This window comes from Neoarius graeffei, chromosome 12 (assembly GCF_027579695.1).
Source record: "Neoarius graeffei isolate fNeoGra1 chromosome 12, fNeoGra1.pri, whole genome shotgun sequence".
Taxonomy (NCBI): domain Eukaryota; kingdom Metazoa; phylum Chordata; class Actinopteri; order Siluriformes; family Ariidae; genus Neoarius; species Neoarius graeffei.
Genome location: NC_083580.1, coordinates 3021263 through 3153072, shown reverse-complemented (window position 1 = coordinate 3153072; position 131810 = coordinate 3021263). Strand labels below are relative to the sequence as shown.

The following is a 131810-nucleotide window of genomic DNA, read 5'->3' as shown; positions in this document are numbered from 1 at the left end:
TTAGATCAAAGTTACATAAAAAACATTCACCAATTTATGAACTAACTTGTTCAATTTACGTTTATTTTCTTTCTTTCTTCCTTCCTTTCTTTGTTTTTGTTCAATAGAAAATGGTTCAAAATTTGTTTTAATGACTTTTAAAAAAATAACTTTGATCAAAGTGACCTGATTTTCACGTTAATGCACAACCCAAACAAAAGCGTCTCAAAAGCCAATCTGGCAACCCTTCCTTCAATCCTGCATCCACACACACGCGCGTGAAATCCGGGACTGGATACCGAGATCCAGGAACTGAAACCGGTGTAAAAACTGATGTCATTTATTCAGTTTAGGATGCACCCCACCCCCCACCCCCTTCCGGTTCCGGATTCCTGATGTGATCCTTGTATGATTTTTTTTTTTTTTGCATACATACCCTGAGAAAATGAAAAAGACGAATGACGTACATTATATTAACTACAACAGCAACAACAATCATCATCATCATCATCATCATCATCATAACAGGGTTGTTTACACACCATGTCAAACAGACTCTCTCTCTCTCTCTCTCTCTCTCTCTCTCTCTCTCTCTCTCTATATATATATATATATATATATATATATATATATATATATATATATATATATACTGTATGGACTATACTCATAATGAAAATAACTACATTGGTTTATTATACTATATTATTCTGTACTATGTTTTATTTTAATTAGGTTTGTTTGTTTGGTTTATGCAAATTAAAATAAGCTAAATCATTTAAGAACAAGAAAACAAAACAGACTTTTCCTTCCCAGAATTCCGTAAACACTTTGGGGAAAACATCACCTGTGTTTGTGTGTTGAGAGATGTGATGATGGTCTGTGTACAGAGTTACACAGAGAGGAAATCAGACTGCGCTCCATCTCTACTGGTTTAAACCGGATATATTTTTTGTTTGTTTTACATTTTGTGTCTGTTTTTCTGCTGCTGAATGAATAAACACAAGCTGGCATGTTAACTTTGTTTGTTTGTTTATTCAATCTACCAACCAGTCAAAATGCTTTAAAATAGCAATAATATGATAACTATATTATTAGCAAATAATAAAATAATAAACATCAGATGTTACTGAGAAATTAATTAATTTAAAAGTGGGTCAATCAATTTAGTAGGTTTTTTTTCAATTTTTTTAGAAAATATGCTATTTATATTTACATGACTAATAATGCATGAGAGTCCATTGCTTAGTCACTACATTAAAATGTGTAGCATTATCAAAGCAGAAATTTTATAATAAATTTGTACAGAAATAAATATTTTGGGTTTTTTTTTGGCTCTTTGGAGAGAAAGAGAGAGCTTAGTGTACAGAGAGAGAAAGAGAGAAATTAGTGTACAGAGAGAGAGATTAGTGTACAGAGAGAGAGAGAGAGAGAGAGAAATTAGTGTACAGAGAGAGAGATTAGTGTACAGAGAGAGAAAGAGAGAAATTAGTGTACAGAGAGAGAGATTAGTGTACAGAGAGAGAGAGAGAGAGAGAGAGAGAGAGAGAGATGTGAGTACAGAGAGAGAGAGAGATTAGTGTACAGAGAGAGAGAGATGTAAGTACAGAGAGAGAGATTAGTGTACAGAGAGAGAGAAAGAGAGAGATTAGTGTACAGAGAGAGATATTAGTGTACAGAGAGAGAGAGAGAGATTAGTGTACAGAGAGAGAGATTAGTGTACAGAGAGAGAGAGAGAGAGAGATTAGTGTACAGAGAGAGAGATTAGTGTACAGAGAGAGAGACATTAGTGTGCAGAGAGAGAGAGATTAGTGTACAGAGAGAGAGAGAGAGAGATTAGTGTACAGAGAGAGAGATTAGTGTACAGAGAGAGAGAGAGAGAGAGAGAGAGAGAGAGAGATTAGTGTACAGAGAGAGAGAGAGAGATTAGTGTACAGAGAGAGAGAGAGAGAGAGAGAGAGAGAGAGATTAGTGTACAGAGAGAGAGATTAGTGCAGAGGTGGAAAAACTGGATTGACAAAGTAAAAGTCCTGCTTAGGTTTTCCTTCTGCCTGTGCTCTCAACACAGGTGATTTCACCAATGAGCTCATCAACCTGGTTTAGGGGATGTGGTAATTAGGATCAGCTGGTTCATTGAATTGGCTGGAGCAAAAATGTGGCAGGGTTTTTACTTTCTGCACCCGGGTTTTTCCACCTCTGGATTAGTGTACAGAGAGAGAGAGAGATTAGTGTGCAGAGAGAGAGAGAGAGAGAGAGAGATTAGTGTACACAGAGAGAGAGAGAGAGAGAGAGAGAGAGAGAGAGAGAGAGAGATTAGTGTACACAGAGAGAGAGAGAGAGAGAGAGAGAGAGAGAGAGAGAGAGATTAGTGTGCAGAGAGAGAGAGAGAGAGATTAGTGTACACAGAGAGAGAGAGAGAGAGAGAGAGAGAGAGATTAGTGTGCAGAGAGAGAGAGATTAGTGTACACAGAGAGAGAGAGAGAGATTAGTGTACAGAGAGAGAGAGAGAGAGAGAGAGAGAGATTAGTGTACACAGAGAGAGAGAGAGAGAGAGAGAGAGAGAGAGAGAGAGAGATTAGTGTACACAGAGAGAGAGAGAGAGATTAGTGTACACAGAGAGAGAGAGAGAGAGAGAGAGATTAGTGTACACAGAGAGAGAGAGAGAGAGATTAGTGTACACAGAGAGAGAGAGAGAGAGAGAGAGAGAGAGAGAGAGAGAGAGATTAGTGTACACAGAGAGAGAGAGAGAGAGAAAGAGAGATTAGTGTACACAGAGAGAGAGAGAGAGAGAGAGAGATTAGTGTACACAGAGAGAGAGAGAGAGAGAGAGAGAGAGAGAGAGATTAGTGTACACAGAGAGAGAGAGAGAGAGATTAGTGTACAGAGAGAGAGAGAGATTAGTGTACACAGAGAGAGAGAGAGATAAGTGTACAGAGAGAGAGAGAGAGAGAGAGAGAGAGAGATTAGTGTACACAGAGAGAGAGAGAGAGAGAGAAAGAGAGATTAGTGTACACAGAGAGAGAGAGAGAGAGAGAGATTAGTGTACACCGAGAGAGAGAGAGAGAGAGAGAGAGAGAGATTAGTGTACACAGAGAGAGAGAGAGAGAGATTAGTGTACAGAGAGAGAGAGAGATTAGTGTACACAGAGAGAGAGAGAGATAAGTGTACAGAGAGAGAGAGATTAGTGTACAGAGAGAGAGAATAATTATCCTGTAATATTATGAACAGGTGAGTTCCTGGTTTGTTTGTTTGTTTGTTTGTTTGTTTGTTTACCTAACAAGCCCTCCATGAGGGGGAAGATATTGGAGGAGAGCGGGGAAAACACAGGAACCTGGACCAGAGATGTGAATCTGTTCTGGAAAGTTCTTCCTTCACTCAGCTTTCTGTGTTCTGCTGCTGCTGCTGCGGCAAGACTGAGTCACAAGATGGCGCCGTGGAATCACATGTATGTGCATGAATCTACTACTGCTATTACTACTACTACTACTGCTAGGGCGGTCTCAACCGGGCCCCACGATCCATATATGGGCCTGACTATGCTTGACTATGATTATGTGGCACCTGATTATTGGGGTTATAACTCCTCCGATGCTGATGGATGGCCAGTGTGAGTGAGCAGACCCTTCATGTGCTCTACACCACCCCAGGAGGCTCCCTTACTGTAGCACCAAGCCTACCATCCAGGCTTCCTATTGACCCCGAGGTGAGGGTTGGATTGGTGAGTGCAGGGCATATCCACAGCCCAGTGGGCCCCGCACAGTGCAACAGTTACCGTGGTGCGTCTCTGGGAAGTTATGTTAGAGTCGTGTCCATGGAGAGGTCTGTACCAGCAGGGGAGACTGACGCACTCGGATCTATCTGATGTCTGCAGCTGACAGCGACAACATGAAGCAGACACTACACACTACACACTACTGCTCCAGTACGAGACGTGTCACACAGGCCTGTGCACAACACACCACAACACACCACACTAGGTCATACTATAACACACTATACTATACTGGACCTCATACTGTCCTGCACGACACTGTGGTATACTATAATATACCATACTATACTACACTACACCACACTATACTATACCACAATGCACAAAATATCAACCAGTCCAAACAATTAATACATGTATATTTTAATGTTATTTTTAAAAAAAATTCTCCAAAAGATTTCAAATTTATAACTAAATTAAACTTTTGTGTTGGAGTGTTCAGTTATAGTGGCAGGCGTTCCAAATAATCGCAGATGGGAGGGGGTTTTTGTTGTTGTTGTTGTTTTACAATAATGTAGTATCCACTCAGCAGCCACTTTAATAGGAACTTGTTCTTGATTCTAAGATCCCTGTTCTTGGCTGCAGGAGTGGAACCCAATGTGTTCTTCTTTCTGCTGTTGCATGCTGAGATGCTTTTCTGCTCACCACGGTTGTAAAGAGTGATTATATGAGTTACTATATCCTTCCTGGCAAAAAAGCTCAAACCAATCTGTCCATTTTCCTCTGACCCTCTCTTATCAACAAGGCGTTTGTTTCCACCCACAGAACTGTTGCTCATTCACTCGATGATTGTTTTTTGTTTTTCACACCATTCTGTGTAAACTCTCGAGACTGTTGTGTGTGAAAACCCCAGGAGGAGATCAGCAGTTTCTGACATACTCAAACCTCATACTCACCTGGCTCAAACCAACACCCATACCACAGTGACAGAAAGTCAGACAAAAATTGAGATCACATTTTTTCCCATTCTGATGTTTGAACATTGTGAACATTAACTGAAGCTCTTGATTTGTATCTGTGGGATTTGATGTATCGTGCTGCTGTTGAGGGATCGGCTGATTACAGAACTGCAGAAAATAAAACAGCAGGTGACTGGCACAGTGGTGTAGTGGTTAGCACTGTTGTCTCACAGCAAGAAGGTTCTGGGTTCAAGCCCAGCGGTTGACGAGGGCCTTTCTGTGCAGAGTTTGCATGTTCTCCCCATGTCTGTGTGGGTTTCCTCCAGGTGCTCCGGTTTCCCCCACAGTCCAAAGACATGCAGGTTCGGATAATTGGTTACTGTAAATTGACTGTAGGTGTGAATGTGAGTGTGAATGGTTGTTTGTCTGTGTGTGTCCCTGTGATGATCTGGCGACTTGTCCAGGGTGTACCCCGCTTCTCACCCATAGTCAGCTGGGATAGGCTCCTGCGACCCTGCACAGGATAAGCGGCTACAGATGATGCATGTACGGTATGTAGGGGTGTTCCTAATAAAGTGGCCGGTGAGTGTATATTATAATGTGAACTAATGAATCCAGTTAAACATTTTCACATATTACATTTTATTTAGGTGGCACGGTGGTGTAGTGGTTAGCACTGTCGCCTCACAGCAAGAAGGTCCGGGTTCGAGCCCCGTGGCCGGCGAGGGCCTTTCTGTGTGGAGTTTGCATGTTCTCCCCGTGTCCGCGTGGGTTTCCTCCGGGTGCTCCGGTTTCCCCCACAGTCCAAAGACATGCAGGTTAGGTTAACTGGTGACTCTAAATTGACCGTAGGTGTGAATGTGAGTGTGAATGGTTGTCTGTGTCTATGTGTCAGCCCTGTGATGACCTGGTGACTTGTCCAGGGTGTACCCCGCCTTTCGCCCGTAGTCAGCTGGGATAGGCTCCAGTTTGCCTGCGACCCTGTAGAAGGATAAAGCGGCTAGAGATAATGAGATGAGATGAGATGTCCTCAAGTATTGTGAATGTATTAAACAACAATCGTCTCGTCTCGTCTCGTCTTCTTCCGCTTTATCCGGGACTGGGTCGCGGAGGCAGCAGTCTAAGCATGGAAGCCCAAACTTCCCTTTCCCCAGACACCTCGGCCAGCTCCTCGGGAAGAACACCGAGGCGTTCCCAGGCCAGCCGAGAGACATAGTCCCTCCAGCGTGTCCTGGGTCTTCCCCGGGGCCTCCTCCCGGGGGGACATGTCTGGAACACCTCCCCAGGGAGGCGTCCAGGAGGCATCCGAAAAAGATACCCGAGCCACCTCAGCTGATTCCTCTCGATGTGGAGGAGTAGCGGCTCTACTCCGAGCTCCTCCCGAGTGACTGTGCTTCTCACCCTATCTCTAAGGGAGCGCCCAGCCACCCTGCGAAGGAAACTCATTTCGGCCGCTTGTATCCACGATCTTGTTCTTTCGGTCATTACCCAAAGCTCATGTCCATAGGTGAGAGTCGGAACGTAGATCGACCAGTAAATTGAGAGCTTCGCCTTTTGGCTCAGCTCCTTCTTCACCACGACGGACCGGTAAAGCGACCGCATCACTGCGGAGGCCGCACCGATCCGCCTGTCGATCTCACGCTCCATCCTTCCCTCACTCGTGAACAAGATCCCGAGATACTTAAACTCCTCCACTTGAGGCAGGACTTCTCCACCAACCCGGAGAGGGCAAGCCACCCTTTTCCGGTCGAGAACCATGGCCTCGGACTTGGAGGTGCTGATTCTCATCCCAGCCGCTTCACACTCGACTGCAAACCGCCCCAGTGCATGCTGAAGGTCCTGGTTTGAAGAAGCCAACAGGACAACATCATCCGCAAAAAGCAGAGATGAAATCCTGTGGTTCCCAAACAGGATTCCTTCCGGCCCCTGGCTGCACCTAGAAATTCTGTCCATAAAAATTATGAACAGAACCGGTGACAAAGGGCAGCCCTGCCGGAGTCCAACATGCACTGGGAACAGGTCTGACTTACTGCCGGCAATGCGAACCAGACTCTTGCTCCGTTCGTACAGGGACCGGACAGCCCTTAGCAAAGAGCCCCAAACCCCATACTCCCGAAGCACCCCCCACAGAATACCACGGGGGACACGGTCGAATGCCTTCTCCAGATCCACAAAGCACATGTGGACTGGTTGGGCAAACTCCCATGAACCCTCAAGCACCCTATGAAGGGTATAGAGCTGGTCCAGTGTTCCGCGACCAGGACGAAAACCGCATTGTTCCTCCTGGATCCGAGGTTCGACTATTGGTCGAATTCTCCTCTCCAGTACCCTGGAGTAAACCTTCCCTGGGAGGCTGAGAAGTGTGATTCCCCTATAATTAGAACACACTCTCCGGTCCCCTTTCTTAAAAAGAGGGACCACCACCCCAGTCTGCCACTCCAGAGGCACTGTCCCCGACCGCCACGCGATGTTGCAGAGGCGTGTCAACCAAGACAGCCCCACAACATCCAGAGACTTGAGATACTCAGGGCGGATCTCATCCACCCCCGGTGCCTTGTCACCGAGGAGCTTGCAAACCACCTCAGTGACTTCGGCTTGGGTAATGGACGAGTCCACCTCTGAGTCATCAGCCTCAGTCTCCTCAATGGAAGACATGACGGTGGGATTGAGGAGATCCTCAAAGTATTCCTTCCACTGCCCGACAATGTCCCCAGTCGAGGTCAACAGCTCCCCACCCGCACTGTAAACAGTGTTGGCAGAGTACTGCTTCCCCCTCCTGAGGCACCGGACGGTTTGCCAGAATTTCTTCGAGGCCGACCGATAGTCCTTCTCCATGGCCTCCCCGAACTCCTCCCAGTTCTGAGTTTTTGCTTCCGCAACTGCCCGAGCTGCAGCACGCCTGGCCTGCCGATACCCATCAGCTGCCTCAGGAGTCCCGGAGGTCAACATGGCCCGATAGGACTCCTTCTTCAGCTTGACAGCATCCCTTACTTCTGGTGTCCACCACCAGGTTCGGGGATTGCCGCCAAGACAGGCACCAGAGACCTTGCGGCCACAGCTCCGAACAGCTGCGTCCACAATGGAGGTAGAGAACATGGTCCACTCAGACTCAATGTCCCCCGCCTCCCTTGGAAGCTGGGAAAAGCTCTCCCGGAGGTGGGAGTTAAAGACCTCCCCAACAGAGTGTTCGGCCAGATGTTCCCAGCAGACCCTCACCATACGTTTGGGCCTGCCAGGTCTGTCCAGCTTCCTCCTCCGCCAGCGGATCCAACTCACCACCAGGTGGTGATCAGTTGACAGCTCAGCCCCTCTCTTCACCCGAGTGTCCTAGACATAGGGCCGGAGATCAGATGAAACGACAACAAAGTCTATCATCGACCTCCGACCTAAGGTGTCCTAGTGCCACGTGCACTTATGGACACCCCTATGCTCGAACATGGTGTTCGTTATGGACAAACCGTGACTAGCACAGAAGTCCAATAACAAAACACCACTCGGGTACAGATCGGGGAGGCCGTTCCTCCCAACCACGCCCCTCCAGGTGTCACTGTCGTCGCCCACATGAGCATTGAAGTCCCCCAGTAGCACAATGGAGTCCCCAGTCTGAGCACCCCTCAGTACCTCTCCCAGGGACTCCAAGAAGGCCGGATACTCTATACTGCCATTCGGCCCGTAGGCACAAATAACAGCAAGAGCCCTCTCCCCAATCCGAAGGCGCAGAGAGGCGACCCTCTCATTTACTGGGGTAAACTCCAACACATGGCGGCTGAGCTGGGGAGCTATAAGCAAGCCCACACCAGCCCGCCGCCGCTCACCATGGGTGACTCCAGAGAAGTGGAGAGTCCAGCCCCTTTCGAGGAGCTGGGTTCCAGAGCCCAAGCTGTGCGTGGAGGTGAGCCCGACTATCTCTAGCCGGTACCTCTCAACCTCCCGCACAAGCTCAGGCTCTTTCCCCCCCAGCAAAGTGACATTCCATGTCCCAACAGCTAGCCGCTGTGTCCGGGGATCAGGTCGTCGAGGCCCCTTCCTTCGACTGCCACCCAATCCACACTGCACCAGTCCCCTACTGCTACCTCTGTGGGTGGTGAACCCACAGGAGTTAAACAACAATGTTATAAAATATAATATAATGCACAAAATTCCAGCCAATTTAAACAATTTATGAGTGTATATACTGTATACACAACCCCGATTCCAAAAAAGTTGGGACAAAGTACAAATCGTAAATAAAAACGGAATGCAATGATGTGGAAGTTTCAAAATTCCATTTTATTCAGAATAGAACATAGATGACATATCAAATGTTTAAACTGAGAAAATGTATCATTTAAAGAGAAAAATTAGGTGATTTTAAATTTCATGACAACAACACATCTCAAAAAAGTTGGGACAAGGCCATGTTTCCCACTGTGAGACATCCCCTTTTCTCTTTACAACAGTCTGTAAATGTCTGGGGACTGAGGAGACAAGTTGCTCAAGTTTAGGGATAGGAATGTTAACCCATTCTTGTCTAATGTAGGATTCTAGTTGTTCAATTGTCTTAGGTATTTTTTGTCGTATCTTCCGTTTTATGATGCGCCAAATGTTTTCTATGGGTGAAAGATTTGGACTGCAGGCTGGCCAGTTCAGTACCCGGACCCTTCTTCTACGCAGCCATGATGCTGTAATTGATGCAGTATGTGGTTTGGCATTGTCATGTTGGAAAATGCAAGGTCTTCCCTAAAAGAGACGTTGTCTGGATGGGAGCATATGTTGATCTAGAACCTGGATATACCTTTCAGCATTGATGGTGTCTTTCCAGATGTGTAAGCTGCCCATGCCACACGCAGTAATGCAACCCCATACCATCAGAGATGCAGGCTTCTGAACTGAGCACTGATAACAACTTGGGTCGTCCTTCTCCTCTTTAGTCCGAATGACACGGCGTCCCTGATTTCCATAAAGAACTTCGAATTTTGATTCGTCTGACCACAGAACAGTTTTCTACTTTGCCACAGTCCATTTGAAATGAGCCTTGGCCCAGAGAAAACGTCTGTGCTTCTGGATCATGTTTAGATACGGCTGCTTCTTTGAACTATAGAGTTTTAGCTGGCGACGGCGGATGGCACGGTGAATTGTGTTCACAGATAATGTTCTCTGGAAATATTCCTGAGCCCATTTTGTGATTTCCAATACAGAAGCATGCCTGTATGTGATACAGTGCCGTCTAAGGGCCCGAAGATCACGGGCACCCAGTATGGTTTTCCGGCCTTGACCCTTACGCACAGAGATTCTTCCAGATTCTCTGAATCTTTTGATGATATTATGCACTGTAGATGATGATGTGTTCAAACTCTTTGCAATTTTACACTGTCGAACTCCTTTCTGATATCGCTCCACTATTTGTCGGCGCGGAATTAGGGGGATTGGTGATCCTCTTCCCATCTTTACTTCTGAGAGCCGCTGCCACTCAAGATGCTCTTTTTATACCCAGTCATGTTAATGACCTATTGCCAATTGACCTAATGATTTGCAATTTGGTCCTCCAGCTGTTTCTTTTTTGTACCTTTAACTTTTCCAGCCTCTTATTGCCCCTGTCCCAACTTTTTTGAGATGTGTTGTTGTCATGAAATTTCAAAATGTCTCACTTTCGACATTTGATATGTTGTCTATGTTCTATTGTGAATACAATATCAGTTTTTGAGATTTGTAAATTATTGTATTCCGTTTTTATTTACAATTTGTACTTTGTCCCAACTTTTATATATAAAATGGATTTTTCCTTCTAATTTAGAATAAAGTGTTGCTTTGGGGGATTAAATTAAGTACTTACATGTTGATGAGTAATCTGTTAGAAATCTTTTTTTCAATGCATACATTTCATTTATTTATTTTTTTAAAAAATGAATGTATTTTTTAATAAGTTTGGTTTGTGAGGGTGTACGTGCCAAATAATCTCAGAAGATTATTAAACAAACAAACAACTGGTGTACAAGCAAAACAAATCTTTACATAAATATAATTTGTTGTTGTTGTTGTTGTGTACCTATTATAGTGAATCCTAAAATAGCCCACCGTTCAGTTGCGTTTAACGCAAAGTGCGTAGCGCACTACGTAAACTGCGCATGCTCCGTATCCATGGCGGTGCTTTAGCAGCAGTGTTGCGCAGATCCGCTCGCGTGAATCGGAGGTCACCGGGCTAGCAGGCTAAGCTAACATTAAACCATATACTGTTCCACAGAAACTAACATTCAAACATAACCCACTGTTATTGGTGATATTTACGGTTATAAAACTTCAGATAAGTGGCTTTAGTTGCTTGATACAAGATATTTGCAGGAATAATAATGATAATAATCAATAACGATGATGATAATAATAATGATAAAGGAATAGCTGCGTAAAGCTGCTAACGTCCAGGAGAGAGAGAGAGAGAGAGAGAGAGAGGCTGACTGGGTGTGAATGACACCGGGAACGGAGGAGGTACGGTAGGACCTGTTTTCTGTTCAATATTCCGCTGTTTTTGAGTCTTTGTGACAGACTGAGCCCGGATTTGGAGTGTATTAAATAAATAACGCTGTATTCTGAAGTGTCACTTTGTTTTTTCGCCGTTTTAAGCCCTGAGCTAATGCTAACCCGGCTAAGAGCTGTGTCTGTCATTAACGCCTTTTCACTCAGGGAGCTTTTCTCTTCAGCTTCACCGTATAAACAGCTTTATTCCAGACTGGGATTGATTCACCTTATTACTGGTCTTATTGGGTGGTGAAGTGAACCATGACAGACATTTTGTGGGTGTGTTTGACACTTGTTTGACAGTTTAATGCTGTTTAATCGTGTGTGTGTCTCAGTCAGTTCATGTACATTTCATGCACAATAATTTCTATAGCATGTCTATTCCTAATAATTATTAAATTGTTGGATATCCTGACTTCTCATAGGAATCTAAAATCTAGACTTCGTGATTTTGGTGCATCTACGGTACAAATTTGTTGTCTTTTGGCTTCCATTGATGTTATAAATAATCTAAAACCCGGCTGCAACACTGAATAGGAAAAAAAATAGATAAATCTTCACAATGAAACAAGAGAACATGTACATGATGTCGATCAGCCATCAATATCTAACAAATAAGCCAATTATTGGCGAATTCATGGTGTGTTATTACAGAAAAATAATCAACTAGGCAGTGTTTAGGCTACAGTCACGCTGCTTCATCACACCATCCTGTCATTGAGTGATTATTTCCTTACAAAAGCATGCCCTGTTGTGTTATGATCTCAGAATGTAGGTAAATATTAGAGCCTAACTCGTACACGCAAGGTTTTTTTTTTCTTCATAAACCAAAGAAAGCTAGAAGGGCGCTTGGTAGAGCTCATACCTCTGCCAAGCCATGTATTCAGTTTTGCATCAAAATTTAATCAGTTGTTCCTTGGATCAGCCATGGGATCACTTTTCCTCAGAATTTCATTAAAATCCAAATCCGTATACCCGAAACTGGAAACGTTCTGGGAGGAAGTGTTTGAAACACTTAATATTAATAAAGTGAAATACAGTATTACAATGGACCCAATGGTAGCTCTACTACAGTAGGTCTATTACCAAGAGGCATTGAAGGAAGAGCCAAAAATATCTTTTACCGATACTGCTAGCAACAGCAATTAAATGCATTACTGTACAGTAAGGTGGTTGAAGCCTGACCCTTCAACATACAATATGTGGACGGAAAAAATAAATGAAATATATCAAATGGAACAAATATTCCTGAGATTTCAAAAATATATATTCATTAGAAGATGGAGCCCTGCCATGGGTTTACTGTTATAGTGTGGAACCCATACAATATGAATCCCATCTATATTATTAATCTGATTTTTTAAAAATTCTATTTATTTTATCTTATTTTGTTTTATTCTATTTTGTTTTATATTTTTCTTTGTCATTATAGTCTCCGTCTCCCTTGTTGTATTGTAGTTGTTACTGTACCATGTGTATTGAGAAACTTGAAAAACAGCAGTCATGATGATTCTGATTCTGTATATATGATTTTGAATGAAACTGAAATAAAAACTAAGTTAAAAAAAAAAAATCCGAATTCATTCACTACGATTTAAATTACATTGGGAGGGGGAAAAAACGGAAGCGAAAACATAACCTCCTCCTACACAGCTGTCAGAAATAAAAATGAGCATTTTTGATTGTCAAAGACATTTCTGGGCGGCACGGTGGTGTAGTGGTTAGCGCTGTCGCCTCACAGCAAGAAGGTCCGGGTTCAAGCCCCGTGGCCGGCGAGGGCCTTTCTGTGCAGAGTTTGCATGTTCTCCCCGTGTCCGCGTGGGTTTCCTCCGGGTGCTCCGGTTTCCCCCACAGTCCAAAGACATGCAGGTTAGGTTAACTGGTGACTCTAAATTGAGCGTAGGTGTGAATGTGAGTGTGAATGGTTGTCTGTGTCTATGTGTCAGCCCTGTGATGACCTGGCGACTTGTCCAGGGTGTACCCCGCCTTTCGCCCGTAGTCAGCTGGGATAGGATCCAGCTCGCCTGCGACCCTGTAGAAGGATAAAGCGGCTAGAGATGATGAGATGAGAAGACATTTCTGTGATACATCATACATATGTGCATCATGATTTACAGATTTGTTAATTAAACAAAGTTTAAAAAAAAGGGGAAAAATGCATAAAATTGACATACAAAAATGACAATATCAGTGATATTTAAAAAAGGAGTATTGTGATAAATTATATCACACTATCGATATCATATCAGAATATCGCACAGCCCTAGAAGAAAGTTCATTTTTGTGCCAGACCCAGGCTCCTTCCTTATCCTCTCGCTTCATCTAGATTTTAATCAGATTCAAAATTGCACATTGGGTCATTTAAGGCCATAAATTGTATTTGCTTTTCCCATAATTAGCCTTGCTGCATGTCACCAATTACTGATGTCAGACCAGTTTTTCCCTCATGCTAAGAAGAGCATCTGCAACTCAGTGGAATTAAATATAAGCGAGGACTATTATTAAGTCTCTTGAGCTATCAGAGTCCAGCAACTGAGTCATGGCCGGTAGATTCTCTGTTTTAATGCCTGTGTTCATGACTTGTGCTTGTCTGAGCTTGTTCTGTGCTCAAGTCTTTACTTTTCGAGGTATGAATCTACTCTGCGTCTGGAGGGTTCACTGAAAGTTCATGTTCATTTGTTTACAGGAATCTTCACATGAGGTGCGGGTAGCTTTTACACAATTGATCATCTCATCTCATTATCTCTAGCCGCTTTATCCTGTTCTACAGGGTCGCAGGCGAGCTGGAGCCTATCCCAGCTGACTACGGGTGAAAGGCGGGGTACACCCTGGACAAGTCGCCAGGTCATCACAGGGCTGACACATAGACACAGACAACCATTCACACTCTCATTCACGCCATACGCAGGATAAAGGGCAGAAGTTTGTTCTTTGAGTTAATATTAAAAAATAAAACTGGAACATCATTGCAGGCACTAATTAAGGGGTCCACACACTTTGTAATGTCCTGTCGCTGTTTTTCATTTTATGAGTGAGATTAGCACTTTAGTTATACAGCCACCTAGTGGTCAAATGAGGGCACATTTCTTGAGGACGTTTAGGGTGTGGTCTTAAACCAACCCAAGTTTTGTTTCAGTACAGCAAAGTATTGCTAAAATTCGTTAGTTTGTTACTGGTGAATGGTGATGAATATCGATAACTTTTTTTTTGTGAGGATAAATTTTGAAGATGATTAGTGCAACAAGTTTTGAAACAATTCCGAAACATGTTGTTTGAAATGGTCTGACTTAACAGAGTTGAACTATTTGAACCGTTGGACTTAAAAGAACCTGAACAATCTTACTTGAAATAGTCTGATTTAACCATCAGACCTGAAACAGCCAGACTCATCGGAATTGAAGTATTCAGAATAATCAGACCTCAAACAGTCCGCACCATCGGCCCTGAAATGAACTGAACCGAAGCATCAGACTTTAATAATCTGAAACATTGAAACTGAAGCAAGCTGAGCCATCGGATACGAAATGATCAGACCCACTGGACTTGAAGCAATTTGAACCATTGTACTTGAAATTGCTGGAACCATTGGATCTGAAGCAGTTTGAGCCATTGGATTTGAAGTGATCAGACCACCTGGACTTGAAACAATCTGAACCATTGGATTTGAAATGATCAGACCCACTGGACTTGAAGCAATCGGAACCATTGGATTTGAAACTATTGGAACCATTGGACCTGAAGAAATCTGGATCATCAGATAATCTGTACTATCAGACATGAAGCAGTTTGAACTAATAGGACTTGAAGTTGTCAGAACCATCAGACTTGAAGCAGTTAGAACCAGTGGACTTGAAAAAACATGAAACATCAGACTGGAAACCAGCCAAAGCATCAGACTAAAAACATCAACTCTCTGACTTGAAACAAAGGACGTGAAACGATTGGCGCCATCTGACTCAAAATGTTAAACCATCCGACTTGAAACTATCTGAAACATTCGACTTCAGACATCGGACCCATCATTATAGAGTTATTGGTCCAATTGTGGAGATGGTGTTTAAGAGCTACACCAAAAAGCATTGGTAAGAAATTGTTTGGCTTAATGCTCAATCCAACAACGCTAATAAACTTCCAATGCAGATACCTTTGGTCCTTGGACCCCGAAGTAATCTCATCTATTAATATTGCAAACAGGCATAAAGTGATATATCCGAGCCACGTTCCCAGAATTAATATAGACTTTCATTACAACCAGATTATCCTTGCCGTTCTCCATCTGCAGATGTCCCGATGGTAAATATGTCCATGGTGCGTGAGGGTCTGGCACATCACCGAGATTCTGACATCCTGTGAAATACGATCAGCTTCCCACAAAGTCAAGGCCGTAGTCCTCACAGGAGCCACGACTCTCTCTGTTGTGAAAGGTGTCAGATGTTAACAATGGTGTTGTCAGAAGTTCGTCTCGCCGTTAGCAGGGACACGGTAATTCGAATTCCAAACCATGACGTATAAAAGACGAGTTCTGTGTCCAGAAATTAGATGACGTGATGCGTCTGCTGTAAAAGTCCCTGTGAATTATGATCACATATTAATAAAGCAAGTGCATTAATGTAATCCTGTGGAAAGGCTTATTGTAAATAAGGTGAAATTACGCTTCACAAGTGAACTCTATATTTCTTATTTTTACCCTTGCTGATCTAAAATTATTAGCTGTTTAACACCAGTATTAATAGTAACACCAGGTGCTCTGTAAATCTAAATCTGGAATTATAATGAGGTTAAAGTGTCATGGCGGTAATGTTATTTGAGCTCCTCAAAGTGTGCTTCTCTCTCGGAGATTTCTCTCAGCTTTATTTTCATGCCTCTGTATATGAACACAACACGCCAACTTCATCAGTGTGAAGCTGAACGCGTCCAAGCTCGTCCCAGAGCTAAAGCTTTGAGGAGGAGGAGGAGATGATGATGTTTCCTGTTATATTTTTATATTTAGAGAAACTGTATAGCAGCGGTGGGGTAATAAATTCCTGGGTGCGGTCCACAGAGCGAGAGAGCGAGAAGTGTCTGGAGCTAGGACTTCTGGGTAATGAGCCTCTTGGCTATTAACCAGGGCACGGCAGGAAGTCATCCTGGTATGATGAGCATCTAGATTGAGAACTGCATCTGATTAATTTAAACAGCTCACTGGAAATGGCTAAGGATCACAAAGCAGACTAAACAACAAAAAAAACAGCATATAATAATAAATAATAATAATAATAATCATCCAGTGCCTTTCTCAGATCCAAGATTGATCCCAGGACATGGATATGGCACTTTTATTTATATATATATATATATATATATATATATATATATATATATATATATATATATATATATAATATTTTTTTTAATTGTAATTCTTTTGTTAATTAAGCTATTAACCAATGAGGTTAATTACTTTCAATTAACACATTTTTTTTTGTTATAAAACAAATCTAATTTTACTGATTACTTTTAACCAGCAAATTTGGAAAAGGTTATTTTTAAAAATTTATTTTTGATGGGAAATGGTTATTTTTAAAAGATAAAATTTTAAACACAAATATGTTCTGTGATGAGTCCCAAGTGCCTACTTTTAAAAGTGGATCTAAAGATCTACTGATTATGATAAATGGTGGCGTTTAATGGTTACTGATTTTCTTTTAAAAGGTGAATTTTTCAAAAAGGTACTAATTAGGTGTAAAAGGTAAATCTTGATCGGTACAAATTTGTTGGTACCCTTCCATGAAAAAACAACAACTCTGAAATAACTTGAAACTGATAAAAGTTAATGGCATCCGTCATTGTTTATTCCATGTTTTACACAAATTACTTTGCTTTTGATTTTTGATTCAACTGTTTATTTACCCCCATAACAAAACAAATGAAAATGGCATGGACAAAAATGATGGTGCCCTTCCTGAGCAGACTGCGCCAGCTGTGTCGGGTTTGAAGGGTGCCTTCTTCACACTGTGTGTTTCAGCTCTTTCCAGAAATGTTTGATAGGATTCAGATCAGGGCTCATGGACGGACACTTCCGAATAGTCCAGTGTTTTGTTCTTTGCCATTCTTGGGTGCTTTTAGCTGTGTGTTTTGGGTCTTTATCCTGTTGGACCCATGGCTTGAGACTGAAACAGACCTTTCGGGCACTGGGTAGTACGTTTTGCTCCAGAATGCCTTGGTAGTCTTGAGATTTCGTTGTGCCCTGGACAGATTCAAGACACCCTGTAGGTGACGCAGCAAAGCAGCCCTAAAACATAACCAAGCCTCCTCCGTATTTCATGGTAGGTACGGTGTTCCTTTCTTTGAAAGCTTAAGTTTTTCTTCTGTGGACATAGAGCTGATGTTACTTGACGTAAGCTTGAGTTTTGTTTCATCTGTTCAAAGGGCATGCTCCCAGAAGTCTTGTGGCTTGTCATTATGCATTTTAGTAAAATCCAGTCTGGCTTTTTTAAAGTTTCTTTCAACAGTTGAGTCCTCCTGGGTTTTCTTCCATTGAGCCCACTGTCGCTCAAAAAGTGCCAGATGGTACAAACAGATCGATATACCGTACCTTGACCTTTGGAGTTCAACTTTTATCTCTTTGGAAGTTGTCCTTGGCTCCTTTGTCTACCACTGGCCCTTTCCTTCTGTTCAGTCTGTGATGGATGTTCCTCTTGCAGTCATATCCAGGAAGGTTGGCTCCAGTCCCATGGAACTTAAACTTCTTAATAATATTACTGTATTTATAGTTGTAGTCACAGGAACGTCAAGTTGCCTGGAGATGGTTTATGCTTATCTAGAATTTTCTTTCTGATCTTCTTAAACATCTCCCCCTTGCTTTCTCTGGTGCATGTTCAGTGTGGTGCACATGACGATACCTAACAGCAGAGTGACGACTTTTCTCCGATTAAATAGACTGAATGACTGATTTACAAGATTGAAGACAGCTGTGATACTAATTAAGGTTAAACAATTAGTTTGAAATATCACTATAATCCAATTATTTATAATCTTTTCTTTGTCCAGGCTGTTTTAGAATATCTTCGTAAAATAAAGAATACATCATTTCTGATTTACATACCAAAGGGATGTCGGTATACATGAGCAATTTGCTTTTGGTTTCATGACTTTTCAGGAGGAATAAAGCATTGTTTCAGCGAACAGCAAGGGTACCAACAAATTTGTCCACGTCTGTACATGTACAGTGCCTTGCAAAAGTATTCATACCCCTTGAACTTTTTCACATTTTTCCACCTTACAGCCACGAACTTAAGTTTTTTTTATTGAGATTTTATGTGATAGAGTAGCACGTAATTGTGAAATGAAACGAAAATGATAAATGGTCTTCAAAATTTTAAACAAATAAAAATCTGAAAAATGTGGTGTGCATTAGTATTCAGCCCCCTGTACTCTGATGCCTCTAAATACAATCCAGTGCAATCAACTGCCTTCAGAAGTCATCTAATTAGTTATAGAGTCCCACTGTGTGTAATTTACTCTCAGCATAAACACACTTGTTCTGTGAAGGCCTCAGTGGTTTGTTAGAGAACACTGAAGAACAAACAGCATCATGAAGACCAAAGAACTCACCAGACAGGTCAGGGATAAAGTTCTGGAGAAGTTTAAAGCAGGGTTAGATTATAAAAAAAATATACCAAGCTCTGAACATCTCAAGAAGCACTGTTCAATCCATCATTCAAAAATGTAAAAAGTATGGCACAACTGCAAACCTACCAAGACATGGCCGTCCACCTAAACTGACAGAGCGAGCAAGGAGAGCACTGGTCAGAGAAGCAGCCAAGAGGCCCATGATCACTCTGGAGGAGCTGCAGAAATCCACAGCTCAGGTGGGAGAATCTGTGCACAGGACAACTATAAGTCGTACACTCCACAAATCTGGCCTTTTTGGAAGAGTGGCAAGAAGAAAGCCATTGTTGAAAGACAGGCATAAGAAGCCATGTAGGGGACACAGCAAACATGTGGAAGAAGGTGCTTTGGTCAGATGAGACCAAAGTTGAACTTTTTGGCCTAAATGCAAAGCGCTGTGTGTGGCGGAAAACGAACACTGCTCATCACCCTGCACACACCATCCCCACTGTGAAACATGGTGGTGGCAGCATCATGCTATGGGGATGCTTTTCTTCAGCAGGGACAGGGAAGCTGGTCAGAGTTGATGGGAAGATGGATGGAGTTAAATACAGGGCAATCCTGGAAGAAAACCTGTTGGAGGCTGCAAAAGACTTGAGACTGTGAAGGAGATTCACCTTCCAGAAAGACAATGACCCTAAACATACAGCCAGAGCGACAATGGAATGGTTTAGATCAAAGAATATTCATGTGTTAGAATAGCCCAGTCAAAGTCCAGACCTAAATCCCATTGAGCATCTGTGGCAAGACTTGAAAATTGCTGTTCACAGACGCTCTCCATCCAATCTGGCTGAGCTTGAGCTATTTTGCAAAGAAGAATGGGCAAAAATTTCAGTGTCTAGATGTGCAAAGCTGGTAGAGACATACCACAAAAGACTTGCAGCTGTAATTGCAGCAAAAGGTGGCTCTACAAAGCATTGACACAGGGGGGGCTGAATACTAATGCACATCGCATTTTTCAGATTTTTATTTGTTTAAAGTTTTGAAGACCATTTATCATTTTCGTTTCACTTTACAATTCTGTGCTACTCTGTGTTGGTCTATCACATAAAATCTCAATAAAAAAACGTTTAAGTTCGTGGTTATAAGGTGGAAAAATGTGAAAAAGTTCAAGGGGTATGAATACTTTTGCATGGCACTGTATACAGTGAAATTTAACAGGCGTGTTTTTTGTGAAAGGTAATATTGCTTCTAAGTAGTGAATTTTGGCCGGTGTGTCAATCATCTAACATTTACGAGAGTGCTTGTGGTTCCAGTTTAGCTATTTGGAGTAAAAGTAAAATGGTGTTTTTGCTAAACTGTTTCTTTGTGATAATTTTAGTTTGTTGAAGGATATGCTGTAGTATTTGAGCCGCGTGACGATTTTGTAAACGCAAATTCAATGTTCACTCTGATACTAAAGTGCTGAATGTTTCTCCCTCAGCTGTGTGCCCCCTGGGTGTGTGTGAGGATAATGCTCGGCCATGGTGCCTTGTCAGACCCACGTCATGCTGAAGTGGCAGGAGCACTTGAACAGCTCCTGGGCGGCGGAGGACAGCACGCAGACGGCCACGCGAAATGGCGCGGCCTCTCTCTACGCCAAGCTGCTCCACCACAAAGAGGCGATGGCTCTGGCACTGCCGGTCCAGGACTTGCTCGGTCCACGCCTTCCCGACTTCCAGCATGACTCCAGCGCTAGTGAGGAACGGGATGAGTATCTGCGGGCGCTCCTGCGTAGTCAGCGCTGCCTCGGGCATCGTGTCCTCGCGCATTGGCCTTTCTCCATCTCTTTGCATCAGCGTCTGGTGGCACTGCAGAGGATCTACTACGCCCTTCATACCAAGTACCACGACCGCTTCCGCAATCCTCCTCCGCCTCATTCGGGCTCCTCGGGGCCAGACGGTGGAACTCAGGAGTCAGTTTCTGATCAGCATCAATCCGTAGTCGGGGGCAGGACAGCATCTGGAACGGACGTGCTGATCGAAATGGGCGTACGTACAGGACTGAGCCTTCTGTTCGCTCTGCTGAGGCAGAACTGGCAGCGCGGGAACCTCGAGGACGTCACCTTGTGCAACGACGTCCTCAGCACAGCTCAGTCAGTGCTCTCGGCTTTGCCGCCGCTCTCGCTAGCTAATGAGAACAAGATGGCACCAGTGGGGCTGGAGTGCATGGCGCAGGTGGGCAATTTTCTGAAGAAGACAGCGGCAAGCGGGCGCGGAGCGGACCCAGCCGGGCGGCGTCTAGCACTCGAACTCCTTCTGAGCATCGCTGTGCAGAGAGGAGCCCTGCGCTTCCTGCTGGAGTGGGTTGAGGTGGCACTAGCAGCTACATCTTTGTCTTCATCAACAGCCACATTTTCATCATCGGAGCCTTTGGCCGTCAGCTATGAGCTCATCGTTCAGATCATGCAGCAGATGAGACAGTGCTCGGTACGTGTTTTCATTTTTCTAACAGATTCATCTTAAAGACAAATTCATCACAGAAAAAAAACAACCAGCAAACAAGTTCGTATTTGTATCATAATTAAAGGTTCAATTTGGAATTTTAGCATCTTCTGCAAATTCTGCTCCCTGCAGTGTGAGTAACCAACTTCATAACCAACTCTATTTGAAGGCTGTACGACATTTGAATTGCCTTTTTAAAGGAAAGGGGCAAGGCGAAGCAGCTGTGTGCAAGCAGGGGTGGAGTTTATTTCAGGGCCAGAAAAGTGCAAAAACCGCACAAATTGTTGATTCTTATAAGTTTAGAAAGACTTTGACAGATGGCACCTTTAAAGGCACAAACACTAACCCTGCCTCTAATCCAAAGGTTTTAATTTTTCTTAATTACTTGAATAAATTCCATATGTTTTGTTTATTTTGCAGCCACTAACTCCTTTAGCCATAAAAGCCCTCTCAGTAATTTATTTACTTACTTATGAACATAATCCAATTGTTCAAAGACTCATTATTTAATTAAAAAAATGTGTACAGTAATATTTTTGGTATTTTGTTTGAGCTATAGGGCTTTTTCTACTCCATTTATGAACTTTTTCATTTAAATTGTCACTAGACGTCATGTTAACGTTTATTTATAGACTCCGTTTTATTTGAGTTATTGAGGTTTGGATTAAACTCGATTTGACTGCCCAGTGAAACAGGGTAATAATTATAATACCGTATCTAGACGGCTAATGTTTGAACAAACCTGGCTTGACAGAGCCTGCTAAATGATATTTTAGGTGGTTGCTAGGGTGTTGCTAAGTAGTTGTTATGCTATCCGAAGTTGGAATGCCAGGATGTTGTAATGTGGGTGTGATTTATATTCCAGCTGGTTTCTAAAGTGTAGCTACCAGGTAGCTATGATAATCCAGTTGGTTGTTGGGGTGTTCAGGGCTCGACCTTAACGGTTGTCCGCTTGTCCGGGACAAGTGATACTTAATGTCGGGCAAGTTCATCGTCTCAGTTACTTGTCCGATCGGACAAGTGCCAAAATACGCCGATGTTCGGGTTACATATCAAATTTATCAGTTTATTCACATGATTTCCGAAGCATCTCACTCGACATATTGTTTTGATGAATCGCCGGATGTTTCTATTCGGAAAGAGCGATGTGCGCATGCGCAATATTCCACTTGTGAAACCGGCCAATACCGCTTCGTGTATTTGAGCTGAAAAGTAAACTGTCGTTTATGATTGGTTTCAATCGTGTCATGCACGTGGATTTGTTGACATTTCTGTAGGCGGGATCATTATTCAACTGTATATTTACATTGAATGTGTGGTAATTTCCAAATCTTTGAATTGTTGTTGATGGTAGAGCCCTGCACTCCTGCGGGAGTCCTGCGGGACTCGCGGGACCCGCCGCAAAGCAGTGTGGCGCGGGACAAATTTTGAAAGCTCATTGCGGGCGGGACCGGAAGTGCATATATGCGCACGGGAGTGCACATATGTGGCGCGGGTGGGAGCGGTGATAAGCCGCAGTCCCGCTAACTAAAAACGTGTTTGAAATAAAATTTATAAATTATTAATTTATGTCTATCATATATAATTTGTGCTGGATATTTTATTTGGCATTAATAAAAACATTTTAAAATGCCTAAATTTGCAGAGAGAGTCAGATTGCCAGATTGAGTGAGAAATGGCATCTTAAATTTGCCATTGATCACCCTAACGGGAAATCCTTTGATCACTCTAATGACTCGCAGTTCACACCCAGCTAGCAAGAGAACCATGAGTGAAGTGATTTACTGCTTGCGTTAGTCTACAACTCTAATCAGAGAGACAGGTTACATTGAGCATTGAGTCAAGCCTACCGTCACTGTGTAACCTGTCTCTCTGATTAGAGTTGTAGACTAACTCAAGCAGTAAATCAATTCACTTCTCTTACTAGCTCTGCTTTGCAATAAAAAAAAACACCATTGGTACAAAGCAAGCCCATTCACTTTTTTATGCTGATCAGAGAATTACAATGGTTTCTCATGTGATAAAAATGTGCAATTCGCGATTAAATATTTTAATCGCTTGACAGCACTAATTATTATTATTATTATTATTATTATTATTATTATTATTAGAGACACTACATGCTGAATTCAGAAACAAGGTAAATAATAACAAACGTGAACGTGAGCTGTAGATATTTATGCTCAAATCCACTCAAAGTAGGGGGCGGGGCACCATCACGCTGTGTCAAGACAAGAACTTTCCTGGGAAATAACGCGAACGTCTGCATCATGCGGGATTTGCGGGCGGGAGCGGGACAAAATATGGCAGGCGGGAGCGGGACTGAAAATCATAATTTTTTTGTGGGAGCGGGACTGAAAATCATAATTCTTTGCGGGCGCCGGCGGGAGCGGGACTGAAAAATCCGACCCGCGCAGACCTCTAGTTGATGGTGTTCATTATATAGCTGAGCGTGTGTGGCGGGGAATGTGCGCCTGCATGCGTGTGGATTGACGGAGTGAGGTAGGAGTGGGGAAAGTTATCTATGAAATACCAAGCTGTCAAATGGCTGCTAATTAGGTTACTGGCTGTATTAATTAACTAATTAGTAATGGGAGTTTAGGGATTTGAAACATAGGGCTCTATAATTTAAATATAATTATGGATTATTTGAAATTATTAATTCTTTTTTTGACCATTAAATACCATACAGGAGCCACACTGAATAATTAGGCAACAATTAATCAGTGGAGGATATATATTCAAAATTAATAATTAAAAAATGAAAATATATATTTTAATTTTCTGGTTTTCAATTTCTCATAAATTAATGATTGATTGATGGAGTCCAATTGATGGAGCAGAACTCAAGGTGATAACTTCAATAGATGAAGATGAATAGAAAATTTATTTGTATCCATTCATCTGTGAGTCAATAGAGGTGTGGAGGTTTTCATAACAAGATATATTATCTTGTCATTTGATAACTAGATTTCAGTGTATAATAATCAGTGATTTACAGTATTAATCAGTCAATGTTGTTATCAGTTGTTTTTATTTGTAGCATTGTTGTTATTTGTTTCTCTTGTCCAAACTAGTGATATCTCAAGTCATAAATTTTATGATAATGTTAGTTTTTGTGATATTTGTTACTGAGCTGCAGAGTACTGATCTGTGTGTATATAATGGTTAGTGTTTCTGGATCTCATAGAATAGTTATTTTGTTCTTAAAATTTTATGTTCATAATTTCTACTCTATTGGAATATATTGCTTCTGAACTTCAGCATAATAATTGGTGAATTATGGTATCAGTCAGTCTGTTTTACTGTATTTTTGAACTTTTGCCTCAGTATATCAAGTATTGATTACTTTTGATTCATAGATATTATGCATAATTGTGAATTCGGAAACAAGCGCCACAAAGATTGTTGGGTAACAAATAGTTTATTTGTGGGTTTTTTTTCTCAAATATTTTTCGGACAAGTCAACTTCACATTCGGACAAGTAAATTTCCTTTCAACTTACCCGACAGGACAAGTGGTTTCAAAAGTTACTGTAGAGCCCTGGGTGTTGCTTGGTGGTCGCGTTTCTATCTCAACGAGTTGCCAGGGTAGTGCTTGTTGGTTGCTATGGTGTTTCTAGGTAGTTTCTGTAATATCCCAGGTGGGTGGTAAGGTGTATCTAGGTGGTTGATGAGGAACCTCACCTGCTTGCTAGCGTGTTAATTGGTTGCTATTCTCATTCCAGCTGGTCGCTGTGGTTTTACTGGCCTCAAATAATTTCCCATGTATTCCAAAAAAGGGGGGATGACGAGACAGTTTGGAGCATTATTGTAATTCTGATCTTTCCCAAAAGCACAAATGCACTATTCCCATATGGGTAAAGAAGAATATGCTGGCTCTGTCAAGCAATATTATTATTATTATTATTATTATTATTAACTACAGTAATGGTTGAGATTTGCACTATTATAATGAAACTGAAACCCCCTGACTGTGCTTCATGGAACCTTTGAGAACCCAGGGTTACTCCTTAGCGCATGTGAACTGTTATAGGTTTACATTTGTGAGTGTAAGTAGCGCACACTGATGCAGATCAAATCACAGATGTATAGCTAATGGATACCATGTGGTATATGTAATGGATGAATTACACACACACACACACACACACACTTCCATTCAGTTTCTCATCAGCTGAGCACTTTCTTCTTGTATGACTGCATTAATGCCGTTACTAAGCAGGGTTACATGCCCTTCCGCTGGTGTGAACTCTCTTGCTCCTCGTTTCTTCTCCGAGCATTTCTCCACACTACAAATCCAATTCCCCCCCCCCCCCCCCCCCCCCCCCCCCCCCCCCATCTTGGCGTTCTTGGCTCTTTGGCCCAATGCTGAAAGCTTTAGCTCCTCTCAGATTTACTTGCGTCAATGGTAAACACTCGGCCTGTAACACGCCTGTTTTCCCCTTGACTTCTGTTCTTATCCTCGGTTGCATAATAACATTTCGTAGATTTATGCATCGTGAGACAAAAACACCGCATTAAATCCTGCAGCGCATTTAGAACAAAGTCATTAATCATTTACTGCTTAAAGAAATAATTTTTGTCTTTTTATTCCTTAAAACTTCAAACCTTGTTAAGGTTTCACTGGCAGCACAACCTGTCCAGAGTCTCCCTGCGCCAAGGTCGTAAATTAAAACTTTTTCTAGTAGTGGTGGAAGATATGACCATGATATCAGAATGTGATACTTGTCATGATATTTTAGGTTTGGTTAAAAAACTGCCAGCAAAAATAAATTAAATCAAACTATAAAAAAAAAATTCTACAGTGTCTTCAGAACTAGGTATATTAAATGGGGGGGGGGGGGGAATAAAGGGTTTTTTTTTTTTTGGTTTAATTATAATTAAATAATTCTAATCATTTTTTAAAAAGTAAAAAAAAAGTAAAAAATAAAATTAATAAAAATATATATTAGCTGCTTCTAATCAGTGTGTACAATTGCTATTTAAAAAAAAATTGTGAGAAAACACTAACAATATACTGATGCCTGTAATATTGTCACTTAATTTATCACAATGTCAATATCATATCATATCGCCCAGTCCTACCTGATACTAATATTAAAGAGGTAAAAATAAAATCCTGATTTTTGACATCAGTAGCTCCAGTTTTTATCTCGTTTGATCTGAAGTGACGTCAGATGACATTGAGGTTGCCGACTAATGGTGTACGATCACATCTGTATTTCTCACCACATGCATCTGAGCAGGAAATCACACCGAGCTAATGAGGGCCCGAGTCTCTCGCTGCTCTTAGTCCATTTTCAGATCAATACCACGCCTGTTTCAGGAGTTCTGAATTCCAGGTGTAATGATTTATAATCTTAATTTTACCCAGAAGAGGATGGTTTCATTTTGAGTCAAGGTTTCTTCCTCATGTCGAATCGGGGAGTGTTTCCTAGCCGCTCCCGTCTCTAACTTGTTCGTTAAGGAGCTAAATCTATGCCTCCTACCTGAATCTGGAGTCCTGAACATGTCGGATGCTACAAAGCGCCGACACTGGAGACTCCTTCCATAAATGTCGAATAAACTTCTCCTTACAGAAAACCTCACCAGACCAATGAACAATCAACACTTTCTGACCAATCAGAATTGAAAACAGCACAGCAATATAAAATATTTTACTACAAAATACATATGTTATTTCCCAGCTGGGAGGTCCGTATGGTGAAATACCGTGACCGAGGTCTTGAAAGTAGTGACCGAGGCCTCTGGGCCGAGGTCAGTATTCAAGGCCGAGGTCACGGTATTTCACCATACGGACCGACCTTAAGCTGGTAAATAATATATTTATTTTTTTCTTTACCAAATTCTAACAGAAAACGAGAGCGCCCGAAAGGGAAAACCGAGCCGAGCCGCCATTTTGAATCCTCATTCACGGCTGTAATGCAAATGGCTTTCTCCTCGGTATACAAGTGCACTTCCATGGCAGGAAAAACACTACATTTTGCGGCCTGTGTAGTCCCCTATTTATACAAATAAGAGTCATTCAGGATTCAGCCATGTTTTTGCTCGGCGTTAGCAAGTTACAGGTTTTTAGCTTTCTGCTGAAATGTTTTCTTTTATTTCTTCTTCCTCAGGGTAGCAAAACTCGCTTTCGCTGTGAAGAATGTCGTTATCGCTATCCACGCTGTAAAATTAATGCTATTCTCCTGAGAAATACTGGCAAAAATGTAAGATTTTTGATAAAAAATCTTATAAATAAATCTTATAAATGTTGACAAAAATTGCTATGTTTGTTGTTGTGAATGAGCGAGTCACCAGAGGTCCGTAACTGCGGTCTGTACCCCGTAGAATACGGACCTGCTCGCCAGCCAATCAGAGCGCAGGATTTGATGGAAACTGGACCGCAAAAAAAAATAAATAACATTGCATTGTTTTTGGTGTAATTTGCATATTAATTCATATTCATATAAATTTTCTTCTGTTTGTTGAAAGCGTAATAAATTCATGCTGTTTTTGTTTGTTGTTTACATTTGCAGGGTTTCCGTGGTGACCTCATCAACACTCAGGTGCTTAAGAAGGATGCAGATGGACTCTGCAGTCTCTCCCATGTAGCACTGTGTCTCCTCGAGGAGGTGTGTGTGTGTGTGTGTGTGTGTGTCCTTGGCCTTGATTAAAGCCTCCCACTGTTTCCTTATGTTGGCGCTCGTTGTAGGAGACGTTGATGTTCTGATGTGCTTTAGTTTATATAGTTTGCAGTCGGGGTAAGGGGCATGACAAAAATATCATATGATACTTTAGTACATGATACATTTCGATGATACATGATTGTAAACAAACTGCCAGCAAGACTAACTGCAACGTTGCATTATTTAAAAAAAAAAGCATAAACATTATATAATTTTTACGTTTATATAAAATCTACAGAAATTAAATTCATATACAAATTAACACTGAAAAGAAGAAAAAATTAAAATATTCTGTACAACATTTTAACACTTTTTAAAGATGTATAATATAAAAACACACACACGTTTAGGCTCTTAAAGGAAAGTGTATTGTGGCATACTGTAAGTGATCAAAATATCAACATTATATCGTCATATTGTCCAGTCTTACTTTGTAGATGGTAGAATTTTTCCACACTACAGTTAATTCACTTCATTTTCTTTCTTTTGGTTTATTTTCCTTCACTCAGAAAATGACCATTTTATCTTTTTTTTAATATGAAAATTATTGTTTTTTGTATAATAAGCTATTTCAGAATAGTATCATTTGGACCTCTACAAATTTTGTCTGCTTGGAGGGGGAAAATACTACACACAGCTTTAATGGATGGATTACATAGCATTTATTTTAAAAATGGCACATCAGCTCCCCCTGTTGGTGACGTTTCATTTAGTATTTGTTCTGGTAAGGTACATTCACGCAAGCCTACAAGAGACAAACTACAAGTTGGCACGTGTTGGAGGACAAAAATCAGCTTTTATTCTGTCCACATTCACCGGATATGAGCAGTCATGTGCTCTGATTGGCTACTCTACTACTAGGATATCAGCTCATATACCATGAGGAGAGAAAAACAAAATGGCGGAGCATGTTACTGAACCAACTGAAGATGAAATAAAAACTCTACTTGAAAACAAAACCCCGAAAATTATCAAGTATTTAAAAAAAAAAACAAATGGCTAAAAGAAAAGAAGAGATGCATGTCAGATGTTTTGTACGGTATAAAGTTTTTATTTATTGAATTTTCAAAAAATAAAAATGCTCCATTTCTCAAAACCCAGTGAACGTGGATAGAATAAAACAGTTATTCCACTCAATCTCATCGTACATGGGTTATAGACAACTCGGTGCTATGCGCTTCGTCAGCTATCAGCTCATGTACTGTATTAGGGCTGGATACCGGTTCGGCTGGACCGGTTTGGACCGGTAAAACATTCAAGAACCGAGTCCAAAAAACCGAAAGTCGTGAACCGGTTTTTTGGACCTGAAAGTCGGAACAAAGTACAATATAATGATTTCTATCCAGACATCTTAGTAGTACTCTAGTCATGGAAGGTAAAAAAAAAAAAAAGCCCTGAATCAAACTAGATAACAGACATCCCAAGTCTCCCGGAAGTTCCAGGAGTCTCCTGCATGTTGATCGTGGCTCCCTGATGCCCGCAAAATGGGTAATATCTCCCGGAATCTAGAGCAAGAGCGTGCACGTGAAACATTAATGTCTGCATCGCGCATATGACGGAGCATGAGAGAGACTGCGTGTGTGCCTGTTCATGTAGCGCATGCTAGACAAAGAGCATCCTGATTGGTTTACAGACATCCCAACCTGCAGAAACTTTTTTCCCCATCAGCCGGGGGGGGGGGGGTCACGACACCTCCCGGAAATGAGTTTCTGCAGGTTGGGATGTCTGAGATAAGCCCTAAATAAATTTGATATTCTTCTCTTTCTGTAACTGTCAGTTCAGTTTTAGGTCAACAGTGAAAATGTGCTACGAATTAAAATAACATCAAAGTTTACCACGAGGCCGATGTTAGTACGTACCGAGCTCGGGTGGAATCGGCGTCATGGATCCCCGTAATCTCACGTAAATTTTCACTCCAAATGAAGAATCAGCGCTCAAAAAATTTAAACATGGGACAACCATGTTTGCAGGAGACGTTGTGAAGGCTGAGAGAGCTTGCTTAGACCCTGACAATGTGAACATGTTAATATTCTTGAAGAAAAACATACAGTAGTATTGTTGCAGCTAGCGGTGGACTGATTGCTTGACAGTGTTGTAAAATCATGTTACATGTACTCTCTTTGGTTTGGTTTACGCTTATGTTTAATAAAGTAAAAGTGTTTTGAGTCGCCTTTCTGCTTGGTAGTCACTAATAGATAAGGCATTGAAAATAAGTGCAACATTCAACCATAAATATTGGTTTAATAAAACATAAGATTACTATGGGTGTTTTCACACCTGGTCCCCTTTAAAGGAACCAGACTCAGTCCTCTTTAAGTGGACCAAAAAGTGGACCAACAGAAAAAGAACCCAGTTCTTTTTGTGTTCACACTGTGAATTTATTACAAAGAGGACTGGGTTCTCTTTCTGGTCCAGTTAAGCTTTGATGGGGCCTCAGTCCTCTTTCTGTTCACACCAGGTCCTCTAGAGCCCTCAGACCCCCAGTGCATGGAATTCTGGGTAATTTTCTCTTGAATCAAAATGTCTGCTGCCATGCTTGCCCTGCTGTATTCTTTGATCAAAATAGTGCGGATTAAGGAAAATAAATTTATTCCAGCTATCTATGAGCACAAAACACGGCTGGTAAGTTCCAAAAGGAAGTTGAGTTTCCCTGCTACAGTCACGTGACCAACTACAGCAAACGAAGAAGGTTAAACTACAGTGAAAAAGGCGAAGTGAACCCGGTGCGCTTTTTGTTCACAATGCACAGATTAGGCGAACCGTACCGTTGATTTTTAGCGAACCGTACTGAGACCACCTCCTGACCATATGCGCAAAAAATGCTGAGTCATCGATCTGAGTTCGGTTAGATGGCTGAAAGGGACCAAGTGTGAAAACACCCTAAGATATCAATTAGACAGGCTCAGGTCCGGCCCTGAACCTGAATGTCTGGACCTGAACCTGGACTCGAACCTGATCAAGCCAAACCAATATCCAGCCCCATCATGTATGACTTGATTTTGTGGAATAACTGTTAAATATTCAAGAAGATTGAGTTCCATAAATCCAGCGTCACAGGAGAAGGAAAATGGAAAAAGAGTAAGTTTGTATTTATGGATTTTTTTTTTTTGCCAACATTTTGTCTAAAGACACAAATTCGTATGAGTAGAATTATTTGGATTTGTTCTTCCTCACTTGGGTGCATCATGATCTGTTGGAAAAAAAAGACAATTTTAGTAGTCTGAATAGTAAAGAGTGTGTGTGTGTGTGTGTGTGTGTTTCAGATCTGTACCCTGGCCTCTAGCTGTCTGAGCTCGTGCAGTGCGGGGACGTCGTGCCCCAGCTCTGAGGTCGGCGCCCTGGTGAAGGTGTTCGTTTGGGGCAGTAACAGCAGTCACCAGCTGGCTGAGGGAACGCTGGAGAAAATCCTCCAACCCAAACTGGCACAGGGCTTCAGCGACGCACAAGTGGTACAGCCTTACACAACAGTGGAGTGTTTTAGTTGGGATTAGTCACCAAAACTACAGTGATGATTTTATTCAACTAAAACCGTTTTAGTTTAACTTCCTAAAATGCAAGACGATGTAATTTCTCGTTTGTACACTCAGTAACTTTGATCAGGTATACTAGCTCCAGCTAGCTGGTGTTATAATGGTGGAATAACACGGACACTATCGGAATCACTTTTCTTTTTACAAAACACTCCGTGTCATGCTGTTACAGGAAAATAATCAACGATGAGCTGGTGTGATGAAGCAGAGTTATTGCTACCACAGTCTTTTTACTCCTGTTATACCACAGTAATGTGCCGACAATTACAATTTCTTATTGATTACATAATGAAGTGTTGTACTTTCTAAAATCTATTTATAGTTACATTTTGCGGCTTCTCTTCAGAGCTGCTGTGGTAGGAAATTAATCAACACCTTCCGGCCAATCAGAATGGAGAATTCAACAGCGCTGTGAGAGAAAATCAGAGATGAAACAGATTCTATAAATCAGGATGGTGGGCGGGCATAAGGGCACTTCTGATTTGCATATTCAAATATGCATATTGTTTGGGTTCTTTATAAGGGTTCAAGCCACACTATGAAAAATAAATTTAAACAGTTTCTGACTGGTAATTATTTTATATATAGACCTGTGTTCAGGTGTGTAAATTATTCCCAGCTTTTGAAAACGGAAATTGTTGTTATTTCTGAATATTTTTAATAATGATGGTCTCCTTGCGTGCAGATAGAGGCGGGGCAGTACTGCACATTCTCCGTGTCGTCGGACGGCTCCGTCAGGGCTTGCGGAAAAGGCAGCTATGGCCGCCTCGGCCTCGGAGACTCCAACAACCAGTCAGTCCCCAAAAAGCTGGTGTTGGACCCTCCACGCTGCATGAGGAAGGTGTCCTCGTCCAAAGGCTCGGACGGACACACGCTGGCCGTGACGGTCGAGGGAGAAGTGTTCAGCTGGGGGGACGGAGACTACGGCAAGCTGGGTCACGGAAACAGCGCCACCCAGAAATACCCCAAAATCATCCAGGGACCCCTGCTGGGGAAGGTGAGGAGGAAGAGTACGGGACTGACGCTTACTCCACACTCACAGCCAGGTTTATTACACACAGCGACCCTACAGGTCTCTTCTGAGGTGTAGAATTATCATCTGGAGCCTTTCTGTTGCTATGCATGAAGTATTTACCCCCATTCGTCAATATAGAAAGATACTAACGGGACACTTTATTAGGAACACCCCTACATCCACCTGCTGTTTGTTGCAGTTCTCTGATCAGCTGATCGCTTGATGCATCAAATCACGCAGATACGTACAAATCAAGAGCTTCAGTTAATGTTCACAGTGTTCAAACATCAGAATGGGAAAAATCGTGATCTCACAGTGAAGTGTGACTTTCTTTCACTGCGGTATGGGTGTTGGTTTGAGCCAGATGAGTATTTTTGCGGGCAGCACGGTGGTGTAGTGGCTAGCGCTGTCGCCTCACAGCAAGAAGGTCTGGGTTCGAGCCCCGTGGCCGGCGAGGGCCTTTCTGTGTGGAGTTTGCATGTTCTCCCCGTGTCCGCGTGGGTTTCCTCCGGGTGCTCCGGTTTCCCCCACAGTCCAAAGACATGCAGGTTAGGTTAACTGGTGACTCTAAATTGAGCGTAGGTGTGAATGTGAGTGTGAATGGTTGTCTGTGTCTATGTGTCAGCCCTGTGATGACCTGGCGACTTGTCCAGGGTGAACCCCGCCTTTCACCCGTAGTCAGCTGGGATAGGCTCCAGCTCACCTGCGACCCTGTAGAACAGGATAAAGCGGCTACAGATAATGAGATGAGATGAGTATTTTTGGTTTGAGTATTTCAGAAACTGCTGATCTCGTCCAGGGGTTTTCACACACAACGGTCTCGAGAGTTTACACAGAATGGTGCAAAAGACAAAAAACATCATTGGGTGAGCAACAGTTCTGTGGGTGGAAACAAACGCCTTGTTGATAAGAGAGGTCAGAGGATTGGTGTGAGCTTTTTTGCCAGGAAGGATATAGTAACTCATATAATCACTCTTTACAACTGTGGTGAGCAGAAAAGCATCTCAGCATGCAACAGCAGACAGAAGAACACGTTGGGTTCCACTCCTGCAGCCAAGAACGAGTTCCTATTAAAGTGGCCGCCGAGTGTGTATACAGTCTTTTTAAGCAGATTTGTTTTTCATTTACGTTAGAAAGGAAGGGAACTTCCTAAGCCAGAGGTTCTCAAATATTCAGCTTATTATTTAAACATTTACAAAAATGACTTGGCAATTCCTCACAGATAATATTGCTTTCGTTATTCCTGAATATTTCTCAACTAACGTTTCATGAAACCCATTCGATTCCAACGACGAGCCAAATCCGCGAATAACTACGAGACATCAATAATAAATATCACTTTGATTATGGTGCAGAGGGTTGTGAGATATTGATTGGTCCCTGATGGGAAAAGCTCAGCTGAATGGCACATTTTCAGTGATTATGTAATAAACAGTTAAACAATTGATAACAGCATATTTTGATATAATAATCCTTTTACAAATCGGTTGTCTAACATTGACGTCTCTGTTGGTTCAGCTCAGCGTTGAGCAGGAGAGCGCAGGATGGTGCTAAAAGAAAAATAATCAGAACACTTTCTAATGATCACCACCACTTGTAAAGGACTAGATTTGCACTTCATTGTGGACTTGTTTAATTGTTTTGTGTTTAAAAAAAAAACCTAGAATACCCACCTAAATATAAACATTGACTCTTTGCTGTTTAAATCTAAGTAAAAAGGATAGACCCGATTTTAAGACCAGGTGCTGGAGAGTGTGTGGCTTAAAACGGACTTTCTGATATTGAGAGAAATATTTTTTTTCCCTCTTATCATCTCCTGTTGCTTGCTAGATGGTGGTGTGTGTCTCCGCTGGATATCGACACAGCGCAGCCGTGACCAACGATGGAGAGCTGTACACCTGGGGAGAGGGAGACTTCGGACGCCTCGGTATAACTCCATCTGTCTGTCTGTCTGTCTGTCTGTCTGTCTGTCTCTCTGTCTCTGTCTCTGCCAGTTGTTGTATATTAATATGTACATCTATCGAGGCTTATCATTGTGTTGACCAGCAGAGCTTTATTTTCTATTTCATTTATTATTTTTTACTTTATACGTCATTTTTATACGTTATACTTTCAGTTGAAAAGCATCTTAAAGCTCAGTAGATTTTAAAGAAAACTATCATTATCAGCTGATACTCAACGTTTCAGTATTAACGTAAAAGAACAACTGGTATCATGCCATCGGTACTAAGAATAAAACTAAGTGTAATTTATTTTCACTCACTCTTATAATGCTCTCTCTCTCTCTCTCTCTCTCTCTCTCTCTCTAGGCCACAGTGACAGTCACAGCCGGAACATTCCCACCCTAGTGAAGGACATCAGCGGCGTGGGCCAGGCGGCGTGCGGCAGCTCTCACACCGTCGCTGTGGCTCAGGACGGACGCGTCGTCTGGTCATTCGGAGGAGGAGACAACGGTCAGTTTCTAAAGTCCCTCCATTTTACTGTCAGGGTAGAAATGTGCTTGAATTCCAAATGTCCCCGCAAGGATAGCAGTATTGGACATTTGACTCATCCCTACAAAACCAAAAAACCTGCTTTTATTAATTTTATTTTATTTTTCAACAAAAACTACAGCTTTTATTTAACTAATTGAAAGACCGCAAATATTTTGTTTTGATTACAGAGTTTAAAATTAGGCTTCGGCACTTGGGTGTGTGTGTGTGGGTGTGTGTGTGTGTGTTGCAGGTAAACTGGGACACGGTGATACAAACCGCGTGTACAGACCCAAAGTGATTGAAGCGTTACACGGCTACATCATCAGGAAAGTGTGTGCTGGAAGTCAGTGTTCCCTGGCCCTGACGTCTGCTGGACAGGTACACACACACACACACACACACACACACACACACACGTTTAGTTCAGTACTACTGCAGATGTTGAGACACACAACACCCAAATGCAGGTCCTTCTACACCTTTTACACCCCCTTGTGGATATCGTCACTGTGTTCCCTTATTACAGCTTACTAGCCATGAATTTTGTGTGTGTGTGTGTTGCAGGTATTTGCTTGGGGCTGTGGCTCATGTCTAGGCTGTGGTTCATCCGAAACAACGTCACTGAGACCCCGCTTTATCGAGGAGCTGAGTGTCACTAAAATCATAGACATCTCCTGTGGAGACAGCCACTGTCTCGCTCTGTCTCATGGTGAGTGAGTGTCTGTTTATCTGACGGTTTGTATCTCTGATGGTCTGTCTGATGGTTTGTCTTTCTGTTCGTCTTTCTGATGTTTTGTCTGACTGTCTGTCTGATGGTCTCTCTGATGGTTTATCGGTCTCTCTGACAGTTTATCTGTCGGTCTGACGGTTTGTCAGTCGGTCTGTCTGATGGTTTGTCGGTCTGTCTGTCTGACAGTTTGTCGGTCTGTCTGTCTGATGGTTTATCTGACGGTTTGTCTGTCTCTCTGACAGTTTATCTGACGGTTTGTCGGTCGGTCTGTCTGTCTGACTGTTTGTCTGTCTGATGGTTTATCTGACGGTTTGTCTGTCTCTGACAGTTTGTCTGTCTGATGGTTTGTCGGTCTGTCTGACTGTCTGTCTGTCTGATGGTTTATCTGACGGTTTGTCGGTCAGTCTGTCTGACGGTTTGTCTGTCTCTGACAGTTTGTCTGTCTGATGGTTTGTCGGTCTGTCTGTCTGATGGTTTATCTGACGGTTTGTCTGTCTCTCTGACAGTTTATCTGATGGTTTGTCGGTCGGTCTGTCTGTCTGACTGTTTGTCTGTCTGATGGTTTATCTGACGGTTTGTCTGTCTCTGACAGTTTGTCTGTCTGATGGTTTGTCGGTCTGTCTGACTGTCTGTCTGTCTGATGGTTTATCTGACGGTTTGTCGGTCGGTCTGTCTTACGGTTTGTCTGCCTGACATTTTATTTGATGGTCTGTCTGACTGTGTGTGTGTGTGTGTGTGTGTGTGTGTGTGTGTGTGTGTGTGTGTTTATCCACTGAATTATGTGTAGTCTGCGTTTTTGTTCAACATTTAGATTTTTTTTTTTTCAGAAAACGAGGTGTATGCCTGGGGCAATAACGCCATGGGTCAGTGTGGACAGGGACACACGTCGACACCCATCACCAAACCTAAGAAGGTGATTGGTTTGGAGGGTGTGTCCATCCAGCAAATCACAGCAGGGACATCCCACAGCCTGGCATGGACCGCCGTCCCCACGGACAGGTATACACACACACACGACATTCATGTCTTCTTAATTTGTACCTAATGCTGATGAATTCTGGATTCTGATTGGTCAGAAGGTGGTGATGAGTTCAGTACAGTAGTGCCGCTGCAAACCAGCTCTTTCTAACCGTTTCTATAGTAACCGCTCATTCACAGGGACTTGTATGGCAGATGCTGCACTAATAAGCAGATTTAAAAAAAATGTGTCATGGTTAACGTGGTGATGTTTTTCCGGAAGGAGATGATTGTTTAACATTTACGGAAGGAGTCTCCAGTGTCAGAGGTAAAGCTTGGTAAAGCCGTTTTGTTTGTTTTGTAATTGTAATCGTTGTCAAAGTGCTGTGGTATAAGTGGGGGGGGGAAAAAACAACACTTTTTTTTTTGTGGGTTAGGTTTAGATTTAGCTTGTTATCTATAACTCTGCTTCAACACTACACCCCATCATTTGATTATTTTCCTATAGCAGCACCACATGCAGTGTTACCTTCAGTAATTAGTAAAGCTTTTAATATAATAACTAGACTGCATTTCTGCAGAGAAAATGCAAAGTGTGCTTGCTGAGCTGTAGCAGAACAGCTAGCATGCTAGCATGTTAAAAGCTAGCATGCCAACATGCTAATGCCAACATGTTAACAACTAGCATGCTAACAGTTAGCATACTAACATGTTAAAAGCTAGCATGTTAACATGCTAATAGATAACATGCTAACAGCTTGCATTCTAACATGCTAATGATTAACATGCTATTTGTTAAAATTCTAACACTTTAAGGCTAATATGCTGACAGCTATCATGTTAACAGGCTAACATGCTAATGGCTAGTATGTTAACTTTTAGCATGCTAACACGCTGAGGGTGACATGCTAACATGCTCAGGCGAACTCGCTAACAGCAAACATGCGAACTCTGCATGCTACCATGCTAATCCTAACATGTTACCAGCTCTCATGATAACATGCTAATGGTGAACATGTTAACAACTCACGAGCTAACAGCAGGCATGATATCGTAATGGGTAACATGCTAACAGCTAGCATGGTAACATGTGAATGCTTATATGCTAATTGCTATCATGTGTGCATGTAAGTATTCCTAATAAAGTGGCCATTGAGGTGAAGTTGATTTTGCTGTCAAAGTCTCAAATGAGCAGATCCTTGCCAAATGTATCATCACCTCTGGGGAAAGGGAGGAACGAATCAGTCAAGCTTCCATTGATTAGCGGCAAAATGGAGAAAAAAAATGGACGGATGAAAGGCGAGAGAAAGGCGAGTGCGGGTCAGAACCGATATCGTGTGTGATGGTGATTTGGCCTGAGGTGCCGTATGAAGTTTGGTGGATGTGTGGTGAAGTGTTACTGAGCAAAACTCCATTCATTTGAATGGGGCCAAAAATCAATGGAAGCCTATGGAGGAAAAAGGGATGAGCAAAAAGAAATGAAAAATATGAGTGCGGGTCAGAACCGATTGCATGTATGTGTCGGGGGAGTTGGCCTGAAGCATCACATGAGGTTTGGCGCATCTGCGATGGAGCGTGTCCGAGTAGGATGATTCGATTCATGAGCCCTATTCATTCTCTATGGGAAAAAAACAAAAGAAAAACGACAAGAACAAGAGAACGGGCGCGTTGATCCAAAAGCTGTATACAAGCACACTACACCACTTAGAATAGAATAGAATGCCTTTATTGTCACTATACACATGTACAATGAGATTAAAGCATCTCCAATAACAGTGCAAACAGTGTGTAGAATGGGGGGGGGGGTAAGGTGCACAGTCCTGAGGTGTATGTGTTGTTACACATTATGGAGTGAGGTATTGCTCGTTGCACATATAAATTATTGCACAGAGAGAGTCACATTATATAATAAAATATTACACATTTATGAAGTATTGCAAGGTAAGGTAGGTGCACAGACTTGAGGTGTGTGTGCTGTGTGTAAGGTGCACAGTCCTGAGGTGAGGTGAATGTGTTGTGTTTCACATTATGGAGTGAGGTATTGCACATTATAAAAGTATTGCACAGAGAGAGTCCCTTATAAAGTACTGCACATTATAAATTATTGCACGAGGAGAGTCACATAGTAAAATAAATAGACTATAAAGTCAGTGCATATCCAAGTTCAGGGCGGTTATGGCTTTTGGAAAGAAGCTGTTTTTGAATCGGTTTGTCTTTGTCCTGATGCACCTGTAGCGCCTCCCTGAGGGCAACAGGTCGAACAGATCAAAGCCAGAGTGGGAGCTGTCCTTGATAATGTTCTTAGCTCTGCTAAGGCAGCGGGAGGTGTAAATGTCCATCAGGGAGGGGAGAGGGCAGCCAGTGATCTTCTGTGCTGCCTTAACTACCCTCTGGAGCCTCTCCCTGTCTACAGCAGTGCAGCTGCCGTACCATACTGTAATACAGTACATCAGCAGGCTCTCGATGGATGAGCGGTAGAAGGTCAGCAGCAGGTTGGAGTTTAGGTTGTACTTCCTGGCACTTCGGGCCAGACGTCTCAGAGTTGGAACGGTGTCTCTATCTCGAACGCCCTAGGAGGAGGAGAGGATCCAAAAAACGTGTCGGAATAAGGCAGAATAAGTAAACTTAAGAAGAACAATAGTGTGCTTGCCTTCGGCTGCTGTGTGCTTGAGCAAGCACACTAATTCATCTCATCTCATTATCTCAAGCCGCTTTATCCTTCTACAGGGTCGCAGGCAAGCTGGAGCCTATCCCAGCTGACTATGGGCGAAAGGCGGGGTACACCCTGGACAAGTCGCCAGGTCATCACAGGGCTGACACATAGACACAGACAACCATTCACACTCACATTCACACCTACGGTCAATTTAGAGTCACCAGTTAACCTAACCTGCATGTCTTTGGACTGTGGGGGAAACCGGAGCACCCGGAGGAAACCCACACGGACACGGGGAGAACATGCAAATTCCACACAGAAAGGCCCTCGCCGGCCACGGGGCTCGAACCCAGGACCTTCTTGCTGTGAGGCGACAGCGCTAACCACTACACCACCGTGCCGCCCAAGCACACTAATTGATTTATTTTATTGATTTTATGTAGGTTAATGTGGCATGTTTACACAATTGGGTGTCAAATCCATTTAAAAATGATGAAAGTTATGACTAAAGTCTGATTTAAGTCTGAGATCAGGACTGGAGCTCTACGTTACTTCTCTTTTTTCACCGACTGAACCAATTAGTTGCTGAGAAGCACATAACTAAAGCATAAGGAGACACTGATCTAACACACTGTTACACTAACTAATAGACACTATCTCTGATGTACACACGCATCTCTGGGTCAGAGTGGATTAGTGTAATGGGAACAAGCCAAGATTTTTGAAGGACACTGCCTTATTGTGTGTGTGTAGACAGCTGGTGGCGTGGCACAGGCCGTTCTGTGTAGATTTGGAGGAGAGCACGTTCACGTACCTGCGCAGCTTTTTGGAGCGCTACTGTGACAGCATCAGTGAGGACACACCGCCTGCACCCTTTAACTCCAAGAGGTGTATATATATACACACACACACACACACTTGAAACTATGGAACATATGTCATTAAGGTCATCCCAGGTCTGTCCTTCCAAACCTCTGTTCTCTCCTCCTTTCTGTCTTTCAGGGAGCATCATCAGTTTGTGTTGCTGTGTATGAAGCTTCTGTCCATCCACCTGTCTCTGGCCCATGCAGGTGGAACTGGGGCCATGGTTCTCGGCGCTCAGGGGAGACCCATCCGCAACCTGCTCTTCAGACTCATTGACTCTGATGTGCCCGAAGCACTACAGCAGGTTCACCACCCGCTTCTCCACCTCCTCGTTTTACTTTATATCCCATACTTATTCAGAGGATTCCTCTTTAACCAGTAGATGATTATTATTATTATTATTATTATAAGTTAGTGTGTATTGTAAGGTTTAAAACACCTTAGAAGATTAAAGCACTTTTGTGATTTGGTGCAATTTTCCCGAAGCCCGTTTGCGACAGAGTTTGTAGTTTCTTTAGGAATAAAATGTCCTTGTGCATGTTTACCTAAATTTACCTTACTCTTGTTTCAGCCTCGAGTCAGACTTTTGAGTCAGAATCACAGTCACAGAAATCAAAGTCTTGAATGAGAATCATGAATCAGACTCATGAAAGTCACAAATCAGAGTCCTGCGTCCGAATCACGAATCGGAGTCTGCCGTCTGAGTCACAAATCACAGTTATGAATCAGAGTCTGGCATCCGAATCATGGTGTCAAATCAGAGTCTGGCGTCCGAATCATGGTGTCAAATCAGAGTCTGGCGTCCGAATCATGGTGTCAAATCAGAGTCTGGCATCCGAATCACGAATCCGAGTTACAAATCGGAGTCTTGCGTCCAAATCACGAATTGGAGTCTCGCGTCCGAATCGCGGTCCCAAATCCGAGTCTTATATCTGAGTCCTGACTCGGAGTCCTGAATCATACTCGTGAATCGGTCATGAGGCAGTAGAACCAACTTGTTCTGCAGACGTTCCACAGTATAAATGAATAAAGTAGTGTGATGTTCTGTTCTTTAATAAATAAATAATATACTTGTCAACAGATTACTGTCGTACAAGAATAAATATATGCACAAGAATAAATTCATGCACTAATCAGAAACCAGAAATGACGATTTTTGACACTCTTTAGTTATTTACACCCACGTTAATTATTTATAATCATATTAAATTGTGCATGTGTATTATAAATAAGAAATTAAACCCTCTGTGCCATGCTGTGTTTGGAAACTAATCAGCAACAGGATGGTGTGATGAAGCAGTGTTACTGTTACCAGCCTGAATTCCTGAAGTGTTTTATTCCTCTTATACTACAGCAGTAAAACATTTCAGGACATGCACTTCCTGATGACGTCCTCGTTGAGTGGTTTCCGATCACAGCACAGTACTTAGTGTTTTATTCTTTACCTCGTATACACTACCGTTCAAAAGTTTGGGGTCACCCAGACAATTTTGTGTTTTCCATGAAAAGTCACACTTTTATTTCCCACCATAAAGTTGTAAAATGAATAGAAAATATAGTCGAGACATTTTTCTGGCCATTTTGAGCATTTAATCGACCCCACAAATGTGATGCTCCAGAAACTCAATCTGCTCAAAGGAAGGTCAGTTTTATAGCTTCTCTAAAGAGCTCAACTGTTTTCAGCTGTGCTAACATGATTGTACAAGGGTTTTCTAATCATCCATTAGCCTTCTGAGGCAATGAGCAAACACATTGTACCATTAGAACACTGGAGTGAGAGTTGCTGGAAATGGGCCTCTATACACCTATGGAGATATTGCACCAAAAACCAGACATTTGCAGCTAGAATAGTCATTTACCACATTAGCAATGTATAGAGTGGATTTCTGATTAGTTTAAAGTGATCTTCATTGAAAAGAACAGTGCTTTTCTTTCAAAAATAAGGACATTTCAAAGTGACCCCAAACTTTTGAACGGTAGTGTAACTATGGAGGCTCGGTGAGTCTGTCATTTCCATTTTGATACTTCTAGCAGGTTTGGATGAATTATTTCTCTGTGTGTGTGTGTGTAGGCGGTGATGAACACGTTGTCGATCGGCGCGTCTCTCTTGCTGCCTCCTCTCAGGGAGAGAACTGAATTGCTGCACTCACTGCTACCTCAGGGCCCGGAGAGCTGGGAGAGTCTCTCTAAAGGACAGGTACACACACCACACACTTCAAATTTATATATTGCATACAAAAAAGCGTTTAAGTTGTTTTAACAACACATTATTCTCCTTATTGAGCAGACAATAAACCGCATAGTGACCCAAATAATTGAAGTATCAGATTTCCTCCAGTACCAGATGGCATGTAAAATTTCTGAGCCACTGGTTAAAAGTCAGCGTGTTGCAAGCGCTCTAATTTCTTTCATCGAGAGGACATTTGTTCTGACTCATCTTTGTGTCCGTCTGCCTGCATCATTATAGATACATGTCTGAATTTCTGTGTCCATCTCAGTATTTTATAATGGCTTTTTTTTTCTTTTTTCTTCTCCCTAAAAGTGTTTTTGCTTCTCAGTCATGTGTCCCGGTATCACCTGTCATCACATGTAGTTGCAGGAAGTACCTCAAAAATCTTGCAGTCACAAATCATAAGTATGAATCAGAGTCATTAGAGACATGAATCAGAGTCTCGAAATGGAATCATCAATCAGAATAATGAGACTCATGAATTAGAGTTTCGGATGAGTCACAGATCAGAATCATGAGTCACAAATCAGAGTCTCAAATCAAAATTATGAATGTTATTAGAGACATGAATCAGATTCTCGATTCAGAATCAAAAATTAGAGCCATGAGAATCATGAATCAATGTTTCAGATCAGAGTCGTGGATCAGACTCTCGAATCAGAATCATAAATTAGTCATGAAAGCCGTGAATCAGAGTGTCGAATCATAAATTAGAGTCATGAGAGTCACAAATCAGTGTTTCAGATCAGAGTCTTGAATCAGAATCATAAATTAGTCATGAGTCATGAATCGGCATCTCAAATCAGAATCATGAATCAGTGACTCAGATCTGAGTTTCAAATCTGAGTCGTTAATCATGAATCAGTGTCACGAGTCTCAATCCAGAGTCACAAAAGTTTCACTTGAGAGACAGTGAACCTGTTTACATTCCCAAATCTTAATCTAAATAGTCTATCCAAATATTGTATCTGCTCTCGTCCCCAGCGTCTGCAGCTGGACATGGTGCTGAACAGTCTCCAGGAGCAGAGCCATGTAGCTTCCCTGCTGGGTTACAGCTCACCAGGGGAACTTGGTGCCAACGTGCCCCAGCCTGCCTCGCCCCAGCGGCCTGCGGCCCCCGCTACCTCCAGCACAGAGGCTCAGGATCACCTGCACCTGGCTGAAGTGCTGCTCAAGACCCTCCTGCTGAGCATCGGCTTCTACACGGTCAGTGAGCAACTGATGCACGATAACCATGTCGGACAAGGTGGGCTTCACGGAGTCAAATGTATTGTGCGTGTTGATTGTTGTTTTTGTGTGTAGGAGCGTGCCTTCGGTGAGCTGGAGAAAAACAGTGACAAGCAGCAGTCCAGTCCAGCTCAGAAACAGACCGAAGCGCCATCTCACTTCCACCACCTCCTGTCAGCGCTGCATAAACACCTGCTGGCTCACTGCTACATCTACACCAACACCGAGGTGCTCATTCTCCTGACTTTATCATCGAGCTAGCGCTTGACGAGAGTGTTGGGTTTTAAGTCATGTTTCTAACTCGAGTGTGTTTGCCTGCGTGTAGGATGACGGCAGCGTGACGTTGCTCCATAAGCACCTGTGTCTGCTGTTACCTTACGCCGCCGAGACGTTCAGGAGGTCCAGCGTCCTGCTGGAGGAGAGCTCGCTGGACAAGAACGTCATCAATAAATTACACAGTAAGAAGGACGGGTATAGAATTGATACGGACGCTAGCGTTACACAGCAAGCTCAGTGATTGGTGGAATTTGGGCACAAAGCCCCACCTTTATTGGCTGAAGCCTGCAATGAATAAAAATGATGCACCAATCGGAAACCAGAGCTCACTAAAGCCCTGCCTACTCCATTTAAGTGAATGAAAGTGATAGTTTAGAATGCATTTTAACTCGTTTTAATTGTATTTAATGACTGCATTTTTTTTTCATAATTAAAAACTTGTACTTTTTATCCAGTTTTTGTTGCATGTGGAAAGCATAAACATGTCCTCCTCTCACTAGCCTCTCTAAGTTAATAAGACAAAAAAATACTTGAGCTCTGAATGTTACAGAATACTGACACTGGAGACTCCTTCCATAAATGTTGAATAAACATCTTCCTTCAAGAAACTTCACCAAATTAGCGATTTTACACGTGGTTTTAACTGGTTTATGTGGCATGTTTATTATACATGTTGGAAATTGTCTAAAAAAATATGGTGTGTGTTTGTGTAGCGGTGTTGTATGGCTCCGTAGCGGGCAGTCTCCTGTGTCAGGTGATCTATTCTCTGCTTCTGCTGCCCCTGGGCGTGGTCAGGCCTCTCCTCCCTCACCTGATGTCTCTGCTTGAACACCTGAACGAGCTGAACGTTCACCTTCCCGACACACACCTGCAGGAGGAGCTGGAGCTGCAAGGGGCGAACACATCTGGTAAACACGCACATTTCATATAACATCATGTAGTAATCTATCTAAACCACATTTACATTGCAAGCCTTTTGTCTCTATACTCTTTCTTTTGTTACTCAAATCAAAATAATGTTCAGAATTATTACACATGCCCCATCCAGATGTGACGGAGGTGACCGATCCTGCACCCGAATCAAAGACTCAGCATAACTGGGCGTGGCTTCTGGACTTGGCGAGAGCTTTGGCTTTGGCCATTGGTCAATGTCTGGGAGGGATGCTGCAAGGCCCGCCCCCCTCTGCCCAGGAGAAGACGGCCGAGTTTTGGCTGAGTAACCCGCTCCTGAGGAACGGCCTGGAGATGGACTTCGAGCAGCTGGGTAACACCGCGGCACACGTTTTAACGAAAAGCTTCACAAAATTACTTTTAAAAAATGGTGGTAAACTGCACCTGTGCTTGTCTTCTGTACTTCAAATAGGTACAACGTTTTTCTCCCGGAAATGTGGATAATTTAAAAAAAAAAAAGATCTAACATAAATAATTGGATCGTAATTCCCTTTTAGAGTAAAACTTGCAGTGAATGTACGCTACATGCACGTTTCTAGGTACTAAACATGCAGATAGTTGACGCTTGAAGGTACCACACTAGAACCAGGAATGGTATCATTTTTAGTACCCTTTATTCAGAGTGTGAAGTCTGATATTATATAGCTGAAGTTTATTTTAAGGAATTTAACCTGTAGAGTACGATTCGCGCGGGATAAGTATTACCTATGGACCTCTGGTAATTCGCAATTACCCCCGCACCTCTGTGTTATTGTGTGGCGCATTCGGATGGGATAAGCAAAAGTCTGTAATTCACTGAATTTACAGACATTGTGACCGGATGTGTCGTAAGTTCACAGCATCCTGTTTCGTCTTGTAGACAGTAGAGATGGGATTTATGGCTCTTTGATGGGATCCGCATCTTTGTGATCCGTTCTTTGAAAAGAGCCGTTCAAAAGACTGGCTCATTTGGCTCTTTTTAAATATTTATTCAGTTTTAAGAAGACAGCGTCTAAAGAAGCCAGATCCCTCTGCTTAGACAGTGATGTCAATATTTCTGGACATACCTTTTATATAAAGCAACCTAGACTTACATTATTGTAACCCCTAAACGCTCATAAATAACCATTAAAAAACAATGAGGGCTTCAATGAATGTCCATGCAGAACGGCTTTTCTGTATAAAAAAAAAAAAAACCCACTCAAGAACATAGTTATCAAGAACGCAAGAATATTTTATAGAAAAACACTTGTTTTACAAAAATATTTAAGTCTGAGATGCAAAATAGATACAACTACAATAAATATAACACAAGAACTAGTTATCACACAAGAACATTTTAATAGAAAAAGACAAACTTTCTATATTAAAAATATTGAAATTGTAACAAAAATAGATACAACTAAACAAATAGATAAAGTTATAACAAGAACAAGATTATTTTAATAGGAAAAAACAAACTATTAATGCAAAAAATATATTAGAAAAATAGATACAACTAGACAAACAGATAAATAAATAAAATACACAAAAATAGAACAAACAAAATGACGATAGAATAAATTAAATGAACGTCCGTGCAAAGTAGTTTTCCCACAATATTATCATTAATATCACACAACAACATTATAAACTATATACAAAACAATTTGAACTATTAGGCAAACAGATAAAACTTGAATAAATAAAAGGCAAATGCTGTTTAGCCTACTTCTTGTCCTTGGGCAAAAGCTTTTTCATCTGAAACACAGTACAGAAAAGCAACGACAGAAAGAACGGCTCCACCAGCTCGAGACTCGGTTCTCATCGTTCATGCCTAGGAGCCGTTCAAAAGAATCGGTTCGTTCGCGAACATCACAACACTAGTAGACAGGAGTTCAAAATGCTTATCTGGTTCAAATACGGGATAGGCCTACTACCACTTGCCCCTGAAATTTCAAAATTTCGCCCGTATCCTCCATTATTCACTCCAGAAAAGTACAAGAGACGCGCGTTTAATAATTACAAACACAGACATGCGCATTCACACGGGACTTGTATTACCACTGGACGTCTGTGTTTTGCCGAAACACAGTAGGTAATTCGCGGCGGAATTATTACTTGGCAAATTACGGACATGGCGCATTCGCACGGGACTAAGAACTCAGACATTCTCTGCAATTATTCCGAATTACCAAAGGTCCACAGGTAATACTTATCCCATGCGAATAGGGCTTAAGACAAAACTTAGTTATTTTTAACGTTGTAAATGTAAAAAAGGTTAGAAAATAGAAAATGTTTATGCTTCTGTTGTTTAGTTTTGTTTAAAATGTTCGAAATATGAACTTTTAGTTTTAATCTCTTAATCTTACTTTTAATCCATATGTCAGCTTTTACACTGTAGAGAAGCATGAAAACTTGCAGTGTTTGTTTGTAGATCTTTTGGTGGTTTCCTTAAAACACCTGCAAACACTAAACAGAAAAATGTAGGATCTGCTGTCAAACACCTGCGTCAAGTAATCAGTATTAAAAATGATTTGTATTAATGTAACAGTAAAGGTCTGTATTGAGGTCAGTTTCGATTCGCTCAGCGGATGAATACTGTGAAGGGTTGAGGAAATGGAAGAAATTAATTAGGAAAATTAAGACATGAAAACAGGATCGTGAAACAGACAATCTGATCTGCAGATAAGAAATCAGTAGCATCCCTGAAACGCACTCGGCTCCAATTGTTGCCAGGCCTCCCTTACGTTTGTGTTTTGGTTTTCTCTCGCTCTTTCCTGCAGACTCGGTCATGAGCTGGCTGACGGAGGCGGTGCTGCTCGGCTGCGGAGACACCAGGCTGGCCGAGCTCCATCTCTCTGAAGAGAACGCCACGCTGTTGGATCTGGCACTCGGTTCCTCACGAGAACCTGCGAGCAGCCTGTGGAGGAAGATGAAGGAGTATGCCGTCAGCAGAGGTGAGGACTGACGTATAGGAGTAAAAATTATAATAATTATTTTCCTTTATATACCAAAGGATAACAAATAGAGTTAGAATGGCAGAGGACGTGCGAGTATCAAACATCTCAATAGATGACTCAATTTTTTTATTGAAATTAAATAAATCAGTGAATGATGTGTGTGTACGGTAGACTGGGATGGCAGTGGTGCAGTAGGAGACGGTTTGTTAGAGACGGCGTGTCGCTGCAGTCTCGCTGCTCTGCTCAAACACACCGGTCTTCAGGACGAGGCGTACTGGCAGGACAAGTGAGTCTCCTTTCTCATCACACACACACACACCTGTGACCCTCTCATCAGTGTACATGTTACTCTACGTGTGCGTTACACGTCAGGTACGAGCCATGTGAGATGCTGATCGAGATCTACGAGGTGGTGTATAAGATCCGCAGCACTCTTCTGTCTCATAAAGAGAACACGGGACACACAGCTCACACACAGCCAGCCACGGTGACTAAACAGGTAAACACACACGTCTCGCACACTGCTGCACCTTGTATGTGAGTGAAACACATTCTGCATTCCGGAAGCTGTGAAACGTTAATGTGTGTACACTGATGTACGTCTCTGTGGATTGTTAGCTCATCTGACCATAACGCCACAATTCAGTTAAATCGTATCCGCTCCGTCAGTTCTCCACGGATTTCCTTTCCGATTGTTTTGTTTGAAAGAACCACGGTTTTCCCCAAAGCGTTTTAGCGTGTCGGGCCCGATCCGCTTGCTCTGCCTGCCGATACGCTTAGTCGCTTTAGTTAAAATCCGATACGCTTAGATTTATACCGATACGTTAAATTTCCTACCCACAAGTAACCAGATACATAGGAGAGCAAATAACAGATCCATTTACATATTGATTGATATTTGTGTTAAACAAGCGCTCTTTTCCCCCCAGTGTTTGTGTTGATTCTGTGGTATGATGTAAACAAACTAATCTGTTGGCTGTGTCAAGATCATGTGTTCAAACCGTCCAATAAAAACATCAAAAGAAAACGTCAGACAACCCGGAATTTTCCGATTCATTATAAGCGATCTCATTGGCTGCCGATGTCGTCCCCCACCAGACGGACAAAGCCGACTGATTTTAATAAGCGAGGAGAAGACTCGCTGGACAAATTAATCCGCATCAGCATGGATGACAGCGAGATGGACTATGAGAGGGCTGCCCAACATTGGACCAAGCAAAAGCCAAGGAGAATTAATCTGCTTTAAACGAGTAGAAAACTTAATCCATTAGTTTGGGTTTGCAGAAAGATTATGTACTTATAAACACTCTCACCAAGTGAAGTTGTCCAAGTGTGTCAAATATAGCATCATTTCAAATAATAATCATACGCATTTTTGGCAGTGTGAGGTCACTGGGATCCATTTAACAAAAGAAGGTTCCGGATTATTCTTTTGTTAAAGGCTCACAGTGACATCACACTGCCAAATACGCTTATCATTATTATTCGCAATTATGCTACATTTGACACTTATTAACAAATTCCCTTCATGAAATGTGTTTAAAAGTACATAATCTTTCTCCAAACTTAAACTGTAGAAATTAAGTTTTCTTTTCCTTTAAATATGTTTTAATCTTAATCTAGTCCATTTAATAAAGTGCCAAAATTTAAACTTTATAATATGCAGTTGCCTGACTTTTCTTTTCAGTGTTATTCTAGTTATACATATATTACGGTAATTGCATCCGAAACATTCTAGATCATTACAGTTACAGTAATACAGCAACTTATTTTAAGGTGGCAGGTCTTAGGTTCAGATCCCTTTGTGATCAACAGGAGGTCATGATGATCGAGTCTCTTCACTGGATTGCATAAGATGGAGCAAAACACTGTTCATATTTTCATGCACATTTTTGTTACAACACGACTTGATCAGAGATAATTAAGGGATCCCATAGATTTTCAATCTATCGTAGACCTCAGTAATCGATAACACAACAGTTTAACTTGCATGTTGAACTTTAAGGTGAAATTTCAAATGTGTTTACATTAATACTATTTAGGTAGAAATCATTGAAACACTGGTAAAATCGATCCTGTAATCATCATGGATCTAAAACCTCTCAGAGACCCTGAAAATGCACGAGAGCATCTATTTTCAACGGATTTTCCAGGGGAGCATGCCCCCGCACCCCCCTAGTTTCGCTTCGTGCCTTTGGCGCTCAATTGTCTGTGTTTCATCATGCCAGAATTTAGGGCTTTAATTTTTTTCTGGGGAAAACACTGAGAACTCATCACTCCGCACAAAACTTGGTCATTGTTTTGTCCAGTTTTCTGCTAACGAGTTACTAATTAGGCCAAATTAATGAATTTTCCAGGCCTCTCACTAGACTTGTATCTCCTCTCTGATTTCTCATCCGATTTCAGTTCTGATCGATGTTTTGGGTCGAGCTTCGCTCAGGGAACAAAATTTAGTCCTTTGTTGATTTTCGTGTTGCGAACAGTTTGTCGTGGAGGTTGGTCCTCTCTCACATTGTCACACTTCAGTTCTGTTGGATGTTTTGGTCACCGAGCTCCTACGTCCTTGATGTTCTGGTTTTTGGGGGGGGGGGTTTGCCCCCCACCCCAAAAAAAAAAAAACGCTGCAGGGTTCGAGTGACACACACAGCCTCGATGAGGACGCACATGAGGGCAGCAGCTCCGAGGAGCAAGCAGTGAGAGAGGTCACACACACCGCTGAACACAACCAGGATGAAACGACCGAGGACGAAACACCCAGCATCAGTATGTACCTGCCGGGTAAACACACTGCTTTTGTGTTTTTTCTCTCTTTCTCTCTCTCTCACACACACACACACACACACACAGGTGCGCATGTCATGAATATTACCTGTGTGTGTGTGTGTGTGTGTGTAGTTCTTTTAATCAAACTTGCTTATTAATGTAATATGTATACATTACACACATTACTGTGTGTGTGTGTGTATGATATACTGTGTGTGCATCTGCATTTGTGTATGTGTGATATATAAATAATAAAAATATAAAAAAAGTGTGTCTCTCTCTCTGGCTTTGTATTTAGACAAGAATCATATGAATGAATGCTGTGTGTGTGTGTGTGTGTGTGTGTGTGTGTGTGTGTGTGTGTAAACCCAGCAGAGGTGCTGCAGTGTTTCTTGGCTACGCGCGAGGCCATGCAGCTGCAGCAGAATGAGACTGTGTACGAGTCGTCAGGCACCAGCACGCTGCCCAGCACATCGGAGAGCCCGGCCACCCCAGACACACACACGCCCACCTGTGTGCCCTTCACCTCCGTCTGCCAGCTGCTCATCAAACGCTGCCTCTTCCTGCTGCTGGGGGTCCGACCCGCCTGGCACGATCACAGCCAACACACAAACAGCACAGCTGCCAGGTGTGTGTGTGTGTGTGTGTTACACACGCACGTACTTTGTAATTCTGATCTGACACTAATGCACTAATACGATACGGTTTGTTACAAATCAATTAAAGATGGATGTGTGAGTTTATTTAGAGATTGATTTCTTGTCCGTCTGTACAGGAAGTCCGTGTACTCGTCTGAAGCGCAGAGAGCGAGAGTGGAGTTCTTTAACCCTTACAACAGCCGGAGACAGAGTGAGAGAGAGGTATGGAATATATACACTACACTGTACATCATTTATATACTGTAACTAGCCATCGAGCATTTCACTGATCCATAGGCTTCATCATGTGTTTTATTTTTGTTCCTGCTTTCAAGACTTCAGATCATTCCAGAAGCTGCTCAGGGTCTGTAAAGAGTAAGATGGGTAAGTCACGTAGTACAGAAACGTACATATTTTTTAATGTTGTGCCAAGGTCAGGCTAGTGATTTTAGTTCAGTGATTTTTTTTTTTTCTGAAATAGCTTATCTAAATTGACATTGTGGACAAAAGGCTGAACTGGAGGGATCAGAGCTGAAGATGCTGAGATGTTCATTAGGAGTTACAAAGTTGGACAGGATGAGAAATGAGAATATTAGAGGGACAGGGCATGTAGGACGGCTTGGAGACAAAGTCAGAGAGGTGAGATTGAGATGGTTTGGACGCGTACAGAGCAGAGATTCAGGGTGTACTGGGGAAAAGAATACTGGAGATGGAGTTGCGGGTAGAAGGAAATGAGGAAGAGCAAAGATGGATGTGGTGAAGGAGGACATGGGGACGGTTGGTGTGACGGAAGAAGATACGGAGGACAGGAGGAGATGGAGGGACATTATACACTGTGGAGAAACCTAACAGGAACAGCTGGAAGAAAAAGAAGACGACATTATGGACAAAAATGAAAGATTTGGCTTTAGATCTAGTTGTAAGGTTATGGTTATAATTTATATTGTCTTATATTCAGATTGTGTGTGTGTGTGTGTGTGTGTGTGTGTGTGTGTGTAGGGCTGCCACTGTGCTCTCTGGGCATTATGAAGGATGCGTGGGAGAGACTGAGACAGTGCATCAGTCCAGACACGGTGCTCAGCTCTGCGACTCTCAGCTCACCCATGATTGACCAGGTCTCTGTCTCTCTCTGTCTCTCTCTCACTTTATTCGAGGCATGTAACTCAACTGATTGTTGTGTTTTTTTTGTCAGTTATTTATTGTTTGATGGCTTTGCACTGTGCTCATTGTGTATTACTTTTTTTTTGGGGGGGGGTTATATTTTTTGCCTTTTTAGAGGCAACATTTAGGGAAGTGTGTGTGCAGGGCCGTTGACAGCTTTGGCTGGGCCCGGGACAAAATAATCTGAGTGGGCCCCCCCACACACACACACACACATACGTGCGCACGCACATCGCCACACAGCAACCACCCACACCCAACCCCTCTTTTCACAGTCTCCATTCACTCCAACCCTTAAATAACAGGTATTCCAAGCCCATTATAACAGTCAACCATTTTATTTCAACATTTCAACATATTTACAGTTTGAACATTTCCTTAGTCTGCAACTATTCAGGTGCGAAATGCAATGCGCCGAACTTTTGCTGTGGCAAAGTCGTCAATATGAATGGTGCGTCGCGCGTGCTGGGATTACATTACGGGGCTGGAAAAAAGTTATCTGTGTCTTACCTGGCTAAGCTGCCCCACTGCCTTCACCACCTGCTGCATCATCTGAATCTTTTCTAAAATATCTATGCAGTGAGCCAGGCCCGGCGCCATGGGCGGGCCTTAGGGGGCCGTGCCCGCCCTGAGACTCATGTGGGCCCGCCCTGCTGGAACCCAGAGCAGAGACTTTTTTTTCATAGGAGACAGGTCACTGAAGAAATCGTCCATAGAAATGAATGGGGACAGTTCGTAACGGCAGCAAACATTCTAATCAACCGTCTCTGACGGCAGTACGGGTCTGCAAATATCCCGCCTGTTCCGCTGCCAACAACCAATCATATGTCGAGCTGAACCAACAGCTTTCCAATCATCTTGCAGCTTCGTGCTCCGCTGTCCCTCTCCTGCCGTTATAGAAGTACTGCGCCTGCGCAGTGTCAAAATAATCCACGAGAAAAGTGGATTTTAAAGCTTTTTCTGAGTCATGAGAACCAACCTAACACTCAAGTATAATCAACTTTTCATGGCGATTTCAATCATATGCTCTTCGCGACCGTTAGTTTTCACAGAGTCCAGTATTGATATCTCCCCATTCATGTTCAGAGGGTCTGGTCTCACTAATCCGAAAAAGATGCCTGAAAGTGGCCGGCGAGTGACCGCACTTGGCCTGATAGGAGCCCGTCACAGCTTCTTCTTCTTCTTTGTTTTTTTTTCCCCCTCAAAAAAAAAACAAAAACGTAAACTACAAGTCAAAGTTTTTCAGTATAACAATAATAAAGAAAAATGTGCTCAATTTAAAATGTATTGAAACTATTCGAAATCGGCTGATCGGTTCATTCATTATTATCCGTGAGTACAGAAACACTAGTAATAATTTCTGGATCATTGCTATAAACGTGGACTAATATTTCTTGGGAACCAATGGGTTAATGTAATGGAATGAACCAACCGACCAATCGCATTTTTCCTTCAAATGGTATCTGGGTAAATCAGCAGCTGTCTCAGCCAATCACATTTTATTGCTGGACGGGATCATATCACGACATCTTCCGGTCGATACCCGAAATCAGCTTTGTGTATTGTGAGGCCAGCGGAGCAAAAAAAAAAAACACTTTTAATATGCTGAGCAATGTTTGATACATTTTGGAAAGTTGTTTTGGTTGCTTTATAGGTTTCTTAGAATATTTAACTCGTCACGTCTGTGCTGCTCTCCTGGGTTGCTAGAAACAGTTGTGTTGCCCTGGCTTGGCGTATAAAATGTGTGCCCCCCCCAAAGCAATTCAAGGCCCGTCCGTCAGTCCGTGTCTGGCGCCGGGTCTGCAGTGAGCCCCTGAGGATCTTGGCTTCTTCATCTCTTTTTCTCTTTTCTTTTCTTTTCTTTGCTCCTGACTTGTGCATGTTGGCAACCGGGCTCGCACGCTTATTGTCGAAGCGTTATGATGGAATAGTGCCGTGTTATTTGGCGCCTTAATCAAAGACCAAACCATTTCTGCATTAGGGGTGGTAAGTGGGTTCTTGAATCTATTTTCAAAGACAATAAAGGCAAAAGAACCAGAAATCATTAATTGAATGCAAATATAGCATATTTTCTCCCCCAAATCAACACATTTTGAAATGAAACAGAATGATTAATGGCATCTTCATGAGGGACCAGTTCTGGGCCCCCCCTCATGCCTGGGCCCGGGACAAAATACCCGGTTGTCCCCCCCCTGTCGACGGCCCTGTGTGTGTGTATGTGTGTGTGTGTGTGTGTGTGTTCGTTCATATATTAAAATGTTTGTTTTTTTTCATCTGGAAAATATGGTATTGTTTTATATGAAGGAGAATAATTCTCTCCTTCCTGTAGGTGTTTCACTTCGTGTGTGGGAGTCTGTTGAAGACGTCGCCGTTGGTGGAGAGGGAGGTGTGTGTTCAGGCCGATCCTAAAGCCATCACGCTGGCCATGGCCCAGCAGCAGCACAGAGCGGAGGTCAGCGCTCACACACCACTTTTACCTCAAAAATGCAAATAAAATAGAATTGAATTGAATTAACGTTGCGTAGGCAGCAAGCACAGTTCATTAGCATGTTACATATGACTCCAACTACTTAACACTTCTTGGATAATCGACTGGGTAAAGCCAAACTCAGGATTTTACAGTATAGATCTAAATCCCCATCTGGAGTTCTCTAAAGATATTTGGTTTTGATTTTAATTGAAACGTGTTCACTTTGTGCAGGTCCGAGTCGAGGCCTTGCGTCAGATCTCTTCTTTCCTGGCTGAGATGGAGGAGAAGACTGATGGCTCAACAGTGCCCCCACGCTTCCCAGGCCTTCTGCAGTCAATGCAGCTGCACTTCCTGTCAGGCTGCTTCGGTCTCGGGGCTCCGATCACAGGCAGTCCGGCTACACCCAGTGATATGATTTATCACTACAGCGTAAGAAAATAAGCCAATCCCAGATCTGTTATAAATAGCTGTGCACACCTTGCACTAGTAGTCTGTTAAGCTGTGTGTGTGTGTGTGTGTGTGTGTGTGTGTGTGTGTGTGTGTGCGTGCGTGCGTGCGTAGGCTGGCACTCAGTCGGCCTCTATGAGCACCCAGAGAGAGCTCCAGGCTGCAGCGCACACTCTCTACCAGCAGGTGGTGCGTGTGCTCAGGCAGAAAGTAGCTGTGGAGAAAAAGCAGAAGGGTAAAACACAAATCTTGAACTCAGTTCTGATTGGTCAGATATTGATTAATTTTCAGCTGCATGTCACGTGTTTACATTAATGCATTTGCTTTAATACATTATCGTTTCTATAGCAACAGCCCATTCACAGGGTGGGCGTAAATTCTCAACACTATATAAACATGCTGTGTGAGTATGTTAATAAATATTTACTGAGCCTGTCCCTACTCAGGTTCTTGCCAACAGCTGCTTCTTGCTGCCGTGTTTGCTCTGAATTTCCGCTACGAGCCGGAGGATCTGGTGCTGTTGGTCCGCAGCGGCCTGCTCGAGCTGCTCTCGGCTCTCACCCAGAACGCCTGTGTGTTAGTGAACCATCGCTGGCTCGCTTCCTCCGTCTCAGCCAACGCACTGATGAGCGGCGCTGTGAGACTCGCATCAGCACGCCTGCTCCAGAGTCTCGTCATAGCAGCCAGGTAATGCGCGCGCGCGCACACACACACACAAACACATGCATCACAGAGCCTGTGGAGAAGTAAAGTGATTGATTTCTGATTTCTTTCTCACTAGGTTAATGTCTACTTTATTTAATTCAACTGAAGCAAATTGATTTACAGTCATCTGAGAAATCTATATTTAGAATGGTAATGCATATAGTGTGTGTGTGTGTGTGTGTGTAAAAACCCCAGCTCGTGTGAGGGCTCCTTGCCACTCGACGTGTCTCAGGCTCTGATGGATGTGATGTGTGAGCAGCTACAGGGGCTCTTACACACCTACCACCAGCAGGAGGCGGTGGAGAGCAGCACACAGTGTGAATTACAACACGACCCGGCCAAAATAACAGCCAAGCAGGAGAGTGAGTCAACATTTAATACCCTACTCCCATACCCTAACCACCCTACATATACCCTAACCACCCTACATATACCCTAACCACCCTACATATACCCTAACCACCCTACATATACCCCAACCATCCTACATATACCCTAACCACCCTTACCACCCTACATATACCCTAACCACCCTTACCACCCTACATATACCCTAACCACCCTACATATACCCTAACCACCCTTACCACCCTACATATACCCTAACCACCCTTACCACCCTACATATACCCTAACCACCCTACATATACCCTAACCACCCTACATATACCCTAACCACCCTTACCACCCTACATATACCCCAACCATCCTACATATACCCTAACCACCCTACATATACCCTAACCACCCTACATATACCCTAACCACCCTTACCACCCTACATATACCCTAACCACCCTTACCACCCTACATATACCCTAACCACCCTACATATACCCTAACCACCCTTACCACCCTACATATACCCTAACCACCCTACATATACCCTAACCACCCTACATATACCCTAACCACCCTACATATACCCTAACCACCCTACATATACCCTTACCACCCTACATATACCCCAACCACCCTACATATACCCTAACCACCCTACATATACCCTAACCACCCTACATATACCCTAACCACCCTACATATACCCTAACCACCCTACATATACCCTAACCACCCTACATATACCCTAACCACCCTACATATACCCTTACCACCCTACATATACCCCAACCATCCTACATATACCCTAACCACCCTACATATACCCTAACCACCCTTACCACCCTACATATACCCTAACCACCCTACATATACCCTAACCACCCTACATATACCCTAACCACCCTACATATACCCTAACCACCCTTACCACCCTACATATACCCTTACCACCCTACATATACCCTAACCACCCTGCATATACCCTAACCACCCTTACCACCCTACATATACCCTAACCACCCTACATATACCCTAACCACCCTACATATACCTTAACCACCCTAACCACCCTACATATACCCTAACCACCCTACATATACCCTAACCACCCTACATATACCCTAACCACCCTTACCACCCTACATATACCCTAACCACCCTACATATACCCTAACCACCCTTACCACCCTACATATACCCTAACCACCCTACATATACCCTAACCACCCTACATATACCCTAACCACCCTACATATACCCTAACCACCCTAACCACCCTACATATACCCTAACCACCCTACATATACCCTAACCACCCTACATATACCCTAACCACCCTTACCACCCTACATATACCCTAACCACCCTACATATACCCTAACCACCCTAACCACCCTACATATACCCTAACCACCCTACATATACCCTAACCACCCTACATATACCCTAACCACCCTACATATACCCTAACCACCCTTACCACCCTACATATACCCTAACCACCCTACATATACCCTAACCACCCTACATATACCCTAACCACCCTTACCACCCTACATATACCCTAACCACCCTACATATACCCTAACCACCCTACACATAATCCCTGCCTCTAACCTTAACCACATTACATCCTATCCCTAACTTTAATACCCTACACGTACATCCTACCTCTAATACCCTACCCCTAACTTTAATACCCTGCACCCTACACATGCATCCTAACTTTAATACCCTACCCCTAACTTTAATACCCTACACATGCATCCTACCCCTAACTTTAGTACCCTGCACCCTACACATACATCCTACCCCTAACTTTAGTACCCTGCACCCTACACATGCATCCTAACTTTTAATACCCTATCCCTAACTTTTAATACCCTACACGTACATCCTACCTCTAATACCCTACCCCTAACTATAATACCCTGTACCCTACACATACATCCTACCCCTAACTTTAATACTCTGCACTCTACCCCATACCCTACCCCTAATCTTAATGCCCTGCACCTTACCTATATATCATACCTCTTGCTTTAATACCCTACTCCTATACCCTACTCCTAATTTTAATACCCTGCTCCTGACCCCAACTTCAACCACCCTACACATTACCTACTCTTAAGCTCAATAGCTTAAACATAATTTACCCCTGCACCATTCCTTAACATGATACACATAAGTGTTCTTAAGGAAGCAGTGGTTCAACGTGTGTGTGTGTGTGTGTGATGCTACAGTAGGATCGGATGCATCATGCAGTAACAAAGTCATGGAGTCACAGCTTGCAGACTTTCTAGTCTTCCTCAGACGCGTCCTCTCACCGTCAGTGACCAGAAGAGTTTCATCGTTCTCCAGGTGGATCGACCCTCTGATGACCATCATCTCCTGCCACAGCAGCTCAGGTAGCGGCGGGGGGAGAAACGCTATTTTGTAGCTTAAACTTAAGAGTAACAAGCTCACTGCACACTTTCATTTTAATTTCAAATCTAATGCACGTCTTCCAGGTAATCCTCACTTCCATAATCTCCGTACCAAGCTGTTGGCGTTCCACATCCTCGAAGCGTTACTTCCAGCCTGTGTGGACTCGCTGCAGATGAAACAGGTACGAAAAGCTACAAAGTTGATCCTTTAGCCTGAGTGTCTCTTGATTTTTAATGCTGTTTTGCATTTGCTCTTTTTCTTGCAGATAGTCGATCAGCTGTTTGGACTTTTATCCACCTATATGTGGGAGGAGCCTCTAGCCTTGAGGAGAAATCTGGAAAATCGGAATCTAGACAAAGTGCCTGAGAGCTTAAAGAAGGTACGAGTGTGCTTTAGGCTTAAGAACTTTTCTGATCAGTAGAGGGCGCTGATCGCAGCTGCATTTAATATTCTATGAGGTTGTTTGAATGAATGAATGTTTCTCTCAGCAGTACGTAGCCGTAGGCAGGATTACACTCGCCGTATTGCCTCACTGCGTTTTGTTGTCGTACAGCAGGAGAAACTCGTTTCGGTTGTATTTCAGGAGAGCAGCGTTGAGGACGAGTGCATTCCCATCTGCGATTTCTCCTTCGACCCTCACAAGCTGCTCTGCTGCTCTCTGGAAAGCGGGAACGTTCTCTCTCACGGTTCCGGAGGCAAAGGTTACGGTCTCGCCACCACCGCCATCACCTCCGGCTGCTTCACCTGGAAGGTACGACTAAATACAGGCACTTTAATTTAATTATCAGTGTGAACTCTGACAGTAGTGCAGCCGCATAGCACAGGTTTGTATTAATGCACTTGTTCGAATACGTTATCGTTTTTATAGTAGCAGCTCATTCACAGGGATGTGTATGTGTAATCGTTGATATGGTGACATTTTCTTGAATTAAAGAGACGTTTATTTAACATTTTGTTTGTTTCTAGCTGCTGTAATGAAAGTGAGAACAGGAAATAAGTGGTCATGGATGTTCCACAAAATTAAATATGTGGATAAAAAGTACAGCGTGTTATGTAATAAATTAAAAAAAAAAAGTAATTGGTGGTATAAGAGAAATAAAACATTTTAGGATGTTTTCAATCACAGCATGGCACAAAGTGTTGTAGTCATTTCTTCGTCTTTTGCGAGCTCTTATCGTTGTCAGTCATCGTATTGTTACTCTGGAACTTTTGCACGTAGAACATTGATGCTAATAAATAAAATAAAATTAAACTGAAACCTGATCCTTATCCTTCCCACCCAGTTCTACATCACGAAAGAGAACCGAGGGAATGAGGGAACGTGTATCGGAGTGGCGCGCTGGCCCATCCGTGACTACAACCACCGCAGCACCACGGACATGTGGCTGTACCGCGCTTATAGCGGCAGCCTGTACCACGGGGGTGAGCTGGGTCGAGCACTGCCCTCCTTCACCCAGGGAGACACCATCACCTGCATCCTGGACATGGAGGCCCGGACCATCTCCTTCGCCAAAAACAACCGGGTCAGTACTTTTTTTTTTTTTTTTTTCCCCCCTAATTTACAGCAGCAGGAGGTTAGCAATGCGAAAAAATCAAGTGGAGTTTATGCAAATGAGAAGTGGACCAAGGGGGCGGGGCTTTGCTTCTTTTCCCCATGTAGTTGTTGCTGCTATTATTATTTATTATTATTATTGATTCATTTTTCTAGGTGTTATCTCTATCAGTAACTCTGTTCATCCTGTTAATGAATATTTTCACCATTTTGTTTCCATCAGATATAAAGCTAGTAGACCGCAATACACTTTATAACCGTTTTCCTCCAGATTACAGTTAGGTCCATATATATATATTTGGACACTGACACAGATTTTTGTTTTTTTTTACCTGTTTACTGAAACATATATTCAAGTTATAGTTATATAATGGACATAAAGTCCAGACTTTCAGCTTTCATTTGAGGGTATCCACGTTAAAATTGGATGAAGGGTTTAGGAGTTTCAGCTCCTTAACATGTGCCACCCTGTTTTTAAAGGGACCAAAAGTAATTGGACAATTGACTCAAAGGCTATTTCATGGGCAGGTGTGGGCAATTCCTTCGTTATGTCATTCTCAATTAAGCAGATAAAAGGCCTGGAGTTGATTTGAGGTGTGGTGCTTGCATTTGGAAGATTTTGCTGTGAAGAAAACATGCGGTCAAAAGAGCTCTCCATGCAGGTGAAACAAGCCGTCCTTAAGCTGCGAAAACAGAAAACACCCATCCGAGAAATTGCTACAATATTAGGAGTGGCAAAATCTACAGTTTGGTACATCCTGAGAAAGAAAGAAAGAAAGAAAGCACTGGTGAACTCATCAATGCAAAAAGACCTGGATGCCCACAGAAGACAACAGTGGTGGATGATCGCAGAATAATTTCCATGGTGAAGAGAAACCCCTTCACAACAGCCAACCAAGTGAACAACACCCTCCAGGAAGTAGGCGTATCAATATCCAAATCCACCATAAAGAGAAGACTGCATGAAAGTAAATACAGAGGGTTCACTGCACGGTGCAAGCCACTCATAAGCCTCAAGAATAAAAAGGCGAGATTGGACTTTTGCTAAAAAAACATCTAAAAAAGCCAGCACAGTTCTGGAAGAACATTCTTTGGACAGATGAAACAAAGATCAACCTCTACCAGAATGATGGAAAGAAAAAAGTATGGCGAAGGCGTGGTACAGCTCATGATCCAAAGCATACCACATCATCTGTAAAACACAGCGGAGGCAGTGTGATGGCTTGGGCATGCATGGCTGCCAGTGGCACTGGGTCATTAGTGTTTATTGATGATGTGACACAGGACAGAAGCAGCCGGATGAATTCTGAGGTATTCAGAGACGTACTGTGTGCTCAAATCCAGCCAAACTGATTGGTCGGCGTTTCATAATACAGATGGACAATGACCCAAAACATAAAGCCAAAGCAACCCAGGAGTTTATTAAAGCAAAGAAGTGGAATATTCTTGATTGGCCAAGTCAGTCACCTGATCTCAACCCAATTGAGCAGCATTTCACTTGTTGAAGTCTAAACTTCAGACAGAAAGGCCCACAAACAAAAAGCAACTGAAACCCGCTGCAGTAAAGGCCTGGCAGAGCATTAAAAAGGAGGAAACACAGCGTCTGGTGATGCCCATGAGTTCAAGACTTCAGGCAGTCATTGCCAACAAAGGGTTTTCAACCAAGTATTAGAAATGAACATTTTATTTACAATTATTTAATTTGTCCAATTACTTTTGAGCCCCTGAAATGAAGGGATTGTGTTTAAAAAATGCTTTAGTTCTTCACATTTTTATGCAATCATTTTGTTCAACCCACTGAATTAAAGCTGAAAGTCTGAACTTCAACTGCATCTGAATTGTTTTGTTCAAAATTCATTGTGGTAATGTACAGAACCAAAATTAGAAAAATGTTGCCTCTGTCCAAATATTTATGGACCTAACTGTATGTATTACTCATGTGAAGATGTTTGGTTTCTGGTTGAGTGGGTGGTGTTGTATTTCTACAGACATATTATATTAGCCTGGTGCTACCTTTTGAAACCATGGCAACCAGAAGTAAATTAAAGACGCCCGCTAGCGTAGACCAGCGTAGTGCTTCTGCCCAGTGTACTTAATTTAAAATCACTACTTTTATATCCAAACATAATTACTGGTCAATTCCTAACATCATGCTTTAACTCCTCACACATTTGACTCTAACACGCAGGAACCCAAGCTGGCGTTTGAGGGCGTGGAGGCTACAGAGCTTTACCCCTGTGTGCTCTTCTACAGCAGTAACCCAGGAGAGAAGGTGTGTACGCTACCATCACCACCACCATGCAGTGTAAACGCTCTCACTAGTGTATACAGTTTTTGGTATATGTTGTAGTTTGTATATTGGATTTATTTAATAGACCCCTTCGCATGTTTGTAAACAAACCGACCGTTGCCAGGATGCGCGCGCAGCCTGGACCCAGAAACAATGGCGCTGCCCATAGACCGGCATTATGAGCTGTCAGATTATGCCAAACAATTGTCGTTACAAGATCGAGAATGCTACATAAATAAGTTAACTCTAACAAGTGGACATCGCCTACCGGATCCGCATTTAATTAAAGAGTGGACGGACGATGTTAGTAAGTTCCCTGGTATACAATGGCCAGATATATACTCGTACCTTATTGACAAGACTTCAGTGTACACCCACGAAAAACTTCGTGCCTACAAGTCTTTAGACGCATATGATTATGTTATGTGCGGGCATGTACAACTTGATTAACAATGGGACATTCATATTCATTTTGTTTTAATCAAATGATGCCAGTGATGTGATGGCAATGTGGCTTTAGCTACAACAGCAAATACCAACACTAAACAGCAATTTGCAGGAGGTGATGGCATGAAAGGAATGATGGTGTAAAGAGTGCAGCTAAGAGAAATCAGAGCTGCGTAAAAAGCGAGAGGCAGAGAGCAGAAATGAAACTGAACGGGGCGGGAGCTAGGTTAGAGCAGTCAACGTAAGTTGGCATTTAAAGTGAGGGCACACAATTTTACCTTTCCATCCTTGCTTTAAAATTGTGATTTTCGGCAGACACAAATAATGACGGCACAAAATCTGGACTGCTTGAGTCAAGCGAGACCTCTCCTACAAACAAAACTGCATGCAAAGCTAAGTTAACATGCTAACAATATTCATTACATTGTGTAACTATGACCCAGCTAATCAGACAAACGTTACCAAAGTATTTTGCTACATCAATAAACGAAGACTAGAAAGAATAAAAAAGAAAGATTTAATAAATAGCCTGATCTTACCTGTGATGAAGTGGGCGCTGCAAACCCGCGCATTTTTGATGGTGCTTTCATCCCAGTCTACACGTTTGATGGCTTGTAGTCATAGACATCGGCGATTTTTTTGGAATGGGTGAGATCCTGCTGGAATTCTGAACATTTTAACCCCATCACTGCTACGATTCTGACACCCGACAACACAACAACTCGGCATTTCTGAGTCTTTTTTGGGTCCAGGCTGCGCGCGCAATTTCCGCTTACGTATGAATGACGTTTACTGCGAAGGGGTCTATACCATAGCCGCCTTTTTGTGATATCTGTCCAGATGAGAACCCTCCTAATTCCTAATTCTACTCGGGATGTTTGCATCCTGGATTTTTTTTTTTTTTTTGTCACTTAATGAGATTCTCACTTCTGATTAGCCAGAAGTATTTTTTTTAATTTATTTTTTCCTGCAAAGCTGAGCTCGGAGTCTGAAGTCTTTTCTGTCTGCAGGTGGCGCTGTGTGACCTGCAGATGCGCGGCGTGCCCAGCGATGTTTTGCCCGGTGACCCTCTGTGCTGCCCGCGTGTCGCTGTGCTCCTGGAGGCTACGGTTCAGCTCCTGAGGCGACTCCATCACACCGAGGCCTGGACTCCACACATCAACCAGTACATGACCCAACGCCTGGAGCTCATCAGCATCATCATGAGAGAGGGAACGCAACACACACATGGTGCGCACACAGTTCTTACATCACGTGTGCCATCAAACACCTGATATTGACTATCATTCTCCTTCAGCCTCCAAGTTTCACCATTAAATACCAGCATTAGCGCAAACATTAGCTTGTAAATAGTGTCAACTCTCAAGCACCAGCACTCGTTACTGTACGTTAAACATCGGCACCAATAAACCTTCACCTCCAAATTTCCATCATTTCCCCTCAGTCTGTTTTGTATAAACGGGTGAAGTGGATGGGTGAAACCACTGCCTTATCCTCAGTTCATACTTCTGGGATCGCTGTCGTTTTTGTTTTTGCCCAGGAGGTGGCAGTAAGGAGCAGGCTGAAGGTGGAGAGGACATGGAGCGAGAGTGGAAGGTGAGGAGTCCTGACCTGCTGTGCGACGGCCAGCTCGGCGTGCTGTGTTCGGACGTGTGGCCCGTCCTGGCTCTGATCGGAGGCGTGGACAGCGGCCTTAGGGCAGGAGGGGCGTGTCTGCACAAACCCAGCGGGCGCCGGGCCACCCTGTTGGGGGTAGTGAAGGAGGGCAGCAGCCTGGCGAAGCTGCAGTGGGAGGAGACTGATCTGACTGTGAGGTAAGAGTGCGGATACACAAACATCAACACGTTATAAATAAACACTTCCTGTCGTGCTGTTATTCCAGAGTCACTGTTACAATCCGGAAGGTGATTGTTTTCCTGTAACAACATGGTACGAAGTGTTTTATTCCTCTTACACGTCTGTCCCGTCATCCGTCTCACTCACTGCCATGAGCAGCGATCTGTTCCTCTGCATCGTTATTCCGTTCCTTTTTCTGTTGTTTCCTTTCTCTTTTTTTATTCCTAATCATTATCCTTTGTTCTTTTTTCTTCTTTTCTCCTCTTTTTCTTTCCATCCTCCATCTTTTTCCCCCTCATCTCTTTTGCCTTCCTTCCTTTCTGCCCCTCGTTTTCTTGTTTTCCTCACCTCCCCTTACTTCCTTTACGTTTCCTTTGATTTTTTTTTCCTCCAATCCTCCCTTCTTTCCTTGCGATCTCCTCTCCTTCCTTTTCTTTTCATCTTCTTTCCTCTCTGTCTTCCCTTTATGTAACCTTGATCTTCTGTCCTCCCTTTCTTCTCTTCATTTTCCTTTCATATTCTTTTCACTCATTCTGTTCCTCCTTTTATTATGATATCCTCTCTTCCCTTTATTTCCTTTCTTTCTTTACTCACATTCTCTCTTTCCTTGAACTTTTCCTGTTATCATCTTTTCTCTCAATCTATCCTTTTCTTCTGATTTCCTCTTTCCTCTCCCCTTCCATTTCCCTTTTAATCCTTTTTCCTTTCTATCCTTTTTGTCTGATCTCTTCTCCTCACTTTTGCCTTCTGTTCCTTTCATCTTTTCTTCCCTTTCTTTGCCTTTGATCTCCTCTCCACACTTTTCCCTGCCTTTTCTTCCAACCCCTTCTCCCTTTCCTTTTATTCTTTTCTTCCGTTCTATTCCTTTTGATCTTCTTTCCTCACTTTCCTCTCCTCTTTGCCACATCATCTCTCCTCCTTTATCCCTCCTTTTTCTCCTCACCTTCACTTTCCCCCCAAATCCTCTCTCCTGATTTTTTTCTACCTCTTTATATTTTCTCATCCCTCCTTCACTCTTTTTATCCCCATTTCTTTTTCCCTCACTCCTCTCATTTTTTTTCTCCTTTTTCCCTTGCCCCCTCTTCTCTCTCTCTCTCTCTCTCTCTGCCGTACTCTCACTAACTCAAAGCTTCCTGAATTCTTGGTCACCCAGCGACACTCCGCTCTCGTCCCTGGAGCCGTGCGACGTGCCTCAGCTGGATGTGTCGCACTGCAGCAGCTTCACCGCCTCCACCATCTTCGATCTCATCCTGCTGACAGGTGTGCTTGAGGAGGCGGAGCCTAAATCCAGGTCCAGGGTACGAGCGCATTCTCGCAAGCAGATCGGGCCGGAGGGCGGAACCAGGAGCGAACTGGAGAAGAAGCTGGACGAGGACATCACACGCGTCATTATGCTGGAAGAAGAAAACGACACAGAAAAAGACGAGTTCCAAGAATCCATAAAAGTCCAAAAGCCTTTGGGAGAAGCGCAGGAAAGCACGTCGTACACTGCGCAACAGAAAGCGGACACGTTTGGCCCGGAGCTGCGTGCCGTCCGGGTCTCGTACCTCCTCCTCGGCGCTCTGAAGTCTCTGGCCGTGATTCTGAACTGCACTAAGTTCACCGACCTGCTCCTGGTGCCCAAAGCAGAAACGAGCAGCGGCACGGGCAGCCCCGAGCAATCGAGCGCTGAGCTGCGATCCGTGCTGCAGTTCCTGGTGCGCAGCATGGTGAAGTGGGCGGTCAGGCCGTGTCCCATAAAACAGCACGTCACCATGTCTGATCTGGAGAGAGCGCAGATTATGATCTTTAAAGGAGCTTTACGCAGAATGCAGGACGATGGAGACAAGGAGAATATAGGTACGTGAAGGACAGGATCCGTCTCGCAGAATCCGTCCTCGTTCACAGTGAGGACTCGACTCCGAATCGACTCGAGTGCAGGAAGTGAATCGAACAAACCGTGTGTTTTGGGTTACAGTTAATGTCATGATAAATTACAAACTGCCTTGAAGCAGCTGACTTGATGTTAAGGTTTTCTACTCAAAAGTGTAAAATCTTTTTACAGATTTCCCTCCATTTTTTTTTTTAAATTAGTTTAGAAATAAAATTGCAATTTTTTTAAATCTTAGAAAAAAGTTTTCGTAGACATTATATGAATCGTTGAACAAATATCACACATCGTTGAAATGCCTTCAAAAATCGTATGATCATTTTGTCATATTGCCCCACCCTAGATGTGATACACATTTATTTATTTATTTATTTATTTATAAAGGGGGGAAAAAGTTTATACAGGAAGCTCTCATCACCATAGTGTTTTTCAGAGAGGTCCAGTCCATATATAATCTTATTCTGTCCACATTCACTGGATGTGAGCAATCGCACGCTCTGATTGGCTACCCTACTACTAGAATATCAGCTCATATACCGTGAGTGGAGAAAAACAAAATGGTGGAGTGTGCTGCTGAACCAACTGAGGATGAAATAAAAACTCTACTCGAAAACAAAATCCTAGAAATCATTATCAAGTTTTTAAAAGAGACAGAAATGGCTAAAAGAATATAGTCGCCCCGTCCCGTCCCCCCCCCCCCCCCAAAAAAAAACAACCACAACTGTTCCACACTCCAGCCCAGTTGGTGGCGGTAGTGTACCTTTAAATTTGGCAAACCGCCAAAAAATCCCTAAGAAAAAGAAACTGCCAAAAAATACCCAAAAAAAGCAACAAAATATGGAATAAAAGTATTTGATGGTAAGAGCACATCTTGAATCTTCATTAATTATCACATTTTTCACAAACTGCTCCTGTCATTTCGCCGGTTTGTTTACATTCTAAGCGGAAATGATTTTGTCGGACATTTTGTATTTTTTTTTTATCAAATTTGCATACGATAAAAATGCTCTGTTTCTCAAAATCCAGGGAATGTGGATAGAATAAAACCGTTATTCCACTCAATCTCGTCGTACATGGTTTATGGCCACTCATATACGACTCAGTTTCATGGAATAACTGTTAATTATCCATTTAATAAACAAATTACATGAATATGAAAATTATACAAATAAAAATTAAGAGTGAAATCTTTCCAGAATAATCTAAAATGTATGTAATATATAAATATGTGAGTAACATTAAGTTCATCTCAAAAAAATGCACGAAATATTTTTGACTAGTTAGTTATATAATTACCAAATTATTTATTTGATTTTTTTTTTTGTGATTCCTGCACGCGCTCGTTTGTTGAAAGAGGTTTGAGAGCTCGATATGCACCTCCAGATGATATTTTTCTCAAACCAAAAGAAATAAAAGTATCAGTTTAGAAAACCGTAATCAGGAGGTCCCTGCTGTTTACACACACAAACCCCTCCGTTTCAGGTCTTAGGCATTGTGTGAAAATTCTCTCTGTCTTATTCTCTCTGATATATAATTAATGATATTTTCCAACTCATTACTCCGTAACCGAGTTCACCATGTGGTTTATTTCCACTCCGCAGGTCACAGCGCGTCTCAGCCGGTGTCCCAGTCTTCCAGCTCCATGTCTCTGCACAGCAACGCCTCTGACATGACCACCATGTTCGGACAGTCAGCGTCGTCCTCCGCCAACGACCTGACGTCGTCTCTCCTCACCGCTTTACAGGCTGATGGCTTGGACAATTTTAACCCTTTCCTCCCCATCAGCATCCTGCAGTGAGTAAAGGGGACACACACACACACACACCTCTGACTGGCACAGAAACATTTCCTCAAGAATTATATCACTGTTTAATTGTGTAACGCTCTTTCATTTTAAAAATAAAAAAGTAATTATTCTAGTCAGTTTCCACACACACACACACACACACACACACACACACACACACACACACACGCATAGCCAGTCAGCCAGCTGTCTGATGTGGCTGGATGTGTTTACTCCAGATCAGACAGCTGCACAGATACAGATGAGACTCACACTTTGGTGCCTGAGGATGAGAATGAGAGAGCAGGTGAGTGTGGGTGGTGGTGGGGGGACATGCCTGTGTGTACACTAATCACTTTAACCCCAGCAGCATGTTGATCTAAAACCTGACATCTGCATGTTCTCTGCAGGAGAGAAGCTGAAGCAGGGCTCACACTCACAACAGCACAGTTATTTATATTTTTATTACAGTTTTAATATGTAAGAAGCAATGGCTCTAAATGAGAACTAAAACCATCGGTGTGGTGCTTCTATAGGAAAATCATCAACGATGCGATGAAGCAGAGTTACTGTTATCACACCAAAGTTGATTATTTTCTTATAACAACACGCCCAACATCTTTTATTCCTCTTATACCAGAGTAATTTACCAACATTTTGCAATTTTTATTAAATAGCCTAATGATGCATCATACTTTTTATTCGTTTATGGTTACGTTTCATTTTGTGGAACGTCCTAGCAAGTTAGTTCCTGTTCTCATTTATGTTCCAGGTCAGAATTGTAAGTCAGGTGGAATTTTTAATCCTAGGTTAGAATTAGAACCCAGTTCATAATTCACTACTTGTATCAGGGAGACTTGCTCTATCTCGGGTTCGGTTTAGGGTTCTGATTTGGGAAGACTTTGTATTTTAAACTACTTGATGATGTAATAAGACTGGACTCATTTAATACTGTAAATTCAAAACGTATATCAGTTCTTTCATCAGAATTGTTGCTGGTCTAGTGGTGAAGGTGTTGGGTTAAGAATCAGAAGGTTCTGAGTTTGAATCCTGGTTAAAAATGAAAAAAAGATATTTAAAAAAAATGCTAATTAGGTAGACAGACAGAGAAGAGGAAATACTAGGTAGGTGTAGACAGAGAGGAAATGGATGGAAGGAAGAAAGACAAAAGAAATGATGGAAAGAATCTTCCCTTTTAAGAATCTTAGAAGAGATAATCCAAAATTTTACCAAGGTCGGAAATTATGAGCTCGGTTAAAAATTTTAACCCGGGTCAAAAAAAAAAATTAAATCACCACGGTTGAATTTTTTTTTTTTACTTGTAATATTTATGTTAAAGCACATTAAACGATCAACAGGAAAAGGAAATGCTTTTACCTTTTTAGATCCTGTGTGTTTCGACAACTTTATGGATCGAATATTTTAATAAAATGGTATTTAAACCAGCATTAGTGGATTTTGGAATCTGTCGTTTGAAAATGTTTGTTCTGCTCGTCACTTTTACAGTAAAATATTAACAAATGTTCAGTGAATTTTTGACAAACCACACCTTGAGCGTTCATATAAGCAACGTGTGCAGTTTTTCTTACGTAAAATTGAACTTGGAGTCTGGAAACTATGGGAATTGATGGATAAATGGATCATTTAGGGTGGAGGAGGCGGGAGAGAGGCAGGACCGAGGCAGGATCTGTGCTGATGGCTGAATGTGGCCTCTGTGCCGATGCGGCTCATGCTAGCAGCTCTTCTTTCTCTCTGTTTGCATGTGTGTGTGTGTGTGTGTGTGTGTGTGTGTGTGTGTGTGTGCGCACGCACATGGCTGTTGCAGGCGCATGGTTCTGGCTCGCTTCCCCACACTGGCCGGGTTGGTCCACAGCCCCATGTTGCCCCCAGCGATCAGCTTGGTAGGCTCCGCCCCCTGCACAGGATTCGCTGAGCAGCAGACGAGCTTCCTCGAGCCGTGCGGTCAAACCAGAACCCCTGTAGGTAAGACTCGAGAGGACCGGAGGAGACAAGAAAAGAACAGAACACGTTAATGTAAACCTGCCAGCTGCAGCTGCACTACTGTCAGAGCTGCTATTATAGGAAATTAATCAACACCTGACCAATCACAATCCAGAATTCAACAGCGCTATGGTTTCTGCTGATTGACTTTATTATTATTGGATGGATTTCAGTGGTGTGTTCCTGATTTGTAATTTACTTTATGCATGAAGATAACATCTATTAAACTTTGGAGTGTTTTTGAAATTTCTGTCATGATTCTAAATTTACATAATTTATGAAATTTTGGATTAAATTGCCAGTTACATTAATCATCAGGTTTCCATAATTTCAGATCCACCACCGATGTTTGTTCCTGTTCGTTTGCTCGAAATGGGTTTTTCAGTCAGACACATCTACAGAGCGATGGAAGCTGCAGGTATGTTCATGGAAAAAAAAATTAATGAAATTAATTTCTCATTCAGAATGATTTTATGCATATGAGGGTAAGTCAAAAAGTTCTAAGACAGATGTTATAATTTCAAAAGGTGTGAAAGACATCCCCCAGAATTCTACAAAGAAGGAATTCTCCGATGGAAACACCGCTTGCAGAAGTGTTTAGACTTAAATGGAGGATATGTAGAGAAATAGCTTTGTTATTTTCATAAATAAAGGTTTTTTCAATTTGTCACAGAACATTTTGACTTACCCTCGTATTCCTTTACAGTTTGGAAAACAGCGGCCTGTGGGACAAATCCAGCCTGGTTCTGGAATGAAGAACTTTTTTTTTTTTTTTTTTTAAAGTGTGGCTGTGATTTCATACGTTTCACACACAGGAAATCCTGTACTGATTTGACCTTTGACCTCTGCTTTAGGGGTCACCGGTGAGGTGGACTCGGCGACGGTGGAGGTCCTGGCGAGCTGGATGCTGGAGAATCCTCTGGCTGAGGAACAGCAGGGAGGAGAGAGCGTATCAGCAGCTGATTCCGCGCACACACCGTCCTCAGACGGACCTGAGACTGTACAGTGTCCAGAATCTCCGACTGTGCATGGAGAACCTAGCGAGAGGTGTGTGTGTGTGTGTGTGTGCGCGTGCAAATGGCTGAAGAACTGAACCGAGTGTTTTATAAACCTCTCACATGATTACATTGAACATAATGTGTGTATCCATCACAGTGTGTTAGCCGGTCTGGATCTGGTGGAGAGGGAGAACTTCCTGGACGTCCATCTGACACGGAACCGGCCTCCTCCTGCACGCAGACAGCGCTCGGGTCAGCGTGCGTCCTTCAGGAGATCAGGTGCTCGATTATTCACCAAGCCACTGTGTGTAGGAAGCATCAGTGTCTCCATCATCTAGAACCTTCCACCTCCTTGGTCTTCTGATACACAGTGTAGTTATGATGTTCTGTGATGTTTGTTGTACCAGACTCGGCTTGCGATTGGCCAGAGCGCGCGGACACACACCCGTTTTCCGCTGAGGAGGAGACGGAGCTGGGCTATATGGATGAACCGTACCAGGAGGAACCATATGAGGAACTTCTCACTCCTGACTTCATTGCCTCAGAGAGGGACACGCTGTGGATGGTGGAGGTGCTGAGAAAACATCTGTCTCTCTCTCTGTCTGTCTCTTTCTTGTATCTTTCTCACATTCATTCTCTCTCTCTCTCTCTCTCTCTCTCTCTCTCTCTCTCTCAGGGAGTAGAGGAGCACACAGAGCCCCGTGAGATGGTGGAGTGTGAGCTGTGTAATACACTGACGCTGCACTTCAACACCCATATGAAGAGGCACCACCCAGGCTGTGGGCAGAGCGCCGGTCGCCGTGGTTACCGCAGTAACGGTGCTTATGTGGACGGCTGGTTTGGAGGAGAGTGCGGTTCTGGGAGTCCGTACTACCTCCTGTGCTCCAGCTGCAGGGAAAAATACCTCAGTGCCAACCTGAGAGCCATGGACAATCAACACCACGGGTGAGCGAGCAGCAGGGGAAACACATCAATATCACCACGTGAGAGAGTTTACTCCAATCTAAAACTTTACACAGAGAGTTTAATCTGATCTAAAACTTTATGCAGAGTTTAATCTGATCTAAAACTTTACACAGAGAGTTTAATCTGATCTAAGACTTTACGCAGAGAGTTTAATCTGATCTACAACTTTACGCAGAGTTTAATCTGATCTAAAACTTTACGCAGAGAGTTAAATCTGATCTACATCTTTACGCAGAGTTTAATCTGATCTACATCTTTACGCAGAAAGTTTAATCTGATCTAAGACTTTACGCAGAGAGTTTACTACAATCTAAAACTTTACGCAGAGAGTTTAATCTGATCTAAGACTTTACGCAGAGGGTTTAATCTGATCTAAGACTTTACGCAGAGAGTTTAATCTGATCTACAACTTTACACAGAGTTTAATCTGATCTAAAACTTTACGCAGAGTTTAATCTGATCTACATCTTTACGCAGAGAGTTTAATCTGATCTAAAACTTTACACAGAGAGTTTAATCTGATCTACAACTTTACGCAGAGAGTTTAATCTGATCTACATCTTTACGCAGAGAGTTTACTCCAATCTAAAACTTTACGCAGAGAGTTTAATCTGATCTAAAACTTTACGCTGAGAGTTTAATCTGATCTACAACTTTATGCTGAGAGTTTAATCTGATCTACAACTTTACGCAGAGAGTTTAATCTGATCTAAGACTTTACGCAGAGAGTTTAATCTGATCTACAACTTTACAGAGTTTAATCTGATCTAAAACTTTACGCAGAGAGTTTAATCTGATCTACAACTTTACGCAGAGAGTTTAATCTGATCTACATCTTTACGCAGAGAGTTTACTCCAATCTAAAACTTTACGCAGAGAGTTTAATCTGATCTAAAACTTTACGCTGAGAGTTTAATCTGATCTACAACTTTATGCTGAGAGTTTAATCTGATCTACAACTTTACGCTGAGAGTTTAATCTGATCTACAACTTTACGCTGAGAGTTTAATCTGATCTACAACTTTATGCAGAGTTTAATCTGATCTACAACTTTATGCTGAGAGTTTAATCTGATCTACAACTTTATGCTGAGAGTTTAATCTGATCTACAACTTTACGCTGAGAGTTTAATCTGATCTACAACTTTACGTTGAGTTTAATCTGATCTACAACTTTACGCTGAGAGTTTAATCTGATCTACAACTTTACGTTGAGTTTAATCTGATCTACAACTTTACGCTGAGAGTTTAATCTGATCTACAACTTTACGCAGAGTGCTTAAACCAATCTAAAACATGCCCTGTAAGTGTGTCGTATAAATGTCCTTGAGAATCATTACATATTTGTCATATCATATGACTTTCTAATATTAATTCTGTTGATTTTATTTTTTATGAAGTTTGTTTTTGTTTGTTGCACATTGTTTTGCTTTATTTATTAATTTATTTGGCTGTTCATTCATTTATGTACTTATTTGGTATAATGAATTTTTCCTTCATTCATTCCTTCATTTAGTTATTTATTTGATGCATTTATTTCATTATTTGGCAGTTTGCTTGTTTTTGTTTGTTTGTTTGATCTTGTAACTGTCAGATGAAAATGTATCTGAATGTCCTTCGTTCTTATTTATCACCTCACTCAGTGGTTATGTTGTAATTTTCAGACACATTATTAGCAGCTGTTCCTCCAGTAAATATGGAGAACCTACACTGGTGTATAATGATGGTATTGTAAGAATGTGGGGAATTGAGTGCATTGTATGCTGGAGTGGTTTATTGTTCAATATCTGTCGCAGAATGAAATGTGATTAAAAAAATGACTGGAGGAATAAATTTCAATCTAAATGTAGAAATTCCCCCCCTTCCCCTAGAACAAGGGGAATGGTGTCCGATCTGATTGGCCGTTTGGACAGCACATCTGATGGTATGTACACTTTTTGTCTTTTAAGACACCCCCACCCCCGACAATGCACTGCTTTTTCCAGCAATTACAGTAGCGATGAGTAAAGTTAGCTCTGTGTGTGTGTGTGTGTGTGTGTGTGTGTGTGTGTGTGTGTGTTAGATGAGTGGGAGCAGCAGGACAGCTCGGATTCGGAGCGTCTGACAGGCTTGGAGGATTTCGGCGTGCTGTTGAGGCCGTTGGGACTTAGTGAGAAGAGGCCGATTCCTGAACCGATCCCATTCATCGAACCTGATCCACTCGGAGCCCTCAGTGCCACAAACACACACATGCAGGGCCGAGGTAACTCACACACACTGATCACACTTATACTAAAGTGTTTCAAGAGCTCACAGAGAAGAAGTAGCATCTGATAAAAATAAGATCGTAGTTCCTTACAAAATCCGAGTCCCAATTTATCTTTCACGTGCTCTAGGAACACTTTTGGCTTTTATTTAATGTAATGAAGTTAGTGTGTATGTCATGTACAGTCATATCTCTGTGTGTGTGTGTAGGTGTGACGAGTACGGAGCTGAAGCCCGCAGTGGCGTTACTGTCTCTCGGGGAACAGGCTGCGTCTCTGACGGAGGCTCAACAGAGACTGGAGGCTTTACGCCGAGTCACTTCCACTGCGCAGGTCCTGCTGGGATACAGCATGGTGCTCACAGCCCTGTCCCAAACCGCATCCATGTGAGACACTCCACTGCAGCGTGTGCCTGTAAGATGCTCAGATGATGCCTGATGATTAATTAATATATGTGTGTGTGTGTCAGTACTTCTGTGTGCAGTCAGTCGAGTGGATTAGAGGCTCTGGGATTGGCCGATATCCGGATCCTGGTGCGCCTTATGTGTTTGGCCGCAAGTGGGCGTGTCCAGCTGGACCAACAGGACCGGGTGCGTGGCTCAGGGTGCAACGGCTCAAGCTCCGCCTTCCTGTCTTTTCTCAGTTCTGCCATTGGCAGTTTGGTGTCTCACAGCCCCACAGCGTACAGGGAGCTAGTGGACATCTGTACTCAGGTAAACAGATTCGTCAGTGTTTAATCTCACCTACGTATACAGGATACACACTCGGAAATGTTTACATCTTCATTTTATTTATTGTAGATTCGAGTCGCATGATAGCGTAGTATGCTGTAGTATACAGCACATCACACCACTCTTGTTTGCGTCCTCAGGATCTGATGGCTGCTGCTACAGGCGTGAATCTCGGCGCGATCTGTGACCCCCAGCAGAGAGGGCGTCTGGGCGCGGGGCGTGACTCCAGAGAGCTCGCTTTCCCCAACTTCCTGGTTACGCAGAGCCTGGTGTCGCTCCTCACCGAGAAACGGGTTCGATATCGCTACAGCGTGGAAAGATCCGAGTCCAATGAGGCTAAAGGTGAAGATCGTGTGTGTGTGTGTGTGTGTGTGTGTGTGCCCCCGCCTGGGTGTGGTCATATTCTACAGATAAGATATGTCTGCTTATTATTTCACAGAGTCGGGGAGCCCCCTTACTCCAGGCCCGTGTCTCTCTCAGGCCACCGTACGCGTTGGATCTCTGGAGCTGGCGAACGCTCTGGCAGCCTGCGCCCTCTCCGCCCGTCTGAACAGCGGGCACCGACAGTGGGCGGCTCAGCAGCTGGTGCAGGCGCTGGCAGCGTCGGAGCGAGACAGCTCCATCAGACCTCAGAGCTACAGCGACACGACCGGAGACCTGCGACAGTGTCCTCTCAGCAAACTGGAGGCTCACCACAACAGGGTACACTGACCACGCCCACCATATACAACACACCCCACGTTATGAACGCTGTTAGAGGAAAGTGATCAACAAAAGGGTGGTGCGATTTAAGTTACTGTTACCGCCAGTCGATGGAGTTGATTACTTTCCCTCCCAGAGTGTTTTTGTTTCGTTTGTTTTCTTTTATAAGATGGCAATTCACCATTAAGTAATTTCTTTTTATTTATTTATTTATTTATTTATTTATTAAAGGAACGACATGTAAATATTTTTATCCATTTATAGTTACAGTTAATGTTTGTAGGTAACAGGTTGCACCTGGAATGCAGAGCAAGGATTACTGGCTACAAGCTCACAGGATGGGACAGTGTGTCTGTGGGATATCTCTCATAATACAGCTGACCTGCTACACACACACACCTGCGGCAGGTAACACACACACTTGTTTTATTGTATTGTTTACACTACCGTTCAAAAGTTTGGGGTCACTTTGAAATGTCCTTATTTTTGAAAGAAAAGCACTGTTCTTTTCAACGAAGATCACTTTAAACTAATCAGAAATCCACTCTATACATTGCTAATGTGCTAAATGACTATTCTAGCTGCAAATGTCTGGTTTTTGGTGCAATATCTCCATAGGTGTATAGAGGCCCATTTCCAGCAACTCTCACTCCAGTGTTCTAATGGTACAATGTGTTTGCTCATTACCTCAGAAGGCTAATGGATGATTAGAAAACCCTTGTACAATCATGTTAGCACAGCTGAAAACAGTTGAGCTCTTTAGAGAAGCTATAAAACTGACCTTCCTTTGAGCAGATTGAGTTTCTGGAGCATCACATTTGTGGGGTCGATTAAATGCTCAAAATGGCCAGAAAAATGTCTCGACTATATTTTCTATTCATTTTACAACTTATGGCGGTAAATAAAAGTGTGACTTTTCATGGAAAACACAGAATTGTCTGGGTGACCCCAAACATTTGAACGGTAGTGTATGTATGATTTGGACCTGCAAATTTATTGCAAAACAATCCTTGGCTTTGTGTGTGTGTGTGTGTGTAGCGAGTCCTCTCCTGGCTCTGAAGCCACTATAGGAACTCACCTGCTCTCCCCAGTGATGTGGAGTGCACAAGGAACTCTGCTAGCCACCTTCCAGAGCAAACACGTCTATATCTGTGCTGTCCGTGGTAAGAACTCACTCACACTTACAGGAATGACCGAACACGTTAATAAATATGTTGTGACTGTGTTTCCGTCCCAGGCTCTCAGGTTCACGTGGAGGCTCAGGTCTCATGGGTCACAGCGATGACATGGGCTCAGAACTCCACCTTCACCAGCGCGGGTACAGAGAGCTTGCTCGTTGGTCACCTCAACGGCTCCCTCTGCTGGATGGAGGTGACAGAGGAAGGTGGAGACGGAGGTAGAGTACGGGTGGAGAGCACGCCGCTGCCTCACTGCCACCGGAGTGAAGGTGAGAATCGTTTCATGCCCAGTCTCGATGATGTCATGACCTACAGAACAAAAGTGCCTGTTTATTTGTTTGTGTCATCTTTCAGTTGATGGAAGTGAAACGATGTGATTCAGTCACTGTGCTGTTATATAGGAGTTATAAATAATCAGTGATGGACTGGTAATGGTGACTCTGCTCCATCACGCCATCCTGACCCTCATTATTTTTCTATAACCATCTGAGATGGAGTGTTTTTATTCTGTACATCATATATCAGTCTGCTGCAGAGCAGCACTTTATTTACATTAAAAGATCCCATAAGATCCTCCTATCTGTTCTTTCTACTTCTATTTCTTCTCTCACTCTCTTTCACTGTCTTTTGCTTCGTCTCTGTCTTTCTGTCTCTCTCTGCTTCTAATTCTCTCTCTTTACATCTGTTTCACTCTTTTGATCTGTCTGTCTGTTTCTCTATTTCCTTTTCTGCCTGTTTGTGTCTCTCTCTCCTGTCTGTTTCTCCCTTTCTCTCTTTCACGTCATCACTGTCTTTCTGTCTCTCTCTGCTTCTCATTCTTTCTTTACATCTTTCACTCTTCTGATCATCTCTTTCCCTCTCATTCTTTTGTTCTTTCCCTATTTCCCTGTCTCTCTCTCTCTCTCTCTCCCCTCTGTCTGTCTGTTTCTCTCTTTCCTTTCCTGCCTCTCCATTTTTCTCTCACACACTTTCACTGTCTTGCTGCTTCTCATTCTCTCTTTTCACACTTTTGATCCATCTTTCTCTCTTTCCCTTTCTGCCTCTCCATCTCTTTCTCTCACTGTCTTTCGCTTCATCCCTGTCTTTCTGTCTGTCTTTTCTCATGCTCTTTCTTTATATCTCTTTCATGCTTTTGATTCTCTTTCCCTCTTGTTCTCTCTCTCTCTGTTTTTCTATTTCCCTTTCTGCTTCTCCATTTTCTCTCTCTCTCTCACACTCTCACACACACACACACACACGGTCTTTCTGTCTCTCTCTGCTTCTCATTCTCTTTGTTTCTTTACATCTCTTTCATTCTTTTGATCGGTGTGTGTGTCTCTCTCTCAGCTCCCCGGTGTTTGGCGTGGTTCAGTGCTGATAGACTTTTTGCTGTTGGTTACCCTGACGGGAAAATTCTGCTGGGAGCAGCTCAGAGCTACGAATCTGAGCAACCGATACTGCTCACAGCTTTCCAGGTGTGCACGCGCTCACACACACACTTTGTTTCCACTTCTCGAGTCGCCCCTCGTCATGTTTAACCCTGTGTATTGTGGCAGGAGAGTGTGAATTCTCTGAGGTGGGACCCCACAGGTCACCTGCTGCTGTCAGTGAGCCGCTTGGAGGTGGTGAAGATCTGGGGACGCTCGGGCACAGCGTGGCTCGTCCTGCACCCGCTCTACCACACGGGCTCAGTGAACACTGCGGAGTGGTGTCCTCTACCGGGACACGGGCCAAACCCACGTCTCATGATGGCAGTGTGAGTCTCTCTCACACACACACACACACACACACACAAATACAGCGCTACCTATGCATGCAAAATCACATCAGTATCCTTATCATTGCAGATTTTAAATCATGCAGCATAGGTTTTATCCATTTATAGTTACATTGCTCATTTATGTATTGTTGAACCTCCATGGAACAAATTACATCCTGTTCTCACTTGTTCATACCCACACCAGATTCTCTCTCTCTCTTTCTCTCTGGTAACGTCTTTCAGAGTTATAGCTGTTACAAAGCACTGACACTGGAGACTCCTTCCATAAATGTTAGATAAATCTTTTTCTCCTTACAGACAGCTTTAAAAACATGATTTTAATACAAACCACGTGACTATAAACATGAGACATGCTGCAGCTGCATTACTGAAAATTCATCACCACAAAATCAGCACTGTGAAGTTTCTGAGCAATCAGAATTCAGCAGCGCTGAGATATAATCTAAATGGTGTGATTTTTACAAGATGAAGCAGAGCAACGTGAAGAAATTGTACTTGATGTATGCAAATGATATGCATATGAAGGTAAATTGAGTGGTTTATGTATTTATAATTGAAGTATGTCAGAATAAATGATGCACTTCATGTTAATTCTGTGCATACGATGGAAGTTTAAGACGTGATGTGTGTGTGTGTGTGTGTGTGTGTGTGTTAGGGCTTGGTTTATGATGTGGATATTGTGGTAAATTGGCCATGTCATGTGCATTTGATGATAGAAAGTCTGTGAATGCTTGTACGCCCCAGATCACTCATTCCAGTGTACACACATTAATCCAATAAATCAAAAGCTTTAAAACTGTTGATTCAGGTATGAAACTCAAAAAAAAAAGTAGCTAAAGATATGTGTAATAAATCCCTGAGAGTGTCATCTTTGTATGTGTAGTAATCATTTTTTTTTTCCCCTTATCATCAGCGGATGTCAAAATGGCCTCCTGTATGTGTGGACTGTTCCACAAGGGGGCAGTAGCGTGTCGGTGCCTCAATTCCTCAGTGCCTCCAGCAGTCAGGACAGAAGTGGCATGGTCAAGGTCAGAGCGCTTGTCTCGTTTCTGTAGCTGTGCCTCAGGCATCAACTTCACTTTCACCATGTTCATTTAAAAAAAAAAAAATTATTTATTATTTTTTTGGATGGATGACCAGGACTGAGCTTTCTGTTCACACTGTTGGTGTGTGTGTGTGTGTGTGTGTGTGTGTGTGTGAGATCACATTTGGAGACACTCTGCATTTCTGTGCATTAAGAGGTGTTTAATAGACCCCTTCGCATGTTTGTAAACAAACCGACCGTTGCCAGGATGCGCGCGCAGCCTGGACCCGGAAACAATGGCGCTGCCCATAGACCGGCATTATGAGCTGTCAGATTATGCAAAACAATTGTCGTTACAAGATCGAGAATGCTACATAAATAAGTTAACTCTAACAAGTGGACATCGCCTACCGGATCCGCATTTAATTAAAGAGTGGACAGACAATGTTAGTAAATTTTCCTCTGATACCTGAAGGCAGTCATACTATTTACAAAAAATGTCAAACTCAAAACAAAAAAAAAAACTACTTACAAAAGTAGCCTGCCATCAGGGCGGCACGGTGGTGTAGTGGTTAGCGCTGTCGCCTCACAGCAAGAAGGTCCGGGTTCGAGCCCCGTGGCCGGCGAGGGCCTTTCTGTGTGGAGTTTGCATGTTCTCCCCGTGTCCGCGTGGGTTTCCTCCGGGTGCTCCGGTTTCCCCCACAGTCCAAAGACATGCAGGTTAGGTTAACTGGTGACTCTAAATTGACCGTAGGTGTGAATGTGAGTGTGAATGGTTGTCTGTGTCTATGTGTCAGCCCTGTGATGACCTGGCGACTTGTCCAGGGTGTACCCTGCCTTTCGCCCGTAGTCAGCTGGGATAGGCTCCAGCTTGCCTGCGACCCTGTAGAAGGATAAAGCGGCTAGAGATAATGAGATGAGATGAGCCTGCCATCAACATTCTGGTTACAGCGAGACTACAACTTGATTAACAATGGGACATTCATATTCATTTTGTTTTAATCAAATTATGCCAGTGATGTGATGGCAATGTGGCTTTAGCTACAACAGCAAATACCAACACTAAACAGCAATTTGCAGGAGGGAATGGCATGAAAGGAATGATAGTGTAAAGAGTGCAGCTAAGAGAAATCAGAGCTGCGTAAAAAGCGAGAGGCAGAGAGCAGAAATGAAACTGAACGGGGCGGGAGCTAGGTTAGAGCAGTCAGCGTAAGTTGGCATTTAGAGTGAGGGCACACAATTTTACCTTTCCATCCTTGCTTTAAAATTGTGATTTTCGGCAGACACAAATAATGACGGCACAAAATCTGGACTGCTTGAGTCAAGCGAGACCTCTCCTACAAACAAAACTGCATGCAAAGCTAAGTTAACATGCTAACAATATCCATTACATTGTGTAACTATGACCAGCTAATCAGACAAACGTTACCAAACGAAGACTAGAAAGAATAAAAAAGAAAGATTTAATAAATAGCCTGATCTTACCTGTGATGAAGTGGGCGCTGCAAACCCGCGCATTTTTGATGGTGCTTTCATCCCAGTCTACACGTTTGATGGCTTGTAGCCATAGACGTCGGCGATTTATTTTATTTTTTTTTTTTTTTGGAATGGGTGAGATCCTGCTGGAATTCTGTACATTTTAACCCCATCACTGCTACGATTCTGACACCCGACAACACAACAACTAGGCATTCGCTGAGTCTTTTTTGACTCCAGGCTGCGCGCGCAATTTCCTCTTATGTATGAATGACGTTTACTCCGAAAGGGTCTATAAGGCATCTGTGCTAATTCAAATAGAAATAAAATTGTGTGTGTGAGTGACCTTACTGTATGTATGTTTGTGCTTCTGCTTGTATGCTTGAGTGTGTGTATCATATTTGGAGTCACTATTTGTTTCTATATATTAATGGGCATCTTTAATTTGACATCTGATTCAAGTAAAATAATTTGTGTGTGTGTGTGTGTACAGCGAGGCGGTGCCAAGTGTGTGTTCAGGCTGAGTGGACACATCACAGCGATAAAGACGCTGTCGTTCTGCCCCAGTGGACTCGCCCTGATCTCAGGAGGGATCGGAGGTCTGATTAATATCTGGTCTCTGAGAGTGAGCTGCTGTTTCTTCTTTTCTTCTTCTTCACACTGAATAACAAACACACCCTCCGTCGCAAATGCTTAAAAACTTTCGGCTTCCTCCCCCGTTTTTAGGATGGTTCGGTCCTGCAGACTGTCGTGACAGGGTTGGGCTCGGTCATCTGTACCACATGGATCCCGACTGTCGGGGTCGCCGTATGTTCTGGAAGGTCAAAGGTAACACTTCCTCAAAGATGATGGGTTTACATACATGTCAACCTTTGGTCAATCAAACCTGTATAACCAACCTCCAAAATCCGTATTTCCCTTATAAGATGCAAATTAAAATAATTTACCTAAAATTTGAATGATAATTAACAATGATATATCCCAGTTACTTTTTATTCAATATTAATAACAATAAACCTTCAGAATGAATACAAAGCTCCAATGTTTGACAAAAACACAAAGTGTTATCAGCGTAGTTACGAAGGAAATACTTCGTTGTTTGGAGACAGGTTTCACCGAGCGGCTATTATGCGCGAGACTTCATATTAGCCACAAAGTCAGAAAAATCTGTTCGTAAAATTGCGTTATAATGACCAAATACAATGAAAAGTATTTTTCCAGTCTCACCTGTGAAAGGTAATCCCATGTGATCTCGTTTGGACGGCAAACCTGTTGGTACAGTTAAACGCAGCACATGAATGAGGCATCTTTATTCTCGGCTACTGTCTAGACGCTATACCAGAGACGGCTGAAGAATCTCCACTTTGCCACATCCAATATGGCGGCGAGGATGACGTATGATTCTACGCAGAAGGCGGTGTGCACATGATCAAAAGTGGAACGAAGTCTCGCTACCACAAGATAACGCGCGATTTCATAAGACTCTTTACTGGCTGTCTGTGGTGTACAGTACGTTTGTAAATGTTATGCGCTCTTTTATCATTGTGGGAATTGATTATAGCTCTAAATAAATATTGAAGTTTTTATTTAAAGAATCCGTATAACTTTATTTATACGCCCGTATACTACGTTTATTGAATCAAATCCGTATAAAATACGGACATTCTGCATGTATGGGTTTATACTTTTCAGGCAGTGTGTATGCAGTAAGTATACTGTTTGTATCGGTTATGCTCCCAAGCTGATGTATTTCCTGTTTCTCGGCAGGACCTGTTGCTGATTCGCTGCAGTCCAGATTGGATCTCACAGAACCACGTCCTGGCATCATGTCGCACCGTGCTCCGTTCTCAGGGAACCCGGGGTTTGAGTCGAGCTCCCTGCATGGCCGTGTTCCTCGAGCGCCTCCCGCTTCTGCTGCAGGAGCAGTACAACTACGAGAGGGTGAGAAAACCACAAAAGCAAAAAGGGGGAACATTGAAAGAAGCCTTAAAGCTCATGATTTAAACAGCTATGTGTCGTTTTGTAGCGTTTAGTTTGATGCCAAAACTTCACAGCGAGAAAATTATACGAAGATAACAGTTCTAGCTGACGCTACTGATGGAAAAGAGCTGTCACATCAAATATAGACTTTATTACTGGTTTAAATGTGAAAAATGTTTAATTTTATTCCTTAAGGTATCTTTACTTGACGTGCCTGAGGCTTTAGCACAGTACTGCGCATTTTAATTAAAATAGTGCTGTTAAAAGTTAAAAGGCTCAAGTTAGTACATTGAATAGCAATCGTTTTAGGATTTGTACTTAAGTGTCAATTCAGAAACAAATAATAATCACAGAAGAAGCGTAAACGAGTCCTGAAGCTTTGAATTCAAAGGAATTCTCCAGGAAAAGGAGACTCGTTGCCATTACACTATCATTTCTGATGATTTGCAACGTGGCTGATTTTCGTCTCCTTTCAGAGTCACGTGATCTCTGGAGATCAGCTTGTCCACAGCAGTTTCCTGCAGAGCCTGTCCACTCTGGCCGTGGGTCTGAACCTGGAGCAGCTGCTGAGCCGCGAGCCGGTTCCTCCTCACCACGACCCTGCCGTCACCTCCACGCGCTCCGAGTGGAGCTGGCTCTCCACCTTCTCCACCGCAGTGAAGAGCGCCGAGGCCTTCGCACGCTCCACCTCCTTCCCCGAGGAGTTCACCATCCCCGAGTTTCAGCAGAACGGAGACACGGCAACGGAGAGAGCACTGGTGAGTGAAGCGTAAAATCCTCTGTCCTGAAGATGTCGGAAAACTTGGTCACTGCTCCAAGACGCCTTCATAAATAAACACTTCCAGAAATCTTTACTGTATTAAAGAGCTGTGAAAGCACTGTTACTGTAGAAACGCTAAGGTACGAGTGCGAAGTGTGTCAGTGTGTTTTTGTGTTTTGCTCTGCGGGCTCCTGTGACCCGCTCCGCTGTTTTTGATTTGCAGGATAACACTAAGTGGAGCTTTATGATGGACGAGCAGCTCATGTTGTGGGCCACCAGCAGACCCGAGGTGTGTGTGTGTGTGTGTTGGCTCATTCATCATTGTCAGCGTGAGCTCCAGGAAGCGTGTGCTCCGTCAAGGCCAGCCCTCCAGCAGCACTCCATCACTTAACACTCACGTGTTCCTGTTGACAAAAATAAACTATATCGACACATTCAGGGCGAACCGTTTTATCACAAACTTCCTCTTCCTGTTTTTTTAGTGAATAAAAGCTGCACAACGAATGCAAAGAGCTGAACTGTGACCACTTCTTTAACAGTCCTCAGTTCTAGAAGTTTCTCTCCCATTCATCACCTCCATGGACGTTTCAGAAAATTCGTACATGAAGAGTTTGACAAAATACCTGCATCGTTTTATTTCTCAACCTACTAAAGTACAGTTTCTCAAAATTAAAAATAAACCCACTGGCTCTGTGCTTTCTAACTGCTTTTATTAGGTTTAAAGCAGGGCGCAGATAGGATTTTTGAACTGGGGGGGACTGAGCTGTCAGCAAATGATTCCATTTTGTGTGTGTGTATGTGTGTGTGTGTGTGTGTGTATATATATATATATATATATATATATATATATATATATATATATACACACACACTACCATTCAAAAGTTTGGGGTCACTTTGAAATGTCCTTATTTTTGAAAGAAAAGCACTGTTCTTTTCAATGAAGATCACTTTAAACTAATCAGAAATCCACTCTATACATTGCTAATGTGCTAAATGACTATTCTAGCTGCAAATGTGTGGTTTTTGGTGCAATATCTCCATAGGTGTATAGAGGCCCATTTCCAGCAACTCTCACTCCAGTGTTCTAATGGTACAATGTGTTTGCTCATTGCCTCAGAAGGCTAATGGATGATTAGAAAACCCTTGTACAATCATGTTAGCACAGCTGAAAACAGTTGAGCTCTTTAGAGAAGCTATAAAACTGACCTTCCTTTGAGCAGATTGAGTTTCTGGAGCATCACATTTGTGGGGTCGATTAAATGCTCAAAATGGCCAGAGAAATGTCTTGACTATATTTTCTATTCATTTTACAACTTATGGTGGGAAATAAAAGTGTGACTTTTCATGGAAAACAGTTGCAACTATGTATGTACTGCTGTGCACCTCAATAAACCGAATGGTAATTAGTCTTTTGATTTTTCCGTGAGGTTTGCCTTATGCAAAGAAAGACAGCATAGACGTTTTTTCCTCCCTATAAGTGGGGGGGACCGAACGAGGTGAATTTAAATCTGGGTGGGACGAATCCCCCCGCCCCCCCCCCTCTATCTGCGCCCGTGGTTTAAAGAGCACAGATAACGTCCCCCGCGTGCTAGTTATTTTAATCAATTAAAGTCATGTCGTGTTCTGTTTACTTTTCTTTTTGCTAATGATCTTTAAAAAGCCCTTGTGCTCACACTTGACTGTTATGGGGGGGGGGAGGGAAAATGCAATGAAAAAATTCAAAGGGGGAAAAAGTGTAGTGTGTAAGATGACGATAAAGCCTTTAATCAACTATTTTTTTTTAAATTGATATTAACCCTGTAAACGCTTCCTAAATGAGTTGGACGGCGTGTAGTGAGAATACTTGAAAAACTGCAGGATAACAATGATAACATCATATGTATGAGGAATATCGTGTGTGTGTGTGTGTAGGACTGGCAGCAGGGTGGGAAGAGTGAGGTGTATCTGTGGGGTAATGGACGACACGGGCAACTTGCTGAAGCGGGAACCAACGTTCCTGTGCCCACCCTCGCCCCCTCCCTCTCTCAGACACAGCAGGTATGACACACACGCGTCTTCATAATCTATATCACACACGCGAGTGACAAAGAGGGGGATGGAGAGATGGACAGACAGACAGAGAGAGAGAGAAAGACAGATTGAGAGGTTTTTTATGTTTATTCTGAAAATATGTGTATTATGTAAACGAAATGTTTCTTTGTACAATTTCTGTTGCACTTTTTTGTGTGCTTTCTGCTGAATGTGTGTGTGTGTGTGTGTGTGTGTTAGGTGGTGTGTGGACAAAACTGCACGTTCCTGGTCCAGTCGAGCGGTGCTGTGTTGGCGGTAGGAGAGGGCAGCTATGGCCGACTGGGGCAGGGCAACTCAGACGACCTGTACACGCCTACACTCATCTCTGCACTACAAGGTAACACACACACACACACACACACCTTATACACATCACTACAGACCTGCCAGCCTTCGCTCAGAAATGCACCGAGTCTTCTCCATGAGCCAATCAGCATGTGAATCTGGAATGATTGACACTTAAGTAGGTGGTTTGAACACTCTGATGTTAACTGACACCCCTAGAAAGCCCCGCCCCCGACTCAATTTCTGTCATGGTAAATGGAGAAAGTTTTGAGTTCTTTGATGTGAAATAAAATCTCTCTGTGATGTGGAACGGGACTCGACGCTGTCCTAACGCGTTCCTCCAGGGTATGTAGTCACTCAGCTGGTGACGTCCTACGGTTCGGACGGCCATTCTCTGGCTCTGACCGAGACGGGCGAGGTGTTTAGCTGGGGCGACGGTGACTACGGGAAACTGGGTCACGGCAACACTGAGCGTCAGAGACGACCCAAACAGATCGAGGCTCTGCAGGGCGAGGAGGTAGTGCAGGTGAGAGAGTACACGTCCTTTACCTGCTGAACAGGTGTGTTATGTCCTTCATGTGTGTCATGTCCTTGTGTTGTGTTGTATAGCTGGCGTGCGGTTCCAGACACTCCGCCGTGATCACAGCAGATGGGAAACTCTTCACGTTCGGCAGCGGAGATTCAGGGCGCCTGGGTCAAAGGTCGCCCTCCAACAAGATGGCGCCAGAGAGGGTCATGGCACTCGAAGGCCACCACATCGGACAGGCAAGTATCAGAACTAATTATTCCACAGCACAGGTTTATATTAATGCGTTTCCATAGTAACAGCTCGTTTAGAGCGTGTGTTTGTTTATATTCATGGGAGGACATTGCAGAGGTGAAGGAAGAGTTTGCATTTTGTAAATCGTACATCGTGCATGCTCATGTGTATAATATAAAGAGATTTATTTGTTTTTGCTCAGGTGTCCTGCGGTATTAATCACACGCTGGCTCTCTCGTCGGACGGGATGACTCTCTGGGCGTTCGGTGATGGGGATTATGGGAAACTCGGTACTGGAACCTGTACGGTCAAGTGCTATCCCCAGGTGCTGCTTCTAATCTTATTACGCTACCCAGGAACGTCCCTGCTTATTAGTCTAACACAATAATCAGCCAGTTAATAACTATAATAAAGTATTCGTTGTTGTGCAGTTCCAGGTTTGAATTACATGCTAATTACCTGTTTACACACAAGCAGGGGATTTTATAATTTGGTCGACTCCGCCAGCTGTAATAAGTGCTCTGATGGAGTGATTTGTCCGTCTTGTGTGTGTCGTTTGGCAGAAAGTGGAGGCATTGTGTAACAAAGGCATCAAGAAGATTGGCTGTGGCTCTCACTTTTCAGTGGTGCTGGCCAACAGTGGACACGTGTACACGTTCGGTCAAGGTATTTTACAAAAAAAACAAAAAAAAAGAGCTGAAAATGGTTGCAGATACAAATAACAGGTGCCAGCTGCGATCATAGAGGTCCAAGCATGGTTTCAGCAAATACTGGTTTTTAATAATGTTATTGTTTCTATAGTAACGGATCATGGAATGGACTTGGACAGTGCACGTAAACAGGTGTGTGTGTGATTTCAGAGCGTCTGATCGGGCTTCCTGACTCCATGCTGAAGAACCATAACCGGCCTCAGGTAGTTCCTGCTCTGGAGAGTGTGTTCATTGAGAACATCGCTGTGGGATGCGAACACATCCTCGCTCTCTCCAACACCGGGGACGTGTATGCCTGGGGGTGCAACTGTGAGGCACAGGTATACACACACACACACACACACACACACCTCTCTCTCTATCTGGGTATGTAGCTGTCTAGATAGGTGACAAATTAAAGGAGAAACTGTGAGCTGAATAAATAGCATAACAGCATGTGAGTGTGTGTGTGTGCGTGTGTGCGTGCATACAGTTGGGTCTCGGTCACTCCAGTCCAGTGAAGGAGCCCACTCTGGTCACAGATCTGCAGGGCAAAAACATCAAACAGATCTCAGCTGGCCGATGTCACAGTGCTGCATGGACAACGCCACCCTCATCATTCAGGGGCTCAGGTACACACACACACACACACACACACCAGCACTAATTACAAACAAAATAGCACGTACATAAATCGCATGTCAGTTTTTGCATTCGTGCTGCTACCATAGCAGCGAAACGGAGGTTATGTAAAAGCTGCAGTAGTGCTAGCATAATGCTAACACAATGCCTCCACATCTAATGAATAAAACACGCTGAACTACGCATGTGGCTTTTTAGGTGCAGTATAAAACATTATAGGAGAGTAAAAATAAAAAACCCACACACACACCTCGTGCATTAATTTATAATCCAGAAAATATTCTAAGAGCAGAATCCAACCTTTCATTAAGGTCTGGTAAAAATATTAACAGGTATAAAGTGAATAAAAGGGCAGTAGGTTTATGGAATAGTGATAACCGTGTCAAGTAATTAAGGGAGAGTGGCAACTGCGGTCATAGGGAGGGAAAGTGAAACACAGCGATCCTAGTGGTAGCGTTCCTGAGCCGAGAGCCATACTATTGAAAATCCCATAGACCCGGTTTTTAGAAAAATCCCACGAAGTTATGACGTGGAACTTGTACACCCCCAAAAAATATGTTGTATATGTTGGGATTATCTACTAACTGTGAAAGTATCAGGTGAAATTTCGCTGTCTTTTAAAAGACTGAAATTGCACCTAACCTGTCCGAAACGGACTACAACCAAACTGTCTAGTCAGAGTCGCTCATATTCCGTCAGCAGTAGGCTTGATAAGCTTTGTTCTTCATACTAGCCCTTACGAGTGCTGACAGCTCTCCCTGTGAATAGCAGCAGTTGGCTACATGCCCTGATCTGTAATGGTTATCCCCACGAGGGATGCATTTCTTATCGGTACAGAAATACTCCGCCAACCATGCTATACAAATGGGCATGTTGATGTAGGCTACTCGCCGGCCGCTACCTGCTACACATTTGGAAAGGCGCTAGACTTGCGGTGACGTCACATACGCGATGTGGGTCCGTGTAGTCTTTGAGCAGCTTATTAAAAAACATTCAAAACAATTCAAATCGGTGGAAAAAATAAAGTATGATCACCAGGATCGATAGAGCTGCCCGGCATGCACAACGTACAGTATGGATGCCATTGTCTTAACTTTGAAGTGTAACCCGAAATGTAATTTTTTAAAAAGATATTCCCATTCATTTTGCCATAGAGGTTGGAACGCATCCAGTAGGGGGCAATGAGATTACTTTCCCTCCCTATTTGTTATTTATGGGTGTGGCCTGTGTTGTGTGGTGGTGTTTTTTTTTTTTTTTTAAGCTAAGATGTGAAACAGCATTAGCTGAAATATATAACCTTTAATCCACTGTACTGATTTATTCACTGCTGTTTAAAATGTATTTAAGATTTGATTCTTCGGACCAGTAGTGTCACATGTTAGCCTGGCTAACGCGACTTCACAGCTCTCCGAGCTATTGGTCTGGCCAAGATATTAAGCCCAACCGTTTCCCAGAGCCCGTGGTTGACCCGCCTCCCTGAAATGCCTCAGTTTGCTACTGGTCGAAGCCAGAAAAGGCTGTGACGAAGCTTAAACCAATCACATCACTCTTTCCTCTGACGTATGTGACGCGATGGGGCTAACTGGTAGATTAAACTCTTACCGAAGCCGGTCGGGAGCAAGGCGAAAACGTCCTTCCTTTCAATAAATCCCTCCAGGGCTGCTCTTTGCTCTGTTTTCAATGAGAACTTCCCGTTGAATGCTTTCAATACAGCATCTATGCGTAATAGATGCGGAAGCGTGAATGAAGCGCTTCCGGCATAGATTCTGTAAACAATCTATGGCTTCCGGTCGCAGTTCTACTACGTCAGTGCCTTGAACACGCCTCTACCCAGGGCCGTTGGAGATGCTCAAAGTTGATTGGTTCCCGATTTTTCGGGAGCTTGGAAGAGCTGTAGATAGCTTGCCTGGCCAGACTAAGCTCGCAACAGGCCCTCGTGTTGCGTCACGCTTAGGATGGGCGGGCCCAGGCTAGTCACATGTGGTCTTACAATTTTTCACTTCCCCACTAGTACTGTATATCAATCATTTGGGGTTTGGAGTCTTAATGTCACTTGTCATGATTGTAGTGGTACACATGCCATATATCACGCATGCTGTAGATGAAAAATGGCTTAAAAATAATTAAATGTTTCAACATTAAAAAAAAATACTGTAAGCAGTGAGCCATAATAAATGAAAGTCAATATTTGGTGTGAGACAACCTTTTGCTTTAAAAAAAAAAAATCTATCTCAGGTCCAGTGAGTGCAGTTTTATGTGGAAATGATCTGTAGGTTTTCCTGAGCATCTTACAGAACCAGCCCCAGTTCTTCTGGACACTTTGACTGTCACACTCACTTCTTCATTTTACACCAAAACCCAGCAGCCTTCATTATGTTTTCTTTTTTAATCTGAAAAGTGCTCTCTTATGGAATACGCTGCTCAGATACAAGCACATTTTCTTCTGCCATGTTTAATTTTGTGCCGGAAAGAAAACGAATGTTTGGAACTCTGAAATGTTTTTGTACTGACTCGATAATGCAGAAGTCATAAAATAGAAATATATAACGAAGTTTGTATGGGGGAAAAAAAAAACCCAAAAAAACAATACTGTGTGTCATTTTATATAATATAAAATCACACACTTGCTTGTGTGCACAGGTTCAGCAGGACTGCAGCTCGGTTTGCCTCGGAGCGTTCCTCCACAGTACAACACCCTGAAGGACTGCACTCCCAAAGAGCTCAGCGCTCGGCTCCGAGTCCTCTACCACTTCTCTGACCTCATGTACAAGTCCTGGAGACTCCTCAACCTGGACGCTCACAATCAGGTGACTCGTACACAGGAGATAAGAAGAGACTGTATGAAATGTAGCTCTAGCTGAAATATTCTAAAAATTAGTGCTGAATACCATGATATTCAAAAATCTGTAAAAAGAAATACAACTGCAAATATTCAGCTATTAAGATTTATTTTTATAATATCTAGCCTCCGTATTTACTTTATCCATAAAGTTTTTGGTATTAATATTCAGCTTGATCCCTGCCATTTCCTAAACTTCTTAATTAGGTTAAAGGGATCGGCCAGCGGATTTCTTGTGCTTTCTTTTTAGCATGACTGTGGCATTTATATGTGACACAATGAGGCATACTCATTTAAAACCTGAACAATTCTGTAAAATACTAGCAAAACTACGATGTAAACAGAGAATATAAACAGCCGAGTTGCTCCAAGCGACCGCTACCTGACGTCATCGCGTACGTCACTATCGCAGGAAGCCCATCTGGCATTATAAAGAAAATTAATTTTTCTCGAACACTATTTGGTCTCCGAAAGTGAAAGTTTGATTTTTTAAATCTGTGACTACTTATCCTCAAACTTATTTTAAGTAAAAATCCGCTGGAGGATCCCTTCAAATTCTTATTTATTTTGTACCATGACAACGCTGCACTAGATACAAGATGGAAAATAGTGCAAAAAGTATCCAGAGCTCTTGTTAGGCACCACTGTTTGAGATCTATCGAATAAAGGATCGGTGTGAGTAACCTGGCTGCTCTCTGCTCGTCCAGGTCTCTTCATCCCGCTACAACTCGGGCACGGCGGCTGTAGTGCACGGTCACATCCGAGGCCTGCTGTCGCCCAAAGTGAACACTCTGCCGCTAGTGCGCTCCATTGGCCGCACCATGACCCAGGGAAAGACGTACGGGCCGCAGATAACCGTCAAGAGAATCTCCAGCAGGTACACACACACACACACACACACGGGATTTTATATAATAAGCTATCAAACACCAGTACAAGAGTTTTATTCACTCACGATAATGCTTCGGTAAACATTTACATTTTCAATTTGACCCTAATAACTTACTACACCTTTAAATTTGTATGTTCAGAGTTTAAAATAAACAATTTAAAATAAATAAATGTTTGGAAAAAATAAATGCAGCAAATATTGAATGACGAGCAAATTCTTCCTCAGTTTCTTATGAGAATTTATTTGGATTATATACAGGAAATTGTTTGCAACCTAACCTGTTCTCACTGTGTCCACAGGGGGCGCTCCAGTAAGCCCATTTTTGTGCAGATAGCGAAGCAGGTAGTGAACGTGAACCCGACAGAGCTGCGTCTGCCCTCCAGAGCCTGGAAGGTGAAGCTGGTCGGAGAAGGAGCCGATGACGCGGGCGGAGTGTTCGACGACACGGTCACGGAGATGTGCCAGGTTCAACATTCAACATCACTCGTACTCGTGTCAGATATTTAACAGTTATTCTGTGAAATCGAGTCGTACATGAGCTGATAGCTGACGAGGCGCGTGGCACTGAGTTGTCTATAATCCATGTACGATGAGATTGAGTGGAATAACTGTTTTCTATCCACATTCACTGGATTTTGAGAAACTGAGCATTTTTATTTTCATTTTCTGCAAATTCGATGAATAAAACCTTTTATACGAAAGGTCTGACAATCATTTCTGCTTAGAATGTAAACAAACCGGTGAAATGACAGGAGCGGTTTGTAAAAAAATGCGATAAGAAAAATTCTTGGAAAAAAAAGCAAACAAGTTCTTACCATCAAATACTTTCATGCCATATTTTGTTGCTTTTTTATTTTTGGGGGGTTTTGTTTTCGAGTAGAGTTTTGATTTCTTCCTCGGCTGGTACAGTAACACACTCCGCCATTTTGTTTTTCTCTACTCACGGTATATGAGCTGATGGTCTAGTAGTAGAGCAGCCAATCAGAGCGCACGATTGCTCATATCCACTGACTGTAGATAGAAAAAGCGGATAAAATGTACACTTTGTTTAATAAAGAGGAATAAAACAATGCTGTTCAAGGAAAGTAATCAACGTCAGAGTGGTAACAGAAACTCTGATACATCACAACACCGCATTGTTGATTATTTTATTGTAACGGCACAATGTGGAGTGTTTTACTCCTCATTCAGCTCTCTCTCTCTCTCACACAGGAGTTACAGTCTGGAGTGGTGGATTTACTCATTCACACTCCCAACAGTACTGCAGATGTGGGCAGTAATACAGATAGGTAACACACACACAAACACGTGCGCGCAATGAGGCATCAGTAGCTGAATTTACTACCTCAGGCTGTATTCCTGTTACTCTTCCTTCAGCCATTTCCTTGTTTCCTGATTACATCAGGTTCCTCCTGAACCCAGCAGCCATCTCCGATGATCACATGCTGCAGTTCCGTTTCCTGGGCATCCTGATGGCTGTGGCCATTCGGACGAAGAAGCCGCTGGACCTGCACCTGGCTCCGTGGGTGTGGAAACAGCTGTGTGCCATCCCTCTGGGCGGAGCTGACCTGGAGGAAGTGGACCTGCTGACACACCGCTCACTTCAGGACATCCTGAACCCTGACCACAGCAGCATCAATGAGGACAACTTCACTGTGGTGAGACACTGGTGGGATTTTAAAGCCTGACTTGTGTAGCTGATGGAGATGGAAGTGAAATCTGGATTATTTTATATATATATATTTTCTACATTTAACTCATTTTTGTTTTGGGAAGTAGCAGCAGAGAGCCACAAACTGAACCTTGCACCATTTTCTGCTAGAAATCCATCTAAAATATGCCGACACTCCACACAGCGCTCATGACTCGCACCGGTTTAAAAAATTATAATATATATTTTTAAAAAAAAAATAAATAAACATGCTTTTACACTTCCAGAATTGTTTTTCTTGCCAAGGAAATGATGCTGTCAATCAGTGTAACATGACACACTCAGAAAAGGTTTGAACAAGAGGATTGTTGTAGCTTTTATTTCGAATTACTTAGTGATAAGTATTTCATTGTAATTGGACAGAATATCAGCCACTCATGTAAAATATTTCACTTGAATACAGGAACGTCTTTAAACGTAATAGTGGATCTCGTCTCTCTGTAGATGATTCCTCTGGACTCGTTTGTGGCCCACAGTGCAGACGGGAAACTGGTGCCGGTGGTCCCCGGTGGCCACAACCTCCCGCTAACCTTCTCCAACAGGGCAGAGTACGTGGAGCGAGCACTGGAGTATCGACTACACGAAATGGACAGACAGGTAACGCTAATGTTTTACATAACGCAGGAGAATAATGAACAGCTCGGCACAGCGCGACTCGGTCCGCTTCATTTTCCTGCTACACACTGAGATAACGCAGCAGGTAATAAACACTTCATGAGCGGAGTAAGATGAAAATATGGGAATGCAGTGTGTTTAGTATATACACTGTAGAAATACTGTCTTAGTAAGCATTGAGCAATAAATGTCATATTTGCTCCATATACCGGTGCTGATTGCGGTGGGTGTGTGTGTGTGTGTTAGGTTACCGCGGTGAGGGAGGGCATGTCCTCAATCATCCCCGTGCCGTTACTCTCTCTGCTCACGGCACGTCAGTTGGAGCAGCTGGTCTGCGGCCTGCCCGAGGTCTCTGTAGAGATGCTCAAGAAGGTGGTGCGATACCGTGACATCACTGCCAACCACCAGCTGATTGGCTGGCTCTGGCAAAGCCTGGAGGAGTTCACCAATGAGGAGAGAGTGCTGTTCCTGCGATTCGTGTCCGGACGCTCCAGGTTGCCATCCAACCCGGCCGACATCATGCAAAAGTTTCAGATCATCAAAGTGGACCGGGTGAGCAAGATGGTTCTATGAAGATTTTTTTTTTTTTTTTTTAAAAGATATTTTTTTGGGCTTTTTGCACCTTTATTGGATAGGACAGTGTAGAGACAGGAAATGAGCGGGAGAGAGAGAGACGGGGAAGGGATCGGGAAATGACCTCGGGCCGGAATCGAACCCGGGTCGCCCGCATTCATGGTATGGCGCCTTAACCACCTGAGCCACGACGCCCCCGGTTCTATGAAGATTTGACTCTAAATCAAGATGTAGATTAAGGCCCACTTTACACGGGGACGGTATAAAACAAAAACGCAAAAGTCCGTTTTCGTTCTCACTTTTTTCCGCGTCTACACGACCGTTTTCAAGGAGGAAATCTGCGTCTATACGGTGACGCATAAATGTCTCCGCTATGTCTGCACGCATGCGCAACATCTTCCGTCTTGTCTGATCTGCACATCTGCGCTGCTGTTCTGTCAAGTTATCCTACCAAGCCTACTACACATGCGCGAAATCCAGGAGGGTAGGAAAATTTAACAGTAGTTTTGTCCCACCGATCAGCTGGGCTGATAGAAAATCGGTGAGAATTTCACGCATTTGCCGATTTTTATGTTTTGTGCGTATTGGTCGAGTCTTTGGCCGAGTCAAATAATTTGTAATGACTTGTTTTAAATAATAAAACGGTCCGGCTGAGGTACTGTAGTGCTCGAGGGAGGAGCAGGAGCAAACCGAAACTCTTTTAATCTGCCTTTATTAAGTAACACTCACTCTTGTTTCGGTGAAGAAGAGAAAAGGCAGTGTCCGTCTCAGCAAAATAAACCCGTTCGGCTGCTAGTTTTGTTTTCAGTCTCGGGTTTATGGTTTCACGAGCGGCTTGAATAGGCGGCGCGCGCGTGCGTGTGTGTGTAACTTGGCGACATCAAACTGAGGAGCTCCAGCTGGGCGGGTGAGCAGGAAAACACATCTACTGCATTAAAACACAGAGCAGCTTGAAGGTCCGTTGGATCGATGTAATCAGACATGCTCTTACTTTTTTACTTACTTTCTTACTTCCCGGGCTGGCATGTGCAGTATATGACATATGTATGACGTAAACACGTACCCGACGTGAGCAGATCCGAGCAGAGTTTCGCGTATTGGGTAGTTTAGACGGATATGCAACGGGGGCCGTTTTTAACTTATCCACTCTGGAAGGCGTTTTCAATTTTATCCGTTTTTCAGCCTCGGAAACGCCGTCCCCGTGTAAACGAAAGGCACTTCTGATAAAATATTTAGTCGTTTTTACCCGACAGCGTCCTCATGTAAACGGGCCCTAAGCCTACCTGGGGGTTAGTAAGGGTTAGGAGTTACAACCCCGATTCCAAAAAAATTGGGATACTGTGTACAACCTTTTTTTTTTTTTTTTAAAGTAGATTTGCAAATCCTTTTCAACCTATATTCAAATGAATACAATACAAAGACAAGATATTTAATGTTCAAACTGAAAAACATTTTTTTGGTAAATATACTCATTCTGAATTTGATTTCTGCAACACATTCCAAAACTGTTGGGAAAGAGGCAACAAAAGAGTGAAATTTGCGGAAGGAGTTTAAAAAAAAAAAACTGTTTGGAGCATTCTACAGGTAAACGGGTCCACTGGTACAGTAATTGGAAAGGCTCAGTCGCTCACAAGCAAGGATGGGGCGAGGTTCACCACTGTGAAAAAACTACATGGGCAAATAGTCTAGCAGTTTAAGAACAGCGTTTCGCAACATACAGTCGTGAGGAATTTACGGATTTCACCACCAATAATCCATATCATCATCAAAAGATTCATAAAATCCAGAGAAGTCTCTCCACGTAAGGGACAAGACTGAAAACCAACACTGAACGCCCACGATATCTGATCCCTCAGGCGGCACTGCGTTAAAAACCCGACATGATTTTACAAAGGATATTACTACATGGGCTCAGGAACACTTCGGAAAACTGTTGTCAGTAAACACGGTTTGTCGCTGCATCTACCACGCAAAGTGAAAGCCATATCTCATCAACTTCCAGAAATGCCACTGGCATCGTGTCCTCTGGGCTGAAGAGGAAAAGGACCATCCAGATTGTTAGCAGCACAAAGTTCAAAAGCCAGCATCTGTGATGGTATGGAGGTGTGTCAGTACCCATGGCAGGGGTAACTTGGACATCTGTGAAGGTTCCGTTAATGCTGAAAGGTACATACAGGTTCTGGAGCAACATATGCTGCCATCCAGATGACGTCTTTTTCAGGGACGTCCTGCTTATTCCAGCAAGACAATACCAAGCCACATTCTGTACGTGTTACAATAACGTGGCTTCGTAGAAAGAGTGCAGGCGCTAAACTGGCTTTCCAGACAACGCCAGGCACAAAGGTGCTAAGACAATGTTACAACAACGTGGCTTCATAGTAAGAGTGCAAGCGCTAAACTGGCCTGCCTCCTATTGAAAATGTGACGTGCAAAATATGACAACAGAGTGGAATTTCACTTCCAAAACTTCAACAAATAATGTCCTCAATTCCCAAATGCTTACTGAGTGTTAAAAGAAAAAGTGATGTACCAGATTGGTAAGCATGTCCCTCTTCCAACTTTTTTTGGAACGTGAACATCGGCCAATAAGGATTTGTGAATCATTTCATTCTGTTTTATTTACATTTTCCACAGTGTCCCAACATTTTTGGAGTGTAAGTAATTTATATAACCTTCTACAACAGAACAAGATTTAGTTCAGTAGTATGTTGCTAGGATTTACATTAAGCCTAGTTGGGATGAGTCAAGTTTTCTGCACTATCATGAATCCTAGTCGGGATTAGTACTTTCTCTTTGCCATGCCCAAACAGATTTAGTAATTTTCTGAACTTATGTTTACCCTAGCTGGATATTATTAGAGTTTTCCAAATTCACATTAGTTGGGGATTAATATGATTTTTTGGCATTAAAGTACTAATACATAACTAGGTTAAGTGTTTTCTGGACTTGCGTTAAACCATATTAGGGATTGGTTGTTTTCCTATCCAAACTGGGGACACGTTTATTTCTGGATGCATGATAACCAGATTGGTAGGACTTTTCCGGACTTGCATTAAAACTAATTGGGGATTAGTAGAGGTCCTGTGCTGGCATTAAGCCTCCTTATGGATTAGTAAGGTATTGCTGGACTCGCATCAAACCTAATTAGTGTGAAGCATTCTTCTAAACCTGTATTACTAAGCCCTAACTAGGGTTAGAGTTTTCTAAAGGTAAGTCATTATAGGGATTAGTCAAGCTTCACAGGCTCATTTAAGCCTAGCTGGGGATGGGTACTGTTTTGTGGACTCATGTTTAACCTAATTTGGGATTAGTGGGATTTTATGTACCCAAACTTTACCCATTTTAGAATTAGTACAGTTTTAAGATTTTCGGTACATTCAGTAGGGGTTTGGTTTGGGTTTATGGGCAGACTTATGCCGCTTTTCCACTACAAACGCGGCTGAGCCGTGCCGTGCCGAGTCGAGCTGAGTCGAGCTGAGCGGGGCTGTTGGAGTTGCATTTCGACTACAACCGCGCTGAACCGTGCTGGCTGGAAGTGGGTGGACACATTGGGTGGAGTTAGCGAAAGTGGGTGGACGTCATGTGATGTCGTTAAGCAGCGCAAACAGTGACATCAGTGACAGTGGCGGAACAAGTCAGAGCCGGGCCGGGGGCGGGGCAAAGGACCGGGCATTTTATTAAAGCTTATCATACCATCATTTTAGGCTACAAAATGTCCGCAACTGCGGTGTTTACCAATTTCAACACTACCGGGTGCAACTATGTTATTTAGTACATCAAGTCCTTCAAACGAACATGTAACTCAGAAACAAAAAACATTAGGATACTGTACATGGCTCATAATAGAACATCAATAGCCTATACTGCGCACATTATTTGAAGGGCATACGAATGAGCGCTCAGAGGTTGCAACGGTGACAGGAAGAGTCAGAAATAAAAGGAGGGCGGTGCAAACCTCACTGAATGCACTGTGTTTACCAATTTCAACACTACGGGGTGCAACTATGTTATTTTGTACATTAAGTCCTTCAAACGAGCATGTAACTCAGAAACAAAAAAACATTCGGCGACATACTGTACATGGCTCATAATAAAACATCAATAGCCTACTGCGCGCATTATTTGAAGGGCATACGACGAGCCTTGCGCTCCGCGAACTCGTCCACTATGCTCTGTATGTCACTGATTCAGTGAGCTTTTAAGCGGTAGTCTCACGACCCGAATAGTAAACAATAAACATGGAGGACATGGAGTCGTTAGTGTTGCTGGTCTTGGTGCTGTGGCTTGACAACGCCAACAGATACTGGCAAGAGCGTATAGATGAGGCGAGGCGCATAAGGTTTCAGAAATTCTCGTAATTCGTAATTCTTCTTCTTCCGGGTTTGCGGTGTTTACAGATCCCAGCGCGCTCGCGGGGCGTGTGTGGGCATGTGAGGACACTCCTCCTCACCAATCAGTGCACAGGGGAGTGTCTGCTCACGCCCCCAGCCTCAGTCAGCACGGTTTGGCTCGCTTCAGCCCCACTCCAAAACGGTGCGAGTTTTAGGGGCTAAGCAGGGCTGAAACGAGCTGAGTCGTGCTGGTTTTTGGTAGTCGAAACGCGAGCCGTGTCGGGCTGAAGTGAGCTGAAGCGAGCTGAAAAAGGGTAGTGGAAAAGGGCCATTACAGACTCCTTTGTCCGTCACGCCATCAGACTGTACAACTCCTCTCTGGGGGGGAGGAGGGGTAACAGGAGGACAGAGGACGGGAAGGAGCAGCAGCCTAGCCTGACAATAAGCAATACTGGACAATGTGCAATACCTCTCCTGCTGGACTTTTTTTTTTATATTTGTATATGTAAATACTTAATTTATCTAGAAGTTTTCTCTATTTTTTATTCTCTGTTTATCCTGTAATGATGCTGCTGGAATTTTTATTTCCCTGAGGGAACCCTCCCAAAGGGATCAATAAAGTTCTATCTAATCTAATCTACTTATCCCCAGGTGTGCTTATGTTTCCTATACTTTTGATTGACCTTAATAACTACAAACTATGGTTTTCTGAAATTAGATTAAGCCAAGTTTGGGGTTGGTAGAATGTTCTAGACTTGCATTAATCCTAGTTTGGGGATTAGTAGAGTTTTCTGTACTCGTACTAAAAAGGCTCTTGGTTTATTTCCCACAGCCCATGAACGGTCTCCCCACGGCCCAGACATGTTTTTTCCAGCTGCGTCTTCCTCCCTACACCAGTCAGGCCGTGCTCACAGAGCGTCTGCGCTACTCCATCCACAACTGCCCCTCCATAGACATGGACAACTACATGTTGTCCCGCAACACGGAACCGGCAGACGGCTCAGACACCGAATACTGACGCAGCACTCCATCATGGACTCTGTTACATCGGGGGAAAAGAAAAGCACCAAACGAGCTCAGTCTGGTCTGTGCTTTTTTTTTTTTTTTTCTTTAATCTCCCTGGTCAATGTTCTTCCTTTCTGGTGCAATACAGAAATCTCTCGCTCCAGTGGTGCAGGCCGAGAGTGCCGAAGTGATCCATGACTCGTTTATGGGATGGAACTTCTCTTTAAACTTAAAGGTGCAGTGTGTAAAGTTTAAACGTGTTTCTAGCCCATATCATCTTGAAGTTACAATATTGTCATGCTGTGGTTCTGGATAGTTTTGGTATCCAAGAAAATTTTATCTCTGCATTTTTCCGCCCCAAGCAGAAAGGTTTCCTTAAGTCAGAAAAAATAAAGAAATGAGACGTGTAATTTTAGTTGAGGTGATGTGAAAAGCATGTCTTACTTGTGGTTGCATTTTTTTTCTTTCAGGAAGCCAAGGGCTTGCAAAATTACAAACTGCTTCTTTAAAAATAAAAAAAGATAAACAAGAATAACCACAAAATATTTGCCCCTAAAAGCATTAAAATGCTGCCAATGGTTTCAAATGACAAACTGGGGAAAAAAAAAAACACTAATGAGGCATGGGGCAGCTTCTTAATCCCAGTTTATTGATAACGTGCTGTACATCACGGAGGACTGAGGCACTGAGACTCGGACGCTGATTAACACTCCGGTTCATTTTATCTTGAATGTAATACTTGCAAAATGCCATGCACATTATGCACTCAGATTTTATTTGCCAAATAGTGTACTGCAATTCCATTATATAGCCCTGGATGGAATTTAGGTTGTTTTATTTTGAATTTGTTTGTGGATACGTGTGGAAATCCATAGCGTGCTGTGAAATTTTTTTCCCCTTTCCTTCGTGTGCATCAGTCACACACAGCTCAGCTCCAGGTCCTAACCGCTGTGGTGCGTGTTCAGACTGCGCTCCGAGGACGCAAGTTCTCCTCACGTTCTCCACGGAGACTGCAGTTATTACTGTGTGTTGTGGTTTACGTTAACGCTAATTTATTCGATTTGTTTTGTAAAGAGAGCGAGACGTTGGTTGTGCTCAGTGAGATGTTTGCACTTCACACATATATGCATTGTTCTTGAGTATATAAAAAAAATAAAATGAATTTAGAGCTGCTGTCACGTGTTCATTTTTTTAAGCACATCAAAAGATTCGAATACTGTAACATGGGAGGAAGAAATCGTTTTCTACACTTAACGCTTTCTCTAAAACTAACAGATGCCACGCCTTCTTTTCTAAAATTGGCCATGCCTCCAAAACCAACCAGAGTAAAAATGATCACCTCCTCTAAAACTGACCAGTACGTACTGTAGTTTTATATAAAGAGGATTAGTCCAAGATACCGAGGTCACACCACCTCAAATTGGCCACTCCTACTCTAAAATAGACCACACCCCCTCACTAAAAACAATCATCTTAAATTGACCAGTACATAGACCACACCTCATCCTCTAAAACTGATACAGAGGACATGCTTCCTTCTAAAACTGGCCACTCCTACTCTAAACCAGAAGGCACAACTCTTCACTAAAAATGATTAGTTGTAGAGGAGGCGGCGGCACAAACGGAGGTCACACCCCTTCAGTGAAAATGATCATGCCTCCTTCTCTAAAACTGACCAGGACACAGACCACGCCTCCTCCTCTATGACTAACAGATAGGCCACACCCCTTCACTAAAAATGATCACACTTCCTCCTCTAAAACTGTCCAGTACACAGACCAGGGGCGATTCTAGCATCTGATCTTTGGGGGTGCTTAGCCCCCACAGCTGACAGAGGCACCTGGCTTGAACGACAGTGTTTCCACGTTTATTCCGCATTTAGACTAGACTTAACTAGACAAGACTAGACTTATGCAATGTTTTAACAGAAGCTGACCCAATAAACTATGATATCTACACATTTACAACCACAAAGTATCTCGATATGGATGATGAATGTCGTTTTTATCATTCTGTTCATAGACCAGGGAACATCAATATTGCATTTTGCATATTGTGTTGTGTTTAACAATTGTAACTCCAGTCCGTACCTTCACATCTCGCTATGCCAGTAATACTCAGGTGCTACTACGAGTTCCTCATCGGCGTGGAATCCAGTTAAAAAAAACACCATGTCGTAGCAAGCACTCGCGCGGACAGGCAACCCAATCAGAGGGGACTCAAGGAGGAGAGGGATTTTACTGCTCATAGAACTATCACGTAACAGGTGAATTCAAGAACACACACACGCCCGCGCACACATTCATTGCGCAGTGCGCAAGGGCACTTATTTCTGAAAATTACGTCCAAAAGCAGTGTTTTTGAGGGTGCTGAGCTAGGGGGTGCTGAGCTTGTTTTTGGGGGTGCTTGACAGGGCTTTAAACCAGAATTTTTTTCCTATTGGTTCGTTCTGAACAGAAACGCAATTTTAATGTTTCCGGTTTTGGGTTCCACCATTAAATAGACGTTCCCGAACCAGTTAGAACAAAAACATTTCGTTCCCGGAACGGTTAATTACGTTCCCTGTCAGCTGTTTAACAAATGGCTATAAAATTATGTCTCTGTCTCATCCAGCTTAAGACAAATGTAGGCTAATTCTATTACAACCTTCATTAAATAAGACAAGAAATAATTCAAAACAATTATTATTTCAAATGTTGGCGATTTGGATTCTCAGTATGTCTTCCCATCTACACAAACAGAAAAAGTGCCAAAAATGAAAGATAATTCATTTAGTGTGTTACCAAAGGCGAGTCAGGCCCTATGCATTGATAGGCTAACAGAGGTTAACGCCATTTAATGTTCGCGAGCCTCTCATTAACGTGGACAAATATATTGATATCGTGTTTGAAATTGACGTTTTCGAATAACAATAGACTGCAATATTTACCTCTTATTTAAGATGTGGAGACGTGATAGTAGTCCACCCTCCCGCTCTCTCCATTCAGTCAGCGAACGTCACACAGGAAGTGAACCCCAGCGGGTCATAGAAACTTGCGCAGGAGAAGAATGACTTTTTTATTTGTAGGCTATGGAAACTTTGAGGAACGAAATAAAAACCGGTATTAACCGGTTACCATTATTTTTAATAAGCGTTTCTGTTCCGGAACATAAAAAATAAAGTTTCTGGTTTCGTTTCTGTTCCATGTGAAATAGAAAAAGTTCCCGGTTTTCATTCCTTGAACCGGTTCAAAGCCCTGGTGCTTGAGCACCCCCAAAAATAGGCTAAACACGCCCCTGACACAGACCACACCTCCTCTACAACTAACAGATAGAGGCCACCCCTCCTCTAAAACACAAGCCACACCCTTCACTGAAAATGATCACGCCTCCTTCTCTAAAACTGTCCAGTACATAGACCACGCCTCCTCCTCTTCAACTAACAAATAGAGGCCACATCTCTGCTAAAACACAAGCCACACTCCCTTCACTAAAATGACCATGTGTCCTTCTCTAAAACTGACCGGTATCCTTCTTTAAAAGGAGAGGCCACACCTCCTAAATTTCTCCTTGGGGGCAAATGAATTCAAAAATCAATCATTAATAATATTTTAATTCTGCATTGAAGTTGTTACTGGGGGGGGGGGATTGCAAAGCTGCTCGATCTTACAATCCGGATTAACTGTCTTGGTTAATAATCGGCCAGGTTTGTTTTCTGGTCACCTCCCATCCAACCCCACCCTGGAAATGAGGTCATCTGTTATTTTTATACTATGAACAACCCAGAGCACGAGCAACCCAGTAACACCAACTAGTCCAATTACAGAGGTGAAACGATGAGTCAGTGTGAACAGGGAGAAGATTCTGCTGAAGTGCAGGTAGCACACTTTCTGTCTCACACTGAGGGATTTGATGAGTTGTGGCGTCTCACCTTCCTCCCTGAGATCTCACCATTTTGATGAATCCCTCAGCTGTGGTCCAGCGAGAGCGGCTCAAAGTGACGGCCGTAATCATTTCTCTGACTTGCTGCTCCGAGTTCGAGGAGGAGGTGAAGCCTTTCGTCTGATCACTGAGAGATTGACTGATTGCACGGAGATGGAGAACGCCTCTTTAAATCGCATGCCATCATTGGGCAGATGAAATCTCTGCCACGTTAAAAGCTCATCTGAAGAGCCTCAATTATGAAAAACTGAGACTGTTATTAAGCATCGATGACATCAAACAGCACCTCTAGAAAAAGTTCAGAGATTCAGAAGTAGAATAATTTTATGCTGTCGTCATCTCTCGTAGTGACGTTGGTGTAGTATAATAATCCGTCAGGTTAAAGTGGGCGTGTTTGTGTGCATCAGATCTTTTACCTGCAGTGTTTCTTCACCTGTAATTCATGAACGACTTCATTTTACACTACCTCTTAGCATCTTTCTGACCTGGAATTTAGCTCCGCCCCTAACTGAAACAGCTGCTGTTGACAACTCGCGTTAACTTTTAGTATAACTGCATGACCGTGCATCAGATACGTATCCAATCTAAATCTTACTGCATGTGGGATCCGACAGCATTCACGATGTCAAACAAATCTGTCGTGTGAGGGGGAAGAAAAAAAAACCCACGAGAGAATGAATGTGTGCCATTTTTCCATGCAGTGTAAACGCATCCTGAGCACCAGCCTGAATTATGTGCTGAAATAGCAGTCGTGACACACATTTCCCGACACACAACCTTATTAGGCACCTGTTTTATTTGTGTATGATTCACACCGTAGTCAGCAGGTTCGCAGCTGCTCCCGACTCGGACCCGTCATCAGCCTTCGCGCTGTTTTTAGAGCTCCATTCATCACAGCCGATGCGCTGCAGATTTAGAAAAGGCACCTGAGAAAGTCAAAACAAAACACTCCTGATGCTGAGGAAACAAATCGGAAGTTTAATGACTTATAAATCGAGTGTTATTATCTGAGACGCAGGGATGATCTAAGAATTTGCTCCAGAGTCCCTCGAGGGTGAATTCAGTGCGTCGATACAGGACTTTACATTTACGATTAAAACCTAACGAGTGTGTGGACTCTATCCAGGATTTTGATTCGGATTTAAGTCAGTGTTTTATAAAGTACAACCCCGATTCCAAAAAAGTTGGGACAAAGTACATTCATTCATTCATTCATTCATTATCTCTAGCCGCTTTATCCTTCTACAGGGTCGCAGGCAAGCTGGAGCCTATCCCAGCTGACTACGGGCGAAAGGCGGGGTTCACCCTGGACAAGTCGCCAGGTCATCACAGGGCTGACACATAGACACAGACAACCATTCACACTCACATTCACACCTACGCTCAATTTAGAGTCACCAGTTAACCTAACCTGCATGTCTTTGGACTGTGGGGGAAACCGGAGCACCCGGAGGAAACCCACGCGGACACGGGGAGAACATGCAAACTCTGCACAGAAAGGCCCTCGCCGGCCCCAGGGCTCGAACCCGGACCTTCTTGCTGTGAGGCGACAGCGCTAACCACTACACCACCGTGCCGCCCTGGACAAAGTACAAATTGTAAATAAAAACGGAATGCAATAATTTACAAATCTCAAAAACTGATATTGTATTCACAATAGAACATAGACAACATATCAAATGTCGAAAGTGAGACATTTTGAAATTTCATGCCGAATATTGGCTCATTTGAAATTTCATGACAGCAACACATCTCAAAAAAGTTGGGACAGGGGCAATAAGAGGCTGGAAAAGTTAAAGGCACAAAAAAGGAACAGCTGGAGGACCAAATTGCAACTCATTAGGTCAATTGGCAATAGGTCATTAACATGACTGGGTATAAAAAGAGCATCTTGGAGTGGCAGCGGCTCTCAGAAGTAAAGATGGGAAGAGGATCACCAATCCCCCTAATTCTGCGCCGACAAATAGTGGAGCAATATCAGAAAGGAGTTCGACAGTGTAAAATTGCAAAGAGTTTGAACATATCATCATCTACAGTGCACAATATCATCAAAAGATTCAGAGAATCTGGAAGAATCTCTGTGCGTAAGGGTCGAGGCCGGAAAACCATACTGGGTGCCCGTGATCTTCGGGCCCTTAGACGGCACTGCATCACATACAGGCATGCTTCTGTACTGGAAATCACAAAATGGGCTCAGGAATATTTCCAGAGAACATTATCTGTGAACACAATTCACCGTGCCATCCGCCGTTGCCAGCTAAAACTCTATAGTTCAAAGAAGAAGCCGTATCTAAACATGATCCAGAAGCGCAGACGTCTTCTCTGGGCCAAGGCTCATTTAAAATGGACTGTGGCAAAGTGGAAAACTGTTCTGTGGTCAGACGAATCAAAATTTGAAGTTCTTTATGGAAATCAGGGACGCCGTGTCATTCGGACTAAAGAGGAGAAGGACGACCCAAGTTGTTATCGGCGCTCAGTTCAGAAGACTGCATCTCTGATGGTATGGGGTTGCATTAGTGCGTGTGGCATGGGCAGCTTACACATCTGGAAAGACACCATCAATGCTGAAAGGTATATCCAGGTTCTAGAGCAACATATGCTCCCATCCAGACGACGTCTCTTTCAGGGAAGACCTTGCATTTTCCAACATGACAATGCCAAACCACATACTGCATCAATTACAGCATCATGGCTGTGTAGAAGAAGGGTCCGGGTACTGAACTGGCCAGCCTGCAGTCCAGATCTTTCACCCATAGAAAACATTTGGCGCATCATAAAACGGAAGATACGACAAAAAAGACCTAAGACAGTTGAGCAACTAGAATCCTACATTAGACAAGAATGGGTTAACATTCCTATCCCTAAACTTGAGCAACTTGTCTCCTCAGTCCCCAGACGTTTACAGACTGTTGTAAAGAGAAAAGGGGATGTCTCACAGTGGGAAACATGGCCTTGTCCAAACTTTTTTGAGATGTGTTGTTGTCATGAAATTTAAAATCACCTAATTTTTCTCTTTAAATGATGCATTTTCTCAGTTTAAACATTTGATATGTCATCTATGTTCTATTCTGAATAAAATATGGAATTTTGAAACTTCCACATCATTGCATTCTGTTTTTATTTACAATTTGTACTTTGTCCCAACTTTTTGGAATCGGGGTTGTACAGTAGCTCCAGGAATCAGTTCTCATAATTACAGCTCCTGTTCTGTTTACGAAAACCAAAAAACAATTGGACTTGAATAGACTTATGATACAAAATTAAAGCTAGATCTCTCTGAGCCTGGGTTCTTCAAGGTTCTTCACTTGTCCCTTAAGGCAGGACCCTACACAGAGCCGTGTTATCAGAAACAACTCCAAGCAGAACGTACCGGTATTATGAGGTTAAGAACGTTTAATTACCCGATGAACTCTTGAACCCTTTTTCTAAAAAGTCTATAAAGTTCTGAGATCAACTGTAAAATCCTGACAGGTTCTTGAGGTTCTGTAAGGCATTTTAAAACACTTTAATGACACAGAGCTCCTGTTACCATCCTGAAGTTGATTATTTTCCAATGATGGCATGTCCTGAAGCGTTTTATTCCTCTTACACCACAAGTAAGATTTTTATGCTGAAGGCATCAGAAAACATCACAGCTTTACCTCTGACTGTTAAAGGAGAACTGAAGGCAAATTTTTTTATCATCAAAATTCTATTCGTCTCATTTTATTAAATATCGGAATGCATTTTTGATCGCTATTTTGTCGCTGTTATAGCAAGTTATGAGTGTTTGAAATATGCTCTGTAGTATATCAGTCCATATGTCGAAGCAATGGCTGTAAACGAGATGCGTTGAGACCTGTGCGAGACATCGTAGGACGGAAGTAAAACGTACAGCAGAAATCAAAGTGACCGACGTCTGCCAACGTGTCCTGTGTCTGAAATCGCTCACTCGTTCCCTACTCCCTATATAGGGAATTACTATAAAGAGGACTATATAGTGAGCTTGTTGGTAAAATGAAAAAACACTTTCAGACACTAGTCCATCGCGCTGGTATTTACGTCATTACTGTCGCACAATTAAAACGTGCCAGATCAGTCGGCTAGTGGGTTTCAGAATAATAAATACATGCGTGTGTTTTTGTGATAAATCCATATTATACTGAGCGCATTTCACACATTAATCAATACACAGTACCTGCAGCTTTCAGTTCTTTTAAATCAAGGCTGAATACTTTCATCTTCGCCGCTGCCTTTTATTCAATCACATTTGGGACTTTTAATTTGATTTCTTTCAGCGTGACCGCAATGCATGATGGGATATACTGCTTTGGTTAGTGACCATCGTCGTACACTACTTTTCGTGATGCATTGTGGGATACTTTGAGTGCACTATATAGGGTGTAAATAATCCTCACTAAGGTTTCGAACAGCACTACAAAATGGCGTCCTCACTATATAGTGAGTATGGAGCGATTTCGGACACAGAGGTCGTCAAAAGACGCGCACGCCCTCTTTCGAATGCTGATGTAACCAAGCCGGAAGTTTTGTTTGTTTTGGTAGCAATCAGGAAAGTTTGAAAAAAGTAGGCAGTAATCGTCATTTAAACTCGTTTTTGTGCAATACTTCGTTTGGAAAACAGTTTTCAAAATGGCGGCACTGACATCTGGCTGACGCTTCACGTTTCGAATTCTTGCACAAGTCTCGTGAAGATCGCGTGTATAAGCGACGTCTACCGTGGACCAAACGAACTAAATTCAACACGGCTAAAAACCGAATAGGCCGATAAGTATAATATTTAATTGCAATTAGTTGCCAATACAAGTCACGATATAAGGTTACTACAACGGAAAACGTAATTGAATAACACGTTAATTAAGAAATAAAGCAAGTTTAAAAATTACTTTACAGTAGTTCCCCTTTAAATGCTGACACTGGAGACTCCTTCCATCGATGTTAGAAATATCTCTTTGGAGAAACTTTAACCAAATCAACAAATTTTTAATCTGTTTACGTGTGAATGAGCTGCTACTCTGGAAACGATAACATAGTAGAATGAAAGCTTCAATATAAAACACGTCCTGACCAATCAGACCCTCGGTGTTTCACTGCTGCCAGTGATGAAACATGAGAATTTATTATTTCTTTAACCTCACCCTGCAATCACAGCGCGTATGATTACTCCACACTACACTGCACACACTCGTGAGGTTGTGCTGTTGTTTTAAAAGCCTTCTGTTTAAACGGCAGCACTAAAAGAACCTGACTGTCTGCTGCAGCAGTTTATGACTGGATCATTATGCAATGCTTCAGGGAGCTCGCTCTCTAACGGCTCCCGGTTCTCACTGTAGAGATGATTAGATGCTGCTCCATCAGGCTGCCACGTCGCTGCACGTCTCTACACTTCATACAATGCACTCCATTTGGCATTCTGGCCTCGAGTTGAAAACTCGCACCTCATGAATAATTCAGAGCTGCGTGAGTTCACAGCCTGAGTGGCGGATACTGGCGCTCCTCTCCAGGCCTGCAGGGGGCAGTGTGGCACTGTTATGTTGACTGGCTTTCTTTCAAAAGGTGCATTTCCTCTATATGCCCATCAGACATAACATTAAAACCACTGATGTGTGAAGGTGTAACATTATCTCGTTACATTGACACCCATCATTAGACAACAGGAAGTCATGGCCTACTGGTTAGAGAAGCAGCTTTGGAGCCAAAAGGTTGCCAGTTCAATTCCCTGGACCAGCAGGAATGGCTGAAGTGCCTCTAAGCAAGGCACTAACTCCCAACTGCTCCCCAGGCTGCTCCGGGTATGTTGTAAGTCGTTCTGGATAAGAGAGTAATGTAATGTAATATAACAGCAGGTGAACAGTCAGTCAGTTCTCACAATTGATGTGTTGGAAGATGGAAAAATGGGCAAACAAAGATCTGAGTGACTTGAACAAGGGCCAGATTGTGATGTTTAAACGACTGGGTTAGAGTGTCTCCAAAACAGCAGGTCTTGTAGAGTGTTCCTGGTACGCCTAGGTTAGTGCCTACAAAAACGTAGTCCAAAGAAAGACAAGACAGCTGATGCACCAGTGGCAGGTTCCTGGGCACCCAGGGCTCACTGATGTGCATTGGTTAGTGAAGGCTTGCTAATGTCTTGGTGCCAGACACCACAGGACACCTTCAGAGGTCTTATGGAGTCCAGGCCTTGATGGAACAGAGCTGTTTCAGAAGCACAATATTAGGCAGGTGGCTCCTGCACTACATAGAGCAGGAACAGGGACACCAGACCAAACAAGATGGAGGACTGGTATTTGGAGGGGACATGCAAGTCATAGTTCAATGACTAGTCTCATCTCATCTCATTATCTCTAGCCGCTTTATCCTGTTCTACAGGGTCGCAGGCAAGCTGGATCCTATCCCAGCTGACTACGGGTGAAAGGCGGGGTTCACCCTGGACAAGTCGCCAGGTCATCACAGGGCTGACACATAGACACAGACAACCATTCACACTCACATTCACACCTACGCTCAATTTAGAGTCACCAGTTAACCTAACCTGCATGTCTTTGGACTGTGGGGGAAACCGGAGCACCCGGAGGAAACCCACGCAGACACGGGGAGAACATGCAAACTCCGCACAGAAAGGCCCTCGCCGGCCACGGGGCTCGAACCCGGACCTTCTTGCTGTGAGGCGACAGCGCTAACCACTACACCACCGTGCCGCCCTCAATGACTAGTTTTCTAAAAAAAATAAAATGAATCATCATGGCTTCTGTAGCAAAGCTTCACTTGTTGTTTCTCCAAAAATCACATGCATTTATGTAAATTATTTAGCTGAAGGAAGCTCATGGGGCGAGAGACATTTGCTCAGAACAGGGAGAGCTTTCAGGACATGGCATCCTTAAAGTAATAAATGTAAAGATGTTTATTCTCCCTGCATCAAGAACAAGATAGATGTTGCTCATCTGTTCAGAGTCCAACGGCGCGAGTCAACAGTGATGACGTGAAGCATCTTTACAAAATAACTAATCAGTATATAGCTGTAAATAAGACCATCAGTAAAGGTTAAGATGTTGTTGCTGTTCAGTCATGTTAGCAGTGGTTTAAACCTCAGGTTTCCACAAGATATGATTTTGATTCGTAAGGTAGCGATTTGATACTTGATGATACCACTGAAACTCATGCAATACGATTCAATTTAGTAGCCTCTGATCGATACGTGACCAACTTTGTTCAGAACCTGGGGTAGGGCCAGTGTTACTTCTCGCATCATGACGTGGAGAAAGACCATTTTTCAAAGTATGAGTTACTTATACGATAATCAATTGATTGTTGAATGAATTCAATGCATTGATGAAACATAATGCAACTGAAAGTGTTACCAATTTTATTTGAACACCCCTTTAAAACAATTGGAGTCAATGGGGGTGCGCTTACTTTTAGATATGATTGTGCACACTAACCAAATTAGCATATTTGTTGATCACTGGCGAGCTAATATAAATCTATTAATCTAATGTAAACGTTACATAAATAGAGGATATTACATGATGGCGCAAAGATATGAAGTTTATCTTCGAGTGATGAATGTACAGATCACGAACGAGTGAGTGGAATGAAGGAGTGAAAATATTTTCAACACAAGATAAACTTCATACCTTCGCTCCACTGTGTAACGTTCTTTATATTATTTGGACACATTCACAAAAATAAAAATACACAGTTAATCAAAAGAATTTTAATTTTGACCCGGTTCACCATTTCGACAACGCAGCGGGAAAACACTGGGAGTGACGTCATCGGAGTGAAATATCGGGAATTGTTACACATCCAGGACACTTTTTCGATGGAATAAAAACGTGTTCTATTCCCTTCTAGCGGGTTTCATTCATTTGGTTTGATAGCATGCAATATTGTTAGCATATCGCTTATCCTACATGTATTACATCACTCTACTTAATGGAGAATGAGCGGTGAATATGGTTTACGATATTGCATGGTTGTCAAGACAACATGTCACATCGGAGACGTAAAACTTCTGCACTAGGAAGTGACTGGGACAATTTGTAAACAAACATGGCCGCCAGGTTTGCTTGAAGATTTTGCGAGAATTTTGAAAGAGAAAGATGCGTTGAACACCCAAAAGGAATGTGTATGGATAATAATAATAATAATAATGTCTGGCTTTTTTTCGTGGTCTATCAGATATATTCCATTCAGCTGCTCGTCTTCGACTCGTTCAGTATCATGCTCGCCGAATGGAATATATCTGATAGACCACTCAACACCAGACAATATTATTTAAATATGTCCCTCAGATCCGTGATGTATTTCGTATGAAAAATGCGAGTTTTTCAACACGAGAAGATAAACTTCATATCTTCAAGCCAACATGTGATTTTCTTTTTATTATATCGACACATTCACAAACAAAAAGTCCCCAAATTTATCAAAACAACTCACTCATCGATTTCCTCACAAATCACAGATCGAGATTTATGTCCCGGTGTTGGTTCTCCACGTCCCGGATGGAGCTCAGATGAAAAACACGAGTGGTGTATTTCACACTAAAACACTCCTGTCTGTGTGATAAACTTAGTATTTTTCCATAATTTTTTTTTCCCGAAAAATTGCTGAAATGTTCTTTAAGTGGCCTGAATAACGGGTTAGAGGAATTCTGAGAATGGAAACTGGGGCCAGGTGCACACTTTTTTGCACAGCTGGTTTGCTGATGCAGCTCATTCTTCTCATCCATGTTATTTTTCTTTCACGTGAGACAAGGTTAGGGAAGCGAGCGCCCTCGTCTCGTCACTCCAGATCATCACTCGGAGCTCTGCACATCTAAATCATGGGCATGGTGGATTTCCTGTTGGGGAGAGGGCAAGAGGTGTGGACACAAATGAGGGGAGTTGTAGGAAAAAGGTCTGCATCAGGGCAAACGGAGGACAGAAGTCTATTAATCAGAGACAAAAATGCTGATAGAAACTTCCTACAGTGCAAACCCTGTTGGTTAAAAAGTTCAGAAGTCATGAGGTTTTATTTTTTGCGCAATTCATTTTAGGTGTTAAGGCTACATTAGCATGCGCTACACAGACTCATATAGCAAAAAGACTAACTAATGAGTTATTTATCACAGATAAAATGCACTAATAGGTGGAATTTGCTTGCTTTCAAGCAAGCTTTCAGGAACCCGTAGCTGATGTGCTCTTATGGCAACCAGCTAATGGGAGACGTGCCAGAGGAAGATCTGCAAAAACGTACATGATGTACTTGCGGATACTGGACTCACATACGGTATGATGAGCTCCAAATTGCCACAGCCAACAGAGATGACTGGAAGACTCGTGTCAATGGATGCCGAGTAAAATCCTCATTGCTGTAGTAGTAATAGGTGGAATTTGTTGGAACAGGTTCCTAAATGTTCTCCCAGTCCCTCTTCTAGTTCTGGTAATTATAGTCAGCATGTCGTTTCATTTAACGAGTGTCACAATTGCTGGAAATCAACACATCATGTCATCCTTAACCTCTCTGCACTTGGTGTACAGGGGAAGATACAGATCAGATCTAAAAGTGATGAGAGACCTTCATCAATGTCATCGTATTTATAATAAGATAAAAGTGATGACGCAGAACCACGATCCTCATTTCAGATGCATGTTCTACTGTAAGCATCTGATGATGTGATTAAGTCACACTTTCATCTTTCATCAAATCCCAGTTGGATCCGGTTTGTAGAGCGTTTGGTTTCCCTGCATGTCGGATGCAGCGTTGCTTCGGATTAATTAATTCCCAGAGCATCAGCGTCGGTTCCCTGCCGGCGAGTCGACCTCCTGCTGAGAGCTTTGAAATGCTGGTGAAGAATTTCTCTCATCGAGTTCTCCTGTTAATCCCTTTACCATTTCATAGGAAATCAGTCAAATCATCAGATCTGCTGTCTGTCTGCACCACCACACTGCACACAAACTCGTACACAACTGATTTAATAGCGATGTATTCTTATCCAGAGCTAATTTTATATTTACAAATCATGTACATTTCCAAGTACCAATTTCTCATTCATTGCTCATTTAAAAAAGGTACTGTTACTCTTAATTTTCATTTATGAGGAACAAATTTAAATATTAACGCTTACAAAATACTTAAAGGGATTTAAATTTTACATATTACTGACTTCACACACACAGCAGAATATTTTAAGAATAAAAAAACACTTCATGTCATGCTGTTACAGGAAAAATTCCAAAAAGTGCCGTGATGACAGGTAGAGTTCCTGTTCCCGCTCCTAACGCTGATTATTTTCCTCTAACAGCAGGACCTGAAGCATTTTAGTCCTCTTATACCACAGCAATTTACCAACAATTACATTTTTTTTTATTTATCAGAAAAACAACACATCATACTTTATCCTTTTATAGTTGTGCTGTGAGTTCGGCTTACAGATAAAATGCAAGTTAAAAAAACAAAAAAAAAAAAAAAAAACACCCCCCACAACCCATACCAAGACCTTGTCACGTTTCTGACAAACTGCAAAACAAACTCCTCTGTTATAAAGTGCTGACACATGTTTATGGAGACTCCTTCCATAAAACATTATATAAATGTCTCCTTACAGAAAACTTCTCTATGAGGGGTGTAAAAATGTGACTATGTGCAAGTCATGTCATACTAATTAGCATTCTATAAATTATGTAATTAACGCAATTGCACTGTTTGAACACTAGAGGTCCTAATCTCTGGTGCACACCCCATAGAGTTAAACTATATACTGCACGCTGCTCAGATGATACCGACCCTGTGCTGCTGCAATCTACAGTGTGTGAGAAAGAGGTTGCGAAAGACGGTCGGTTTAGCCGCCTTTGGAGCTCTAGTTCAGGTTAAAATGATGCCACAGGTGCTGCTACAGAGCTCTGTGTTTAAATCGATCATTTTGCCAGAGTTAGTCTTTGATTACTCAACAAAATCTGTGGGGGAATTTATAAATGTATTTGTTTAAGATATGACGAACCTGTATTACATTGTTCATAGCCATTTTTTAATTATATACAGAGGAAAAAAAACATAATTTGGCATTTATGCCTTTTTTTAAAAAAAGGAATCTTTTCAGTCATAAATTTTCTACACTCAAATTTTGTTCAGAATATTCTCATCTCATCTCATTATCTGTAGCCGCTTTATCCTGTCCTACAGGGTCGCAGGCGAGCTGGAGCCTATCCCAGCTGACTACGGGCGAAAGGCGGGGTTCACCCTGGACAAGTCGCCAGGTCATCACAGGGCTGACACATAGACACAGACAACCATTCACACTCACATTCACACCTACGCTCAATTTAGAGTCACCAGTTAACCTAACCTGCATGTCTTTGGACTGTGGGGGAAACCGGAGCACCCGGAGGAAACCCACGTGGACACGGGGAGAACATGCAAACTCCGCACAGAAAGGCCCTCGCCGGCCACGGGGCTCGAACCCGGACCTTCTTGCTGTGAGGCAACAGCGCTAACCACTACACCACCGTGCCGCCCCTCAGAATATTCTGAGAGTCAAAATGAACCGAAATCATGAAACCAGTATCATGAATCGAATCGTGACTGGAGGGTATCGTTACACCCCTGTTGATAGGGAGCACAAGTTGTTACTATAGAAATCAACGTATTAGAACTAGCGCATTAATAGAACCCTGTGATTTGCAGCTGCTGTTATAGAGAGTCTGACCAATCAGAATCAAGAATTCACCAGGAATGTACTATAAACCCTTTTCAAAAATCCATTTAATTAACACCCTTTATTGAAAACCGCAGAATAAAACCGGACTCAATACTGAGCTTAGAGGGACTTTTATCTCAAACTGCCTCTCTCCTGCTGGGTGCTGTACATATGCTCACTCTGTAGGGGTCTGTTTGGGTTCCCCCCCATGTTTGGATCAATTCCCAAGTGATTCTAGTGTGATGGTTGCTTGACTGTATAGCCCCCCCCTTACTTTAAAGGAACAGTCCACTGTACTTCCATAATGAAATATGCTCTTACCTGAATTGAGACGAGCTGCTCTGTACCTCTCCGAGCTTTGCGCAACCTCCCAGTCAGTCAGACGCAGTCAGACGTGCTGTCACTCCTGTTAGCAATGTAGCTAGGCTCAGTATGGCCAATGGTATTTTTTGGGGCTGTAGTTAGATGCGACCAAACTCTTCCGCGTTTTTCCTGTTTACATAGGTTTGTATGACCAGTGATATGAAACAAGTTCAGTTACACAAATTGAAACGTAGCGATTTTCTATGCTATGGAAAGTCCGCACTATAATGACAGGCGTACTAACACCTTCTGAGCACTTCGGCAGCGCATTGATACGGAGCTCAGATATCAATGCGCTGCCGAAGCGCGCAGAAGGTGTTAGTACGCCTGTCATTATAGTGCGCACTTTCCATAGCATAGAAAATCGCTACGTTTCAATTTGTGTAACTGAACTTGTTTCATATCACTGGTCATATAAACCTACGTAAACAGGAAAAACGCGGAAGAGTTTGGTCGCATCTAACTACAGCCCCAAAAAATACCATTGGCCATACTGAGCCTAGCTACATTGCTAACAGGAGTGACAGCGCGTCTGACTGCGTCTGACTGACTGGGAGGTCACGCAAAGCTCGGAGAGGCACGGAGCAGCTCGTCTCAATTCAGATAAGAGCATATTTCATTATGGAAGTACGGTGGACTGTTCCTTTAAAGCATCCTGTTTCTTGTGTATATTTGAAAGCTTGATGTGTGTGTAGGATTTAAACAGTAATCCTGGATGGACAGGCGGTGCATGTGTGTGTCGGAGGTTTCCTGATTACATTCATGTCCCTGTACAACAATCTCAGAAAAGCTGATATTTTTAGGATCCAGACCGAGTCTTCGCTCACAGAACTGTACGTCTGCATCAGTAAAATTCCAGTGAAAGGGGGAAAATATTTTCCTACCATGGAACTACCGTACCATATATTCTGGAAACTAAGGCTGCTTTCACATCTTGAGCATTTGCTAAAGTTTGCATCAGAGTCAGATTTTTAACATTTTTCATTTGGTTTCACATCCCAATGATTTTCATGCTCACCAAATTGCCTTCGTTCCTGCGTTACAGCGACTCCACTGGTCAGGAGTTCAGTGCTGTCAGCACTTATGGACATTAATTATCAGATTGTTTTCTGTTTTTTTAAAAAGTCATCAATACATCAGAATCTCTCACATTATACTCCATCAATGTGCCAACAGATATTTCTATAGACTCCTTTCTATTCTCATTTGGGATGAAAATATTCCTTAAAGGACGTTATTTAAAGGAAAACCTGAACAGCTGAAGTGTTAATGACTGAATGTACGTACTGTATGTTTTGAATCCAAATTAGAATTTGAAAGGTGTTGTGATTTTTTTTTTAATCCAACACGTTTTATTTAAACTCCTTTAGATTTTTAAGCAGAATTCAGCATAAACATTCCCAGTGACAAAATTCCAATCCATATCCGAGCAGCACAAATATCTTTCTGTGATGTTCTTTCCAGAAACATATTTTAAAAGTAATTTACTCTGACTATTCTGCATGATATAAACCAAATTTCTCTAAACTGCAGCAATAAAACGAAATACCCTTCATATTCTCACAATACGTATATTTAACAGTTATTCCATGAAATTGAGTCGTACATGAGCTGATAGCTGATGAGGTGCGTAGCACCGAGGAGAATAACTGTTTTATTCGATCCATATTCGGTGGATTTTGAGAAACAGAGCATTTTTATTTTTTGCAAATTCGATCAATAAAAACTTTATACAAAACGTCCGCCAAAATCATTTCCGCTTAGAATGTAAAGAAACCGGCAAAATGACAGGAGCAATTTGTGAAAAATATAATAATAATAATAATAATAATAGGGTGGCACGGTGGTGTAGTGGTTAGCGCTGTCGCCTCACAGCAAGAAGGTCCGGGTTCGAGCCCCGGGGCCGGCGAGGGCCTTTCTGTGCGGAGTTTGCATGTTCTCCCCGTGTCCGCGTGGGTTTCCTCCGGGTGCTCCGGTTTCCCCCACAGTCCAAAGACATGCAGGTTAGGTTAACTGGTGACTCTAAATTGAGCGTAGGTGTGAATGTGAGTGTGAATGGTTGTCTGTGTCTATGTGTCAGCCCTGTGATGACCTGGCGTCTTGTCCAGGGTGAACCCCGCCTTTCGCCCGTAGTCAGCTGGGATAGGATCCAGCTCGCCCGCGACCCTGTAGAACAGGATAAAGCGGCTAGAGATAATAAGATGAGATGAGATTTCGTCCTTGGTTGGTTTAGCAACACACTCTGCCACTGTTTTTCTCTGCTCATGGTATATGAGCTGATATCCTAGTAGTAGAGTAGCCATTCAGAGCATGAAACTGCTCATATCCAGTGACTATGGATAGAATAAATATATGACTAACAAAAAAAATTATTGGAAACATTTCACAGTACTTGAAATATATTTTTGCTTTCTTTTCTACTGACACACAAATGCAGAAGTGCTGCATGTGCACTTGATTGACGTTTAATTTAATCCAGAGTCAGAGTTCAATAACATCAACATAAACACGAAATATTATCATGCAGTCAGTCATCTGATCTGTTCTCAGAGCCATCGTATCGGGTTGTGTTTAATAACATCACCGTTTCAAACTATTCAAAATGAGCAACAACAACAACAAAATCAGCTGAGTTTGGGAGAAAAACAGAAAAAAGGCTGCTAATTGCTGAGACGTTTAAAACCCTGCAGGCTTTTAGGATATGAAACCGCCAGATGATGGCGATTCATATAGATTATACACACAGCGCCGTTTTCTCTCCTGGTGTTTCACATCCTTGGCTGTGCTCTCAGTCTCTCTCTCTCACACACACACACACACACACCCTGCGGCTCTGCGTACGCCTGCTTCAGCACTCCTAGAATGGGGGGGAGGAAAAACCCACCCCGTACAGAAAGCAGTTTCATCAGGAATCTGCAATATAGAGCCTGTTCATGGGTCTAAAACCCCTGGCTTTGAATTTAATCACCGTACGATTGACCAGAGAGATAACAGATTGGCTTAATCTCTGTGACCTATAACACACACACACACACACACACACACACACTATCCTTTGAAATAGTGAACTGATATAAAATTTTACTGTAATAAAGCCTCAGATGTTAAGAAACTTCCTTCACATCTGTTTCTGATGCTATAATTATGACTTTGCTTCCTTCATTAACACTAATAAACACGATAACAGTGAGTCTGTGGAGCTGTACGTTAGGAGTCTCTGGATCATACATTAGCATTTCGTATTCTTACAGAAGAAGTTCTTCATGTCTGCCTGAGTTTCCTGTGTGTGTGTGTGTGTGTGTGTGTGTGTGTGTGTGAGCATACAGTGATTACTATAAATCCTATTTTTAGTGTGAGGGCAGATGGCGGAGTGTGTACGGTACACGGTCACAATTTGGTACATCGGGAACGAATGAGTTGGATTTCTTTTCCAGCAAATTTCTGCTCTCTGAAATAAAGGATGAGGAAAAAAGAGACCAGAAAATGATGGTCAGTCTCGCTAATCCCATCATGTTTTAAGGCTGAGAGACAGCAATTAAATCACGATCAATGTGGGAAAGATTGGAGCATCAGAATAAAGCAGAAGAGCAGCACGGACAAGAATACGACAACAGCGTGAATTAGAACCGACCGAATACAGAGTCGAACACGACGGAACACTATAGAAGAGTCTCATGGAATAGAATATAACAGAATAGAGCCGTGTCAACTACACTACCGTTCAAAAGTTTGGGGTCACTTTGAAATGTCCTTATTTTTGAAAGAAAAGCACTGTTCTTTTCAATGAAGATCACTTTAAACTAATCAGAAATCCACTCTATACATTGCTAATGTGGTAAATGACTATTCTAGCTGCAAATGTCTGGTTTTTGGTGCAATATCTCCATAGGTATATAGAGGTAGCCTGGGCCCGCCCATCCTAAGTGTGACGCAACACGAGGGCCTGTTGCGAGCTTAGTCTGGCAAGGCAAGCTATCTCCAGCTCTTCCAAGCTCCCGAAAAATCGGGAGCCAATCAACTTTGAGCATCTCCAACGGCCCTGGGTAGAGGCGTGTTCAAGGCAGTGACGTAGTAGAACTGCGACCGGAAGCCATAGATTGTTTACAGAATCTATGCCGGAAGCGCTTCATTCACTAGAAACATTACAAACATGGAGCAGCGGCAAGCCTTTGACACAGCGGTAGATGCTGTATTGAAAGCATTCAACGGGAAGTTCTCATTGAAAACGGAGCAAAGAGCAGCCCTGGAGGTATTTATCTTCTTCCTGTTACTCAAGCAGTTTCCGTCGCATCACATAAGTCAGAGGAAAGAGTGATGTGATTGGTTTAAGCTTCGTCACAGCCTTTTCTGGCTTCGACCAGTAGCAAACTGAGGCATTTCAGGGAGGCGGGTCAACCATGCCTTTGGGAAACGGTTGGGCTTAATATCTTTGCCAGACCAAATGCTCGCAGAGCTTTGAAGTCGCGTTAGCCAGACTAGTATAGAGGCCCATTTCCAGCAACTCTCACTCCAGTGTTCTAATGGTACAATGTGTTTGCTCATTGCCTCAGAAGGCTAATGGATGATTAGAAAACCCTTGTACAATCATGTTAGCACAGCTGAAAACAGTTGAGCTCTTTAGAGAAGCTATAAAACTGACCTTCCTTTGAGCAGATTGAGTTTCTGGAGCATCACATTTGTGGGGTCGATTAAATGCTCAAAATGGCCAGAAAAATGTCTTGACTATATTTTCTATTCATTTTACAACTTATGGTGGGAAATAAAAGTGTGACTTTTCATGGAAAACACAAAATTGTCTGGGTGACCCCAAACTTTTGAACGGTAGTGTAGAGCTGGATAGAATATTATCAGAGTAGCACAGAATAGGTTTACGGTTATTTAGCACAAAAGTCTTTTAGCACAACCAAGTTCTTTAGCACAAGATCCAAGAACACTTCATCTTTATTATGAATACTTACTGATCATGTTTAAAGATTTCTGATGGATTTTTTTTAATGAAAGTTGCTGAGATCCCGATCGAAAACGAGTGATTGTATTTCTCCACTCCGCCATTTTGAAACCGCCATGCTTGATATGAAAACAGTAATGTGTGATATCAAATGGACTTTTAATAATTTGAGTAAGTTTTTAGGAATAGATTCCGCTCTTATTGTAGTTGGCAAAATGCATGTTGTCAAGCAGGGCAAGAGACATAATCCCCCGGTTAATTAATTCAGCAAACGCATAATTATTGAAAGTCAGTTGAATTTGTGATATGACCTGAAGTGACTGAAGTTATCTGTGAAGGTGCCCACAATTCAAGGTTTGTTATGGCTTAACTACAAATATCCAAAGACACTAACGAATCAGATTTTCAGTCCACGTTTCAGGGATCAACAACTGATCCTTAACATGCACCGCAGCAGAAATTCCAGCTTCCAGTCGCTAAGCAATCATAATAAACCCCTTCCTATATCAAGATGAATATTTTTTTGCGATTATTGTGACAATTAATCCAAGTTGTGCTAGAGAACAGAGTTGTGCTAAGAGACTTATCTACTAAATAACCAGATACTGAATAGAATAGAATAGAATTTTATAAATACAGCAATGAATGGAATCAAATAGGATGGGCTAAACTAGACCAGACCAGAAGAGAATGGAATGAAATGGTAAGAAATGTAATGGAATATCAAAAGAGAACAGCAGGAAGTCAAACCGAACAAAATGGAGCATAAGGGAATGGAATTAAAATGAAATAAGATGAGGTTGTACATCATGAAAGCAAACAGAATAGAATAGAATAGAAAGGAATGGCATACAACAGAACTGAATAGTATGGAAGATAACAGGATGAAATAAATTTAAATACAGTAGTGGAGTATAACAAAAGAAAAATATGCAAGATGATAGAACCTCAAATCAGAAAAAGTTCAGATGGTGTCAAAAATACAAATAAAAAAAAGTGAAAGCATTTCAGAAATGGAGTTTGACTTGTATTTCATCACAGGTGGAATGAACCCGAGATATTTCATGTCTTGTTGGTCAATTTCATTTCATTTGTTAACATCCATCCGTTCCTATGTTTCAGGCTGCAACACATTCCAAAAATTTAGGGCGAGTAATGAGGTACAACAATGAAATAACGATGCGATTTGAAACAGGTGATGTCAACAGGTGACTGTCATCATGATTTGGGACAAAAATCGGTATCCAGGAAAGGCAGTCTTTGAGGAGTAAAGATGGGCCGAAGATCTCCAGTTCATCAACAAATCCAAGAGAAAATTATTAAAATGTTCGAAAACAATGTTCCTCAAAGAAAGTTAGGAAGGAATTTGGATATTTCACCCTCTACGGTGCACATCATTATTAAACGATTCAAGGAATCTGGAGGAATTTCAGTGTGGAAAGAGCAAAGGGCTCAAGCCTAATCTGAGCCCCCATGATCTCCGATCCTTCAGACGGTGCTGCATCAAGAACCATCATTCATCTACAGCTGATAGAACCACATGGGCTCGGGATTACTTTGGATAACTTGCACAAAGACCACAAACGCCAGTTAAAACTTTACTGTATGAAAAGGAAGCCTTATGTTAACCGTCCAGAAGAAGCGCTGTCAACTTTTCTGGGCTTGGAGGCATCTGGGATGGACCATCACACAGCAGAAATGTGTACTGTGGTCAGATGAATCAGTATTCCAGGTCTTTTTTGGAAGAAATGGACGCCGTGTGCTCTGAAGATGAAAAGGACCATCCAGACTGTAACCAGGAACAAGTCCAACAGCTAGGGTGTGTCATGGTATGGTGTTGGGTCAGTGCCCTTGGCAAAGGTAACTTACACTTCTGTGATGGAGCATTAATACAGAAAAGTGCACTGGGATTTTGGAGCAATATCTGCTGCCTTCAAGACGACGTCTTTTCCAGGGAGATTTCAACAAGACAGTGCAAAACCACATTCTGCTCACGTTACAAAGGCATGGCTGTGGAAGAAGAGGGCGTGTCCCTTCTGTCCCCAATAGAGAATGTATGGAGAATTTAGAAATGAAAAATATGACAGTGACGACGCCGTACTGCTACACACCTTAAGACCTGTTTACAGGAAGAACGGGACAAAAATAACACCTGAAACACTTCATCACTTGGAGTCTTCAGTCCATAAAACCGAAATGCGTTTTTTTGGGAAAAAAATAGAAATTCATTAGTTGTATAATAGAATAGAAAAGCTGTCGGACTCAGCAAATTCCACTAAACAGGAACTCAACGCTAAAGCAGCAAAACAACTGGAAATGAGAGAGAGAATACCCTCCCCCCAATCTGGTTTTGCCCCTCCCCCATTCCAGTTTGGTTCTCCCTGATCATAGAGTCCTACGGTACAGATGAACAGTTTGTATATTATTTTTAGCGCCCCAGTTTCTGCTGCCTCAGCGCTGTGCTCACACCGATGCTGACTCGCTTACAAGTTTATGCTAAACTGTAATACTAATAAACACATCATACCCAAGCTGGGCCACTAAAATACCACCAAGGGTGATGTTCTGCACCACAAACTGAAGTGGCGTTATACTGACAACTTTAGGGTTTGGGACAGACGGTGTTCAGGCTCCTCAGAAAACACAGAAATACAGCTCTGTTCAAAAGTCTTATGGCATTCATGAAGACCACCACCACCACCACCACCACCACCACCACCACCACCACTACTACTACTACTAATAATAATAATAAAGTAAGAAATAAAATACTGGGGCGGCACGGTGGTGTAGTGGTTAGCGCTGTCGCCTCACAGCAAGAAGGTCCTGGGTTCGAGCCCCGTGGCCGGCGAGGGCCTTTCTGTGCGGAGTTTGCATGTTCTCCCCGTGTCCGTGTGGGTTTCCTCCGGGTGCTCCGGTTTCCCCCACAGTCCAAAGACATGCAGGTTAGGTTAACTGGTGACTCTAAATTGAGCGTAGGTGTGAATGTGTTAGGACTTGGACTGTTTTGGCCTCTAGAGGCCGCTGTTATTTCCTTTTCGTGTCTTGTTTATTTTGGCCTCTAGAGGCCGCCACTGTTCCTGTGTTTTGTGTTTTGTTAATTGCCTGTTAGTCCTAATTATCTTCACCTGTGTCCTTAATTAGTTTGTGTATTTATACCCCTGAGTTCAGTCCTCTTGTCACGGAGTCTTTGTGCTGTTATGTTTATCTCCAGTTTCCTTTGTACTGTGTTTTGTGGATCTTCTGAGCTTTTGCATTTTTGCCTTTTTCTTTTTGAATTATACTCTTTGTTTTTGTTTTTTTTGTTTTGCCCTGGATTGTATATAGTGTACATAGTATAAATAAACCTTTTGTTACTTTTTCTACTTCCGCCTCACGCCTCTGCATTTGAGTCATTCCCCTGGTGGCCTAGTGGGGGTTTGCTGGATCATCACACCAACGAACCAGGTTCGAATCCCAGCAAAACCCTAACAGAAAGACTCCGTCATGACCGACTCAGCAGAGGCTGCTTCAACTGTCTACCCGGCCAACCTTCAGGGAATTATGGCAGCTTTGACACGCTTCGGAGCGACCATGGACGCTCATGGACGTACGCTCACCAGCCAACGTGAGGCCCTTGCTCGCCACGAGGAACTGCTTCAGCAAATTGGGAAAACCCTGGCACAGCTGACATCTCTGCCTGCATCTCCTGCTCCTGATCCAGCTCCCACTCCTGCTCCAGTGCCTCCTGCCATGCTGCCTTCTTCACCTCGCGAACCCAGCCTTCCTGCACCACAGAGGTATGACGGCAAGCACAGTGAGTGCCGAGAGTTCCTTACCCAGTGTCAACTCACTTTTGAGCTTCAGCCTACCACCTACACTACGGATCGCCGCAAGATTGCCTTTGTGATCACCTTATTAGCTGGTAAGGCGCGAGCCTGGGCTACTGCTATCTGGCAAAGACAGGGACCTGAGTGCTTTGATTTCCAGCTGTTTTCTGAAGAGATGCTTCGGGTCTTCGATCAGGCAGACATCAGTACCGACGCAGCCCGAAAGCTCATGTCCATCCGGCAAGGAGGAAGCGTCGCAGATTACGCCATCTCGTTCCGAACACTCGCAGCAGTAAGTGGATGGAACGAGACTGCCCTGGTGTCAGCCTTCCACCATGGTCTGTCTGACCCCATCAAGGACGGTCTGGCCTCTATTGGATGCCCAAGTGACCTCGAAACCCTCATCTCACATGCTATTCGTCTGGACAACAGGATGAGAGAACGCCACCAAGCCTTGAGCCCCCCCAGCCTCCCTACCTCTACCTGGAGACCATCTACCTCCTTCAGTGACTGTCCAGAACCCATGCAAGTGGGTCGTACTCGCCTCTCCGCATCTGAGAGGGAGCGCAGAAGGAGGGACAAGTGCTGCATCTACTGTGGCAAGCTTGGTCACTTCCGAGCATCATGTCCCGAACTCTTGGGAAAAGGACCGCCCCGTCCAGCCGAGGGAGGGTTGTGACGGGGCCTACCCTCTCTCCCGGACTCCCTGGTCAAGGAATCTACATCCCGGTCTCCATCTCCTGGGGTGAGTCTGTCCACTCTTGTCAAGCTTTGATAGACTCAGGGGTGGCTGGGAACTTTATGGATATTCACTTCGCCCAAACCATCAATATACCTACTGCACCTCTTGAAGTCCCTCTGTCTGTGTCTGCCCTCGATGGCCAAGCGTTAGGTGATGGAAGAGTCACTCAAGTTACTTCTCCAGTCTTCCTCCAGTCTCAAGGTCACAAGGAAGAAATATCCCTGCACCTGATTCCTTCACCTGAGTTCCCAGTTATTCTAGGCCTTCCTTGGCTTATTCGCCACAACCCTCGCATAGACTGGGTAACAAGCCAGGTTGTGGAATGGGGCCCTGCATGCCATGCCTCTTGTCTGCTCTCTAGCTCTCCTGTGTCTCCTGCCGAGCCCCCTGATCTCACCGAGTTATCTCAAGTTCCCACAGAGTACTGGGATCTCAAGGAAGTATTCAGCAAGAGCAGGGCCGCCGTTCTTCCTCCGCACCGGGCCTACGACTGTGCCATCGACTTGCTCCCTGGGACTACCCCTCCTCGTGGCAGACTGTTTTCCCTCTCTCAGCCAGAACGCAAGGCTATGGAGGAATACCTCAAAGACGCCCTGGTCTCTGGGTTCATTCGACCCTCCACCTCACCTGCTGGTGCCGGCTTCTTCTTTGTCGGCAAGAAGGATGGGGGGCTTCGACCATGTATTGACTACAGGGGCCTGAACAAGATCACTGTGCGCAACCGATATCCCCTTCCGCTGATGTCCACTGCTTTCGACCTGCTCCAAGGCGCCACTGTCTTCACCAAGTTGGACCTACGGAACGCATACCACCTCATCCGTATCCGACAGGGAGACGAGTGGAAGACTGCCTTTAACACCCCGTCTGGGCACTACGAATACCAGGTGATGCCCTTCGGACTCACCAACGCACCAGCTGTTTTTCAGGCCCTAATCAACGACGTCTTAAGGGACATGATTAACCTGTACGTCTTTGTCTACCTCGATGACATCCTTATCTTTTCCAAGACCATGCAGGAGCACCGCCACCATGTCCGCCAGGTTCTCCAGAGGCTGCTACAGAACAATCTGTTCGCCAAGGCCCAGAAATGCGAATTTCATGTTCCCGAGGTCTCCTTTCTGGGATTTATTGTACGGACAGGCCAACTCCAAATGGACCCTGCCAAGACCCTGGCCGTCCGGGACTGGCCTACTCCCAAGTCCGTTAAGGAGGTTCAGCGGTTCTTAGGATTCGCTAACTTCTACCGCAAGTTCATCAGGAACTTCAGTTCTGTGGCAGCACCCATGTCAGACCTCACCAAAGGGACAGGTGGATCTTATGGCTGGTCTCCTCAGGCAGAAAAGGCGTTCAAAGACCTCAAGGCCCGCTTCTGCACGGCACCCATTCTGGTCCTCCCGGACACCTCCCAACCATTCATCGTGGAGGTGGACGCCTCGGACAGTGGTGTCGGCGCGGTACTCTCTCAACGTTCGGAAGGAAAGCTGCACCCCTGCGCTTACTTCTCCCACCGCCTGAGTCCTGCGGAGTCCCGGTACGATGTGGGGGATCGAGAACTGTTAGCGGTCAAACTGGCCCTTGAGGAGTGGAGGCACTGGCTGGAGGGAGCGCAACATCCATTCCTGGTTTGGACTGACCACAAGAACCTGGAGTACCTCCAGCAAGCCAAGAGACTGAACCCTCGACAGGCTAGGTGGGCCCTGTTTTTCAGTCGGTTTGACTTCACCCTCTCGTACCGTCCCGGCTCCAAGAACACCAAACCTGACGCACTGTCCAGGCTGTTCTCTGCCACTAACAGGGAGAATGAAGTCGGGCCTATTATCCCGGTGTCCCGGATTGTGGCCCCTGTCCGCTGGGGTATTGAGGAGGCTGTTCGACGAGCCCAACGCCAGGACCCCGGTCCTGGGACGGGGCCACCGGGCCTCTTGTACGTCCCACATCAAGCCCGGGCCAAGGTTCTCCAGTGGGGTCACTCTTCCCCTCTCACCGCCCACCCGGGAGCTCGGAGGACCCTGGACTTCCTGAAAAGACGCTTCTGGTGGCCTAACATGGAGCAGGAAGTAAGGTCATTTGTCCTGTCCTGTGAGGTTTGCACCAGAACCAAGAACCCACGACAGCGTCCCCAGGGTCTCCTGCATCCTCTGACCATTCCCCGGCGTCCCTGGTCCCACGTGGCAGTCGACTTCATCACGGGTCTCCCTGAGTCACAAGGTAACATGGTCATTTTGGTCATTGTTGACAGATTCTCCAAGGCCTGCCGCTTCATACCTCTGTGCAAACTCCCCTCTGCTCTTGAAACAGCGAAACTTATATTTAATCATGTCTTCCGAGTCTTTGGTCTTCCACAGGACATCGTCTCAGACCGAGGGCCCCAGTTCTCCTCCCGAGTGTGGCACGGGTTCTGCAAGGTCATCGGAGCCACTGCCAGCCTCTCCTCTGGGTTTCACCCACAGTCCAATGGTCAGACGGAGAGGCTCAACCAGGACCTGGAAACCACCCTGCGAGGCCTGGCTATGGATAACCCGACATCATGGAGCACCTGGCTGCCATGGGCAGAGTACGCCCACAACACCCTGCAGTCATCGGCCACCAAGCTGTCGCCATTCCAGTGCCAATTCGGGTTCCAGCCACCTCTGTTCCCGGACCAGGAGGAGGACGCGGGGGTGCCCTCGGTCAACCAATATGTGAGACGGTGTCGCAAGACCTGGAGCAAGGTCAGGAAGACCCTCATACAGACCTCCAGAACCAACCAGACTCAGGCCAACCGCCACAGAAGACCTGCACACACTTTCCGCCCTGGGCAGCGGGTTTGGCTGTCCACTAAGGACCTTCCGCTGCGGGTGGAGAACCGCAAGCTTGCTCCTCGCTACATTGGCCCCTTCAAGGTGGTGCGCAGGGTGAACCCTGTCTCCTACCGGCTCCAGTTGCCCCGGACTCTGAGGATCAACCCCACTTTCCATGTTTCCCTGTTACGGCCTGTACTGACGTCTACGTATGCCCCTGCCCCTAGGAACCCCCCACCCCCCCGCATCTTCCAGGGGCAGACTGTGTTCACTGTGCATCGCCTGCTTGACTCCCGCCGGGTCCGCGGCGGGTTGCAATATCTGGTGGACTGGGAGGGCTATGGTCCTGAGGAGCGCTGCTGGGTTCCTGCTCGGGATGTCCTAGATAAAGAACTGTGTCGGGACTTCCATTCGGCCTATCCGGATCGCCCTGGGAACGTCAGGAGACGCTCCTAGAGGGGGGGGTCCTGTTAGGACTTGGACTGTTTTGGCCTCTAGAGGCCGCTGTTATTTCCTTTTCGTGTCTTGTTTATTTTGGCCTCTAGAGGCCGCCACTGTTCCTGTGTTTTGTGTTTTGTTAATTGCCTGTTAGTCCTAATTATCTTCACCTGTGTCCTTAATTAGTTTGTGTATTTATACCCCTGAGTTCAGTCCTCTTGTCACGGAGTCTTTGTGCTGTTATGTTTATCTCCAGTTTCCTTTGTACTGTGTTTTGTGGATCTTCTGAGCTTTTGCATTTTTGCCTTTTTCTTTTTGAATTATACTCTTTGTTTTTGTTTTTTTTGTTTTGCCCTGGATTGTATATAGTGTACATAGTATAAATAAACCTTTTGTTACTTTTTCTACTTCCGCCTCACGCCTCTGCATTTGAGTCATTCCCCTGGTGGCCTAGTGGGGGTTTGCTGGATCATCACGCCAACGAACCAGGTTCGAATCCCAGCAAAACCCTAACAGAATGTGAGTGTGAATGGTTGTCTGTGTCTATGTGTCAGCCCTGTGATGACCTGGAGACTTGTCCAGGGTGAACCCCGCCTTTCACCCGTAGTCAGCTGGGATAGGCTCCAGCTTGCCTGCGACCCTGTAGAAGGATAAAGTGGCTAGAGATAATGAGATAAAATACTGTTATGCTATTAATAACTACTTATTAACCCTTTGATGCAAAACATGGGTCAAAAGTGACCCAGCTGAGTTTTTATCTTCTATATCTTTGCAATAAATTAATTCCATCATTCAGTATTCAAGGTGTTCCTCAATTAACTTGTTTTTGATCATCATACATCCTTATTTTATTTTTTCCTTTCTTACTTTTTGAATAAAAACCCTGTTTGTATCACTACCCTTCTAATGCACAACATGGGTCAAAAATGACCTGCGTTCATTTTCCAGGTTATTTCATGTATGGCTGAGTGTTTCTATGATCTACTTTTGAAATAAATTCATTTTGTCATTTACTTTTCCAAATATGCAGTAAATATCTTGTTTTTGTTTAGCACAAATCATCATTTTTATTTTTTCTTTCTTAAGTTATGAACAAGTACAGCTTTTGTAATTCTACATCAAGTTTACACACATGGGTCAGAACCGACCCGCATGCATTTACTCCAGCGTTTGGTGGGAACTGTGAATTGTGCTTGTGTCAGACATTTCACAGCTCAGCACGGCGCCCTTTACCCATCTCATACATGCAAGGAATGCTTTTCAATTGTTCTAACATTACCTTAGAAAAAAATGGATGATGTTTAGGTTCCCTTGAGAGTGAGTAGATTACTCGTCAGAAAGTTACAGGTAATTACTATTAGCTACCGAGCTGTCGACAGAGTCTACTTTAGTTAGCTAATTTTATTGTAGTTGGCTTAGCTAACGACATAGTTAATAAATAAATAACTGGCCCCATTCACTGCTAAAGTAATTACTTGAAACAAATTATTATTATTATAGCATTAAGACATTTAATTTTAAATCACACTTGGATGACCCATGTGTAGTAATATAAAAAGTATTTTTGTTCATAAAGTAGGAACGAAAAAATTTAATTAATGATTTGTGGTAATTAAAAACAAGATATTTAAAGAATACTTGGAATATTCAATCATAAAATAAATTGATTTCAAAAGACAGAGCAAAGAAAAACTCAGTCAGCATGAAATAACCTGGAAAATGAATGCGGGTCATTTTTGACCCATGTTGTGCATTAGAAGGGGTGTGCCATGGGCGATTGCTCTAAGACAACGAGGGAGGCTCAGCCTCCTCTAAAAATGACGAACACCATGTAGGATGAATTGCGCTAGGCTTATGTTATAGCCGACCTTATAACATTGCTATTTCAGATCCAGAATCATAGAAATATATGTGCTCAACCCAACTACAGTGCGAAATCATTCCGTTATAACTTTCCCCAGTTCGCCTAATGTGTGCGTGAGTTTTTCCCCCTCGTGACAGCGCGATGCAGCCCAGCCTCAGTGCACTTCAGTGGCATTTGGGAGCTCTGCGCTTTTCAATCTCAAAATGCAAGATGGCTATTGGACAAATACAGCGAAAATGCCAGCCCACAGACTCCCAGCCTCACAGTGGGAGGGACATGGCAAAGCTTTCCGCGAGGAGACTGGTGATTGGTGAAAGCGGCCGGATATTTTCTTTGATTGACAGTTCGTTTCAAATATAGACAGGCAGCGGTGAATTTCAGTTCAGTCCCATGTGGATTCGCAAGTGCTGTGGTGTATTGTAAGAGATCAGCTTACATTTCGATTTCATTCATTACATACGGTTTCTACCAGCTTTTTTAGTTTGTATATATTTTCATTGTAAATAAAGTGTAAATATAGTGTTGTCAAGTTTGCTATCTTAGTTCCAGAAATTTTGTTTATTTGAGTGACTGAACTTGAACTTGAGGGGGC

At 43.1% G+C, this 131810-nt stretch overlaps 1 protein-coding gene across 8 annotated transcripts; it reads left to right on the top strand.

The window, feature by feature from the left end:
• The first annotated feature begins 10830 nt into the window (after positions 1–10830).
• On the top strand, positions 10831–101855 carry LOC132895123 (probable E3 ubiquitin-protein ligase HERC1). Of its 8 annotated transcripts, none has more exons than XM_060935350.1 (80): positions 10831–11112; positions 20216–21200; positions 27736–27831; positions 31149–31334; positions 32101–32412; positions 34261–34357; positions 34740–34883; positions 35155–35282; positions 35469–35613; positions 36462–36633; positions 40001–40135; positions 40250–40415; positions 42183–42308; positions 43326–43547; positions 43644–43796; positions 43894–44026; positions 44558–44752; positions 44893–45108; positions 47540–47713; positions 47888–48002; positions 48089–48215; positions 50344–50479; positions 50855–51107; positions 51255–51339; positions 51453–51501; positions 52117–52232; positions 54608–54730; positions 54980–55177; positions 55310–55430; positions 55642–55882; positions 56096–56262; positions 58486–58650; positions 58753–58850; positions 58935–59048; positions 59253–59420; positions 59953–60192; positions 62410–62493; positions 63969–64188; positions 64499–64772; positions 65924–66633; positions 68266–68458; positions 70276–70433; positions 70786–70869; positions 71306–71498; positions 71607–71728; positions 71857–72020; positions 72126–72394; positions 74286–74338; positions 74477–74656; positions 74869–75043; positions 75127–75370; positions 75529–75730; positions 75828–76090; positions 76374–76498; positions 77129–77253; positions 77328–77537; positions 78595–78722; positions 78804–79003; positions 79941–80055; positions 82021–82152; positions 82254–82355; positions 83295–83468; positions 83984–84265; positions 84491–84556; positions 86182–86307; positions 86539–86677; positions 86970–87151; positions 87235–87390; positions 87588–87710; positions 87949–88051; positions 88246–88415; positions 88568–88706; positions 91357–91523; positions 92263–92432; positions 92747–92912; positions 93660–93736; positions 93853–94105; positions 94603–94755; positions 95020–95325; positions 100510–101855. In XM_060935350.1, exons 2-80 carry the CDS (start codon positions 20256–20258, stop codon positions 100693–100695), a joined length of 14124 nt encoding a protein of 4707 aa, XP_060791333.1. In that variant the 5' UTR covers positions 10831–11112; positions 20216–20255; the 3' UTR covers positions 100696–101855. The 8 variants fall into 8 exon arrangements, with proteins under 8 accessions (XP_060791333.1, XP_060791332.1, XP_060791331.1 ...); XM_060935349.1 differs by having other exon boundaries at positions 50852–51107; XM_060935348.1 differs by having other exon boundaries at positions 50344–50494; positions 58489–58650.
• The last annotated feature ends 29955 nt before the right edge of the window (positions 101856–131810 follow it).

What these genes read in the sequence shown, in the direction of transcription:
- LOC132895123 (XM_060935343.1), top strand. Translation starts at nt 20,256, where the DNA reads ATGGTGCCTTGTCAGACCCACGTCATGCTGAAGTGGCAGGAGCACTTG. An exon ending in TACTGCTCACAGCTTTCCAG is followed by an intron (nt 78,723 to 78,803) that starts GTGTGCACGCGC and finishes GTATTGTGGCAG; the next exon opens with GAGAGTGTGAATTCTCTGAG. An exon ending in ACCTGGACGCTCACAATCAG is followed by an intron (nt 91,524 to 92,262) that starts GTGACTCGTACA and finishes CTGCTCGTCCAG; the next exon opens with GTCTCTTCATCCCGCTACAA.